Source organism: Thunnus maccoyii, chromosome 15 (assembly GCF_910596095.1).
Source record: "Thunnus maccoyii chromosome 15, fThuMac1.1, whole genome shotgun sequence".
In the NCBI taxonomy this organism is placed as follows: domain Eukaryota; kingdom Metazoa; phylum Chordata; class Actinopteri; order Scombriformes; family Scombridae; genus Thunnus; species Thunnus maccoyii.
The window spans coordinates 24,876,318-24,993,970 of NC_056547.1; the positions used below are offsets into that span (position 1 = coordinate 24,876,318).

At 39.1% G+C, this 117,653-nt stretch overlaps 4 protein-coding genes across 7 annotated transcripts; 1 reads left to right on the top strand and 3 right to left on the bottom strand.

Annotated features, from left to right (window-relative positions):
- Nucleotides 1-6,621: 6,621 nt before the first annotated feature.
- Nucleotides 6,622-77,189, bottom strand: ctdp1 (CTD (carboxy-terminal domain, RNA polymerase II, polypeptide A) phosphatase, subunit 1). Its single transcript, XM_042435560.1, has 13 exons — nucleotides 76,083-77,189; nucleotides 74,304-74,387; nucleotides 73,316-73,409; nucleotides 72,747-72,875; nucleotides 72,381-72,531; nucleotides 71,152-71,242; nucleotides 70,566-70,732; nucleotides 64,748-65,791; nucleotides 60,391-60,532; nucleotides 60,022-60,249; nucleotides 57,973-58,126; nucleotides 39,974-40,224; nucleotides 6,622-7,134 (listed from the first exon to the last, which is right to left on the bottom strand). The coding sequence occupies exons 1-13, from the start codon at nucleotides 76,364-76,366 to the stop codon at nucleotides 6,945-6,947; spliced, it is 3,009 nt and encodes a 1,002-aa protein (XP_042291494.1). The 5' UTR covers nucleotides 76,367-77,189; the 3' UTR covers nucleotides 6,622-6,944.
- Nucleotides 77,190-77,574: 385 nt separating this feature from the next.
- On the top strand, nucleotides 77,575-89,225 carry adck5 (aarF domain containing kinase 5). 3 transcript variants are annotated; one of them, XM_042434674.1, is made up of 15 exons: nucleotides 77,575-77,899; nucleotides 81,487-81,578; nucleotides 81,664-81,813; nucleotides 82,870-82,945; nucleotides 84,879-85,079; nucleotides 85,167-85,307; nucleotides 85,585-85,698; nucleotides 85,780-85,911; nucleotides 86,006-86,089; nucleotides 86,190-86,271; nucleotides 86,354-86,432; nucleotides 86,541-86,632; nucleotides 86,847-87,099; nucleotides 87,994-88,110; nucleotides 88,203-89,225. In XM_042434674.1, exons 2-15 carry the CDS (start codon nucleotides 81,508-81,510, stop codon nucleotides 88,303-88,305), a joined length of 1,695 nt encoding a protein of 564 aa, XP_042290608.1. In that variant the 5' UTR covers nucleotides 77,575-77,899; nucleotides 81,487-81,507; the 3' UTR covers nucleotides 88,306-89,225. The 3 variants fall into 3 exon arrangements, with proteins under 3 accessions (XP_042290608.1, XP_042290607.1, XP_042290609.1); XM_042434673.1 differs by lacking the exon at nucleotides 77,575-77,899 and adding an exon at nucleotides 79,469-79,663; XM_042434675.1 differs by lacking the exons at nucleotides 77,575-77,899; nucleotides 81,487-81,578; nucleotides 81,664-81,813 and having other exon boundaries at nucleotides 82,867-82,945; nucleotides 84,884-85,079.
- A 121-nt stretch (nucleotides 89,226-89,346) lies between these two features.
- On the bottom strand, nucleotides 89,347-104,066 carry cpsf1 (cleavage and polyadenylation specific factor 1). Of its 2 annotated transcripts, none has more exons than XM_042434676.1 (38): nucleotides 103,900-104,066; nucleotides 103,025-103,190; nucleotides 102,902-102,929; nucleotides 102,662-102,795; nucleotides 102,486-102,566; nucleotides 102,242-102,393; nucleotides 101,909-102,055; nucleotides 101,670-101,809; nucleotides 101,424-101,534; nucleotides 101,205-101,298; nucleotides 101,032-101,119; nucleotides 99,211-99,366; nucleotides 98,986-99,037; nucleotides 98,829-98,902; nucleotides 98,658-98,732; nucleotides 98,453-98,533; nucleotides 98,031-98,126; nucleotides 97,757-97,936; nucleotides 97,483-97,624; nucleotides 97,147-97,325; nucleotides 96,809-96,948; nucleotides 96,538-96,718; nucleotides 96,230-96,436; nucleotides 96,059-96,148; nucleotides 95,824-95,970; nucleotides 95,579-95,731; nucleotides 95,184-95,300; nucleotides 94,814-94,904; nucleotides 93,611-93,695; nucleotides 91,749-91,890; nucleotides 91,418-91,570; nucleotides 91,050-91,226; nucleotides 90,607-90,673; nucleotides 90,404-90,451; nucleotides 90,157-90,312; nucleotides 89,836-89,965; nucleotides 89,606-89,744; nucleotides 89,347-89,513 (listed from the first exon to the last, which is right to left on the bottom strand). In XM_042434676.1, exons 2-38 carry the CDS (start codon nucleotides 103,166-103,168, stop codon nucleotides 89,466-89,468), a joined length of 4,425 nt encoding a protein of 1,474 aa, XP_042290610.1. In that variant the 5' UTR covers nucleotides 103,169-103,190; nucleotides 103,900-104,066; the 3' UTR covers nucleotides 89,347-89,465. The 2 variants fall into 2 exon arrangements, with proteins under 2 accessions (XP_042290610.1, XP_042290611.1); XM_042434677.1 differs by lacking the exon at nucleotides 103,900-104,066 and adding an exon at nucleotides 103,669-103,761.
- Nucleotides 104,067-105,259: 1,193 nt separating this feature from the next.
- parp10 (poly(ADP-ribose) polymerase family member 10) lies at nucleotides 105,260-113,831 on the bottom strand. The gene is made up of 11 exons (XM_042434678.1): nucleotides 113,212-113,831; nucleotides 111,596-111,771; nucleotides 111,099-111,341; nucleotides 110,747-110,977; nucleotides 109,636-110,657; nucleotides 109,259-109,471; nucleotides 108,696-108,822; nucleotides 107,608-108,621; nucleotides 106,733-106,866; nucleotides 106,485-106,659; nucleotides 105,260-106,395 (listed from the first exon to the last, which is right to left on the bottom strand). The coding sequence occupies exons 2-11, from the start codon at nucleotides 111,768-111,770 to the stop codon at nucleotides 106,097-106,099; spliced, it is 3,633 nt and encodes a 1,210-aa protein (XP_042290612.1). The 5' UTR covers nucleotide 111,771; nucleotides 113,212-113,831; the 3' UTR covers nucleotides 105,260-106,096.
- Nucleotides 113,832-117,653: the final 3,822 nt, after the last annotated feature.

The following is a 117,653-nucleotide window of genomic DNA, read 5'->3' on the forward strand; positions in this document are numbered from 1 at the left end:
TAAGAATAATAGATGTTAATTATCATGATAATAATGATGATCAGGACAATGAATATAATTGTTACTCAGACTTTCATTACATATGTTTTTTTTTACATCAGTGTGTACATATGTGCATATTGTATGGAAATACAATGATGATGATAAAAAATATCATTATTATACCACTATAATACAACAAATTTCTCCTTTTGTATAAGGAAAATTGGTCTGTTGATATTTGGTAAGATCTCTATGTGCACTGTTGTACTCAGGTACACTATCATTATCTATGGTAACACACAGGTTTAATGGTCTCCCCAAAGGAAGAAGGTGTTGTTTGTTATGTGATTTAAGACCGAAGACAAAATCTGTGTCATGTTTTATTGCTTATTATATGATGATTAGGGGATATACTTTTTTAGTAAAATGTAAGTTCTTCTGGCCAGATTATTACAAAAACCTGAATTATGTTTTAGGAATGGAAGCCCTTGTTGTGGCAGATTTTATTTGTAGAGCTTGGGGACAGGAAACAATTTTCTTTGTTTGCAATATAATGCTGTATGTGAGATGTTATGGTCCTGTCTGATGAATGTTTCACTACTGACAGTATAATTTTGCTGCCTTACACAAAGGGCTGGGCCCTTGTATGTGCATGACACTTTAGATAAGACAACTAACTAACATACTATATTACTATAACACCAACATGCATATAGACAAATATTTCATTGCAACACCTCAACAAACTTACACGACTAATTTATCGTCTAATAATATTTTTTTATAATGTTCATATCTATCATGGTTTTTATAACTGTTTGTATTGTGTTGTTCTTACTAAAGTGTCTTCATGTGTACTCTCACATCTCAGGACCTAAAAAAAGAACACCACAACAGGCAGGCCGGTGTTCTGGTACAGCTAACACATTGTAGCTGACAGGTGGGCTCCAGTAGAAGGTCAGGTAAATGGCTAACAGAACCTGAGGGTTTCTTTCTTCCTCATGTCAAAGAAAGACAACATTCATCAGAGCCAGTGTTCTCCTCCCAGCTCCTTTCTTCATACTGACTCAATCTCTCAAGCTATCAACCCAAAGCAGAGCTACTCTCTGAGACACTGCAGGTAGAACATAGATCAAGTGTCAGTAAGACTAAAGACCTTCAGTCACATCCATGATGTAAAACCTTCGGTACAAAGACAAAAGAAGAAAACCTGGCTCAGCAGAAGTAAGATCAGACATATATGAAGGTGTATCCTTGGGAATACCAATGGGAGCAGCTGTCATTCACCAGTGATGAGAGCATTTTTCATGTTGTCCAACCTTTATGGCAGTACACCTGAGGAAAGATGATGAAAGAGGGCAGAATCTACAATCTACAGTCTCATCTGCATTCACAGTCTTAGCAGGAGGTATGTGTAGTTTAATCCAAATTAAAGCAAACAATTTTTAGTCTGACAAAATAATCTTAATTAAAGGTCTTCCTACTAGCATTTTCAGATCTTTCAACTACAATTTGTGGTTTTCATCCCTGAAGACTTGAAGGCCTGCTCACATCAATGTTAAAAATAGCAAAATTCTACGACACAATCCAAATTTTTCAACTCACTCACTCACCACAATCAGCACAGGTAGTGGATTTTACGTGAATCCAAATCTTTTCCATCGTGGCAAATTTGAACCATTGACCAATAGCAAACCATCTTGACAGTACTGACCCTTGACCAAAATTAGAGTGTCCAAAGTAGAAAAAGCGATTATAGTTTATTAGCTGTGTTTTATACAACTCTGCTATGCTGGAGTATAAATTGGTCCTAAAAAAGTTAAGGGACCATTATTTTCAATGGTACGAATACATCTCTGAAATAAATTGTGTGAACTTTCTGTATTGTCCCTAAATCAAGCTAAAGCTATTGCAACTATCAGTGCTAGCATATTTCCAGGTAACCAGTGTGTTAGGCAGCTAGGATACGGTACCTCACCAACTGTGAGTAGTCTCTACGTCACTCTAGTGACTATGTGAGGACACAGTGATAAATTTCACCGTGACACTTTTTGGTGTAACCAGGGATTCAGTGAACCATCTCAATGACAACTGAACTAAACTGACCCTGAGTTAAGAATTTTCTGTAAAACCACTATTTCCAAGTTCAAGAATTATCTTTCACACTTAACTTCAAGTCTCTTAAATGGCTTCTCACTGTCTCATTGTTCTTGCAGAGGTTTTACTATGGCGTATTCTTAACATGTTGACATTTTTGGTATATGGTCTAAAGCTGTTACCATATCTGCCAGTCAGCTGAGTCACACATCACATAATATACCAAGTCAGCTAAAGCCATCACATATCATCCAATTTGACTGAAGATGGTGGCACAGCACGCCTGTTCTTGAACTTATTACTGAGGAAAGAACAGCACCTGTAGCACTTACAGATGCTGATGAGTCTCCAAAATAAACTGAAATATTCACAGAATTGCACTTTTACTGTAATTCAGTTTTTTGGTTCAGTGAATACTCTATTGACACTGCCATGAGTCATCAAACTCTTTCTTGAAGTTAGCAGTCAATCTCTGTCCTTCCAAAAAAAAGTGTTGTAGTGTTTCTGCAGTGCACCTTAGTACTGCAGTATTCACTTATTGGGTGCATGTTTTTGGGATTATTTGTTGAAGTTTGAGTATGTGGTACTTTTTTCTTTCCATGACTAGTTATCACTACTCATGACAACTCCCAGGTGTCATTATATTTATCCCAAGCATGCTGCAGTTGCTGCCACTAATGATGCCCATAAAACTGTTGGTAAAGCTATAAAAATGTGTGTATCTGACCTCACACTAGACCATTTTTGTGGGTTGTTTAGCTGTTGAAAATAGTGAAATGTGTGTGAAAAACATTAAGAAATTAATGAGGTCTTCTGTGTGCACTCTAGGTTGTCTCACTGCTTCATAATGAACAAATGTCACGCTTATTTGAGATACAATTTATCTTAAATTGCAAACATTAATTGACTCTTTAAGAGTGCTGTAAGGCTCTAAATCAGTTTTCTTCCTCATTAGGTTCATGGCAAGAGAGAACACACTATCTATTAGCACAAACTCATGTTACACATCATATGTGGCATCATTTCCTATCTGCAGGAGGTTTTAGGACCCTGTGGTCTACGTTGAACCCCAACTGTGGATCATCGCCAACAATCCACAGCTGTAAAACAGACATTTATTTACATTCAAATGTGGAATCAAAGCACCACTGAAGAGTATGGCTCTGTGAACGTGAGAGGGAAATACCTGCCTTCATCACAGGATAAACAGCTCTCCATTTATTGCTGTTTGCTTTGGCTTTTAAGGCAGTGGATCAGCAGGCCATTCCAGGAAAGAAGCACATCGAACAGCACAGCAGAGGTGCCACAGTCATGCTTTTAATAGACTTTATGACTGTGATTTATCTCGCTGTTTCCTGTGTCACCACCATCTCACCTGACGACCCATTACTCTGACTGAATGACAAGATGATAGAGTAATATCACAAATGTTGAAGACAGCAATTTGCACCAATGAAATGGTTATATTTGGTTTCAGCTAGGTATTGTCCTGATTTAGAAGTAGATAAAGCAGAAATCTGAAACAATGAAATCTGACAGTTGAGATGGAAATGCAGTTTTTGCCATGCAGAAACTGTTCCACCAGTCTACCTCTTTTCCCTTCTCCATCTAGAATTTCAAAACTGATGACTCATGTTGTCTGAACACTCCAACAATGAGGCTGCTTGTCTCTGTGTAATAAGAAGGAAAAAACAGAGGTTCTTTTTTTAGCTTGCAACACATTTGCTACTTGCGCATCAATCCAACCAGCAAGATGGAACAATGCCTAATGGTTCTGGTATGGTTCTTATGACAAAGAGCCCATTAACTAGAGTAGTATGTCCTGGTGGGAGTCTCACAATGTCATACACATGATTATAATGTTAAAAACCTAGCAGTCGTACAGGAAAGAAGCAGCAGCAAAAGGCTAATGGACTTCATCTGGAGTATGATTTGGTGATTATGTTCGGGGATATAGAAAACATCCGCCACTTTAGGATAGAAAAAAAAAAGAACTACAGAAAATTACGCTGTTATTTATAAACAACATCTTTATTTAATCAAAGTATCTTTTCTTTCAGGGTCAAGTAGGAAATAGACTTTACAAATACTTTACAAGTCAGTTGTTTGATTGAAACTCATGATAAAAGCATCACTAATACAAAAGAAAAAAAATTGGGATGACTGTCACTGCAAAGGGAGTAAAATGTGTTTTGTGTGTAGAAAGAAGCTGATGGTAAAATACATGGAACATCTCAACACAAACCTTCTCTCCTGCCTTGGGATATTAACTACAATTATTTATTTTCACAAACTAAATGCAAAGGAAGCATGATCTTTCACCAGTTACAACTCCTTCAAATGAGGGAAAAACAAACTCAGTGCTATCGGCTCTAAATAGATGCCAAACTTAATGGTGAATATGAACAACCTTGGTACAAATTTTACGCTCCATCTAAGTTGTACTTGGCAAGAATGAAACTGAAGCTTTTGAGCTTTCCAGAAATCCTGTAATGTGTGTTGTCGGTAAAGTGCACACAGCACGGTCATATGTACCAACCAGGCTGTATCTGATGCTTTAAACCAAAAGACACCAAAGGCATGAGATGCTGGTGAGTCCTGCTGTCTCTGCTTTCCACTTCCTGTGGACCGAAATGTGAAAATATGTTCTCAATAAACAAATATATGATTTTCTCACCACTAGAGGTAAATGCATTTAGTTTTGATTTTGTTTGCCAGGGTTTTAAGATGTTTATCACTGAGATTTCTGCTGCCACCATAATAAAATGGAGGTTAATGGAATTACATTTGTGGTGCTCACAGCATTGTAATATTTTAAATTCAACTACTACTTTAAACTACTTTCTACCAAAGAAACAGTCCCAACACAGACTGATGACAGTGAGGTCTATGGATTATCCGACTACGTTACAAAGGACATTATGGAAAAATGCATTGCAATTGAACATTTTAAATGTAATTTTTCAATGCTGTGAGTGTTCAATGCAATGCCATTAAAGAAAACAACCAAATACACGAGAATGAAGAAAACACCTTCACACCTTTGACAACACATAAAAGTTTGGACACACCCATTCCTTTGAAAGTGTGTCCAAAGTTTTGACTGGCACTGTACATACATTTAGAAAAATACACCTCAAATAAGAAAAGCAAGCAAATTGAGAAAGATTTACCAATATGCTGACACATGCGCGGCGTAGAGTAACACTTCAAGTTCTGCACAACTAAGTGGTGAACACCCTTGTAGCAAACTTTAACTGTATAGCCAATCTCCAATATCTTTATCAAAATGTTAAAACTAAAATAAACATTTTCCAAAAATGACCAACAAGTTTTTCATCAGTGTACAGGGTCCCACAGAAACGTTCACTCTTCTGTGAAACTTGCAGTGTTTCTCTATTTGCACATTTTTTTTATGTCGTGTGTTGTCCAATTGGTGAAGGTGTTTCCCATTTTGCTCATGGTTTAATTTTTTCCCCCCTAAATGCCGCAGTGTGTTGATATCTCACAGCCATGTTTTTTTTTTTTTTTTTTTTTTTTTTTTGCCGTAGAGAGAGAAATCTCAGACAAATTTCAGGCCCTAGAGATAAAAATCAAAACTATCTGCATGGCTAGATAGCAACATAGGTGAGAAAAAAATTACTTTGTACTTTGGGTGAACTGCTCCTTTAAAACAGCAGCATTTAGCAGGTTATTTGCTCCAGTGTACATAAACAGAGGTCTAAACTGAGTGACTGTCCTTCCTAACTGTACTAGGAGGGACAGCCAAAGTGGTCTGAAAAGGGAAAGTAGAGCTAACACCTGTTGCCATATGAAAAACAAAATTAAAGGACCAGTGTGCAAGACTTAGTGGCATCTAACAGAACAGGCTTGGCAGAAATGGAATATAATATTTATAAGTATGTTTTAATTTGTATATAATCCCATGAAAATAAGAATCGTGTTTTCATTAGCTTAGAATGAGCCCTATATCTACATGGGGAGCAGGTCCCCTTCCACAGAGCCCACCATGTTGCACTGCCATGTCTCTACAGTAGCCCAGAATGGACAAACCAAACACTGGCTCTAGAGAAGGCCTTTTGTGTTGTTCATGAGTTTCGTGGCCACCGTACGTTCTTTTACAGGCTTGGATGGGGAGGGTTAAAGGAGGGGTATTCATTTGGTTGCAATCTGCAACCTCACTGCTACATGCCACTAAATGCTACACGATGGTCCTTTAAAGTTAGGTTCAGTTCATGGTAATAGTGCACCAAGGGACCATATATTCACAAAAGACATTATGTTATCAAATGTACAAACACTATGATGAGGAAGAAACGACTGAGGAAAACACATTCAAATGTCTAAATCCGCTGGTTGCATTCATGACCCTTAAAAAAGGAGGCCAACAGAAAAATAAAACTGGAAGTCAAGAGTAAAACATTAGCTGCACGCCTTGGCAAACCTATTCCAAACTCTTTGGCATGTACGACCAGCAAAATTTAAGGTTTATAATTTTATCTTTTTTTTTCTCATCAATATAAAAATCGAAATAGAAAAAAGTAAAACAAAAAAAGTATCAAATTTAATGCTTCCTACAGTTTGTTATCTCACAATAAAATGTTAACATCAAAGTGTTTTATGCCAAAAAGGCTATACTGTATATCAATGCTACAAAAAAATCTAAGCCTTTATTTACACAGCAACATGTCATTTCTGTACAGGACATTCATTTTTATTACAGCACACATTCATGGCTCATACATCCTAAGTACACACAGATTCCAAAGTGGAGAAAATAGGATTTTTAGGTACCACTTTAAGGGGCGATGGGGGCCTTTTATTTGTTGTCCTTTTCCTATGAATGAGTCCCTTCCTTTTCCACATCACATAAAGTCATTCAGCTCTGCCTCCAAGGCAGCAGCCATCTCGTCCGCCTCTGAGCTGCTGCCCTCCTCTTCCTCGTTGGACTCTTTGGAGGACTCATCGGCAGAGTCTGCCTCCCCCTTGTCCTCCATGTCGTCGTCCACATCTTCCTCCTCTTCTTTGGCATCATCGTGCTTGCGTTTGTGGCCCCTAAAGAAATAACAAAAGATGATTTAGAAAGGGGATTGTAAACCTTTAATCTTGGGACTCTTCTGCTATACTGCTGCTGCCAAAAACAGGATTTACATTATGCATTTAAACAGATTGCAAGCATGAACATGAAGGTCTCTAAAACTGATGCCAAAATGCTGCATGTCTTTTTGCTTTGTTTCATGATAGAATGAAACCAGATAATGATAACAAAACCACAGACAACACTTAATTTAAAGATGAAATGACAGAGCACTAGCGAGAAAATGTGGCTAATGGCTTAGCCTGACAAACCGATTCCACAGTTTATAACTTTGCTCATTGTGGTCTGGGAATATCTAGGATGAATAAAGTGATAGTAGTGGTAGTAGATAGGTAGTTTTTTAGCTGGCTAACAGCTAGCTTGCCCTGGAAGTAGATTCCTATGAAGTTAGCTACAACAGCTAATCCAGGGAGCTAATTTCTGTGTTTACTTTTGGTCTCTGAGATAGGTGTTTAAAATGATTTATGTAAAATTAAATTTACTTGGGAAGCTTTTGGAGGCTTGCGCTGATTGCCCCGATATATGCTGTTTTGCTAGTTTGAAAAATACCAGAATCTTTCTTTAATATACACAACATGAAGCCTTCCCACATCTGATGAGATGACTGCATCTCTACTGGCTGTCAATGGTATTTTTTAATTAAAGGGGCTTGGTGGTTGTTCTGAAAAATCAATGTTTTCCTCTGAATGAATGTAAGGCAATCAAAAGGCAGAGTTTTAGTATTTGTACAGGAGTTTGTTGAGGCACGAATCACATAATCATCCAAACATTTGCAGATTAGTCCTGTACATATCCAGACTTAAAATCTTATGGCAAAAACTAAGCTCTTGAGATGTAGTTTACAAATTTGAGTTTAAATAATTAACAAAGAGATAAATATAAATCCAGTTGTTCCACTGACATATGAAAGTGATATACACTATACCCCAAGATAAAAACAGAATACACATAAAAAGAGAATAATTTGCCATATATGCTGTGCCCCCTTGAGAATCGCACAGTGCAATTAACAAGGGTTTGTTCTCTATACTGACTGTATCCGCTGTGCAGCCACCCCACAAAGGTCTCAGAGAAGCTAAGCTGCTACAAGATGGAAAGGCCCTCCAATGTTAAAGAACAAAACAGTACTGTGATGACGAGTGATTCAGAACAATTGGGAAACCAGGGAGACGGAGATGGAGGAGACATGAATGAAAGGGGAGGAAATGGAAAGGGGTAAGTATGGTTAGGAAGAGCAAAGAGAATGGGAAAAGAAAGAATGGACTGGGAATAAAGATTAAATCTCATAAAGTTTGATTGTAAATGAGACCCACAACGCACTGAAGATTCAAAGCACTCTGGAGATGAAGATTTGTGGGTTACTTGCTGTCATACTTTTTGTGAACAGCCGGGTGCAATGACTTACCAACACGTAAACCCCTCTAACAAACTGTGATTCTACATGTCTGTTCATGTCTGAGTTAAAGGTATACTATGCAGGATTTGTGTGTGTAGCTGAGCCCTGCCCCGGTCAAGGCAGACACACAGACAGCAGAGGAGAGACGGAGAGGCGGGGGAAACACTGAAGCACATAAAAAAAACAGCAATGTAACCTGGTTGCTACGCTACAACTCCTGACCTCACACCCTGCGCGCTGTTATTGGCTGGGGGCTACACACCCAATGCCCAGAGGCTGACGCTCAGAAACATCCCGAACACGGCAAAATAATAAGAAAATACAGGCAGAGGGCAGGGTCTCTGTAGATACATACACCGCCACACACTTGTGGATCATAAGTGATGATTGAGAGGGATTTCTATGAGTCTATCCATTGTTTGTTTGTTTTTTTTTTAATGAAAATCCTGCAGAGTATGCCTTTAAACAAACAATATACATGTTGATAAGTGAGCTTGAGAGATGTTGGTATGTGTATTTTTTTTAACTTTGGACAGAGCTAAGCTAGTTGTTTCCCATTCTTCTAGTTTTTATGTAAGCTAGGCTAACAATGTACTGACTCCAGCTCCATAATTAACACACAGACCTGTGAGAGGTATCAATCTTACTATGTCTCGTTCAGAACAAAAGCAAATAAGCGCATTTCCCAAAATGTTAAACTGTTCCTATAAATATTGTCTAAACACAAGCAGCGATACTTCTTGTGCTGTGGCAAGTGTTTAGACAATATTTTGCGTCAGTAAAATACAGTCTAAAACAAGAAGAAGAACAAGTAAAGAAAAGTAGGAATTTGAGTAAGCATTTGATTCCAGCTTTTGGTACTTGACAGTTTTTGATATTCTGTGCTACGGACACATTTTGGCCAAAAAAAAGTGTTGATACATTTTGGCAGTGGTGACTAAAACATAAATTAATTTTAGATGTGTATACTGGAGACACATTTTCAAAGAGGGTGTGAATGTAATGAATGCAAGCCTGTTGCTGTAGCTCAAGTGTATTCAAGATGATGGCCAAGAAAAAAAAAAAAAAGAAAAAAAAAAGGAGAGCGCACATTCCTAAGTGGCTAAAGAATTCCTTGATATGGCTGTAAATATGCCATCCCTCTCTCCACTCCGGCTTCTCCATGGACACCCTCAGCAGAAGGGCTTATTAGCATGATGCTAATGAGGTGTGTAGAGGTTTTGTATGGTTATTGTGGAGGTGTGACACCGGCTCCACTGAGTAGGACCCCCCTCATTCAACCATACCGCTGTCAGACAGCCTCGCTAACCTCTCATAACAGCAGGTCTCCGGCTGTGTGCTCATTAAAAGGTCAGATGTCGGCTAATATAAGCGGAGAGGCTCGGTGACATGACAGTTACAGTGGACCCCTACAGACCGTGTGGTGTGTGTGGGAGGGATAGGGTTGTGTTTGTGTTACAACAGTACAGCTCTGAATCTCCAAATTGACAAGAAGTATAATTTCTAGAGCCATAAGATCGAGGTACAGTGCTCAGATGGTAATGTGAGGCTGAGCGGGGATGGGATGAGCGATTAATGATTCCTTTGGCGAAAATGTGAGGAATTGAGGAAAATCCCAATTTACCATCATCAGTCTTACTATTTCTGCTACATGGGCTGGTTAATGACACTGTATGAGTCACAGCACACGCAGAGGAAGGGTAAAAAAATTGGTGCGTGTGTTTTTACACCAGTACCCAACCATCCCTCTCCCATTTCCAAATATTAACAGTGGAGACAGCGGGGGGTAGTGGGGGTGAGTTCCTCCATTGCTTTTTGCTTCGCATCATTACATCCAATCTAAATCCATGTCTATTAATCCACCCACCATCCCACCCACCCACCCACCCCCCCACGCACACACACAACAGCTCCAAAAAGGGCTTCAGCTGTAATCCACTTTTATTAGATTTTTCCTGGTTTCACATGCTTTGAAACTACACTGCTACAAAGGGAGCTTCCTGTAGTCAACCAGTTTATTTACATTTTAGGCATTTTAACTAACACACTTTAGATAGTCTCATCTACAGTGAATGGTCTTATCTTGAATTTTAAAAATTACATTTTGATTTGAATGATCACAGTTAAGCCACTATGCATGAACTACAAATCAACATTACTGGAGAAGGAAAGCAGTAATGGAGGTTTGATTTTAATTCTGATGAGAAGTAGGAATACATTACTCTGATTTGCTGGATTGGGTTTGGGGCCTGATATTGACCTTATTAAGTGGATTGGTTAAGATGCCTGATCCACATTAAATACGGTTTCTTTGTCAATGTCATTATAAAATACAGTTTTTTTTTTGCTATAAATTCATTTCAAACGGGTACAGCAGGCCGCAGACGGTGAGAGAGAAAATGTCAGATTGTGCATCCCTAGCAAGAAGCAGCAGAAAGAATATGGCTCCCAGTACATGTGCTCAACTGCATTGTTGGATATTTCTTGGCCTGAGTACCAGATTTGTGGCTGAGTGAACCACGTCCTTCATTGTGTTGCAGTTATTAGTTTCATTCACTTTGTACTCGACATCTGGAAAACCAGCAGGGCCTTGAGGAGATGACCACTTGCTCTTGGCCAATCTCCTGTTCTCTCTTGGCACTGTATCTAAGCAAATCATATGATGGCTGTACTTCTTGGCAAATAAACCAAAGAACGGCAGCCTTGGAGCCTTAATATTCTCCACAATGGGCACTGATGCAAACAGCTGTAGATGAGTATGTGGAACTGTGACAATACTACGTTGGGCGTAGTTCCACTGCTGCCAACTAGAAATACAAATGGCAACCATTCAACATCAAAAAGAAGAGGTGTTTTTTTTTTTAAAGTTGAACAAGCCATCAGGGTGTCTTTATATTCCTTTAAAGAGGAATTTTAAAGATGCAGGTAGTGACATCTGTTTTGTTTTTGTAGCAAATGTGCAGTCGGTGGAGACTCTTGCAGATATAAGCAAAAATTACATCACAAGGACCCTTGTGATTATAGTTCTCTACAGGATGTGTTTTTGTTGTGTAGATTTCATAAACAAATACCTTAAATTATGGCTCAAGGAAATTGTAATTTTTGATCTAATGAAGATCTAATTTAAATCAAAATGTTTTTATCAAAATTGTACGAATGTAGCTTTGCATGTGCAGGCACCTTCTCTTATTCAATATCACTTTCTAGCACATAATCAACATCTCTGCAGCTGCCTCTGAACTCTAAAGTAATCATTACCAACTCACCTTTCCGTAGGCCTGAGGGGTTTTTGGGGTTTGACGAATTTGCCCTTCAAAGCTAATAGTTGTGTCTAACATTCCCTTCCCTCATAAAGGAGTAGAGTCCTATTGTTTTAAGTGGCTCCCCTGGAAAAGTCGCCAGCTGAGCCAAGTACCAAAGGTGGTAACAAATCAATTGGGGAGAGATGAAAGTGAGAAGGTTCTCCAGCTTGAGAGACAAATAAGTGAAACTTCCAGAAGTTTCTCCATTATTTTCTTTCATATATTAGACACAGTGTGAGTACTCAGATAACAGGATCGTATAAAACACTTCCTTCATTTAAACGTCCTCATTACTGGATCTCATTTTGGCCAGCAAAGTTGAAGATGTGGCTGTGAGAGACAATCTGCCATCACAACTTAAGAAGAAAGTTTATAACAATGTACTAATAAGTTGTCCCACTTCCCACCATTTTTCAGTGAGAGAGTTTTTATAAAACCGAAATGTTGGCTTGTTTGGTAGTTGTGAAATGTTGACAGATGAATGGATTGAGCCAAGAGCTTGCTGGCTCTCTGCCCTGAGAGAGCACTTTAAATCACGCTGCTGTTGATGACACAAGAGGTGAGGCGGGCCTGACCTGTCAGGTAGTAATCATCAGGTAGGGCTGTAATTATTTATGTAGTTATCTATTAGGACCTCTATTTAGGTGAAAACTGGGACCAAACCAAATGAATTATTTGTCCTCTCCAGATAGTTTTGGAAATAAAGCTCATGCAAGGAATTCAATTTGGCTCTTGACAAAAATGTGTAATGCCAGAAATGCCAGTTATGAGGGTGAAAAGGGTAATAATGTGTCTGTGCTATTATAGACACAGATGTTGAGGGCATTACTTTCCAATGTAATTATCTCCATGTACTATGGGAGTGTGACTGCATTAGGGGTGTCAAGAGGGCATGTTACAGAGTGCCTGGTGGTAAACAAACAGCCTGCAGCTACATCCGCCTCAACACATCATTAGAGATACATAAGTGATATAAAATGGCTTATATCGCTCAGGAAAAAGTATATCCGCCTGAAGTTGAAATGCATTTTTATGAGACTGTGTGCTTCAGTTCAGACAGTACCAATGTGGCCTAGGGGAGCATTCAGAGGAACTAAGTTGGGAAAGACTTTACAGAAATGGTTGGGCTACAGTTTAATCTTGTGATGCAGTGCACATCACAAGGCAGAGTAACTATCTCGGCTGATAAAGACGTAACAGCAAGCTCTTACTCAAGTCCAACACTCCAAACTCTACCCAAGGCCACCCAATCTAGGACTGGAGAGGAAGGAGGCAGAGAAAAATGAGGAGAGGAGGAGGCCCTGTAAAAAGCAGAGACTTCAAACGCTTCTGACAGCTCCGTGGAGCTCTGCTTACAGCAAGAGAGGAAGGAGGGGCTGATGGAGAGAGGGAGTAAAAAGGCAAATGGAGGAAATAAAGTGTGAAAGAGGGAGAAACAGAGCAAGAAAGACAGAAGAGGGAGGTAATGAACTAAATAATGAGCTGAACTTTTAGGACTCAGACTTTGGTTTCTTAGGAAATATTTTAAGAGGCATGGAGCAACATCTAAAAAGGTCTCATCCCAAAAGATCTTGCTAAACAAAGAGCTGGATGACTAACCAGAACTAAGATCAATGTGGTATCCAACTACACTCCTCAATCGCTTTCACTTTTGACTTTTTGGGTCAATTAGTTACAGAAGCAGTTAATGTCTCTGTGCTAGCAAACTAGAAATTAGTTGTCATAATGGACTCAGTCTTTACTGCTATTAAGTTATTGCTTTGAAGAAATAACCTAACAAGGGCAGAATGGATACTACTCAGCAATGCTGGCACCCTCTGTCCTGTATCATATTGCTTCCCCCCACTTCCACAATCCCATATCATTTACAGCAGATGTGTCAAATACAGATGGCTAGATATATAGACTCACCTCCCCCCTTGTGCATTCAACAGCTCCAAATGCAGAGAGCAGATAAGCAGTGCAGTTAAACGATTGTTTTTAATATTATCTTCCCCTGCTGCTCATTATGTTATCTCACTATGAAAACTGACAAACAGAGAAGGATAAAAGGATAAGAGCTGGCATGGGGGAAGGGAGGGTTTTTATGAGGGACGTGTCAGTTTTGCTTAGCTATGCTTCAAAAACAAGTTGACTTTCAACAGTGTTGCAAGGAAATAAGAAACAGAGATGCATGACAGCGCAACAACAAGCACTCACACAATGACAAGGTAGTTTTGAGGCCACACGCTTCTAAGTCTCACTTATGAAATACATGCTGAAGATGTTATATAATGTTTAAGAGAAACATTGTTCAGAACTACAATTATTTTTTTTAAGCAATAGCTCACATTCACTCTATTAATTTCCATTGGCCAAAAGACTTCATAGTATGTAGCTGATCTTAAGCAACAGGCTGATTAATTGTTGCTTTGTTGCACCTGGCGACACTGGCCCTTAGAGAAAATTTAAAATGATAGTCTATGAAGGTACTTAGTACTTCTTAAATAAAAACAAACAGTTTGAGGTTGACACATTACTAATTTGTGTCCCGTCTGATTCTCTGCTTTTTTGGGTTTGCACCCCTGACTGAGCCCCCAAATTAAAGCAGCATTTTTTTTTGGCCACTTGGGGGCAGCAGAACAAACTATAAAGACAACACTGACATATTATCATACATGGTGAACACTGACAGTTGCCTATATACACATGTAGCAAACACAGAGTAACATTAGCATTCATCTCTACTGCTGTCAGGCTGTATACACAGGATTCTAAAATTTAGAAGAGCTCGCTTTGGCAGAAGTTTTGTACCTTTTGCCATAGCAGCAATGAACAAACTGCCTCGCTGTCACAGTGTATAGATCAAGTCTCGTGTGTGTGTGTGTACAGATACATGTATAAGTGTTGGGATACTGTCTTCTCCATCCATCTGTCTGAGTCATGTTTCTGGCCACACAAATGTAAGTAAAATATTCACTCTCCTTTCAGTTTGGCTTTGGTATCCTGAGGGAAATATCTGGCTCTTTAGTTGCTAAATGCTCAAGGGTTCAAGGGCTAGTAGCTAACTTTGAAACTTTATCCTGCATGGCTTGTATTGAATGTAATGGGTGGAACTTATTGGCTACAAGTGGCTCTCTGTTTTGTCGCTTTCTGTTTTGAGTTGTAATCTGGTTGTCATGCTCTTTGGATACACTGTCCCCCAGACTACAACCAGTCATTGTGTGGAGGTTATGAGACTAGTTGGTTTTTGTCATTATGTTGTGGCCTAGACATAAATATTGGAAATCATGAATGTAAAATTGATATACAGTACTTTGGTGGATACTTTGCAGCATCACAGATAAAACAGGTGGCAGTTTTGATATTAACATTTAACTACTTTTCACATAAAATGCAAGTAAACCAGGGTTATTTTCCTTCATAAAGTTTCAAAAGACTATACACATAGAGGGAAAAAAGAACGGTATTGTCCCAGAGCAAAAAAGTGTGACAAAGGTGTGATGCAGTGTGTCTGTATGATTCACTGTCAGTGTCATTTATATCTCCCCAGTCACCCATGTCTGCATCAAACAACATCCATCTCTGGCTCAGCCACAGGCAGCAGAATCAGATGAAAGTGCCCAGGCATCCTTTCATATAAGTTACATCTTCTCTGTCTGCTTACTCGCAGCACCAGCTACAAGGCTGTAGAGTTCCTTTCATAAGGAAATGGTTTTGGACCCTGAGTTCTGGAAGAGTGGAGGAAAAAAGTACCTGCCTCGTTACTTTTTATTGGTAGGCAGGCTAGTACATTAGTTGAAGATATCACCTCATAAAGGAGAGGCCTTGGGATGATCCTCATAATTATAAATGTATCAATAAATAACCATAAAAAGTCCAGCTTTCTTTGAGAAAGGACAGAAAACTCTTAGAAGAAGAACTCTTAGGACTTAGAATGCTAAGGACCAGGCTAGCACACTTTTTTTTTTAAAGGAACTTTTGTTTGGACAAGTTCCAAAACTGCTTCATTCATTTTTAAGCACAGAGTCCCCACTCATAAAATATTTGAGATTACTTTTTGCGTCTACATTCTGCCAGAGCTATGCAAACAACCCTGTTGCCCCTGCTGTCTGCTTTATCTTACATATTTCACAAATATTCAAGCCTACTCAAGCGACCTGACAATGACAGGTCACACACACGAGCAAGGCTGAGGAATGACATTGCCTCTATCCGAAGCTCAGACTGTTCTATGAGAAATGTTTGCATGAGTGCGTTCAGTGGCAATAGAAACTCTAACCATGGCAGTGTGAATGTCACACAGAATAATCAATGCATATCAGCAAAAACAGCATGCTTCACTTCACTTCATATGTTTGTTCTTTCACTGGAGAGTGACTTGTTGTTCCCATGTTCAGCCCAGTCACTTGGAAAAGTGCAAAGTTAATAGTTTATCCATATATACGTTGGAGGTGTCAAGGGTCCAGTCACCGTAACAAAGTAAATGTGTCTGGTGGAAGAAAGATGGATATATTGTAAGCAGCTTGTGTATATATTACTTAGCTGAATGATGATTAGCTTAGCTTAGCATAAGACTGAAACAGCTAGCTTGGCTCTGTCAAAAGGTAAAGCATCCTCCTACAAGAACCTTTAAAGCTCACTTACCAACACATGATATCTCATTTGTTTCATCTGATACTTGTAGGAGGATTTTGTTACCTTTTGACAAAGCCAAGCTAGCTGTATCCCCGTTTTCTGTCTTTACGCTACGCTACGCTAAGCCAAGCTAAGCTGAGCTAAGCTAAGCTAAGCTAACCTAACCTAACCTAACCATCTTCTGGCTCCACCTTCATATTTAATGGTTAAATATGAAAGTGATATCAATCTTCTCATCCAAATCTTGGGGAAAAAACAACTAATGAAAGTATTTCCCAAAATGTCAAAAAACAACAATCAGAAAAGCATTACTATGCAAGGGTTCATTTTTTTTTTTTATTTGTAAGGGACCATGTACAATATTAAACATAAATGTTACCATTTGATGTATTTTACCACAGTTGGCTTAAAGCTAATTTTCATCTTCAGTCCCTTGGCATTGATCGAGAACCCTGCCAACTCCCTACAGAAACCTATATTATGGTAGAGTTTCACATAGGTGGATAAAGAAATACTGTCTCAGAGGTTTTCCTTGAGTTCATACTGTGGGTCTGAAATAATTTAGATATTATTTATTTATTCCACTCTGTCAAAAGCAGGATACCTGCTGAGACATACAGCTTTGACGGATGTTCTTTGATTGTACATAGAACAGAATTTAAGAGTTGAAGTAAAAAGGGTGTGTAGAGATGCCCAAAGGAAGGATCTTGAATAAGGGTTACATTACTGAGGCTAGTAACTATGAGGTATATACTGACAAAAAATGTTCAGAAGGAAATTATGGTTGAAGTGAAAAGGGTTTTTAGCATGAAGATTTTAAAATAAAGCTGGAGGACAACTCTAAAACCACGGCTACTTTGATACTCCCACCTTCCCACCATTCGTGTTCTCCTCATCAGTCCCTTCAGTGGGCGGACAGCACTGAGCAGTGTCTGAGCTCAAAGCATTTCCTCCCCGGTCTACTAATTGCCCCAGTACGACAAGGTGGCTCCTAATGAGGTACTCTTCTCTTCACACCTCCATTGTTGGCAGCCATCTGACATACTGTAAGCAATAGCCATCTATTTCTCAATGTGGGGCCCTATGCAGAGACCACACTGGAGGTCTCCAATAAGCAGTGGTTAAAGGGAGCCTGGCAGTATGCATTTTGATAAACTTGTGAGTTTTAGATTGGAATTTTTTGACACTTTTGAATTATTTTTCACTTTTGTTTAGCAGTAGTTTATTTTCAATAGTCAATTTCATACTTTGTTCTTTGATTATACATTTTTCTTTTTCATTTGGATAACTGTACACTGCATTGGTATGGGTGGATTGCCTCAGGTACCAATGGCAGCAGAGCAATGGCATACGATCCAGGAAGTCCAGATTGGATACTAGATCTCTGAGTTTGAAGACTTATTAGAAGTCAAAACACTGCATAAGTGATTTATACTATGAGAAAAGATTTTAAAATTCTGGAAAGTTATCACAATAATAATAATAATAATTTTATCTTTTGCTGCAATAATTACAATGTAAATAGTAGAAATTTGGTGTTCACGTTATAAAGAAATCTACCAGGAAAGTATTGTGTAGTATTGCATTGTACTGTGGAAAATGTTCAGACAGTTTTTTGCCAAACAACCCTTCATTTTTTGTGCAGAATCCTCTGCGTTGGCACCCCTGCTGCTTCAATGCACGCGCTCACTCAAGCAAATGAGGGGGCTGCATTGTTTCAGTCTGAACGCAGCATAAGGATCAATGGCGCAAGATACAATGCAGCTATCAGACTTCTGGGTACAACAGTGCGTGGTTGAATCAAAAAAAAAATCTTGCTCTCTTATGGTTACTAACACTATTCCTCTCTCCAAATGCCCATAAAATGAACAGCTGAAAGCTTGAGATGCAGAACTTCTTTCTGGGTGTACTGTCAGTCATAATCTCAAGTACAAGTAAATGAGCAGGCAGATTAAAGGAAAGTGCATTAACCACAAAATTATATTCAACACTTCAACACAAAATAACCCTGGAGTGGTGAATAAGGCTGGGAATGAAGATATGAGGTCCTCACAAGCATAGCAAAGAGCTACTTTTTCTCAAATGTACTGTATACACTTCTCTGTGTGACGAAAAATAGTGCAAGTGTTTATGGGTGGTGATGAACAATGGCTATTAACAGGCCAGCCTTCCCCTGAGATGCATCTCTTTGCTTCATAGTGAGATCAATCTGAACCAAGAGCATAAATAGAAAAACTGCTTGCATCACCAGCTTGGAGCCACGAGCCAGAAGGAAAAAACTGGGTCAGATTACTTGCAGTTTTAGTTTTCCTACTTACGTATTCCTCCTTCCTCCTCTTTTCATATACGTGAAAAGCCTGAGTAAGCATTCCTATTCCTCACAGTCTGCCGCCCCTCTCGCACTGCTGAACTGTGTTTATCAGAGACGAGGAGCACGGGGATCATTGTGCCGTTTCTCCCTGCTGCTCCGCTGAGAAACAAGTACTGTTGGATTCAGTGTGCTTACAAGCGGCAGCCGAGCAAAGCGGACTGCTGTCAACGTCTTCTGAATCCGTGTTACATTCTTAATCCTCCTTTCCTGCATGCGGCATCTTTCAAAAGCACTTTTGGGATTCAGGTGTCAGGCTTCGCTGTCAGACTAACAGGACAGCTGGGTGTCACTTGACAAAATGTCCCCTGAGCAGGATTAATGGACTGATCGACTCCATGACGCGAGGAAAGACTTTCAAGTTGTCCCTCACAACAAATGCACGCTATTTTGTATTGCAATACTTACATACCTTGACGGATTTCAGGTTTGGGGCCCCATAACAAGTATGTACAGATGACAAGCAGGGTCAATCAATATGACAGGAGTGCAAATACTGAGGGGTATGTTGCAATAGGTCAGAAAAATGCTCCGACGTGGTGGTAGTCAGCTATCACTATGGCCGGCTAGACAGCTAATATTAGCACCAATGCGGTCAGCTTATGTTCATGAACCGTCACTCACTGTTATGTCTTATTTGACGTCTCTGGTAACTGTCTGGAAACCATATTGGCAGAGCAGAAAACAAGGACCTTGTTTTTAGGATTTCTACGACACAATCTCTTCACATTTGTAGTTGATATGATCAGGGTAGTGTGTCCCTATTCTTGCACGTACTGTAGACGAGAAAAAGCTTTTATATGTCTTCAATATATAGCTAATCTGTTGAGATATTGAGGTAGGGCCCTGGTTTCCATGTTGTGGAAAACAGACAGAATCGCAGAATTTGATAATAAAAATGGAATCAACTGTCAAACATGGAATATCACGTGCACACACACACACACACAGAGCAGAGAGCAGAGAGGCTGCAGTGAACCAGATGAAGTGAAGGATAGTTTTACTTGAGTTGACGACAACTACGTTCGTTACTGAAAGTGCAATAAAAGCTTTGCGAGTAAAAAGCTGATGAGAGTAATTTATCAAAACACCTGTTCAACAAGCACGAACATATAGAAAAGTGATATTTTCATCTGCTTATTATGAACAAGCTACAATGAAAGCTGTCTGTATGTAAAATGTGGCAAATTCTTGTAAACTTAGCTACTGGCTGAGACGGCAGCCCCCGCCTAAATCCACAGAGGAACTGTGACAACTTCTCCAAGATGCAGGAAAAACTGACCTGCCGAGTACCTGAAAAACTGTGTGCAGGTGTACTGAGGAGAACTGTTGCCGTTAACTGAGAAATAAAAACTATTCATGGCAATTCATGGCTAAAACTTTTGCACAGTACTGTATATATTATTCTTCTGTTCATAACAAAGATACACAATCTGTGTTTTTCCTGCTATTGACGTGAACATTGATGTGAACAGCGAGCTAACTGTGAACTTTTGTGTCAACAAAGTGACCCCTCTACTATTAACAAAAACCCTCTGCAACTAAAATTCTAATGCTGACATAACCATCCATATTGTTATCTTACAGTGCATATTATGTAAAAGTAAAGATAATGATACTGTATAAAATAATATGGATGCTACAGTCTGACTGGATACTGGATTTTTGAGGCTGTTCATTCAGTTTATTCTACATCTCAACATTCCTTTACAATCCAGTCTGTGGAAATTACTTTGAGCAGATACATCACCTCATACACCTTACCCTCTAAACTAATCTGACAGCTGAACTTAAAATGGTTCCAATAAACTCTAACTCACCTCTCTAGCAGCAGTTTGTCTGAATACAAACTCTGGACAGCGTGGCAGAAGGAAATGGAGGCTTTGTTCGCTGAAACGACTGTGCTGGCTACGGCTGCCGAAGAACGTTTGTACCTGACAACTCACATATTCACAGAGCCCGGTTGAACAGAAACAGCTCTGGCTGCATGTCACAAAAAAAGGGTCAGAGTCAATGTAGCCAGCTGAGTTCAGATATAAATGGGGTTCGGAGGGGAAAAACAGCTTTAAGTGAGAAGCTAAATTCAATTAGGCTGTTTGTTTTGCTTGTACCCTGGATGTCAGACATCTGCATAAATTCCAGCTGTAATGGTAGACATTTAATTAATCTGCAGCGAGTATCAACGCACCCTGCAGCAGAGGGTACATATGAAAGCTTCAGAGAAAAGAAGGAAAAAAGAGGCAGCTCTGGTACAACAGCAAAACTCTATCTGTTTATGGGTTGAAGACAATAGCTTTCATAAATGTGAATAATTTGAACCCATACTGGAGAGATACAGAGCCATTACAGCAGCAGTCTTCAGGGTATCAGCCGATCCTTAAAAACAATTACCCATAACAGGGTCCTTAGTTGCAGACATTCTAATTGGAAAGCTCATGGAGTCTAACTAACAATACACACATGGAGATAATGGCCTCGTTTTCCCTTTACACTCCCATCATCCTCTCCATTACAAAATGATGAGTGAATGGTTCCAAATAACAGCTACACAAATGCAATGAACGTCAAGATGAGTCCCGTGTTTAATAGCAATTTCTTTATGTTGAACCATGTTAACGTTTCTGAGTCTTAAACAGTGATTCAGCAAGAATATGAAGGGCACCTGTTATGCTTTTCCTTATTTTCAGTCATATGTAATATATGTTAGAATGTTGGATGTTCATATTAAACGTGGCCAAAGTGTATAAAATAATGACGTAAACGTATGTAGAATTAATCTCTGTGAGCTAAAAGCACCGGCTTCAGACTGCTCTGAACACTCCGTTTCCAACAGCTTTTTCTACTTTCTCATGACAGATTTCTTCATATGGTCATCTGCTCCACGCACAGAGTGCAAGTTCACTGCTCCGCTCTGCTAACATTATGGCATTTTTCCGTTGATTGGGGGTAGTCGGGCCGAGCCATGGCAGGAAGGCCAAAGGTGTTTTTCCATTATACAGCACAGCAAAGTAAAATAAGTAGTTAACTTGTTGGAGGTGTGCTGATTGTCTGCAGCTCTTCATCAAACATCATCATCACTGTGGCTGTTTCTGCTTGTACTATTCCTCCCCGCATTATTTTTATCTTGTTGTGTTGACCGGTTTTTAGCATCACTAACGAAGCTCTGCTAATTTGGTGAGGAACACGTTTAATCCTGTAAATTCTTAATGATAAATGTCTCCTGTTATTTCATCATTTAAAAGCTTTTAATATGAAGCAGTAAAGCAGGAAATGTTGTGTTTTCATGACATAACAGGACTCTGATATGGCTGCCCCTCAGCAGGCTTTTGGAAAACTGGCCAATCAGAACAGAGTGGGCTTATTGGGAGGGAATCCTTAAAGAGACAGGAGCTAAGACTGTCTATTAAAGACAGAGGCTGAACTGAGGGGCTGCATGAGGGGCAAGTATAAGATAAAGATAAGTTAAGATAATAAGATAAAGGAGTTTTTTGAACTGTGAATCAAGCATAGGTACTCTAGTGGAGCCCCAGCAGCAACTGAACTGTAAAATAGACTCAGTTCACATTGCAACTTAAAAAATCCAATGTTTGGTTTCCCTCATATATGAAAAACATCCAACATGGATGTATTACTTGTATTTGAATGCACTTTATATATAGCATTTATATACAGAATATTGGTATGAATCTAGCAAAGCACCTGGTAAATTCTGTTTTGAACAGAACTATATTTAAAAGGTTGCTTGCTTGTAGGGAATGCCATTTACTGCATTAATATGCATGTATATCAATCTAGCAAATAACAAATTATGATGAAATTGATAATTGTATTTTTCTTAATAATGGTAGTATAACAAAATAAAAGGAATGCTATGCATACTGCTGTTTTTTAATGCACTAACATTACTTAAAATTTAGTTACTTTAGTTTCCTTGATAGAGACCTGATATTTAATGATGGATAATGTTGGATTTGAATCTTTACCAAAAAGAGTACAGAGCTTTACATCAGTCTTTGATTGATTTGAGCATCTTTTAATAATAATTTAATTGGAAACAAAGATTAATTTTTGTTTTAACAGGAAAAATATGCAGATGAGATTGAAGTATTTTTTTTTTTAGCCCTGAGTACTGCCTGCAGTCTTTTTCTCAAGTTGTGTTCATCACCAATAACTTCAACCAAAAAAATAAGGCAGCCTGTATTAAGCCTGAGAGGCGAAACCCGGGGCAAAAAAATATGTATTCAAAACTGAGCGGGGGTGTGTCCAATCCATACCCAGCGGGAAATAATGCTCTTGTGCTACTATTACACTACATATTAGCATTTACCATTATCTCATAAAACACTGTGGTCACTGTTCAGCAAAATGTATGTAGGCTTGCTTTAATGTAAAGACTGTAACTGTCAGTTGCAGATGTAATTACATAATGCCATCACAATGTAACCACAGAAAACAGAGAGACAAAAACGAAAGATATGTAAATAGCTACCTTGACTGACTTTGGAAAAAAACTCAATGCAACAAAATGTCAAATTTTCAATAATTACTTCACTATTGCTATCACTGCAGACGTGTCTTTTGACATCATTGTCAGCTGCAGTCTAGAACTGAGAATAAAGACCTGTAGCAGCTGGCAAACAAATCAAATCAAATGACAAACAAAATACATTAGATGGAATTGTGAATTAAAACATTTGGTGCTGTCTTTGGGCTGATATGTGTATTTTGTTTTAAAGTCCAAACTACATTAAAGCAATTTAAAATGGAGCTATTGCAAGAAGGTCTTGCTACTGGCTCTTTGCATATTTTACTCGTTTGTCACAAAATACAAGGTGTAGTTGTAGAAGTTGTTGCACATTTTACCCAATTGCTTTAAAAACAACTCAGTAGGAAAAGGATATTACACATCTTGCAAAGTAAGCCAATAGTTAGAACACTTCTAACAGAATTCTTTTAAGCATTTATAGAGTTGATTGATAATTGTTACACTTTTTAAGAGTATAATGCCCCCAAATAACCTGTGTTAGACAGGAATAATTAAGACTAGCAATAATTACATAACAGGTTCTGTGAAGGAATCGAGTTTTCACACTGAATGTTTAAAAGCAGTCGAACAAGGACAGACGTTTGACGAGAACATGTAGTCCATACACAAAGCTTTCATTTCATCCCCTGTATAAGGGGCAGGGTGCCAGGCTAGATAGCCAGCTCCACGTACAGCTATAGCCTGGAGAAGAAGAACAAAAAGGCACCTGGTGGGAAAAAAAAGAGCCAGGCAAGACAGAGAGTGAGAGGAAGAAAGTGAGAGATTCAAATTCACACTATGCCAAGACGGGCTATATTTTTATTTTTCCCTTTCATCTCGGTCAAACCACACACTGAACAAAAGGCGGCAAATGCTGATGAGACCGACCAGCCAGACCATGTTGTTTCTGCTCTGCTGTTTGGAGAGGAGTAAGATAAGCAGTGGGATTTGAATAATCAGGTTTTTCAGTGGTACTACAGTATTTTATCCAAACACAGAGGTACAAATTAGGAGCATTTTAATATCACGATGAAGCTTATTTTCCCATTAATCAATATGATTTCATTAGATTATCAGAAATGCTATGCCTCAGATGCAATTGTTTTCTTACAGATGTGGAGTGAGAAAAATCTAAATACTGCATACCACCATGTTATGTTATCCTGCTGTTCCTGAGCAAGGCAGAGGTGTTTTAACAAAGCAGAGCAGCTGTAAACAACATGGATGTGTTACCGACAATCACCGTGTTGGTGTTTGTGTATGTGTTTGTCTCACTCCACCTGCAAACAACCCTTTTCAAATAAATTCTCATATGATAAATCTCGTAATGAATGCCAAGAGACCTCATTTAATCTTATCTTTCGAAATAACATTTATGTACAGGACCCAGCCTATGAGGGGGCAGCTGCATTGCAATTTGATGAGGTGATGAATGTCAAGTACGGTAATTTACTTTAGCTGCACAAACTGCTTATTGAGAAAAGTTGACACTGCAGAACTTCTAGTGTGTGAAAGCATCTATCATTTAATTAGGTGCGTTTGAGTTGTGGTGGGTGGTCAGGGTTCACTACAAACAAACAAGCCATCACTGACAGATGGTTTACATGCTGGGGTTTGGTATCAAAACACACGTATGGGTTTCCATCCTGTACTAGTTTTAGGGAATCTGAATGTATCTGTGATTCTGATTTTAGAGCTGTTATATGAGCTTGCAATAACATCCTTATTCTAGTTCTGACATAAAACATTATATTGACCAACTTGGCATTTCAGCTGCAGTTTACAATGCCATCACCCAGCAGCTGCACAGAAACATAAACTAACTTTGCTTTAAAGAGGTCATATTATGCCCTGCCAATTCCCAGTTTAATATTTTTTATTTTCATGGTCTATTTACAGACATTTCCATGTTTTTATTACAGCTGTGCAAGCCATGCATGCAGTCCCTCTGTCTCACTCAGCTTGAAACAGGCTGTTTTGTGTCTGCTTAATGCCCCTCTCTTGATTGGCTGACTGTTTTCTGAGTGAAGCACGCCCAGGCCAACCACAGGTTATGGATTGTAGCTCTGGGTAAAATTCAGTGGTAAATTGCGATGGCTACCGCTGTAGATAATGTTATTCAACCTTTGGAAGTCTGTGCAATGACATCCTGACATCCAAGAACTGCGCAGCGTTTCCTCTGCGACTGTCTCTCCTCTGCTCTGCTGTGTGTGTGTGTGTGTGTGTGTGAGCCCCGCCCTCAGGTGAAACCCGTAGAGTAGACGCGAGAAACTAGTGCAATCATAAATGACAGCAAAATGCAGTAGAGACTCTCACACTGAGATAAAATGACACAAGTGCATATATTAGGTAAATAACATAAATAAATATATTTTGTTTCTTTCAGGAGGGGTGGGGGGTCTCGCTAGAGGGACGGGCCGTACCTCCAAAGCAATGGTAGGAAAAACGCTGAGTGTATAGTTTTGACTTCGCAACCTTACAGAAGTCCAAACGGCTTGTTTAAAGGCACTGTTTCTGAATACAGACTGTGGGCATTTCTCTGTGTACTGAGCGTTTTGATACTTTCACAGTATTTACATGGCATCTAGACCTGCTCTATAATCAAAAAAGAGAGGGAAATCTCCCTTAGCATAATAGGTCCTGTATAGCATCAATTTAGATGTCCTGAATTGACTTCTGATTAACATTTAATCCCATTTTGCATAATTCCATGGAAATACAATAAAAGAGCTGAGGACAAAACTGCCCTGTAGAACTAATGGTGCTACTTTAATAGTGCTGTATCATTATTGTAATTTGAAAAGGCTTTGAAGTTGCCTTTCTTACACAGCCCATTATACAGTACTACTGATTCTGCCTTGATGAATATGTAACGGCACAAACCCTGCTTGAGGGATTAAAAAAAAGGACATTACAATGTGTTAGTATTGTACTGTATGTATTCTCTTGTCCACCACTGCAACACACTGAATTGTTCATTATATGCTATTGCCTGTGTAAAATCTAGGAAGTTAGTTCTCTTTCAAACATTTGTTTAGGTGTCTCTCTATGGGGAACACTCCCTCTGTATCATTACTCCAGCCAGCACTGGCTGACAGTTGTGACGCTCACGTTGAAGTGGAGTCATACACCTTCCCTATAAAAATAGTTACTCGGAAAGCTTCAGTCTCTCTCCTGACTGCTAATGCCTAGCTAACTAACACACCTCTGTTGGCTGACCAATAGAGCTCTAATAATGAGTCAATTAAATGATTAATTGATCAACAAAAAATGAATCACCAACTATTTCATCATAGATTGTTTTTTCCTAAGAAGAAATGTCAAAATTCTCTGATTCCAGTTTCTCAAATGTGAATATTTTTTGGTTTATTTAACTAACCAACCAAATATCTTTGGGTTATGGATTGTTGGTCGGGACAAAAGAATACATCTGTGAACGTCATCTTGGGCTAAGGGAAACACTGATCTACATTTTTCATCATTTTCCAACATTTTATAGACCAGGTGACTAAACGATTAATCAAGAAAATAATTGACTAATTACTTGATAATGAAAATAACTGTTAATTGCAGCCCTACTGACCAAGCTAAAAGTAATAGTTGCTAATGGCAACCGACCCAGGTAACACAAGCGCTAGCCCCCACATTTGCTAGGTTCACACCCAAACTGTGTCCCTGGATTAGCAAAATCCCCAGTTCTGACCCTCATAGTCCGTGTCTTATGTGCCTCAGGCTGCAACATGCCCAGGTGGCATTATCTATGCTAGGCTGATGTGAACAATGCATCTCCTTTACCTTTGAGAGTCTCTGTAACAGGCTACACTGCCAGGCTAGCTTGTCAAGCATGGACAGTTTTCTTAAGTGCACCTGGTGTAGGAGACAAATAAAGCAGCAATTATTTTGATAAAGAATGTTATTTAAGAATGTACCTCTTTTTGGCTTCAATTACAATTTAACAATCTTACTTTCACTCTACTTAAGACCCTGTAGATTTTCTTTACTTGCACAGCAATCCTACATCCAAATGTAGAGAATAAAAATCTCAGGAGTGAAATACAAACTGTCTCAGACAAAACACAACAAAGATCTCTGTCCAGCTAGACTGTTAGATCTCTTGCCTCTTTTCTCCCTGTGGTTCTTTTGCATAAAGCATCACAGACTGGCTGGGTTGGCAGACATGAGCACACTGTGTCCAGCTTACTGACGTCACACTATATACAATTTGGCACTGAAGTTGAAATTTTTTCAAGTAGATCTTGGAACCACTTGGAGTAGTCATTTCAAACTCAAATTGATTTTGTGGGTCCTGAACTGAAATGACAGGAAGAGACAATGGTGCAATCAGCCGGAATGGTTTCATCAGCCCAGGTCTAAAGATTCACCAGGGAGAGGGTTTGTATGCTGAATATCCTGAGCTGTCAGAGAATATAGAGGTGGAACGTTTTCCCCTGGAAAAAATCTGCACTTCAATGAAAAAAGAACAAAAAAGTGGCATCAAGTGTTGTCTGCAGAATGAATTGGTCTTCTTTTGGAATTAAATGAGAATTAAATTAAGTGTTTATGATGGGACAATAGAATAGGTTTTCTATTTTTCTTGGGTACTTTGATTTGACTGCTTTACTTTTAGCTCATGAATAGAAGGAGAGACCATCTTGTCTAATGCACCACACAAACTCATCATGAATTATGATTCAACAGCCTATCGCCTCTTCTCTCAATGATCAACAGTAGCTTAAATGCGATACACGGGAAAGAAGTTATGTCTGCCATAATCAGCGTGATTTTCTCGATGCTCCTGACAAACTGCCCAATATTACAAGCAATTTTACTCTAATGAATCTGGGGTGCCAAGAACAACAGGCTGTAGTTGTTGCTGGAGATACACTTTCCTAGAAATTTAGTAATGATGCCAGCATGAAAGAGATGACAAATAGATCCTAGGAAGCAGAACTGGTGGGAAAGAATGGTTATTACAGTTTACAGATACCGAATAGAAGAATTACTTTCAAGTCTCAGGCCTCATTCATCAAGGCGTGCTGCATTAAATAGCCTGTAATGTATCCTCGCCATCCCATTGTACACCAGTCGCAATGAGATATGGGCACTGCTTATACAGCATAGAGAGCTGTGGGAGTATTAAATTTGACCACTGATTTACTTCAATTCAATTTAATGGCCACACAACTGAAGTCGGAACAATCTGTTTTTGGTACAGCATGGAAAAGAATGCTCAGAACACAGTGTCTGCATCCAGACTGAAAAACAATATAAAGCGTTGTGGTGGTGGGGGTGTGTTGTTTAAGGTAATCCAGGAAGTCCAACTTAAACTACAGATTAATGCATTTAAAGGCCTGTCAGATGCCAAAACACTGTGTGCAGGACTGCGAACTTTTACATGGCGGCAACTTTTTTATCTTTTGTCAATACAGCATTCACGTTACAAAGTAATCCACCAGGAATGTGAGTTTACATGTATGCCACGCAGCGCCTTGCCGGATGATGTTGCGTTGTGGCAAAAAATTGATGACCCTGTGGTGTTCTTGACGTTGTACCCCTGCTGCGTCAGCGCACTGCCTCCATTCAAATGAATGAATTAATTTTTCACACAGAGCTCATGTTGGTCTGAAAACTGCCTCAACTGCAAGTAGCCTACAAGACACAGGGAACAGAACGTTTACTGGGGCGAGCCATGTTTTCCATTTACATTACAAGCGGAACCAACATTTAGTGTATTACTCAAACTGGCCTTCTGCATCATATTTCTTCCTCTCACCAGTATCTCTAGAAACACACCTATTGCTTGTTTTAACAGAGAGCTATTTTGGGTCTGAACACCAGCTCAGAGATAGATAAAATGAGTGCTGCCATGATATTACTGGCATCCTCTTCTGTTGTTGTGTCTTGCTTGGAAACAAAAGCTCACTCATTTCACCACACCAAAAGCTAGGCATAAAAATACTGGCTTAAGCTCTACACAAGTAGGCTGGACACAATATTATTTTACACGGTGATGCTTTTGATCTATATGCCAACTCTTGGTGATATCCAATGACCCCTAAATCTGAACTATTAACAGAGAGATCCACAGTATAGGTATAGGGTATTGGCCTTTCAATAAACATGCTGAAAATTGCTCATATTTCCAAGGGTAGTGTGTCAACAGTATGTATTTGAATGGAAAGACAGCACATTGCCCTTGAGAGTGTTACAGGCTATAAGGAATCTTGTGGCTACTCATGAATGCATAAGGTAGCCCCTTATGGAGAAACATTGACGTAAATGCTTTAATAATTCATCTAAACCTTCTGTATAACAAATACTGCTAAATCAGCGCAGTCCGTTAAGGTGCCAGAGGCAGAATACATCCCATACTGTAATGTGTTGCCTTTAGCTTAACAAAAGTGGCCCATTTGGTTGAACCCATTTCTACAATGTGCCTCAGGTTTTACTGCTGTGGCACTGAGAACATCCACTGAGAAAAAGTGGACATGCACCATTATGTGAAACATTTCCCAGGGCGTCTGTTATTTGCAAACAACATGTTACTTAAGAACAGCCTCCCCGTCTACTTGCAATGGGACAAGCTGACAATGCACCTAGAAAGGCATTTACAAGGGTGGCTGGTACATACAGTATGGCCCCTCAGAACTGTCGTCTCTGCAAAAAACGTACCTTTTCTTAGCATTTGATCTTATGAAGCAGAAACACTTTTCTGAATCATATTCATGAGCATGAATTTATATTTATATAGATGAATGTCAAGCAATAACCATTCGATTACAATCTACTGAGGGGGGGTAAAAGGGTAGTTAAATAATATGCAAAAAGGCCAAGTGGGATTGTTGTTTGAATGTGACTCTGCCCCCTCCTGGACACAAATTGAATTACAGGACCTTGGCGACTTTATAAGTGGAATCCAAAAAGTATCATTAGCAAAACCAAAACCCCACTTACTATCCACCTGGTTAAATCATGGTGTGAAGTCCATAAAATTCTTGGAGTGAGGAATGATTTGTCACCTAAAACACCTTTATGGAAAAACAAACTCATACCAATGATCTCTGATAACAAAATGTTTAAGCTCCGGTACGATAGAGGGATAAGATACCTGGAGCACTGTTATAGTGATGGTATCTTCAAGTCCTTTGGTGGATATCAGAAATGACTAACTGTATGCCCTTAGAGAAAATTACGTACGTCCTGAAAAACAGATATGATGTCTTTTTAAAGACCTGGCAGCCTTTTATTGAATACATGTTAACATTGCTTCTGTCAACTGTGGACTCAATATAACTTTTGAACTGGTTCCAGCGTAGGCCAATACTAATGTCTAGGTACAAGAGTTGAGGTATCTCATTGACAAGTATGTCATGGTGTCAGAATTGTGTTTTTTTTTTTTTTTTTTACCCCTTCACTTCCTTCTTTTCTGTTACCTGTGTTTTGTATTATTGAGTTTTTAGTGGGAATAAGTTATACTGTTTTTTGCATATTTGAAAATTTAAAATAAAATAATAAAAAAAAAAAATCAATGTTATCAATGTATATTACATACTAGGGCTGAATGGTAAACTGTTAATGTTTTTGTGTTCATGACAGGAGAAGTTTGGAGAATATTTTAGATCAAATTTACTTTATTAATCCCTGAGGGGAATCTGAGGCACTGCAGCAGCAAAAAGATAAAGAATGAGAGAGATATTGCAATAGACAGCAATTTGGACAGTGTAATCTTGGTGTAATATGGAGGAGGAGGCTTGCTTCATTATCAGTATCCTTCAAAAAGTTTTTTCCAACAGCCTACAGGTCTGTGAATCCGTTGTTAATGATCTGAGGATAAAATAATCCGTGATAAAACCCTCATCTTAAGATCTGGCTACCCATAACCTTGGTCTCACCGGAACTACCGGCTTACCTAAAGACATAAAAATTTACAAGAATTAGATGGTAAAAAGCAAGAGGATCCTAAGGGGCAATCTGGATCATTAATCTTTAAAATGTAAGAACAGTAGAGCATCATCAGCTTTCATCAGTCATATAAGTCAAAAATCAATTCAAAAAGGTTTTTACTACTGTTCGGCTACTGACAGGAAACATGGATCATGGTTGACCAAAAGTGAGAGGACAGGGAGGCAGGGAAATAATTACCGTGAGCTTCTTGGTGGGCCGGGCGTATTGCTGCTCTGTGTTTCATTCATGTTTAATCGCCTCTCAGACTGTAGCACCTCTTTGATATCGCACAGTGGGTGCAGTTAAAAAAAGAAGACATGACTTCATGCTCCGCTTCACATATGTCCCTTGATTAATGAGAGGGCAAAATTTAATCACTGGCTTTTTAGGATTTTCTAAAAAAGTTGCGCTCAGACTTTTGTTACTGAAAGAGCATTCTCCTCCGTTAACAACCTGTGTGCTACATTTAAGTTACTTTCTACTAGTGGAACCAGTATTCAAATTTACAGTGTATGACCTATTGTATCAGTAAACAGGGCTAGTGCTGTTCTCTTTACAAAATTTGAGAAAATGAACTGCGCTGAACACTGTTGATTTTGACTGTTGAAGGCTCATATTAACTTCAGATCAAAATATAAATCAGATTTGAAATGTATTTTTCCATGGGATGATGACTATGGATTTTGTCCCACATCACTTACATGGGAAGCACATTAGGAAGGGAGTTTCTAATGGTCAGCATCAAGAGGAGGAATGATTACAGCGAGCAAAACCTGTTTCAATGTTCATATGGGCACCTGACTATAGTTTTAAGAGAGACTTGAAAAATTGTGAACCTACCCTTTAAATCACCTTATTTCCCATGAGTCGTGTATCACAAATCAACTACACTAACTACCTGTTGGACATACTGATGAAAAACATTTACACAATTATGCAGATGCTGTGTGCATGTTAAACCTTTTTACAATTATTTTGTCATTTATATTTCTATAAACTATTGAAGTTTTTTTGGGGGGCATTTTAAGCCTTTATTATAGAGAGAGTAGAGGATTAATTAAGTCATCTAATCCAATCAAAGATCCCTGGCTGAATTGGAACAGGAAGACTCATGGCCAAAGCGACACTGCACACATTTCTAAACTTGTCTACAAAATATCTGTCAGTGTTCTATAGTAGCTACAATAAAGCCACATTTAGCCTCGGTTACACTGCATTCTGACATACCGTAAAAAATGCTTTAGACAGTCGCAGTGACATTCTTGGTGCATAATATATAGGTGCTGGATTCTTCACTGGATGTTTGTTTTTTCTATCATCCTCTCTTGGGGGCTCAGTGGTTCATCAGTGAGCACAGTGATGGTAGAGACAGCACAGCGGAGCTTGACTGCACTATAAGAGCCATATATAGGCATACAGTCACAACAAAGACACACAATCCAATCGAGCCACCGCAGGAACCTCGGATTCAAAAGGCATTCAACAAAAAGGGTCAAAGAAGATGAAACACATTATGAATTTCAAACCATGCTATCTGACAACCTGAATGGAAAACTTTATAACCCATTTGCCTCCTTCATCACCTCCACTCTGGTGATGTTATAATAACATGCTCACTCAAGCTGACAAGTTTCACACTTTCATTTTCACTCGGAAATAGATACACTCCAGAGATACACGGTGCAGGAAAGAGGAGTGATGGAGCATTTGAATGAATGTGTATCATCTAGAGAGACAGGAAATTAAAAATGGGGAAAACTGAGCAGTAAATGGGCCTAACTGCTGCAAAAGTCATGACAGAAAATGTTTGATGTCATAGGTTCAAAGGAGAAATTATTGGATGAATAAAGCAAATGTTGAAAGATAGAAACAATAACTGATGAAGGCTTTACAACCTTGCAGCTGACTCAAAAATAATACGGTCCCAAGGCAATCCAAGAAATCCAAGTTTATTTTATCTGTCATTTAACTCTCTGCCTATTTAGTTAATCAGACACTTTAACTTTATTCAAAAGAATAGAGTGTGGCACCTAATTGTTTCCAAGGATTTCTGAAAGATTTCTTCTAAACTCCTTAGCTACTTGGGTAACGCCTGTCAAGTGTTCCATCCTATGTTGTTTATAATAATGGTGAATGTAATTAAGGTAACGTTAGCTCCATAAATTGGTTGAGAACTTTTTAATGTTTCCAGCTGACTCATTTTAAAATGAGAATACTTGAATATAAATGGTTTTTAAATATTCACTATTTGGTTACATGACTACATATATGATATTGTACTTAAAACTGAGGCTAAAGCTGCATCTCTCAGCCTAAAACAGGGCTGCCAACTCTCTCACACCGTGAGACTCAAGCAATTGACACTTTTCACATGCTCTCATGTCACACGTTCATTTTTTCATGCAGTGAAAAACAAATTCAAAAATTGATTTCCATAGCACCCTAACTAATCTAGACTAGTGCAGGTGGCTGTTTCCTGACTTAATCCAAGAGGTTAGGTGGTGTAGAAATGCAGGAAATTTGTTTTAAATTACATTTTTTTTCTGAGGGAGGACCCCAAACCCCTCCACCGATTATGTATCTTTTCAAGTTTTTTCTCCCATTTTAAAACATAACCAGGTGCCTGTGGATGGTTCAATATTCAGCGGGTAAGCACCTTCATTCTGAACAACTTCTTATCTCTATGGGGTGAACATAGACCTGTTTATGAAATGAGAGTGGTGATGCTGTGGCTATCAAAGTAATTTGTTCTTTTTCATATTGTTTATTGTACCTGTCGTCTATAAAGTGTACACTCCAAGTGTCATCTGCAGGCACATTCAACTGTGATAATCTCAGTAGTAAAAGTGTAGCAGAAGTTAGGAGTAAATCCCTTAGTCATGCATCACTTGGCACCAAAAATTCCACTCACTAATCCTCCGCTGGAAGCCTCAGTTTGTTGTTCGGCTTCAGCTCCATAATCATTCTGCAGTATGCAGTCTCATTACCTCTTCCTAATAGACAGATTATAGTGCTATACAATCCCTCATGATTTAAAACTACTTTCTATGTAAAATACCCAACATAAAAGGAGGAACTGGAGTCAAGGTTAATGGAATAAATACATAACTTAATCACTCCATAAATTATATCACAACAAGAGTTCAGTGGCCTACCCTGAATGACAATCTTAAGTGACATTTTAAACTGCTTAACAAAGATTCTCATGAGATATCATGAACAGTTTTTACACCAGGATTCTCTGGGAGGGGTCGAATGGGCCCATTAGTGCTTTTCTACGGGTTGGGGTTAGGTTATATTAGACATAACTACATCATTTTTAGTAAATTATACAATCACAGCATGAAAAATAGTGTGATAAGAAGTACATTCAGTGTTTCACAGGGATTCACTGTCGCACGGAGAAATATTTTAATCAGTATTTTGCTTGAAGTCAACTTGTATCTAGAAAACCAGAACAATTTATTATAGTTCACATTTAGTGATAACATTATAACTGTGACACTCATCTTTTTCATTATTGTTATCATTAAATTAAAAAATTGAATTGTTTACTGTTGACTAGTTGCTAATCACAAACCAATGGTACGTCACGGCTGATCATTAAAGCTGAAGATATAAGATATCATCTAAATCAGAAATTTTCAAAGTCTTACACTATGGTAAGACGAAATTGAGAAAAATGTACATTGCTTTTGCCAAACTAATGTCAGTTGCCAAACTAAATCTTTAAACCCCAGTTGAGAGACAAAAACGTGATCCAGTGTTCATTAAAAGCCCACATACTGTATGCCTGGTTAGATGGACCATTCAAGAATATCAGTTATTCATACTGATCATATTACTTTAAAAATTACTTGTTTCAAGATTAATTTAAGCCATCACTTTTCTCTGAAGGCTGATATGTTCCTTGCACAAGATCTCCCCTGACCCACGCCTGATGTATGTGACACCATGCGAGAGACACAGTGAGACATAATCAAAAAATCCTTTACGCCTGCACCCTCCCTAATGTGAACAACTTTTAAGTAAGGCACTTAGTCTGACACAGAAATCAAAACAGTTCAGCCTGACATGTGCACTGCAGCAATGGTCCGGAACCGTGACGGCACTGCTGCTACCGGGATGGGAAGAGTTTCTGTGAGCTGCTGGGAGGTGGAAAAATTCATCCACACTTAATATCCATCCTGCAATATTCTTGTGAAATCTTAAATCTTTTAGAGCCCGAAGTGCCACTGCTTGTAATAAATCATTCATATCAATCCAGATTAACAGCTAATGACCACCAATCCAGAAGTAGGTTGAAATACCAGCTTGCTGGAATTTTTTCCTTATTTTTGAGAGATGAGACGTATCTGACTTGCATTAAAGCAATTCAATTCAGGAGCACAAACAGACAGAAAGTTACGACGGTTAGGGTTAAGCCGGTTCAAGGCTGATTTTGATTGAACAAGGTCAATAAACTCTTTTTTTTGCTCTGCGGTTAATTAGAAGAGACAGTAATGGAAGGGTTTATGCTGGAAACACATTAGGAAAGACTCTGCCGTGCATCATAGTTCTTCTTCACTTCCAAATGCACTTGTTGTTTTTATTTGCCAGTCATGCACAAGGACCTTTGGGTGGTCTATCATGTCAAGTCATTCACATCAACTACGGTGGAGAAAAAGGATTCCAAGCAGTCCAAGGAGAAACAACATGCAGCAAAAACAATTTGCAGCTCCTTGCTTTCAAAAAGTGAAAACGTGTATTCAAGCTTTTGATGTGAGGATCAGAGTTGCTCTAACTAAACATGTAGATTGGTAGGTACGATTTTTTAATCAATTAAACTCTGTTAATAATTAATCTAGTCTATAATTAATATAGTGTATAGTTAACATTGGTCTAACAACGTGTAAAGATACTGACAGCTCTGCACTTTAGCTGCGAAGCTAATGTTAACGTTATCTTAGCAGCTGAACAGAACGAGCTGCTTCAAAGCTCTGAATCCTGGAGGTCCTGATTCAGAGATTTTAAGGTGATAAGCTTGAAACATCGAATGCTTTGAAGTGCTTCAAAGTTTAATGGAAAATTCTGATAATTGTTTGCCAGCTGGCAGTCATTTATACATGATAACTACTGAGCTGCTTACTATCTATATGAGGGATCACTTAGATAATTTAATGAAAATAATTGGTAGTTGTAGCAGTAGATCAAAAATTGCAACAACTGAGAAATGTGGCTCTGCTGTGTTACTGCAAACATAATTGCATTTCTGGTGATTAACAGACGAACAAAAGCATAATAAGTCCAGCAGAAGTGGAATCAGCCTGCTGCAGATTCTCCTGGGTCTACACTGCATTCATGGATTTAAAAAAAAAAAACACAACTGAGCATTTACAGTAATTATGCAAATGAAAAGATTTATGGGACTTAAACGGAACCATGCAATGAGGTAACAGGATCCACGAACTGTGTATGAATGTAACTGTAATCATTGTCATTATATGCCAACAATAAATCATCTCTGGATCACTTTTGTTGAAGCTAATCATTTTGAACTGCCTCAAACAGTGGTTGCCAACATAGTTCCTGAAGAAACACAGAACTGATTAATAGTAGGATGGATTTAAAATATCCAAAAAAATGATTATAATTTACTTGTAGTTACTCTGAGTGCAAATTTATACATAAAAGAACACAAATAGGAGAGATGTTGTTTTTATGTTTGAAGGAAAAAAAGAAAGAAAGGAAGGCAGGAGCAGACACTGAATGATGGTAAGAACAAAACAGAGACATTCACATCGCCACTGTATCTTAGCAACAGATGGATGTCTATTTTGTGCCAAATATAAGAAAAGTGGTGAAGCCGGGATGGAGACTGACAGAATGGCAACTCTTAAGCCATCTCGCCGAGGAGTCAAGGTCCCACAGTTGTGTCTAAATCAGGAAGCAGCTACTGTATGTGATGACTTCTGTAAATCCTAAATTGCCAGTGATGGTCTCCTGGGTAACAAGAGTCAAATTCTTTTCTCTGTCAGACATGAGAATTACATTAATGCAGTCGGGCAGACAGTCCGCTGGATGTAATCTTTTTTTTTTTTAAACTCTAGTAAGGGCTTATAACCTTTGTTAAGCCTTACAGTATATAGTGTATTTGTACAATATTAGAGTTAGATGTATTAAGTTATTAGAACATAAAGTTTGCCATTTATTTTATTTATGCAGAAGTCAAAGAGAAATGTGGAGAATTAGAGCAGATCAGAGGGAAGGCAGGGCAGAGAGGACAGAAGTGACAAGGTAAGAATTAAGGTGCTGCAAATGAATGCATGTTATTAATGTTTGAGCATTCATTCAATTGCTTAGCTAGCAATCCATTTTTAAGACAAATAAAAACAGAACAAGCAGCTTTCTCCAAGCTGTTTTCAAAACAAACAGAAAGAAAGAGAAAGACATTATAGATTCACCTGAGGTAAGAATTATTTACAACATATGGAAACTAGCGGGGCATTATAGTGGATAATAATATAGGTATCGGGGGGAGGGGGGAGAGAGAGGTCATGACCAGGTAAGATATGATATTATTTGACTATGTCACTGGTATCTTTCTGTGGAAGGAACCCAAAGACCTGCCTGCCAATTTGAGTCCACACTTCTTTCAGAATCATATCTACACTCTTCCCCGTGTGTGTCAGGCTGTCTCTTCGTGTGCTCTGCACCACTGCACTGACTAGAGTTGGACTTCAGGGGTTTTCAACAGCAACTAAGCAACACGGTGGACAGTGTATTTCAAGGTAGACTCGTTAGCAGCAACAAAAGGTGTCAGACTGGGTGATGGATGGACGGACAGACGGACATGTCCAAAAGAGGAGAGGGAGGTGGGGGCTCATCATGTTGCTGCCTGCTGAGGCCCAGGCAAGCCATGGATAGCTTGTCTGAGAGTAAATGCAGAGGTATAGTGGTCTAACATTAGGGCTGCTCTCAGAGGAGCTCAGACTGGAGGCTGTGATTTTTTTTGTTTGGCCAGACAAACTGCAATGGCTTCTATTCTCTATCTACTTATTTATCACTAGCCTAATGCCAGCCTTCTGAATCACTCCCAATTTTTCAGTGATTTGAATAGCTTATACTCATTGATGGCTGTTGTAATACAAGCCGATTAGAGCTTTGTAGATGTAGGGACCTCATCTTCTTGTGGCAGAGGCAAAAAAAATGTGACAAGTGTGGGTGAGAAATAACAATTCTTAAATTGGCCTTTATCTTCTGTCTTTTTCTTTGATTGCCATGACAATCACTAACTGCATCTAGCAACTGCTAGCTGCTAACTGCTTCTGTGTCGACTGATTGGTTAGGTCAAACTGAACCTCCTCCTAGGGAGATAATGGCTGACATGAATACAATGTCAGACCGACTGATCATGTCGAACTATGCTAACTTGCTTTGCTATTCTATTTCTATTTAGATTTGGACTTTTACAGCATACTGCAGTCTATGCCATTTAAGTTCTATATCTGCAGTATATATTTACATAAATAAGAAAAAGAAACGTTTGCAGGTGACTAACTTAATCTGTTCTTATCTTCTTACAACAGCAACACAACTTTCCTATACGGATAGAGAGAGTGCTGATAAAAACGTGTCCTTTATAAAGCCTTGAATATTTCAGTTTTGCATGTGTGAAACCATCACATACTGCAGTGATGCTGTAAACAAGGCTACAGCCAAAACACCAACCACATACAGAGAAAGATGCTAAATATCATGAAGGTTTAAATATAGAACTTTGAGATCACACAGTATCATACAAAGTTGCAATGATACACCAAAGTACCAACTGTAAAAAATACAATACAATTACATGCTGCAATACTGTATTTTACTTTATGTCTGGATCTGGGTCTATTCTATTGCTTTTTTACCATGTTGGTGTTGTGAGATTCAGTGCTGAACTTTTAAATAAACTTTTATTCATTCGCAGATAATGACTGCACAGACAAATATGACATATTAAGGATGTGCCAAAGATAACTAAATAATCTGTCAGGAAAGACTGAAAGCTGGCAGTGCGACAGCTCAGCTCAACTCAGGCCTATCCTTCAGCAATAAGAGACTCTCATATGTTCAGAACTCTTCGACTGCCTGCTGTCTGTTTGGATTTATCTCCATGGCAACGAACCAGACTGTCTGGCTTCGGCACAGACATGCTGATAAGTGGTGTATGATGATAATAGTTATTGGGAAAGTAAGACCTGAAAATACACAGTACATTTGCAAGGATTGTCAATGGATTTATATCTTTGCCAAATGCAATTTAAGTTAAGAATCATTCTCACCCAGAAGTGTTTATGCAGGATATAACAGTGAGAGAGGAACGAGCCAACAGTGATGACTGATAAAGGAAACATGTAATAGTAAATATTTGGGCCAGCAATAGGAAAAGAGAGAAACGGAGAGAGAGAGAGAGAGAGAGAGAGAGAGAGAGAGAGAGAGGGAGAGATCTATTATAGATATATTTTCATTGAACCTTTCACCTCCATTTACTGTTGAAGTAGTAGCAGTTGAGGCACAAAAAGGTTCAGTGAAGTGGGAGTATTAAAAAAAAAAAGGCTAAAGTAAAGGACTTTACTAGACAGAGAGATGGATTTTGCCATTATGTTCTGTGTCTCACCTTGGCACACTATCCGGCAGACTGGCCTCACTGGATGTTGTCTGGATCGTCTCCTCCACGCTCAGCGCCTGAGGACCGAGCCCCACTCCTGTTATCTGTTTAGATCCTTGCTGCTGCTGCTGCTGCTCCTGCTGTTGCTGCTGCTTCTTCTGCTGCTGCTCCTCTTCTTCCTCCACCTCCTCATTACCTGGTTTCTCCTTCCCTCGACCCTCACTCTCGTTGTCGCTCTCCTCGCCTAGGATGTCATCCACCTATTTTTAAAAAAAGAGCTTTCCTGAGCTATGGTTTTACATTTTGGACAGGACCGGGTCATGGGACCTACTGTATGGGTCACCACAGTATACTGCCCACCAAAATATTAGTCAACTTCTCTCTCTACTTTCAGTTTTGTTTTTTAGTTTATATATTAACATTTCATACATATACAGTATACTATGAATGCCAAAAATGTCCTTGCATTTTGCATATTTCTGCTCAAAGTATAGAACCATGTTTATTAGCCAGTTCCCTTGATGCAATGCAGTTTCCAATTACGTATCCAATTATATCTGGAAAATTCTTTCTCTGTGTAAATAATTGGGTTACATACTGTAATCTAAGCTTGGAAGGTGATTAAACTTGGGGCCAACAGTTTGCACTTATCATAACATTAACATTATTTATAAAGATCCCTTAAATGTAACTGTTAAAGAACTGTGACTATGGGACAGCTGATACCAGATTTTGAAAGGCCGATATTGATATCTGAGAGTTTTGAAAATAGCATGAACAATTTATTGGCCAATATCCTTTCTTTTACATAAAAACAAAAGTTTTTTGATGATGATCACCAAAATGTGTCTTTTTAAGAATTGTGATTGGACATTTTACAATTGAACAACAAAGTTATCCATGCTTTTTGGTGGACAAACATATGTAATGGTGTCACCGCTTCTAAACTACCTCAAACTTCTTTTTATCAATTTATTGTTAAGTATCTGCCGACATACTGTATATATCGATACTTATCTATAAGCGATCTTCAGTCCTGCAGTTTCTTGTTACAACTTATATATATATATATATATATACACACACACCAATGATAGCAATATGTGTATATATCAATACTGGTCTGTCAGTGATAAGCCAATATTGGCTGTGTTGATTTATCTGAAAGTAACTTGTGAGTTGCTTTGTAAATTAATGTAATAATTGAGTATTTAATACAGGGCTAATGAAGGGGGTGATTTATTTTGTCCACTCCCAGCAGGTGGAATAATATTTGAAGGAGGATAATAAACTCATCATCAGCTCACCATCAGATTTCTACCATGAGGAAACAATCCAGAGCCGAACACAACAAAGTACACAACTGTCCAGTCAGAAAATCCTGCCAAATACCGAAGGCAAAATTGTCAGTTCCATCTGTCACCAATCTCATATTCTTTCAACAGCTCATAATTTATGGTTCCCCAAGGTTACTGACCATTTAGAACAGGTTAACAAATTGACAGCCATCAGATCAATGGGAATCTGAGGTGAATACTGAATATTGCCACAGAAAATATGCATTCTCTTGTCTGCTGACTCATTAGCAACATGTATCTGGGGGGAAAACCAGGATTAACGCAGAGAGACGTTCTCCTGGGGCTAGAGCCAGGATCATTACTGGCATCAACCGAGACTCATTAAAGCCTTGTTGTTGGTTATTTGGATGGCCCTCGAGAGCCTTGGTGTAGGTAGAAGGTAAGAGTGCCTAAGGCAAGGCTGTTCTGGAAACATAAAAGGAAAAACTCTAAACATGTTGGGTCAATGTTGGCTGTCCTCCAGTTGCATTTCTGAAACAAATTTTAATCCCAATGGCCCCATGGGCACCAACAAATTACATGGTAGAACACAAATGAGACAGCAAAAGGACTTTTGTTTGCTCCATATTATCTGCAACATACAATTTAAGATTTCACCTCAACACAAATAGCTTTTTTCTTACTAAAATGTTTCCTCCTCTCATGGCATTTTCCCTTTCTCTACCTGCCATGAGTGCTAACAGTGACGATTTATTGGGCATTTTCTTTATGGCATTTAAAAAGGAAGTCTATTTTCAGTCAGTTTGAAAAAAATCTAAAGAGGACTGGATATAGACAAATGGAGGAAGGGTATAGGTTGGCCTTCAGACAACAAACTGGCCAAAATAAAAGTATGTATTGAAAGCCCATATAATCATGCTCAGACATTTGTGAAAATGAGCTTATGTAAGACATTTCACACAAATTAAAGCCATATTAGCAGATCTACATCTACACCAACTGGACAAATAAGCAAAGCTGAATGTTGTAAAACATAAGATGTCTTAAATTGTTAAAGGTACATAAACAAAGCTAGGCTGAGTAGTGAAAAGAGGGGGAAAAATGTCTTGGATCATTTGTTTGTAGGCTTTACAGGACTATGGCCCTGTTTACACTTGGTATTAACATCCGTCTCGGGTGATCCGATCATAAGTGGACAGCTTTAAGTACAGGTGTGAATGCACCCAAGACGCATTGAGGACGGACTGAGATCCAATCACTCAGACCACATTCGGAGGTGGTCTGGGCCGCATGTGGCCACATTAATTTAGCAGTGTAAACACAATGCATCCTTGGCCATATTGAAGGACCACCTACTAAACTGACGTCCTCTATTTTCCGGCTGACTAGGCACAGGACCCTCTGCCCAAAGCTGTTTAACTGGATGGAGCGGACCCCTGGTCCGGTTAATAACGAACGAATTTGGTCTTTGAAAACGGAAATGATGTCTGTGTTTATTTGCATATAGAGCGAGGAAGTGAGACCGGATCACAAGTTGTCGCTCAGGACGCATGCGGAGACGCATGTTGATGCCGGGTGAAAACAGACGTACTTAAAGCTGTCCACTTGTGATCGGGTCACACGAGACACATGTTAATACCAGGTGTAAACAGGGCCTCTGATGTGCTCTTGTAAGTAGTTCTCCACAGAAGGTGACAGTGTGTTTCTAAACAGTGACAGTCCAAAAAATGGTTTTATTCTCTTTTGAAAAATATAAAAACATGCACGATAGCTGCAGTATCATCATAGCTTACATTTTCTTACTTTCAGCCTTAGGAGTAAAGCATGATAGCTGAAACTGTTAAGAAAAATATCTATTTCAGTATACAGGCATTTTTGCTCAGAAGTATGTCAAGGGAAACTAAGTGGTTTTGGTCTATTTCTTTGACACGTATTTTCAGGCCACAGTAGCAAAAGCTTATTTCTAAGCACAGGACACATACAGTAAATATAGGAGCAAAACACCAAGGTCTGTGTAGGAATCACAACAGGTCTTATTTACTACTGACAAACCAGACAGGTATTGTACAGTATACAGCCAGTGGAGTCATTTCTGCTTCTGATCACTACCCTTTAAAAACCAATCTACAGTTCACTATGTCAGGAAGGGTCTTACAGCCTTTGCAAAAAATGGAAGCATTAACAATTCCCCACAAACAGCGTGGCAAACTTCCCACAGCATCCATTTCCTGGCTGTAATCAAAGGCCAAGCAAAGAGCACACTATGAAACTTTTCAAAGCACAGCGCAGCAACCCCTCAAAGATGGTTTAGAGTCAGGCTATTGGTCTCATCACTGCAGGCCGCAAGTAGAGTTTAGTACAAGTATGATTCCAGGGCATAGGATTTTATTTTTGACTAAATGCTTCCGTTGCCACACTATTGCGGTACAGAAAGCAATCTTTGTAGCTACCATATGGTCTACTGTGATGATTTATCTGTTTGGAGGAAGATGTAGTAGGACAGAGAAGCAAGCATATAAATCAATGTCTGCAACCATAATATGTTAGGACCTATTATTTTATGCAACATATAAATGTGATCATTGTTTGGTCATTTGCCTATGATGCACACATAAAATAATACATTGGCCTTGTTTTACAAAATATAATGGAACTAACACATTGATGTATTAATCATCGTATTTCTTGTGCAGCAAAGCTATCAAGGTTTTGATTCTTAACTCTGGACATACTGTAGATATTTCAGTTTATGACTCAAATCAACAGAAATGTCGACTTGTTACACTCCATTTCCATCTTTAATCTGACATTGCCTCCACTTTAATCGATTTCCGTGAGGGAGGGGGATTCAATTCGATCAACACTAAACACAGCTGGTGGTGACTGATGGGTGACGTACTGCAAGTTGGGCGGTGTTTGGATTTGGCTCGTCTGTTTTCAACATGGTGGCCGGGTCACAAACTTTCTCATATTACAGCTAAACAGTACACTAAAATATGTTTCTGAAAACATTTGAGACGAGAAATAGGCAATGCAGTAACAGAATCTTGATTCATATTTGATCAGCACTGCCTTGTTTTATTCTTCCTTTGTTCTGGCACACAGCTTGACAACACATGACAATGCTTGACAACGGCATTAGTCCTGCCCGTGGCGCTCATTGGCTAATCATTAGTTCCCCCATGGCGCTCACTGGATCAATTGCTTTTACAACTGAGATGCTGCCGTTACATGTCATGTTGCCAGACCAGAATCAGTCAACTCGGTGGAGTGGGCAGATTCAAAGGTCTGGACCCAGGCAAGCCTGAGGTGTTACTCACACTGAAAGATTCAGTGACTGAAAAGTGGCCGACAGTCATTCATTTTAAATGAAATCCAGCATTTGAGTAGCTTTTACTGTAGGAGCAGTGAACTGCTGTTGCCCAGAGCAATGAGTTTCAGCTAAACACAGGCCAACTTAAAGAAAATTAGTGGCCATTATACAGGGCTTTGAATAAGCTCTTGCTGTAACATCTTACTGTGTTGACAGGTTGGAGCTGCACAGTCCACTGATGTTTTTAATTTATTGCCACACATGCCAAAAGTGAGATAGTATTTTAAAAAAGGCTTTTCAATCCATCGCTGTATGTGATGGATCAAAAAGCCGTATATGATGGATTGAAAAGTCGTACATGAGTACTGGTTCAAAATTTTACCTGAATAATAACCAAGCAGAAAAAAATGCTCTACATACATGCACATACATTTTAGGGGTCAGAGAGAATTTAAGCCACATTATCCCCAAACTGAGCAACCCCCAAAAAAGTATAGGCAGGGAGCTAGCTAATGCCTCAAAATTACACATTGTACAGCAATTAGATTTTAATTTTGCTCTTATGACTCACAGTTTGATCAATGGTCACTAGGGTGAAAACATTTCAAAACCTTGTTTTATACAACAAAATCAACACTAAAACAAAATAAATAATGACCTTAAAAATTGAGAACTATGAAGAAATGTATTAAAGTTCATGTAAATAAAGAAAAAAATAAATAACGCCAAAAAAAAGAATATACAATATATATAGAAACTGATTTAATGCAAAGCCTTATTTACGACCTGCATGTATGTGTTGAACCACACTCCTCATAATTAGTAAAACAACATCTCCGTTGCCCAAAAATAACCCTTCCTCAGAAGTTCATTTAGCAGCTGAGCTGCTGCACTAATAAGCAGCATCTTGCTTTCAGAGCCGTTAGTTCTCTGCCAATAATGTTAGCCAAAATAACCAATTCTTTGAAGGAAAAAGTACCAGATTTATGGACTAAATTCATCCACAGTTCCTCTGAAAATAAAATAGCTGGGAAAAACCATGATAACAGGCAGGCCATCATATTGACATTCATAAAAAGGTAAGTTAAGGTCAAGTTACATTATCACAATAATGGTACTTTTAGTTGGCTATTGTTCATCTTCATAGGCTGTTGGTAGGCTGTCAACTATCTAAATTGTCCTCTTAAAAGCCTGAGTAGGCTTAGAAGGCGTAAAAATAATAAAATATTTTGACAGATATTAGACTATGATTTCACTAACAAAAATTTGAATCAAATATTTTGTTTTTGTTGATAGACAAAAAATAAATAATAATATTAACTAATAATCAAATGATTTGATGTGACTAAAACTAATAAAACAAACACATTTTTGTCAAAGACTAAGATTAAAATTAACTCAAAATAAGGTGTGAAAATGACCACTGTTCTGAATAGCACAAATCTATGAGAAAAAAGAACATACAGTAGTTATTGTGGGTAAATAGTCTAGACCTTCACGTGCAATGTGGTTAGCCAAAGAAAGAAGTTACCAGCCAAGCATAGGATAAAGTTTTTGAAGAGCACAGGTTTAGGTTTCTTTAAAGGAAAAATATCCATGTTTCAGTATATCAGCGTAACTCAAATGAGACACAATATCCCTGCAAGAAAAGTTCAGCAGCAGAATATGTAAGGCAGGAATCCAGAGTGGCAACTCAACATATTTCCATGAAGCCAGTCTATCAGGACTCATTGTCCTGGCCAATTTTGTGCCGAGTTATTGTACAGAGAGCTCCTGTCTTCACCACCAAGTTTACAAAGCAAATTCCCACTGAAGAGGGATTATACAAGCTTTATTCCCTGCCAGAATTACTGACTTCATCTCTAGAAGGTAGTCAGAGGCGGAAATACTGTTATAGGGTTGATTGCTGAATCGAGTAAGACCGCTGCAGGGTCATTCAATGTGAGGGCACATCAGAGGACAATGAGGACTTTGCATTTATAGAGAAAAGCTCACCTGAGGCCCAGAGGGATAGGAAATGAATGTAAATGTGTAAGACGTGAAGTAGACATGAAGACATTAATAGTAAATCACAAAAGAAAATTTAACAAAGAGAGAGTGAGACTGGTGAATCAGACGGACAAAGACCTCCCAAGCCACCCTACTCCTAACTATTAACCTGCGTTGTTCATTAGCTCAGGGTCGCATCAAAGGCCATACACAGCTATAGGATCAAGGGCATGTCCCATTCTCTTGGGAACAAAGACAAGAATTCACATCTTTACTCCACCTCTGCCCGCTCCTACATCAAGGAAAGATGGAGTACTCAAATGTCAAGAATACAACAATCTTTTGAGAACAAGAACTCTTAAGAGGCTCTGCCAACAGGAAGATACTGCTTTCTTTTCACCATCATCTCAGAAAGATGTGCTTTGTTGCATCAGGGTAGTTATATAATGCAGAACTAAAAACATCGCTTTGGAATGGAACATATTCAAATACAAAATACTTGAGAGAATTCATTCAGAGACTTCAGATTTCAGAATTTTATATCAACTGTGTACTCTCTTTGAATTTGTTAGGTTTGAAAAAAGAAAAAAAATCCAATCATATTACAGTCTTTGTTTGAGCAAGCAGCAAAACTGGACATCTTGCCACAGTCAGACAACTGAAGATATTTCTGTAAGGCTGCCAAGGACTGTGTGCAAACGGAAACCAGAGCAGTGGGAATATTCATAGCGCTCCAGGTTTAGGGACAGATGATGTAGTCTGGTTTGAATGATGGAGTGGCTTGTCTGAAAGCAGCAATTTGCTGGTTGTATCAGTATGATGGTTGACTGCAACCTGACCCTGTAGCACTGGTATCATGTCTTATAAATCACTGCTTTGTAAGCTGTGAAACTCTGAAATGCATGAACATTTTCAGTACCACGGACAGTACCACACACTAAGCTTAGGTCTACAGTTAACAGTTACAGATTTACAGAGAAAACATGAACACAAACACACCTGTGGAAACCAGTTGTATTGTTGACTATGGTTTTTGCCATGCTCATGTTGCAGTAACATCAAATTTATATAAAATACTGTGGTTTTAGGTGTGTTTGATCAATGCCTTCCATTGTGTTTTGTGTGGTGTGAAAACTACAAATGAAAACTACAGCAGAGTTGCAACAAATGATTATATTCATTAGATAAAATAATACAATTAATAATAATTTTATTTATACAGTATAGTACAGAAGTGACACTTAACCCACCCACCCACCAAGACTACGGAGGCAGGTGTTCTGGTTCCAGATATTATGAGGGGTACAGGGTATTTGGTACAGTCCAAATTACATGACATAACCTTTGATACCTGCCTACTATGCTAGGCATATTTAGAGCATCAGTTTCCATGTTTAATCTCTATGGAGTCCACGCCAAAAAAAACCCAAATACAGCCCTAGCATTTCTGCATTCCATAGCCTTCACATCAGAGCTTGGGCTTTTTTTTGACACTATACTGTGAAATGACAAGTTGACAAGCAGCACTCATATCAGGCAAGGGCAGCCTGGTCAGCTGAGGAGGAGCCTCACACTGAAGGTAAACTTGAGACTTTATTGCAAAGAGGAAAATTAAATTAAGCTTTTAAATCAAGAGACTTCATCGTGAGCTAAGTCAAATCCTCTGGATATGTGTCATTTTATATCTGTGGAAACTTGGTTGGGACTGCTGTGATTCTACACACTGAAGCTAGAATTACAGGCTTGTAAGTCTGTTGCCACAGAGCAATAAAGGCTTTCATATACCGCATACTGGATATCTTGACTCTTTGGTACATATTAGCCATGGTGACGGAAGGGTATAACACAGGTCTAATGGCTCCAGTGGCAGGAGAGGAGGATAAAACGCTGCCATGGTATGATTGTACAGTCTACTTTTCAAACTTCCTGTTATGTGACTCACTAGTCACACAGCAATATTGCTTTTTATTTTTTTTAGAGCATTTAAAAAGGGGGGAAGCTGAAAAAGTACTTGGCCTTAACCTTACATAAGAAGGAAGATGAAAACAAGATTAGCACAAGGATTTTACCCATGGCTCCAGGGATGGCAATGTCAGTCCAGAACTTTGGTCAAAACTGAAATATCTCAACAACTAATAGATGGATGGCTATAAAAATTTGTACAGACATTCAGGGTATTCAGAAGATGAATGTTACTGATTTTGGTGAACCCCTGACTTTTCCTCTAATGCTACTATGAGGTTAACATTTATGGTTCAGACTGAAATATCTCGACCACTATCAGATGGATTGCCTTGATATTTATAAGAAGGTCTGTGTATTGTCTAGAGTCAAGGTCCTCAGATGATTCTTAAGTATGTGTGATCCTCAGACTTTTCCTCTAGTGCTACTATGAAGTTGACTTTGTAGTTCTTTATGTTATGTATCTTTATGTTTAAACAAACATGTTTAATGTGGTAAACATCATACCTGCTGTACATCACCATGCTAGCATTATCATTGTTAACATCTTAGCATGCCTACAGAGCCGCTAGCATGGCTGTAGCCCCTTAGGCCGTATTCAGACCAAATCAGGCGGTGCGGTCTACTGCCAGAGGGTTGAGCAGAGGTGTGTAGGCTTTAGAACTGTGCTGTGAAACAATCAGAAAATAACGTTCTATTGATCTGATTCACCGGCTTTCTTGCTACCACTGCTCCCTCTCTTCATTCACTCTCTAGCTTGCTCGACTACAGCTGCTCTCTCTCGCTTGCTGGTGCTCTCAGCTCTCTCTCTCTCATCTTTTTTAAAAATGAGTCCGGAAGCCGACAACAAAGCATAACTTCACTTTTAACATTATCAAACAAAGAGAAATGTCCTCCCCTCCTCCTAGTAATGTCTTCTTACTCCCTTATGGCAGGGTTATCCAGCTCTGATCTGTCTGTTCGCTGACTGTGACTGGCCACCGCAGCCTTCAGTTGCAGTGACGTCAGGTTGCGTTTCTCCAAAAGTTGACTCTGGATCAACTTTCTTGCCGCAGGCCAGTACGACGCTGCTGTGGCCAAAACCCCCACAGCCTGAATGCACTACCCCCTTCAAATGAATGGGAAGACTGGTGTTTTTTTCACCGCACTGCCTGATTTGGTCTGAATACAGCTTTAGTCTTGTTTGCAAACAAATGTATAGACAGAACATTAGTGATCTGCCTTGCTATATATGTCTTAATAATATGAGAAAACATTCTCTAATAAGCTTCAATATACTGCAGACTCACGCAGAAGCTTGTTTTCCCCAGTACCTCCCAAGGATTATATCTCACCAAGGATGTGAGAGATCAATACCTGCAGAGCTGGGATCACTGTGACTGATGACTGTGCTAGGCCTCCTATGATCCCAGGCTTAATGAGCTATGTCTCTAAAGGCTCCCATGGCGTCACACATGTCACACAAACTCTGACCTATGCCTAAATCTTCACCTGACTCTGTATAATAATCCCTCACTATTCATTCACTCATGGAGGAAAAACTTATCAGGATTTCATTTGAATTTCACTCAATGTGCCAGAACATTTGACTGGTGTCAACCCCAGTGTCTTACAAGGTAAAGGTGGTTAAAATGGTCATTCCAGCAGGATATCAAATCCTGCCAATTCTACATTCACATTAAACCCTATAAATTAATGGACTTTAGTTTTAATGCTGCAATACATCAAGTTAAAATACCCTATTTTTAACTGAAAGCGTGAACAATCGAAATTTCAGTTATTTATATATTTAAAGAGCCTGACAGATTATTTTAAAACACAGTGTACTGACTTGATGCTGTACAGGCAGCGACTGCAGACTCAAGTAAAAGAGAGCCAAGAAAATTCATAACCACTCAATTATTCCCTTCATCAGAACGCAGTGTGGATAACCTGTCTGAACTCCTTGCACTACAGGTTGAGCCTCTTGCCCATATTTCTCATCGTGATGAGATTGAACACTGCAGGATTGGAGTGGTGCTTACAGAAAGCTGCTGTTCTCCGTTCACAATTGTATGGTTAAATGCCTTGTCCTGACGTGTGTTGTAAACACATAATCAGACAAATAATGCCAGTTGTACAGGGTTTATGTTTTGTAGTAATTGATGTGCTAACATTACAAGATAAGGCATGGATGTGAAATCATTTAATGTTATAATCGTCATTGTTTTCCTGTCTGTCACTGACATTATGGCCTTTACTCTCATAGAACGTTGCACAATCACAGCTGACTCAATAAGTATTATTAGAAATATTTGCTGTTTAGTTTCTCTTATTCGGGCAGTTAACATAATGACGACATAATGTTTGCTAAAAGAATATTTTTCTGCTCATGTTCAACAACTTCAAAGGGAGGATCACTCATAATGCAACAGACCCACAAGACAAGGTTATCTTTTAAGTATTGAAGGAAACTTATCATAGATGTGGATGAAATATTTATATGACTGGAAAGAGCTGACAATCTTATGTGGTTCACTTTTATAAGGAAACATGGTGTCCTTAGAGTTCCATCACACACTTTTGATATTAAAATTTCTTCAAATTACTACCTGTACTGTGCAAGAGTTGCTATTATTGCTAATCCATCTGGCTATCATCACCACATTCTGGAGCCATCAGCCATTTTTAGTAAATTGGTTGAATCTCAACATCTCCCTGAAGATGTGCCACAGTGGTCAGCTTACTTGTGCATTTCAACTTCTGTATAGCTACGGCATGGTTTTGAATAGGCAACTAAAACAGTTGTTTAATGTTATGTAGATTGTGGGAATGGATAATTATTAAATGTCTGTCTGACTTATTGCATGCCATATTGTCCAGTAAGTAAAGTAGGCTACTGTTCTGTTTGCTAAAACTAAATAGAGAAAACTAGCTAGCAGTGCTGAATGGAGGACATTCTTGATTCAACAACATAAATGGAATAAGTGTAAATAAATGTAAAGCTGTTGTAAAATGCAATTGACTAAGTTACAGTAACTTTAGCTTTAGCTGCAAAGGCACCACAAAATGACAGAATAACGTTGATTCCACAACACAGAATTTGATTCGTCTGTGGAGGATTAGGCAAGACTACTCCAAAGGGCAACTTTCGGTGACTAATACAATATTATAAATAAGGCATTTATTAAAATGACTAGTGATTGATATGGTCCATTATGATGTTACTGTTACTGTGAATCCAGTCAGCCTGTCATCACACAACTAGTCTTGCAATACCAGACAAATGGACATCTCCCCGCCTACCAATCATCTGGGGGTTTCTAAATGCAAGGTAGTTGCAAGTGCAGCCACTAACAAACTTATGCCACTTACATTTTCTCAAGGATACGCCTTACCGGAAATGCAGCTCTCCCCCCATTCTCCTCCGTTATGAACTGCATGTCATCGCCCAAATATGAAACTTTGGATTGGTTCTGCAATGCAGGTTTTTTTTTAAACTCTAATTGTTTCCACCCAGTTTTAACAATAAAAGCCAAGAGATTGCCCTCAGTCTCTAGTTGAGCAAAGCCTTTAGAGACTGACTTGTGAGTCTATCACACAACCAACAAGGGAACAACAATTTCAATGAAAGGTCACCCAGTTGGTACACTGCTGTGATTCTTTGCTGGGTAACTACACATGTTGCTCTACATCAACTGACACATACCACCATGTAACCATTGGTGACATTTAAATGTGAGGCTGTCTACCTGACTCAGATGTGTACCTTGCTCCAGCCAATTAAGACTGGTTCTTTCCCTTTGGCCTGAAGATCCAGAGTGTTTAAGAATGTCACAGACTGCCCTTTAGCTAAGGCAGTCCAAGGAGGATGACATTTGAAATACAGTGTATCTACAAAGGACCCTTCCCTCAAGTCAATTTCTGTACTTTTCTACAGAACAAAATATGTTTGACAATGATTAAGTCATGCCTGCAAGAAGCAAACAGTCCTGCTTCTAAATTATGATGTCTTGACAGTAATTTCTTAGTCTTAGTGGTGGTTAGCATCTGAATTCATACATTTATGAACCATGTTTCTTTGCTCACTCATCTTTATTCATCATCACACTGGAAATATGCATGTGCATAAATTTAACATGTAGGGGGCTGCCACTGTGAAAGGGTACTATCACCACAACCCTTTGTGGCAAGTTATGAAGTAATTACACCTTGTTGTTTTTGGTGTAGTGCGGTGTAATGTGAGCATGAATATATAATTGACTTAAGTAATTAAGTTAGACAACATTGACATAATCAAGCAGGCCAGTGAGACCAAAATTTTAATATCATGCATGCACTTTTAAAATTGTTTATTCACTGTTCTACCCTGAGCGTTTCTAAAACTGTGTTTCATGTTTGATTTTGTGTTCTACACTGTCCCCTCCAGGTCCATCTGTAGCAGTAATTTATCCTTTCGTGTTGTCGTCTTGGACACTATTTGCCATGAGTGTTTTATTTAATTAAATTTTATTTTAGATGCCTTGAACATAACTGAATTTATAGCAGTTAGCTGCAGAACCTAAATACAGCAATGTATTTATGTTCTGCAGCTAACTGGGTATCAAATTGAGTTAATTGTTAGACAAAATTGCTGTAAGCTAGTGGTTAGCTTTTTTTGCCATGTGACTCAGACTTTTTTGTCTCTAGCAGTTATGGCTTTGCATGGGGTGTTCTTGTAATGTGTATTAGTTTCTCTCTGATATCTGTTTATATTTTGTGTTTTCATTGCAGTTTTTTAGTTGTAAAGCTTCATAAACAAGAAAAGTTATGTCTGGTGTTTATTGGAAGACTTTAAGGACAACTCATCATGTATTTATAATATGTCAGTATAATGACACCATACACAAATTAGAGACTTCACATTATTTTTTCGTAACTTCAATTCATGGGTTTAATATGATGAACTACCAGTATAAGAGTTGTTGTGTTAAGCTTTGGACTTGGGTCAGGTCTGGTGTAAATTTCTCAAGAAATATCTCTGTTTCTCTCTTTGATTGTGGCAATTTATTGTCCGCACTCATGCATGTCACATGTTTCCAATAGAGATGCAATGCCCCTTGAGAAGATGGAAAGCATGGAACAAAGCATAGTCAATGTGTTACATTACCTGGTAAGCTAATAGTCAATACCAGATTAAATAAAGTATAGGTCTGATCTAAAATGTGTCAACACCAGTCAGGTTCATTCGGGTTGGGCCTTGAAAACACAGGCCAAGATTAGGTTTCAGTTTTAGACCTGTGCAGAACTCATTTTCATTTTGAATATATTACAACATTGAAAGTATTTTTGGGCCTTCAACATGAAAGAAATAAGCTTTGCCCAAACCAATAGAGGAGTCACTGCATTACAATATAACTAAAACAACCAGATGAGACAAAACCGGAGAGGTCATCTCCACTCAACAATGAACTTCACTGAGCTTTATATTCAAGCATTCTAAATGTCACATTTACACATTAAGTGCGGCTGGTGTTTTGGCAACAATGTCCAATGTGAGCACTGAACACCTCATTAACCAACTCCATCTTCAACTATGATAGTGCTACATTAGCAAGAGGTAGCCTTCAATTAAGAATTCAAATTAATGTTAAGTCCATGCAACATGGTTTAATATACAATGGTATTGATTAATATAGGCACAGTGCACACACACACACACAGTATTTCGATAGTAAAAAGGGTAGGTCTTTGTGTTTCAAAGATAAATGAAATGAAAATGCATGTATTTCTACAGTAGTTCACATGCTCAGAGTCCATGAAATCTATGATAGATTTCTTTCTCTGTAGGAGTTCACAGAAGATGGATAATTACCACATTAGTGCATCATTTCTCAATTTGTCTAGGACTTGGCACCCATGGCCAAATCTTCATAAGAAGCTACCCTTATAAAGTTAGCAGATCAGACATATTTTTAACATGAAAAACCACATATAAATGGGAACAAATCCATCAGAGATACATTAAAACTCACATTAAATGTATCCATGTGGTTGACAATGAATCAAAGCAGTCCATTTCCAAACTTCACAACATATAGATAACATTTACATTCATTCAAATGATCATGAAGAACCCTCCTTTTCAAATGCCACATAGTCTCCTTTTAAATAGCCTATATTATCTAAGAGACGGGACAGAGAAAACCTCTCAGTCTAACCACCCTGGCTCACACACAATAATACAAAAGGCCTGACCCAACCGCTGACATAATGTACCATTTCCAGATTAATAATAGAAACACAATTTCCACTATGCTTCCTGCTGCAGTCATCATGATGTCTAATAGGCACAAACACAGACCTTTGACAGTATGTCCTGCTTTTGCCATAGCTGCAGTATATATAAGCAAACTGAGCTGTACCAGGAACAATCACATTTTGGGTGACTATTTCATCCTAACCATTAAGAACATGAACCATGATACCATGAAACTCTTGTCATTCATCAGGAAGTAATACATGTTTTTCATCAAATTCTATTAAAAAAAAAAAAAAGAATTCTTAAAGTCAGCAGTTGACCGTGCTCTAAATCCTTCCCTTGGGCAGTAATCGTCCAACCATAGCTTAACAACCGTAACTATGCATGGCAGGCCTGTAGAACCTTTCCGTATGCTGAAGCAGTGTAGTGTGCATCTGTAGTGAGCGATGTACCCCATATACAAAGAGTTTGTAGGAAGGCATAGCCACACTTATAAGTAGGGCAAGGCTTAGCTCAATTGCCATTATTTTTTTTAATGATATTATAATATATATATTTTCTTATTTCTAAATTTGGCGCCCTCCAGTGGCACAACCAAAAAAGACACAGTGGCTGACAGTATTGCTCCTCTCCACCCAAATATGTCAAAGCCTCGGAATTAGACAAATATTCTCCATTTTAAAAGTTAACATGTTTGCAAATCAATAGATTTTACCTCTACCAAAAAGAGATTTTATCATATAGCCCCTTGAAACCTTGGAAATATGGATAAAATGAAAACAGCAATGTTAAATAGTCTTTGGCTTGGGAGTACCCTAGGTCAGGAATTTGCACCCCTGCATCTTCTTTGAACACTGAAGTATAGAAGAAAAAGGGAGAGGAAAGTCTGTTTCTAGAAAGGCATAGCACAGCAGTTCTCAGACTGATCTGTTGCCTGCAGCTACAGAGTTACTTAACTGCAGAATTCAGTTGAGTTAATAACTGGGCAGACGGTTTTGCATCCCAGTAACAGGAGTCAGCTCATCATTTAAAGCATGGCCAATCACACTGACATCCAAATCATTCAATTAAATTTAGCTTAACAAAGTCTCATGTCCTTGCAGGATCTATAACCTGTGGTAGATCTGAGGGATAAAGGACAGAAACACACAAACCCAATTTGTCATTAAGTGGCCTTTTCATTAACAAAAAGGTTCAGTATATTCAGTGTTTCTTACGCAAAAATATATACCCTGAATAAGAATGCATTTTGCACCATGGAGCATTGTGAATGATTTTAAACTTGCATCATTTACATCGTCTTGCAGTTTTCATTGGCACATTCCTACAATTTACAGTTTATAGCCCATTAGAGCCACCGATTGTCAATAAGCATTAGTGCTCTCTGCAGTTAACCTCTTCATCCTGAACCACCTGGTACACAAATAATATATATGACTCAAGTTCACAAACAGCAATTCAATTACCGGTACTTATGTTTTAAAAAGCTGAGTATGCATTGCTGTATTATGAATTTATTTTTACCACCAACAAACAACATAATCATTCCATCTGTATTAGAATACAAACAGCTTGTCATTGTGGTGGCACAATGGCTTTACTGGTTTATTCCCTGACAAATATCCTTTTGACACAACATCAAGCATATAATATTCACAATTACTCAAATTAAACCATAACTATTCTGTATATCCTGCCATCCCTATAATACACTGTGCAATGATGTGTTAAAGCAATATGAATCACATTATAAACTTGATATGGCTATTGCTATATACACAGCAGACACAAAACACCAATTCATTTGGAGTTGTGTTTCTGGTCATCTAATGAATCTTACTCCAACACTGGCTCTCTACTAAGAAAAAATATCCGGCTCAATACTAAATGCTCTACAATGTTCACCAGCTTCCAAAACAGTGGAAGGACGCTAAAACACTCACTCTGTAGGCCTGATGGAAACTGCAGAGTATGGAAATTAGTCTCTGCGGGTTCATTACTATGAGTGAGACCTTTCACATTACACATAGTCATTTCATCCATTGCTGATACAAAAATTTTGATGAATGCAGCTTCACTTTGTTTGACTAACTCCAATGGCCCTGTATTGGCTTCAGATAAACTACTGCATACATTTTTGCACAGGAGGAGGGTTGTGAATTTTGTCAGCAAGCAAAACCTGTTTTAATGTTCATATGGGCACCTTACTATTGTTTTAAGACAGACATGAAAAACAGTGAACATATCCTTTAACCTTTGCAGCTAATTTTAAAGGGAAAATAAAATAAAAACATAAATATAATGTATTTGTGAGGTAACTGATGCAGCTTTCCAATAAGATAAACCCATTACTCGAAAAAACAAGAAAAAAAACAAAACACTAGCCAACATGTGACTTCACTTTAAACATCGTTTGTCACGTCATGTCACATGTCATGTCACATGTGAACAAGCCACAAAGCTCTTTCTTCAGAATAATCACCTGCAGAGAGGCTCTTGACATATCTCAAGGATCTGCTTTGCACATTTCCCTCCTCTGAAGCATTAGCACAATTCAGACTCCATTAAAGAGTATTATCCAAGCAGGCGGTGCAGAGCTCTCAGACACTGGTAATCACTTCACCTGCCTAGCGAGGATGGCAAAAAATATCAAATGCAGGAAGTAGACCGACATGATAGCATACGTAAAGATTCGAATATCAGAATGGATGCCTGGCAAAAATGTGAGAGATGCAACATTAATAGATGTAATAGTAGTAGTTCATAGATTACAATGTGTGCCTGTCAACCACTAACATTTGCCAAAAAAACTATCCATTAGTGCTGAATGATAAATGGCATTAAATCGCAACTTTGATATACAGTCTCACTCATACAAGAGTTACACATACATTATTCTGCTCTTTTCCCCTTTATCAGGTAGATCCACTGCATTAAACCAAGGATACCTAATTTCTGCCTACACTATTACATCAACAAATGCCTAAATTCTTTTGACTACACAGTCAAAAGAATAAACATAAGAATAACATTTTTCCATATTTGTCGGACTACATAAAGGGTAACACTTCAATTTTGGGAGGGATATCTATGATTGTGGGCAAACAAAGCAGGCAAATAAGCAAGAAAGACTTCTGTATGTTACAGAATGACTAACCGATACATTTAAACAACTCTGAGGGCAAATTAAAACTTGAGACGGCAACAGTGTTCCCTCCGTTCTTACCTCTTTGTCCATGCTCTCTAGATCCTCCTTGCAAAGTGTGTACAGAGGCATAGTTTCTGACATGCTCGGCTGTCGTTTCCGACGAGACGGCCCCGGCTGCTCGTCGTCTTGACTGGACCCTGCCGCCTCATCTTGCTGACTCTTTGGACTTCCCCTGAGGCACAATAACAAACAATAAAATATAGATGGACTACTGAGCTAGTTGACAAAATACAAGCGAATGGGAAGGTGTGTCCGAGCTTTTGACTGGTACTATATGTCCATAGAGAGATGAATATTTTTGTTGTGACTTGGGTAGTGAAATTTACTCCGTCAATCTATATTATCATTATCTTAAATAGTCCCCATCCACTCAAAAATGTCTTTTTCTTCTTGTTATCTCACTGTGATGTTTAAGCTTCACTGTGCAGAATGACATATGTGCTGAGTTTGAGTTTAAAATAAAAATATTTGCATAATTATAAATTCTGGATTTTGAGATGAGGTAGTAGATGTAGAAATGTTCAGAATTTTTAACTGGTAACTGAACTTTTTTTGTGGAAGAACCACATCAGACACATTAATATTCCAAACAGAGTGTTTTAATATGTACTAAAACATGTCTGGATGGGATATTTAAGTATCCATTATTGTCACTGTAATTTTTGTTTAAATCACATCAAAATGTGTCAGAATATGTACATGGTCTAATTATCAGCTGTATAGGGTCTATTATACATTACATATTTACATGCTATACATTTATCACTGGTATCTGAAAACAAAATAATTTACTCAGATGTGTTGTGTTTGCTTCTTTTACTTTTAAATGTATTTTTGTGTTAGAGTAATCTTCACAGGAATTGCCAGGAAACTGCATTGATTTGCAAACACTGCACACAATCAGCAAATTTTTCACAACAAAGACAAATTGCAGAAGTAAAGGATGAAGGTTAAGGCTGCAGACCAATAAAGAGAAAGGCCTTTTCTCTGTAACAAGAACTCATTAGATTTAAATCTTATGCAAATGGGAAGAGGAAGTTTCTGTACTTCCTTTTGGCAGTGCTTAATTGAACAGATCTTCTTTGATGATTAAATCCAAGTTTATGCAACCTCCTGAAAACTCTACAGTGCCTCTAATCCATTAATTATCTGGGCCAATTTTATGCTTGTGATTATTAATTACAGTGTAATATCATAGAGATATTCAGTTCTAAACATTATGAACCACCATGATGGTCCAATAAAAAGTTAGTGTTTTGTATTCTTATGTGAGTAATGTGAGGAAACAATCAGGCCACAGCTTTCTCATGATAACTGGCACCCCAATAACAAACAAACACACAAACAGAGGACACACTCTTAATTAGCATTTGTGACTGACAGATGAATGACAAATGGAGAAGAGGATCACAGAGGTGACTGAGCACCACATCATTCTTGTCAAACTGTGGAAATTAAATGAGGACTTGGAAAATGAAGCATACAGTTTTTAAATAACTGGTTGATAGAACATTTTTTAAGATGAGTATTTTACAGAGGTGAGATGAGACTTTTTTCCCTTTTAATTACACTGATGTATGAGCATTTTCACAGGAGTTGTAAAAGATTTGTTTGTTTGTTTAAGATACAACATGCAAGTAGAAGTGTGTAATACAAGCTCGGAAGTTCCACTGGGAGCTACAAAGAGCCCCCCCCCCCCCCCTTCATGAAAATGAAGCCAAGAGGACAAATCCATACATTTAAAATCTGTTATGAGTGATTCTGTGGTCAATACTAAACAGAGAAATATCAATAAAACTCCCACTTTTTACATGTCTGCTACGGTTTTGCTGGAGAAATGCTGTGTGAGGGGACTTCCATTATTACTGTCAGGGATCCCAAGTGAAGTATAGAAAATGCTACCATGATATATCATGATATATCATGGTAGCTCCCAGTATCATTTATCATGATATATATAATGGTATTACGATAACTGAAATCCTACTTTAATATCTCGTTTTAGATTATTGCATCAGTAGTTTATCATTATTCCACACAGGTCAAATTCTGTAATTGCTGCAGTACCTGAGACAAGACTGCTCTCTATGATCAGAGAGCAACAAAGACCCTGATGCCTGGAGGTAGGGTAGTGGCCGTGACACTGGAGGGCCCCTGCGGATCAGCTTCCCTGTGACGGGGTCGTAGGTCCGAACCTCGGGGGCTGGAGGTGGAGGTCTGTGGATGGGAGCTGGGTGGAAAAGAGGTTTCTGCAAGGAGCCCTGGTTGTCAAGGAAAGCTGCTGGACTGTTGCTCCTTCAAACAGACAACAAAAAAGATCTCATGGGGGATTCTTATGTAATGCAGCTAATATGTCATCTGTAGTATTTTCTAAGTTATTGGAACACATTCTAGGCTTGGTGATATAGCCTATGTCTCATTAGTCATTTCCTTTACCGTGGTGTTTTGGAGTAGTCCTCCTTCAGTGGGTAGAGCTGCTCCTCCACCCTCTCCCAGCGCTCCAGACAACTCCACAGCCAGTCGGGGTTGACAACATGGAGGTGCTTGCAGCCCTGTGCCTGACGAACCTTCTCAGTGCCTGGTTGACAGGAATGATAGAGGAAACAGTGAGAACAAGTCTTGACCTCACAATCAAAGCCTATTACCAAATACACACACACTCTTCTTCTGTTGAATAATTCAGATCGATAATCAGACTTTCTGTCTTGGAAGAGAAAAGAGAAAATAATTGCTTGGTCAATAATAGTACAAAGATAACAAGCAAGATTTATCTTTTGGAGCCACTGTCCTTTCACATTTCTGCCAACTCAATAGTTTTCTTAGGAATCCAAAAAGGCATGTTTTGTGTGGGCAAGTCCACAGAGAGTTGTATTATTGCTTGAATAATACTTATTGATGTTTGACACAAAGACACCAAACTGAATCTTTGAGTGTAGAAGCTCATTAACCCTAGGCTATTTTAGCCATGCATGGCTAACAATCAAATTCAGATATTGACTCTCACTGTTTGGGCAAATGTCCTTGTTTAGTCGGTGTACAGTATGCTGTAGGACTGTTCAGTGTTGTGCTGGGATCAATGGGATACTAATTATAGTATTTTAAGTATTTTTCATGAACTTAGACAGCAGAAAGAAAAGTCATCATAAATTGATCTCTTTCTTCCATTATGATTTTAATCTGCTAAAAGAAAATAAACATTCAGTTCAACTTTAAACCATGCTGCTTGCTCACCAGTGTACAAAGCAACAAGAGTCTACAGCCATGCTAGGGTCTCTGTGAGGCTGTACTTAGGCTGACAATGCGAACATGCTGATGACTAGCCGGCATAATGTTTATCATGTTCACCATCTTAGTTTTGCATGTTAACACTGCATTGCATGCTAACAATTGCTAATAAGCACTATCCACAAGATACTTTTGCAGGTATTTGGTAAAAAACCAAAGGCTTGATGAAATGTTAAAGGTATCACTAATGTTCATCCAGAGGTGAACATGAACGTCTGTACCAAATGTCATGCCAATCCATCCCATAGTTGTAGTGGAATTTCACAAAATTGAAAAAAAAAACAAAAAACAAAAAACAAAAAACTAATTTCAAGCTCATGGCGGCGCGAGAGGAAATGTCAAGGGAATATTGAAGTCATTAGGATGTCTCGTCTGGGAGCCATGAATGTTGGTGCAAAAGTTTGGATCATTAGATGTTGAGCTATTTCACTGAGTAAAAACTTTAACCTGCTGTGGTGCTAGACGAAAAGTCAGAAGAAATCATCTCTGGGTACTGAATATTTGTACAGTTCTTTTTTTTTTTTAGAGATGATTTCTTTCTGCATTTCTGTCTTTAAAAGTTTGAGAGTCCATAGACACAGTATACAGAGTCAGAGAGGCATGACAAACAACAAAGACCCAGGAAAACATTGCAGTTATGGTTGTGGTATTATGCATCTTAACCAGAAGACTATAGAGGCATGTGTACAAAACGTAATGCCAATCCATTCAATAGATATTTCAGTGTGGACCAACATGGTAAAGCAACCCACCAACCGACCAACATTGCCATCCACAGAGGCATACCGCTGTCATGGCTAATAAAATTGCACCAGTAAGGGAAAAATTCAAAAAAAAAAAAAAAAAAGAGAATAAGAATAAGAATATCCTTTCTACCAAACAATCTAATAATATATAAACAAGAGCAAAAAATTCATTTAGTCTATCCATGTGTGTCTGTGTATTGGGGCACATTCAGGACATGAAGAGGTCAGTGAGAGGAGAGGGCAAGGTGGAGTTGCAAGAGGTGGGTTTTATGTGTAACTCATGTGATAAAGTAGTAACACAGTGTTTAATTAAATTTAGTCAATACAGTATAATGAGACGGTAAAAGTGAGAATAAGACTCTTGGGCTGCTACTGCTAAAAAGACTGCATTGAAAATGCAACTTCTATTATCATGGCTACATAAATAAAGATTAGACCAATGCATGTTGACTGGACACCAGTCTTCCTCAGGATCAAACAATCACAGACGCAGACAAGTGAACACTGCAGACTGTGATGTGGATTCGACATAGATACATATGGATTATTGTGAAATGGACTAGATGAGTACCTGTCAACTGTGCTTGTCTGAACATGCAACAGGCAGTTTCAGTTCTTTCCAGACTAAGTGACCTACTGCTCATATTGCCCCAATTCCCTCTCTGACTGATTTTTCTCTTCTTCTAATGTACAAGGTGAGTGATTGCCAAGTGCTGCTCTCAACGGGGCTGGCTCCCAAGGCAACAGTGCCACTTCCTGTGCTTGTTTTCAGAGGATAAACTGAATTGGTTGCAATACAAGCGTGAATCCACTTTAGATGATCGACAGATAGATGAAGTGTTGTATTCTTTGTATCTTGTAAACAACCAGAAAATACACAAGGATGTAATACACATTTTTTCTGACTGTAAATGGCAGTAACATGGCAATGGCAGTTCACAAAAATAAAGAAGAGAAGACCACAAGTTAATGTAAGCAATGTAGGTTAGTATAGTTTAGGTTTTACAGATACAAAAATCCAATAATATAGCCTCCAGTATTCACATGGTTCTAAAATGTCAGGATGCAGTGAACTGTGCTTCTGTCAATCAAGTAGGTCTAATTACAGAGAAGAAGCTGTCTCAAGAGTATATGTGGAAACCTGCATCAATCAAATTTTTGGCCAGTAGTCTGCAGAAGTTCAAAACAAGCTGACATTGCCTTATACAGTTGTTTTAGCAGAATTTTGGAAGAACGTTTGCTTATTTAGACATGTACACATGCAACATTATCATCTCACTGAGGTTGTGTTTGAATGCCAGATTCCACTGTGCTGTCATCTTTGTCTTTTAAGTAAGCTGTTTCTTTTTCAACTGCCAGCAAGAAGCTCCACCAGGAGAGTGTAATGCACACAGAGGTCCAGATCCTCGACTAGTTTGTCATGCAGCCGCCCAGCAAAAATATGATCCCTCTCTGGTTTCAAAAGCCAACACTGCCTGTTGTATTTGTATCCATGGAACTGCAAAAGTGGGTGAGTATTTTTTGCCCATGCACCACTTGTACACCCTTATTGTCACTTGTTAACCAACACTTCAAAACCATCACAACACTGGCTCACAACTTACTGGAATAGCTGACCTCTGAGATACACTATTTGGGCTAACACGTTATTCAACCTCAGTTATCTCTCCTCGCTATAACAGCCGACAGTTTTGACAAGGCTCAGACACACAGATCTGCCAATATATCAGCAAGCCCGACATTTAAACAAACCTTGCATGACGCTTCTTGAATTCTAGCCTCAGCAGCAAACCAGTACTTGCACCAATTACAAATGGCTCCAGCACACTGCTAACAAAATATACCAAAACTGTATTCAGCAAAATGAAAATACTTAGGTCAGAAAACATAATTCTCAATATCACTTTCAGTCCTCTAAAATCTAGTATCATGCAGGTTCTAGAAAGGACTCATCATTTATGCAAAATAGCATGAATAATTTAGGAAGAACAGTTTTTTTTTCCAATTTGACTTGTAGGTCAAAATTAGCTTCTACATAAAGAAACAAGACTAAGAGTCCACAGTCACGCTAGCAGCTCTGTAAGGCAGTACTTAGGGACTGCTGTGCTTTGACCTAAATACTAATTTCAGCATAAAAACATGCTCACAGTGACAATGCTACCATGCTAGTAGGTAAAATATTTACCATGTTAACCATCTTAGTTTAGCATGCTATCACTTGTTAATTAGCACTAAACAGAATGTACAGCTGAGGCTGATGGGAATGTCATTAATTTTTTGCGAGACATAAACCAAAGTATTGGAGAAATTGAATTTGAATTGAATTTTGACCTGATGATGCTGCTAGATGAAAATGTAAGAGATCATTGAGGTTATTACAGTTCATCCAAAGAGGGACATGAATGTCTGTACCAAATCTCATTGCAATCCATCCAACACTTGTTGAGACATTTCCCTAAAGAACAACAACAAAAAAAAAATCTGGTGATACTCAAGGAAAAGGTAGGGGGTCACCGAAGTCATTAGGGTTCATTCTCTGAGGACCATGAATGTCTGTAGGAAGTTTTATGGCAATACATCCAATGTTTATTTCAGTGTGGATTAAAGCAGTGGACTGACTGACAAACACTGCCATCCCTAGAGCCATGTTGCTCGCATGGCTAAGAAATATGATAGATTTTCTCTTTTTCTATAAGAAGTACATCGATAAATACTAGCTCCACTCAATGCTTGGTCATTAGTATACATACATTTTTACATACCAGCTCTTGCTGCGATGAGATGCGTTGTCCAACTGGGATCTTGTGAGCTAAGAACCAGATTCTTGCCAATCTTGGCCCCCAGTGCCTTGGCATGGTAGTACTCACGAGTCCTCTCCATTGGATAGTTGGTTGGGTACAGGCCACTGAAAACTATCATTGTGCCCTCCAGTGTCTTGCTTTTCAGCTCTGGGACAATCTTGCGGATGTCCGGTGTTTCAGGGGTTTCCTTCCTCAGGTAGGCTTCGTAGCGGGCGTAGTACTCTCCGTGGATCCTTTCGAGCACTTCCTCCAGGTAGATCAGGTGATCATCTTGGTCGTTGTCAGCTTCCTCTTCCTCCTCGTCCTCCATACTCTGGTCCAGCAGCTCCTCCCCCATAGTTACCCCAGACTGTTCACTATTCTGTGACTCTGTTTCTGGCTCTCTCCTATCTGCGCAGCCATTTCCCAGCTCAGGGTCTGGGAGAAGAACTCCTGAAGGTTCTGCTATGTCAGAGCTGTTTTCTCCTTCACTCCGACCTTTACTGTCCCCTTCCCTTGTCCCATCCCCATCACTGGGCTCTTGCGTGACTCCTTCCTGCCCAGGTTTCTTTGTCTGGCAAGACTTGCCTTCACCATCACTCTCGGATGAGGGGGGCTTCTCTATAATTGAGTCATTGTCACTGTCACTGTCACTGGAAAGGTCAAAGTCCAGGTTATTGGACTCATGACTCGGTGCTGATGAGTTTGCACTGTCCTGTGCCTCTCGTGTCCTGTTGCTATCATCTTCCTTAATATTTGTTTTGTTGTCACCCACCTGAGTTTCCCTTGACCCTGCCTCAGACTCTGCCTCATTCTCTGACCCTTTACTACGGAGTGCCTCGTCCTCTACAACCCCTGTGGGATGTGTCCGTTCATTTGTTGGTACTCCCTGAGAAGACTGAGATGATGTGGACTCTTCCTTTCCAGAAATGTCCTTTGCCTTTTTCCTGAGGCCATTATTTTGCTCATCAGCACCAAGTGTCCCAACTGTTTCTGTGCTCTCTGCTGGCCGACTTGATGCGCCTCCTGCCGGAACAAGACAAGGCAATTACACAGTATTCAAGGGCATCAGATTCAATAGGTGAGGTTACAGCTACAGCATAAAGGAATCTGGTGTCAATCGGGCCAATTTAAAGATCAGATTTCTCAAAGATGACCTTGTACATTGAAGTGCTTCCACATCTCTCCCCGAAAATTATTGGACAACACAGACGGAATTCTTTAATAATATTATTAGTTAAATACTGAAAATGTTTTATCTTACCACAAGTCTAGTCATTTATCTATTGCAATCCTGACCCCCTCCAAACATGTCCTATTTTTTTCAGCACATTTCCAATTTTCATCATGCTTATATGGTCATGAAATAGGTGAGTCCATGTGTGTTTGTCCAGGGCAGCGATCAGTCCAAGCTAGCTTACCTGAAAACAGCAATGGCTAAACACCCTTGAGCATTAGCCTTTCCAGCTAGCTACCTAGATGGAGCTAACTTTCTTTATAAAACAACACCAGCTAATGCCCACAATGTACACAATGTACTGTACCGTATAAGTCTTGTAACAGTGGCTCAAGCATTTCAGTTGACAGGCTAATGCTAACAAAGTTAGCTAGCTAACACTACAAAGTTTTACAAGTTTTTAGTTAAGTTATTTGACACCATGAGAAAGGAGATATTAAATCATACACATCTAAAAAATGTTAAGAGTAATAAAGTCTGAGGCTTAATTCCATTGTGGCCTTGCTAAATAGAAGACACTTGAAGATGAAAATAATGCTATGAAGATGAGAAGAATTTTGTCTGTGAACTTTTAATTTGTGTTTTAATTAGCATTAACTAACTAATTAGCTATTGCTTTTAAATTTAAATTTGGAGGTCAAAGGAAAAGTGTAAAGCTTTATATTTCTCTTTACACTGTATTTAATTATTTAACTAATAATATTATTAATTGATGCACTCAGCTATATATTTGACTAGTCTCATAACCTATCACTACCTTTTGTCAGTTTCGGGTATCCATACTTACCAACTTAATCTTCACCACCTTTGACTCACAGTGATAATGCAAAACAAAACAGCACATTAAACATACTGTGGAGACAAATTTCTAGTCAGAAAGTTTCAACAAAAATAAAGGATCTTTTAAATAGTCTATCAGGATGTGTGCGAGTCTGCTTTATAACACATGCAATATTTGGCACCATGTCACCCCACTAGCAGTGATGTCATGGCCTGTTTCACCATGTACTTAGCATTAATGCATTCTGGAAAGTCTGTAACCCTGTGATTATGAACCTCTTAGTAATAACCTTCCTAACATTTCACACTAGTACATTCTACCCAGATTTTAGCTCAGGAAGAGCTGCCCTGGCTGCCTGTGTTGGCAAACACTTCTTGGTGCGTTCAATCATCCTTTGAGGCAAATGAGAGTCCTTTGGGTACATCGAGTCACTTCAGAGAAAGTGACTGACTGTGCGTGAAATAAAAAAGTCAAATGACAACCTGTCAACATCACAGAATAATTCACATAGGAGTGGTACTACTGGTACAGTCAAGTCTTAACAAACAAGAATGAAGGTCTTTGAAGTAAAGTATTCTGGTATCTTTGAGATAGAAAAATGTCATGTAAACTCTGCATAACATACATCTCCATCAGTGACAATAAGTATGTTCAAGGAAGCATGTGACTTGGAGCCACAGCGCTGGATGGACAGGGGAAGGCAGCTAAATAATAGCGTGCTCTGAGGCAGAGCACGCTAGAGCAGACGCGGGCCAATGAACACCAGCCCTCAGAATATGAATGAGTAAATTGAGCAAAACTTTTCAACACGGTCTTATACATTCTCAAAAACAAAGAGCGCTTTTTCGACTTGCATTGCTTTCTGCATTTGCATGATCATAAGCCTAGTATGCCCCCCGCTGTAGGCAATAGTATATTGGTACAAACAGTATATAAACATGTCTGGAAGTGAGCTTAAAGCTAATTAATATTGATATATCAACAATGGATCAAATGGCTACGTGTAATGTGAGATGGATTGTTTTATTATTAATTATTACACAACACTGCAGTTAATTTTTAGCTCTACGTAGCGTTTTAGCACCTTTCAGCTCATTATTTCAGGTTCTGCGCCCCACAACTGTACTGTTTTCACTCTTATTGCTCACATGGTGATTAACCAGTATGTCAACAGTGTTTACAGGTTGATGTGCTGTCCCAGAATGGCCAAAAGAAAAATCAGTGAATGCAGCTTTAAGTTATGCTAGTTTTTGAGTCAAGTGCCTAACTAACACTAATGGATTATTGAATGATGCTCCACCTCCCAACTTAGTAAGACCACAAAAAAATTATTTTGGCTTGACGCTACCCAAAAAATATTCTTATTTCACTTATTTATATTTTTTATTCATTTAAAAACTCCACATGCTACAATAAATCAACCAGTGTCTATGTCATACTGTATTTGTTTTAAAAATACAATTGCAACTGTAAATAGTATAACTAAAAAATAAAAATTGAAAAAAAGCTACCACCAAGAGAAATGCTGATTCAGCAAAATCTTATATTTTAATGTGTGTATGTCATATATGTGAGAGAGATTACTAGAGCATGTATTTGACTTGCAAAAGTCATATAACTAGAGATTGTATTTGCATTGGACTAAATCTGCTTTGAGCAAATCGAAGCTTGTTTTTTTACCCAAATAATTAACTCTATTCTATTTTGAATTAAACAGCTATACTGTATAAAGACACATTACTGAGCCTGGCAGCTGGTGTAACATGGGATCAGTACAACCAGGAGTTATCAGCTAATTTATGTGGCAGCCTGAGAGTGGGTGTAAATGAAGGGGGGTCCTACAACATCCCCCAAGGAGACACACTTGCTGGTTCTAAGCAGCTTGTTTTCTGCTATGATAATGAAGAGAGTAACACTGTGTCTTTGTACCAAGGATTCCCTGAGTTCACCACAGAGGGATGCACATAGGTGAAAGCGCTGGAACTCTTTAAGGCAGTTTTATCATCATCTATTGACAGGTGCTTTTCATTCATAATATGGTTTGTGGATAGAGGTGTGTAGTCTAATTATGTGTGTCAGGATGCTGGATGAATATGAATGCAGTGTTTATGAGTATTTATTGTCTGGGTCCACCCTGAGTGATTGTCTATAATAAATTATATGACAGAGGAAACTAAAGTAATTATTAACCTGATATACAACAAGTCTTATCCATAGGTGATAGCTAGTGTAATAAAGCTAAACTACTTGTATTTGAACAAGGGTTAGTAGGGCAAAGTTCAAGGATTATTTTGCATTTCTCTTTGCAGGGCATATGATTTATGAAAAGTATAAGGGGAATTAGGTTTAACAAGTATAGGCCTTTTCCCAATGAGTGAATGAACGGTAATAAAAAGATCTTATTAGGTTCAGCACTAAGATAACCATTTGCAGGCTTGCTATCAACTTTAATAATCTAATTTAAAGCTTTTAAAGACCTTTTTAGATTTCAACAAAGAAGCCAAATTATACATATAGAAATTGCAGGTCAGTGATGGACAATATGTTAAAAATATATATCGTAGGACTAAATAGCTTTCATATGCAAAAACACAAAGTAATCCAATGAATGTTAAATGCAATGAACTCTACTCCACTCTGTTATTTTATAACCTTTAATACAATTTGCTTGGAGTCCTAAATTTGTACAATTGAAATTTGTGAGGAAAGATTTTGATTTTGCTGTTGATGAAACAGATTCATTGATTCATGTAAGGGATTATACTTGTTCTAATGAACTGTAGGTTCCATGACTGTAATGGAGGACGCGGAATCTACGAAGTACTTTATGCAAAGTGGAGGAAGCTATTTATCTATTGCATTTTATTGGTTACACAAATAACCTCAGCCCCAAGCTATTTAGTTAAGCCACACTGTTTCTGCCTTTACCTTAAGTTCAATATTGGCACATTAAATTAGAACGGCAACAAACACCTGCACTACAGGTGTCCGTTTATACTGTACAGTTACTAAAAGTTAATCCACATCTGCCATCCAACAGGCATTGAGAATTCTCAGAAGCCATTAAGACAAAAGACCAGACAGAAAGGACAGATACATGTAAAGCCATAATAAAAAGCCATTTTTTTATATGTAAATACTTTCATTTTAAATATTTGCTTATTATATATCCTGTACATTAAAATATAGAAAAGATGATGTCATCCATATATGTTTTGGAAATATTCAGTCATTAATGGCAGCTGGCATTAATACACCTACTACTCACCACTGGATCTGGTCAGTTCACTCATAAACACACAAAAAATTAAATACAACCAAATAATAAGTTAAGCTTAAACTAAGAGTGTTCCAAAAACAAATGTTTTTGAACAGCTACAAAGACAATAAAGAAGGCTCCAATGCATTTCAAATCAAGACTTCGTTACTACTGTCTGCACAGAATTAGTCCTCCTAGTTGTATTGACAAAATTGATAGTCAGTCACATATAGTATGGTTCCCTCTTTTATTTCCATTTATATAACAGACTGAATAACATTCAGCATTAGTAGCTATGAACTTACAAGAGCAGTCTGAGAAAACTTGCATGTCAACTTCAGCTATAAGTGCCTCTTACAGGCGAAAGTGCAGGGTACTGGAAACAAATCCTTGGACAGTACATCCTTGGTTGTCCATTTGTCCCTCTGTGTTACATAAACTGTTCAACTACTTGGTCATGATAAGGATTTTTTTTTTCTTTTCTATGGATGCATCAGTTATCAAACATGTGTGGGCACTGTACCTTTCTTGGCCATCTGAGCTTCCCGTGATCCTGGTGGAGCATTGATGTCTCCTGTGCCCTGGAAGTAGATGTATTTCTTCACAGTGATGAGGTTAGGTGCAAACTTCCACACATCCTCTCGGTCGTCGATTATGCAGACCATCGAATCCCCACAAGGGAAAAGGTTCCTGTCGGGAAAATCACACACAAGACGCTAGCAAAACTGCAGATGTTCAAAACCAAGACAGTTTCATTTTCAAACAGACACTTGTGAAGGCACTATTCATCTCTCTCTGACTGTATTACTGCTGTAGTGAGAGATCTTACATCACCATTCCAAATGTTTTCTCTGTGAGAGAGATGTCAGTGGCATTCATTCAAAAGTGACACTGAAAGAATAGTAGATATCAATTTTGCTCATCTACCAACACAGTCACTGAAGATAAAAACTGATTGTACTAGAAATTAGAAATAGACAGTATGAATCATATGATGAAATCCACCAAAACAGAGTAAAAGTCTAGAGAACAGACAGGTGCAGGGTCGCTGCAGACTAAACTGCCAGCAATTGATTTAGTTGTCATCTTTAGCAGACGGCGATTCCCACCTAAGATTCCCCGTCTTGGAGAAAGGATCGATACACTCATCTCTGGAAAGGATGCGATGAGAGAAAAGCTTCTTTTCAGGATCCAGAAAGCCTTAAAAAAAAAGAAGATAGAAGAATACATGAGGATGAAATGATGAAAAAAAGAGGCATATTTGAATGAAAATGTAGCTGCATTTTACAAGGTGAACTTGGGTCTGATTGTGTCATTTCCTCTTCAAGGACAAGATAAGCATTAAACGGCTATTGAAGAAAGTGTATGGAATGTAACTGCACTGCACACAAAATAAGCTGTTTTGCCAAAACCCTTTTTTTGTATATCATTTCTAAGGACATACAATATAAACATAAGCCTAAGAGTTTTTATCCATTTAAAAAAGAAACAAAAAACTTTTGTCTAGTGTGTCTACGACCTTCTCAGTGTGAGCCTCTCTTAGAATCGAGGGTTGAAAACATCTTTAACATCTTCTCAGGCTTTCTCGACAAGAAATACACAGCCTTCGATGAAGGTTTGGATAGAGAGCTACCCCGGCTGGACGAGACAGCCGGACCAAACCATAACAAAAGCTGTCGGTAGCTGAAGCGCTGCTGTGAAAACATGCCGACCTCCCTGCATCAGAGCCAGTAGTAAAATCTAATTCAAAACGCATTAAACATTCATCATATGGAGGCAGAAGAGTACTGGACCAGACTGCCTCTATTGTAAGATGAAAGATCGTAGCCTGAATATGAAAAGGACGGTCTTTAAACGCACCACCTGCACTTTAACATAATCCAACCTTGAATCATAAACCTGCTGAAATATTTTCCACTTAGGATGAAACTAATTGTCAGCTAGCGGCCAAATGCTGGTGAGATGAGCCTGGAGACAGTGAGCTTATCTGCTCTACCTGCCAGTTAACAAGTAACAGCCATAAGATAAAAGGTCATTTTACTGTATATTGCAAAACATAAACTGTTTTAATAAGCAGCTGAAAATGTAAGCACCCCTGCTGCTTGCAAATGAGGTATTTAAGACATTACTGGATGCACAACGGTGAACCAGCACAACCTCAGCTAGAACATAATTATTAGCAGATACTTCCCCCCTATGGACATAGACAGGTGGTACAAGAAGAAGACCCAAAGATGTTTTCCCTAAACTATCAAAATCTAAAAACACTTTGGCTGTTTTTGATATTATTTAATCTGTGTAGAAACTTTATAAGTGCCTGTTATGTGATGTCAATTACCGGCAATGGTGTGTGCATAAAGGCGGCTCCCGAATGTGAAGACATGTAACTCATAGAGTTTGGCAATTTTCTCCAAGAATTCCTTGCAATGTGGGCGTAGTCGTGTGTGGAGCATCGGTTCTCCTCGCCCGAGCTGGAAGTGGAAAATACCCTGGAGGGAATAACAGGAATGTTAATGATGATATAATCAAGGAAGATGCAGATTTAATAATAAAAAAAACTTTAAAGTTAAACATTGTAGCTTAGAAGAACAATTCTGAATCAATCCATGTTAAACCCAGACATGTGTAAACTGTACCAGTAAAAAGGTCTGAGTACTAAAACAAAGATTATTGATAATATCTGAAATGATCCTTATGACATTACCTTATTGGACATACGCTGGCAGTGCTGTTCGGTGGTGTGGATGAGCGTCTGGTCCAGATCCACCATCAGGACCAGCTTTTTGTTCCGGTACAGTCTCTGCTGGTCTTCTCTGCCCAGCTGCTCTGCTTGCTGTTGGGGTGAATGAGAATAATATACCGAATATCAGAAAACAACCACAATAACCACCACTTTATGTTTTTATATGTCCTCTGTGCTTTTTTCCTGTATAATTATTTATTAAGCTTATTTATGTTTATTAGCAGAATTCCACATACAGTTTTACACTTGCAGCTTTTGATTCTTTTAAGCTTTGTAGTTGACTTTTTTCCTCCCAATTCTTTGTGTCTATGTGTTGTCCCGGGTGTGTTATTAGCATGAAAAACCCCTTGTACAATTAAACATTTTCTCAATATACTGTATATTATATTGGAAAAATAATGTAAAGGATGGGGGCACTGTGCTTCCAAGAGTAACACACACACACACAGAGGCTGTTGTCAGGGTATGAATGTGAGGTGAAGCTAACCGTACTGGCCCGGACTTGCAGGTATCTCCACCATATGACTCACCTCTGAGCTGACCATCAACTCAGGCACACTGTGCACCATGGAGACTGTTGCTGTGGAGATGGGAGTTTGCTGGTTCCCATTTGTGCTCTGCAGCCTGAGATGGGAAAAAAAAACAGAAGAGTGGGAGTCATGCATATGTGACTGAGAAGAAAAGCCGCTTTCACAAAGATGCAAATTTGATTTGTTGGGTTTAACAGCTGTTACTGGATTGAGCTGAGGGAAAGTTTGCAGTGAGCTGCCTACAGGCAAAGAGACTCACAGAAACTTCAGCTACAAATAGATTTAGCTGATTATTGCTAGTTCCAACCTACTTAAGATCCTCATGGATTATATATCAATACACCAGATATCCAAATCATCTCTGAGAGCAGCAACACTTCTATTTCACTGTAATACATTTGTACTGTGTAGCTTCATGTCACTGAACTCTGCAAAAAGGTAGAGTAGTGTGGATTCTGACAGCTGTAAATATGACATCTTTATCAAACTGACACCAGGAAGAGTTTAGAGTTTGAACACTTGATCTATAACCTGAGTTGTATTCAGCTCTTTCTGTATGATCTCTGGTGCCATCTGATGGTATTAAATAATACAGAACCCACCATAAATACCTTTGGTCAGATATAATTAGTCAAACTATAGGGCGTAACATCCTCTTAAAAGTAAATTATTTATCGGTTGTAAATTGTTTCCTCGCTGAATGATGTTGAAACATGTAATGTTTACTCTTACATTTCTTTGGCAGGGATGTTTTGGCAGCTCAGTGCACCGTGAAAGGTCAAAGAGTTAAAAGTGTCAAACATCATCTCTCCAATGAACAGGATGGGAAGCAGCAGCCAAATGCTGGTAAATATGAAAGTGGCTGGTAGATTTCAAAAAGCAAAATAATGATGTATCTGTCAGTGGCTGGTTGATGTTCACATTTTTAAAAAGTTTATTCCCCGCCCTGAAAAAGTGTAAACAAGTGATAGTGTTTGCATTTCCTTACTGAGTCAGGTCTTGGCCACATTCAGCGCATAAACCCTTCATCACTATCGGATGGCTACATTCTTCTATTCTGACGATGACGCCCCTGAAAAAACAGAGAAGACAATTTAGTGCAGTTCCAACTTTTCATAAAACCATTAACAGTGCGTTAGTCCCATCTTTTGGCGAGATTCACATTAAATAAACATGTTAAATGACACATTTGCTTTTGTGCAGCCGGTGTAGAAATGCAGTTTATTAAATGATACAAATAATAAACATAGAGCTTGTAGCGCACAGGCTAGCTGTGAGCCTCAAAGCTATGTGTTTGTGATTTGCTTGGATTAACTGGTAATTGAAAAAGTTGTAAATCCACTCAACTAACTATGTCTGCAATTACAGTAACAAGCATGTAACCTGATATAACATTCACAGTTGCTTTGCTTTGTAATTAGGACACCACAGTTCCCACTACTGATGTAAACAAGCCTTTTTATAGCATTGGAAAACATTGCTATGTTGGAAAGAGCTGCTGTGTAACTTAAGTCCATGTATTAAAAGACTTGTTGAATACAAACTTAAGGGGTGGATGCATTATTCGACCGAGCTGGTTTTGAAGCTGCCAACTGCGTCCCCTGTTATTTCAGCTAAGGTTACATGTATTTATTTCACTGTGTCGAGCCAAAAGCAGACAAAAATGTGTCCTAGTGAGCTGCAGTGAATTATATTTCCTGTTATTTTGACATAATATGCAGGCAGAACTCTTCAATTTCCTGGAAACATCAGGCTGGGCCAGTCTCCTACCTGTCAACCTACAAAGCTGCTGTCAAGCCAAACAAAACACTGCACGTGGGTTTGCCTTCAAAATAAAAGCGTAAAACTGTTTGGCATGTTTGCTTGTTTGTCAAAATGACAAAATAAAAGATATTCTACAATATTCTTACATTCTCCATACACTTGGTCTTTGTTTCCAGCTAGATTATTACAACTACTACAATCAAATTCAACTGTTTTCCTTAAAGACCCCCTCCAGACATGTTTTAAGGTCTCTGTAAAACACTCTATTTTGAATAATGTGTGTCTGCTATGGTTTATCCACCAAAAAAAGTTAGATTCTATTGCTAAAATTCTCAAAATGACATCTCATCCTTCTCCCTCATTAAAAATCCCAGAATCTGGGAAAATGCAAATATATTTCACCTCAAAAGTTTAACTGTTGGACACAAGACGTCTCCTACTTCACTGTAAAGTTCAGTCTCAGTGTTTGTGGACTGGAGGCTTCAAGTTTCCACATCACACTTGTATAAGATGAATATTGGACCAGTATTGGCTCCAGGCTAGTTGTGAGGTCACAAATCATGCTCGTAGGTGCGTCCCTTAAGATCAGACTTTCAAAGATCACAGAGAAACTTTCAACTTTCCGCAGATGAGTGTTAAAACAGCCTTCTAACGTCAAACTCTGTACATGCATCATTCTGCACAGTGAAGCTCAAACATTCAACTGTAGGAACAAGAAGAAAAATGTATTTTGAGTGGAAGGGGACTTAAAAAAAAGTTTTATTTTGAAGGTCCTGACCAGAACTGTGCTTGTTTATTTTGAGCAACTTGACAATTGTGGACGTTAACTTAGCACCTACACTTAGCAACGTTAGCTTGTTAGCTAGCTAGCATAACATTGCGGGTGAAGTGTGCAACTCGCAAAGCTGAACCGACACTACAGCTGACATGTTGTCTGTAGCCTCTCCAGGCAGGGGGCAAGTGCAGCTCACATTAACGAGCTATAGCAGGCAGAGTGACTCACCCAGGGGGTATGACTTGTCCAAGTTGACAGCATAGCTCCTTGACTACTCCAGCACGGTCCGACTTCACCTTCCTCTCTGGCAGCCTGGCAGCCCCCTTCTCCTCCGGAGATATGGGAGCACAAAGTGCGAGCACGGAGTCCACGTTAACAAGGGATCCGGGTTTCACTTTCCACTCCAGGAGCCGTAGAGGGAGAGCCCCGGACGGCCAGCAGATATCTGCCACCTGCACCACGGGCCCCTCCGCTGCTGCACCGCCGCCAGAGTCTGCAGGGGGATCCTCCATGCTCCGCACTTTCCCCAAAAAAACTCTTTAGTTTGTCGCGACGGTCCTCTCACAACGTATCCACTAGACCCCGCAGTGCCCCGTGAATCATTAAAACTTGCAAAATAACCTGCATCAAGGAGAAATAAAACAAAAGTGCTGCCGTAGCTAGCTTGTACAGTCAGCTATGTTCGCTCTTCCCGCCCGTAAAAGATTTTTTTTTTCCTAGGACGGCGAAGTCACGACCCGCCCTACTCTGCCTCTGATTGGTTTACCCTGATATTCGTACACTAATCCTAACCAATCTCATTCCTCATGCCTAAATCTAACCAACCCAACCAACGAATGCAACGAGTACTAGCCAATCAGAGGCAGAGTCGTGCGGGTCATGAGTTCGCCATCCTAGGAAAAAACAATTTGGCCTCACGTAAACAGGAAAGCGCAACACTGCAGCTACCGCATCCGGTAGACTATCGCCAACCTAGATGAGAAAACACGCTTTCAACTCTGGTTTCCAAATATAACACCTCATTGAACACCAGCGCTATGGTTAATTGAAACGTTACCATTGTTGTAAAAACTTCAGTTTCCCTCCATTTAATATCTAATGATTACACTGATAAATGTGAGTGCGTGTCGTTATGGATAACGCATAACCTACATGTGGTTTTACACGAGGCTGAAGTCAGCTTCTGATTCGAAGTTCATAGAAAAGTTAAGGGAAAACGTAAATATTATATTATAATATGTAGCAGCTGATTCTCCATTTTTTCACCACTTACACTCATGAGAAAGTGTTAGACTTCGTAGCAAAAGCCTTAACGCAATCCATCCTCAGATTTGTGAAACCTTTTATTTTGATTATGAAAACAACAAAAAAGGCGATTTTACTGATATTTCTCCACCAAGACCACATTAGACCAGGTCCAGATCGAAAACCACTACACTTAGACGCGTCAAATTTTAATAATAATAATAACAATCTAGTCCAGATTTGACAAGTCTAAGTGTAGTGGTTTTTGATCTGGACCTGGTTCAATGTGGTCTGGGTGGAGAAATATCAGTGAAATCACCCTTTTTCTGTTTTATGTGACCCGCTCCCTGTTTAGATATAAAGGGCTCATCCAAGGTAACAAAAACACAACGATTCTTATTTTCGGATGATTATACACTAATTAAAACATAATTATGAATATTATATTCCATTTCTGCCAAGTCCGCTTCGCTAGATGCCACTAAATTCTGCAAACTGGACCTTTAAATCGAATGAGAAGCTAACTTCAGTGTCGTTGTTTTCTTTCCTGAAACTGAGCCATTTTACAACCGTTATTCTGAAGGTTTACTCCCTTTCCGGTCACGCTAAATCTGGCGAGCTTGTTAAGACAGCAACGCACATGCGACGCAGTATCCAAGTGTCATATTATCAACATAAATCCCAACTAAATGAGGCTGCAATGGAAAAACCCAAGACATCCAAACTTTTGTTGTTTGTTTTCCCCCTGCCACTTTCCACAGGGCTTGAGATGAGGACCATGGGATCTAGAGCCACCTGATGTAAGATGATGTAACAGAGAAATAATAATACACTAATGTCCCATGTGTCACAGTCGGTTGAACAGGCTTGTTTGCCTCATTCGTGCATCATTTACAACTCTAATGTGAGCAGGCTCTCTCTACGCGATGCTCCCACACAGATTAAAGTGCGCTGTAGAAAAGTTAGAGGTCATACTGTGTAAATTACATTTCTGACCCTCAAGGTCATATTAGTTTTAAATTATTTTTTGTGCTTTGCAAGACGGTTAATAATGGTCTTTATAGGTTGACGTTAGGATGAATGGATGGAGGAGGAGACATGAAAAACAAGTGAATAGACATCTCGGACAAAAAAGCATGCCTCGCTCGGACCACTCCGGATGATCGATGACGTTTTGTTTGATACCTCCTACCAGAGAGTCCGCCATCAAGATGCATCACCGTCCAGTCCGCATGTCCGCCCGGTGCTAAAAAAAAAGTGCACCTTCTGGTAACATGGGAGGAGGTATTACTGTGGCCAGTAAAAGTACAAGGTTTATATTCCATACATAACTGATAAGAGTCACAGTACTGACAATTACTGGCCCCTCAGATCCCGTTGGGTTGAAGCTCCTTTAATTAGTCTCACTGAATGTTATTAAAGATTTTTCAGAATTTAAAATCCCCCTCCACTCAGACACGTTTTGCTTTTTGTTACCTCTCTTGGATGTTTGGTCTTCACTGTGCATGATGATTATCGTGCAGAGTTTTCTTTTTTACCAAAGTTTCTCACCTTAAATCTGAGTTTAAGACGTGTACCTACCTACTACTTACACAAGTGTGATGTCTAGTACACATACACTGAGGAGAATGGACTTTTCAGCGAAGTAGGAGATGTCTGAATGATTTTGCTATCCATGGATTATTTTTTTATACCGGGAAAAGGAGTTTAGAATCGATGCGTTATGACTTTATTGTCAGTTTACACTGAAATTCATTCTGTGTCCTTAGGCAGTAAACTTACACATGACGCTTTTCATAGACATACAAAACATGTCAAACAGTCATGACAATCATACATATCACATCATATCCTCTTGATTCAGATCTCAGATAGCAGCACACTGATTTTGGTTTAACAATCAACACATTATTACTCCAAGCAGAGTATTTCTATGTCTTAAAGAGATCTTTTAGTGATCACAAACATCACAGCAGGAGACAAGTGTATAGAAACTGATGGAATCCATGTAATAATTAATGAATGAATGAATTTACCACATAAGGAAAAATTTAAACTTAATTGAAATGGAACTGTTAATTGGCACACCATTCAATGATTTAGGATTTTTTTACTGATGATTTTTAATTGCATAATTAAATATATTTAAACTGTAATGACTCACTTAGCTGTATAGTGTTTGTTTGAATGAATCAATTAATCTAAAGATAATAATTATTTTACAATTCAGAAGACTGTTTATGCCATTTATTACGATGGCACACTGCAAGAACAATCTCTTCGCGGCGTCTGGACTGAACAATGATAAATAAATAAACCTATGCACATTGAACAAGATTTAAGCGAAACCGGAAAAGCGCGGCAGGGCATCCTCTTGTACTTACTCTTCGGCCAAACCTATAGGAGGCAGGCATGCTAGTAACTAGCTGTCGATTAATTAAGGAGGTGATAGGTTACCAGTAACCGGCTACATCGTGCATAGGAAGGACACTTTGGATATTATTCGTCACTGTGAACAGAGCTGTGTTAACCCGGGAAGCATGACAGGGGACACCTCCAGAGCGGTAAATGAACGACATTTCTAAATAATATATAGCACGGTTTGATAGTAGCGTCAACTGAAGTTAGCCGGATGACCAATGGCTAAAGTTAGCCGTAATTAGCTGGTCATTTTAGCAACAGTTACTAACACAAGACTCATGTAAGGTATTAAAGAGGCGAAGCTGCATTTTTTGAGTATGATTCTTTGACATTGGTGTGTCCAAACTTTTGACCGGTACTATGTTTGTCAAGGTTGCTTAGCTGTATTTCACATTTTTTCCATTTCTGTTGGCAGCTATAACTTTACTGCTACTTTGAGGGGTGACAGCAAAATGTTCCATTACATTAATTAATAATCACATACTCTACGTATAATGTTAGTGTTTGTAAGATTAGACCAAACAACCCTGACTATATCTCTTCATTCATGGCTGTGTCATTGATAGTGGTGATGGGAAACAGTCTTCAGAAAAGTGATGTTCTGCTCAGTGTGTGAGGGACGGAGGGTTTGTTTGATATTGCTGCACTCAGGTCCCTGACATCACTGCTATCTGTAAATCATCTTGTCAGCAGTGGACACATTTTGTCCCTCAGATGCAGACTAAAACAACAAAGAAAGTACTCCGGCTGGTCATATTGGCCTTGATGCAGACCTCCTCCTCCTCCTCCTCCTCCTCCTCCTCTTCCTGCCTTCCCAACACACTCTCTCTCTCACACACACACACATATACATATAAAGGCCCTGTTCAGTCATTAACATGTGTCTGATCCTGTCACATTATATCACATAGTTTTGTGCTGTCACTCAAACATACTATCAGGGTCTGTCTCATGTAGCAAGCCTGACATTAGCAGGATGTCTGGTGATAACTGGCTCCCCACAACTATCAGTGACAGTCAGTCAGGTAGTAGATCTCAGGATGGTTATTGTCAACTCAGTGACCCACACTTTCATCAAACAACCATAAAGAATAAGTAACATGTTACACAAACATATCAGAGCTGTTAAAGCTTAAGGTTTAGGGGGGCAAGGTTGAACTCTTACCTTTGGGATTATAAATAATTAGTCAATTTGTCCATTAATCAATGAACAGAATAATAACTGGCGACTACTTTGATCATCTTAGTAATTGTTTTGAGGGATTCTTTTCAAGCAAAAATGCTTAGTTTCAGCTTCTCAATCATTAGGGTCACCATTGGCTGCTTTCCAGATTAATCATTGATGAAAATAATCACTAGTTGCAGCCCAATTTTGGGGAAATGGGCAGCTCCTAAAAAGCGACAGGATTTTAAAACAACTGAAAAAATTAAATGGAGAAAGCAGTATGGGATTTTTTTAAACCAAGGCTGCGGTTAAGTAGACTGTAAAGGGGGATTATGGGAAGCAGAATTACCAACAAATGTGCCCTCTTAACAAACTGAACAATCTAGATGATAATAACACTGAAACGTTTTCTGCTGAAGAGAGAAGGAAATGGCAGATAGTAAACGGGAGCGTGAATTGTTTTATTGTAGCCAGGTAGGTCATTCTCACCCAGTTATCAGGCCTAATAATGGATGCAGTGTTGTAAAATGATTAATGCTGTAAGTCATGACTGTCTGGAAATGCAATGATTTTCAAAGTCTGCAGGCTTTTTGCATGCTTGGAGTTATTATTGCGTACATACCGTGATCCAGACCATGTCTACAGTTCCAGTTAAAATTGTATGTCAATCAGTCAATTGCTCAAGTTTATTTGTCACATGCAAATGAAGAATCAGCTTTTTGTTTTTTTGGTTAGATAAAAGAATGAGCTTCAGCTGTGAAGCAGGAAAGGGTTTTCATGCAGCGCTTGTCTTCTCTCTAGTTAAGGTTATGTCTCCATCACATGGCTCTGCTCCGGAGATATCCGCATCCTGGCTCATCACTCCAAAAAACCAGATCCTTCAGCTCAATCAGGTATCAAATACCAGCCAGAACACAGATGACTCTGTCCACAAAGATATTGCTGTCTTGATGAAATAGGATTGTTTCCTCCTTTCAGGGAAGGTAAGCGCAGAGGGCTGTTATGGAAGACACTTGTTGGCGTCACTGTCGGCGTGCCTGTGGCGTTGGGTGTCCAGTACGCTGTGTCAGAACCGAGAGAGAGGAGGAAGATGAGGATCGTGATTGAAGGATTTGGTCGGTTCTGCAGGTTTGTCAGATGTACCATATCAGTGTTTTTGAGCAGTGGTTGTAAAGTGAATGCTGCTCTTCAAAAAGTTGGATGAGCTGGTCTATCTGTGGACTCACAGTACTACTCACGACACACCCACTTGGTTAGATTTAGGCATGAGGAGGGGGATGGTTAGGGTTATGGTAAGAACATCGTGGGGGTGTCGTCTAAGTCTGCAAGACTGCAATCAGACCCTTCTCCTCCTCTGTCAGGAAATCTGCCATGTTTTTGTACTGGCCTGTGCTGTTTCCTGATTGGCTGAAGAGAAATGGCTACTTCCTTATGTTCTGAAACTGCACTTGGCGATTTGACATAGTAGGTCTTTTGAAACCCTAGGCAATGGCTCCAGATGCTCAGCAACTAACCAGTTCACACCACTGCAGTTTTCTTTGCAACATTCTAAAACCGTTTCATCTTGTTGTGAATCGTTGATCTGAACTAGTCTTTCAAATGATCCAGTCAGTTTTCATCCAGCGAATTTGGGCCTTCTAACAGTTTGTTAATCTGTGTGCTCAAACCATGAGTCTAATTTCATGTGTTTCAGCATTGTTACTAGTTTTATTATGCTTTAAATTGTGCACCACACTATTCACAAATTTTAGTGTTCAAGTGACATATTAAATTCCACGTTGTCTGGTTCCACTAACATCCAAAGTTGAGTTGATCATCTCAGTTATCTACGTGTTCTCATTTAAAATCATACGTCTATCAACATATTTCATTAGCCCCCTAAGAAAAAGTGTCATTTGTGTCTGAAAATGAGTTTATGTATCTATGAAGAACAGCTTCCTGTTTGAAGTGTAGCTGAACTGAAAGAGTTTCTCTCCCTCCAATGAATTTCCAGCAGACTAGATGTTACAAGGCATACTGCAGCCCTTTCAGTCCATACTGAGGTGAATCTCTGGGTTTTTAAATGCACTTGGAGTGACCATCATTTACCACAAGCGTTGCCAAAACAGATGGCTCGCATTCCCTGCTGGTGTTCAATTAAACCCTTTTGGAGTCTCAGTGAGCTTCTTATCTGTGTGTCCTCAGATCTCTCTCTGTGGGAATCTTTATTTCTGTGGATTACTGGTGGACCACCAATGTGGCTCTTCGTGGCCTAGATGAGGTAAGTTCAATGTGATGAAAAGGGGTCGGGGTAGGTTTGGTCACTATGACTCTGGCTGGAGCTCTTTGAAATCCTGAATGTGACCACTGGTCTGATTTTGATAATATGTGGAGGGATGGTGTATCTCTTCATTGTACTTCGGCACTTTAATGTTAATTCAGTTAGCCTAACGTAGCATTTTAATTAAGTAAACTCAAATGTCTTTTGAGTGTCGCCAAACACATGTTGAACCCTAATGATGCCAGTATACTGCAACAGAAACACTGGTCAGAAGTGTTGAACAGTGACTGAAAACCCCTTTCCCCACACGTCTGACATTAACATTTGATGCGACTGCGTCCAACAATTTCTATAACTTTTCAACTTCACGCACTGATTGGTGAGGACTTAAACGCACAATATGTAATTTCTGCCACTAGGGGTCTCTCTATCAAAACAATAACAAAAGAAAGAGTTTGATGTCATGAAGTAGTGTGGGATCATGGGAGTTGTTGTGTTCATTGTCAAACAACCACCATTGCCATCATTACAGTCAGCTTTTCCCAGTTAGGATTACTTCAGTGTTCATTGTTTATGAGGTTTTTACCGAGAGCTGAATTATCCACAGAGGTCTCCTCCTCTCCAAACCAAAAAAAACCTGGTGATTAAAACAGGTAAAAACACTGTATAAAGCAGTTTCATGTTAAAAATCATTGTTTCTCTGATGCTGTTCAGCGGACACAGGACGTAAGGAGGGGCTAACGTTTGTTCAGATAGTTTCTCTGACAACTTAAGATCCAGACATTCAAGAGATTTTCACTGGGAGCAGAATTATCTGCAGAGGTCTCCACCTCACCAAAACAAACGTACATGGGGATTACAACCAGTAACAACATTGAATAAAGCAGTTTCACATTAAAAATTAGTGTTTCTCCGATGCTGTTTGGCAGACACAGAACGTTCAGGAGGGGCTGCTAGCCAAGCTGCTGCTAAAGTTTGCTCAGCTTGTTTCTCTGATAACTAAGATCTAGATGTCCGATGACTAAAATCCTTCATCCGGTTGAAAGATATACTTAACAACGACCAAGATCTAAAAAGTTTATCATAAAGATGTGGCTTAAAGCCGAATAAAAGTCAATTTATGACAGTTTCTGGCGGGCAACCACAATGCTGGCATATTGTCTTGTACGTGTACTCTTTGGTAGACGCCATTGTGGCAAACAGCCACAATGCAGACGCATGCGCACAAAATGATCACCATCTTGTGTGCGTATACTCTTTGAAGAGGGGGTATGACGCCATTGACAGGCAACCAAATGAAACAGACCGTTACCTTGATTTAAAATTATGGCATTTGGGATAATGTAAGTACACAGCTGAACAAAATATATAACATAGGTCTAGTTGTTTTTAGACATTTTAATTCAGAATAATTAGTTACATATTATAGCTTTAAACTTCTCTCTCTCGAGCTCTCGTTTTTCATCATTTACACAACTATTTCTGTCACTTTTCACGTGTACAGACAAGTGCAACACTATGAATGCCCTCCAGGAGAGACTGTCTGAAAATGTGCGCCGTTATCCCCGTATTTAAATCATTACCGCAGTGTGTTTCCCCCACCTGAAAGGTTCCTGTGCAATGTCTGATTTTGGGCTGTCCCAGAGGAAATTTGACAATCAGTAGAGAAATTTTGTGAAAATTCTGGTCATCAGTCAAATATGGTGGCTTTAGATTGTCATGTTTGACATAGTAAAACATGGGCAGGATGCAACTTAGCTGTAAGTTGCAAGCCTCTGCATTTAGTCAATAGTTTCATCAGTGCTCCCTGAGGTAATTAATTATTAACAAACATTGTACCTAGGGTGGTGGACTTGTTGCTTGTGATTTTCTGTCACTGTGGGTGTTGACACTGTGTGGACAGTCATGTCTTACTGCTGTCCTCCCCTGCTAGAGCAGCCCATCCTACTTGGCCCAGATGTCAGCTTGCCACCAGAGGGCAGCAGAGTGCATGGTGGACGGAGCCATAAGGAACGGAGGAATATACATCAAACTCGGCCAAGGTCTTTGTTCCTTTAACCACTTGCTACCCCCCGAGTACATCCGCACCCTGCAAATACTGGAAGACAAGGCCTTGAACAGGAGGTACAAAGAGGTGAGAACTGCAACACAAACAAGGCACATAGTTCAGCCGGAGAGGACAGCTTGAAATTTCTCAGGATCGTGTTTGTGTCTGCAACAGGTGGATGCTCTCTTCCAAGAAGACTTCAACAAAAGCCCAGAGCAGCTTTTTAAGAAGTTTGATTATGAACCCATTGCTGCTGCCAGCTTGGCCCAGGTTCATAAGGCAGAACTCTTTAATGGAACATCTGTTGCTGTGAAGGCAAGTACTAATTTCCAGACCAAAGTCAGTATTATCAATCATTTATTATTTTTACCAGCTTTTTGATCTGACACAGCACTCCTAGAGCATGAAGGGTCATAATGAACACCACATCAGACTTGTGTTAAGTCACACCCCTTGTTTTTGGGCAACAGCATTACCAACCACCTGGAAAATATATCGCCTTATATTACACTGACTATCAGTATGAGGGAAACATCTTCTGGAACCTACATGAACAGAAAGTTCAGCATAATCATTTTTGTCGTCCACACAGGTGCAGTACATTGACCTCAGAGATCGGTTTGATGGTGATATCCGAACATTGGAGATCCTATTGGATATCGTTAAGTTCATGCACCCCAGCTTTGGGTTCCGATGGGTCCTCAAGGTAAGAAAAATGGTGATATTTCTCGCTCAACCTACTGTACAGTTTAAGCTTGGGAGAATGATGTACTTGTAATTGTTGTAGGACTTGAAGGGAACATTAGCTCAAGAGCTGGACTTTGAGAACGAGGCCAGGAATTCTGAGCGGTGCGCCAAGGAGCTGAACCACCTCAAATTCATTGTTGTACCAAAAGTCTTTTGGGAACAAACTAGTAAGGTGAGGTTTGTTATTTATGGTTCAAAATAATTGAGTGTCCATACTTTCTCTTTGGCTAAAAGCTTCCTCATGTTTTATTCTCCCCAATTCAAAGAGAGTGTTGACGGCAGAGTTTTGCAACGGCTGCAAAATCAACAATGTGGAAGAAATTAAAAGACAAGGACTAAGTTTGAAAGATGTAAGTTGAGGCACTCTGCACAACAAATCACACTTAGAGTGGATTGTTATCATAGAAACGCTGTCCGAATGAAATGCCTCAAGAAATGTTTGTGTTTCAGACTGCTGATAAACTGATCCGAGCATTTGCTGAGCAAATATTCTACACTGGTTTCATCCATGCTGACCCTCATCCTGGGAATGGTAGGTACATAGTGTGTGTGTATGATGCTCTCTTGGACTGTTTTTTTTAAATCAACTTAAATAAATGTTTCTGTGTTTGCAGTTCTAGTGAGACAAGGTCCAGATAACAAGGCAGAGTTGGTGCTCTTGGACCATGGCTTATACGAATATCTTAGCCAACAGTAAGATTCGGATGACTCCCGTTTATTGAAAACCTTTTGAAAAACTATCGACTGGCTATTATGGCTGATGACCTAATAGTGTTCAATATCTGTCACCTTTGACCTTAGTGACAGAATGGCCCTTTGTAAACTGTGGAGGTCCATAGTCCTGCGAAATGAGGCAGCAATGGAGAAGTACTCCAATGCCCTTGGAGTCAAAGGTGAGGACAATCAACTTCATTCATTCATTAGTATTGATTTCTATTATAGCAAGGCTTTTGTACCACAAAAATACAGTATTTAATTAGATTTGATAAAGACACTAACAGAATGACCAAACTGGGTAAAAAAAAAAGGGGTAAAATATAAACAATGAAATATGGGCAGGGCAGCTGAAATGTAACAATTAAATTTCTTACCTAATTTGCTCTGCAGAGTACTTCCTCTTCTGCGAGATGCTGCTGCAGCGACCAATCAACATGCGGGAGTTGGGTCTGTCCAACATCCTGAATCGGGAGGAGACAACCTACATGCGCAAAATGGCCATCAACCGCTTTGACAGCGTCATGCAGGTGCTGAAGTCGATGCCCAGGCCGATGCTGCTGGTCTTCCGCAACATCAACACAGTCCGAAGCATCAACATCACTCTGGGCGCTCCGGTAGACCGCTACTTCGTCATGGCCAAGAGGTCAGTGCAGCCAAAAATAACTGACCTACATGCTGAGATTTTCAACTTTTACAAATTTGTTACCTGTAGTTTTGAAAGAAAACCTGTTCATCCATTAAAATTGCAACACACTCCTCACCCTTTCCTAAACCTACAACTGAAGCATGGAATACAAGTTCCAACATGTTGCATCAATAATTAATGGGCACTTTGACATCTGGTGGAAGAACTTACTGAGTACCTATTACCTGTACTGGGGTTTTTAAGCATCCGGGGGGGACATTAACACTTACACATAGTGCATATTTGATGAGCTTATTCCATTCGAGTCTGTATTTTTAGACTCAGAATTTTTTTTATTGACAAACTATAAGCCAACACAATATCTTGAGCATTACTTCCTGGCAGTGTGGAGAAGGCTTTGAAACAGCACTTAGACCTTCATGTTGCAAAATAAAAATCTCAAAAAGTCCAAGTGAACTGTTAACTGTGTTAAGTAAACTATGGACAATTAAACAAAAAAAACAAACAAAAAAAATCAGTTCCTTTGGTCTTTGGTCTGGTCAAACGGTGCGTTGAGGAGCTGATTAGTGTTTCGGTATTTTCTCAGCAAACATTGTCCAACAGAAGTCAGACAGCACAAATTATTTTTTTATAAGTCTTCCAGCTGTTTGTAACAGCAGTGGTGCTAGTATGAGCCAAGACACCTCAAACCAGTCTCACCCTGTTAGCTTGCATTGTTACCTGATGAGTAATGTTGGCCGGTGTCATGTGGACGCACTGTCAAAACATTTCAGTGACAGAGTAATGTGTTATCTACAAGTTTGAGACCAAAATCAGACCAAAGTGTGTTGCTGAATGATAAGTTACCAGCATAGTTAGGTTCACATTCTTGACATCCTTCTTGGCTTTCAGTGCGGTGCGAGGCTGGGGCAAGATCCAGGCAGAGAGGGTGGGGATGCTGCCCAGGTTCTGGATCTTCCGCTGGGTGCGGACAACATATGAGAGCTTCAAGTTTGAGCTGGCTTTGAGGTAAGAACTCATTGAGTTTCCGAAAGCAGTGCTGTTAATATTTACTTTTTTGTGACCAGAACCACTGAAAATGAATTTTGACTCCCTCGCAGATGGGAGATAGCAACAATGAATCTCACGCGTTCCTTCCTGAACCTGCTGTCGTACTTTGGTCTCATATCTCTGGACGCAGACATGTACGAGTACCTGAGGTAGTGCACAGCTCTCCAACACTTTTTGAAGAAACAAAGAATATGGACATTTTCCAAGTTAAGCACAAGTTAATGCAAGCCAACCACTAGACAACAAGGAGCCTTTCACCACTGAAGCGGCTCCGAGTCCTGCTAGTAATGGTGCTACTCGAGTGTATGTGTGTGTGCACTGTTTCAACACCAAATCATATCCTGAACTGATGATGTTTTGAAAATGGCTTACAATATATTACAATGCAGGACCGTAAAGCACCAAACCCACTCCACTATAGACTCCCAGAGGCCAATGTTTCACAATACACAACAACCCCACAGACCACTGTAATGGTTTTATTTAAATTAAGAAAATTACTTTTATTTTTTTTTAGTATTAATTCAATTTGTTTTAGTGTAATCTTAGTAGAGCAAATCTTTTTGAAATCCAAATGATTAAAGTATATGTATCATCCTGGCTTAATACATCAACTGGAGTCATTGTACTCCATGAGTGATGTGTAGTAATTGTACATTGGCTGTAAAATGAAGCTAACACCACGTCTTGCTGCATCTCCACTGCGATGACATTAAATGTAAAAAAAAATGTTTAAAAGAAAATCTCTATGGTTTCCAGTGAAATATTTCAGTGCTTCAAGAAACTGCAGCTTTATTGACAGCAGTACAGTGAATGTTAATCTGTCATGTGAAGAATTGATATTAATGTGTGTGTGTGTGATGAACCATTTCAGTTTAGTGTTGCTTTGATGAAGGCTACTGCAAACAGAAAGCTGTTGGGTGTTTGGGTCCCAATTCCCCTGAGATCAGAAGTTATTGCTTTTCAAGTGTGAGCACACTCTTTGCAGGTCAGAAGAACGGTCCAGTACCACCTAACCAAATGTTTTTAAATTATTTTAACAATGTTAATAAAATGTTCTACCTCCTTTTTAATGCATCCCTGTCCTTTTTACTTTAAGCTCAATATGAAATTAAAAACACACAGGCTTGTGTATTTTTGCTGATTTTTCTTTTTTTTTTTTTTAATACAAAATATTCTACGAAAACATGGTGGGCCTCTTTTTTTTTGTCCAACAAGTAAGAAAAACAAATCAGGTTTGCACAAAGATGGCAAAACATTTTCTTCATTAAGTATAAAACAGCATTTGTAGATGAGATGAGGGAATGTGGCTCTCAGAAATGAGCAGTTACTCTGTCGATCTCTAGAAGGTCATCCAGGATCTAGAAAGGGGGGGAAAAATGCATAAAATGAAAAGAAAATCAGAATAAGAAAACTAATTTCACTGCATGCTGTCTTCTGTTAGAGTTCTTACAATGTCTTGAGTGGTACCAATCTTCTTGGCCAGCTCGCTGCGCTCCATCGTACTGAGGTACAAATACTTGTTGAGGAGTTCTCCATCAAGGATATTTCGCACAGCGTTCTGCAGGCCTCGTCTGTCGCTGTGCAGCATTCTGGATGTGAGATACAATAAAAAATATAATCCCATCTTTGAACAGTGATTTCTAGCATGTGACAAGTACTACACTGTAAGTAGATGTGAACCTGAAGGCCTTTGGATTTAGACCGGCGTGATGAGGCAGCATGGTGGTGAGAGCGTTCTGCAACATCAGCAGGCGGCGGTAAGTCTTCTCCTGCATGGGGAGGAGCAGGCCAACTCCTCCGTCTAGTGTTGCTGTGGAAACAGCAAATGGCTTTTTAGTCCAATATTTGCAGACATGAAAGAATTTAACTTTCCCAATCAATTCTGGACCAGATGCCACTGAAAAATCACAGCTTGTACCTGCTTGTTCAGTTGGCAAATTTTAGGAACGTTTTCAATAAAGCAAACATCTGACATAGGAAGCAAGAGTTTGGGCCACCTACCAAACCACGTGATGTGCTTGTTATCCCAGGTCAGAGACTTTTTGCTGCCAGCGTCCAGAGCTCCTCTGCACGGCATCCGCCAGAAAGTGTTAATGTTCGCTCCGACATTGAAGTCCGCTCGCCTCAGCAGGCGCATACCTCCCAAGCTCTCTTTAGCTGCAACCACAGATACAAACTAAATGCGTGATACTAGTTTATCACCTTGAGTTACATAACATGCATCTGCGGTTCCAACAATAAGACTCACCCTCAGGTAAATACATGTATACGTAGAGGTTCTTGTCTCGGTCCGACACTAAAAAGAAAAGAATAGTGAGAATGGAAGCGACACTTTTGCAACCTGTAAATGTAATTTCTCCCAAAAGGCGCATATATATATATATATATATATATATATATATATATATATATATATATATATATATATATATATATATATATATAACTTACCCAAGAATCCGAGCTGGTTGTTATCCACCATGAATTCAATGCTGTAAACCTCCAAGGGCTTTGCATCCTGTTCCCAAAACAAGAGAAGAAAACAGTTCAATCCAAAATCCCCTGAACTATCTCCAGCTGCCAGTGCTGCTCTCTTCAAGACTAACTCGATTAAATCCAAATACCCACAGGAGACAGACCATCAATACTCACTTCTACATCCTAATCAATAAACACTCCACTGTGTGTACTGCAGCCCACAGGTTCAAGTCAATCTCCCTCTACACTCCAATACAACACTTAAGCCTGTTTAGTTTGAAACTTCATTTGGGCCTATCTAACTGCGCGAGGGAACAATTCAATTCTGGCAAATTTGGTGGTCTGAATTCAATTATAAATGTATCTTCCATCAGCAATGGGTGAAGTGTTCCACTGTGTGTCTGTTACTTCCTCACCCTGCTGACAAGTGACAGTGTCTTGCTCTCCTCCTGGTAGCGGAGTAGCGAGATGCTCTTCATCAGGTCGGCAGCCAAGATGAAGTTCTTGATGCTGAACATCTGGTGGATGTGGAGCTGGGTGTCGATGAAGGCCATGCCGGTAAGGTCGTTGTCCTTCAGGACCCACAGGAAGATCTGCAGGAGCACACACACGAGTCCATCACAACCTTCTTCGTTCTTTGTGTATTTAAGTATTAAGTTAGGTTGTCGTTAGTTTTTGGATCAAAATTCACAAATCTAATGTTAGGGCTAATTCTAATCCAGTTCTATTATCATTCAGTAACTAGTTACAGTATGAGACAGTGGTGTTTTTTCTAATGTGAGACCTTCTGTCCGATGGCTGAGACCAGGTATCCGTTGCAGTGACACAGAGCTGTCACCGGTCCCTTCTGTTCCTTCTCATACAGTACTTTGAACTTGTTCTTGGTGAGGGGCTGGCCTGGCTCTGGCACTACTTCAATCACATCCAGGATCAAAATCTGAACATAAGAATCAAACAGTTAAATAACGGAGGCAAAACAGCCAATTATTATTTTTGGCAGGAACTGAACCTTTGAGGCGTTTACAGCCGGTTTTCACTTCTTGTTTTTATCAGATGTGGGTAGTAAGAAAACCCCCCTGGAGCAAAACAACAGTATGTTGCTGTGTGCTGCTCACCCGGCCTCTGCAGGTGACCTCCTCCCCCTGCATCAGGCAGGTCCCTGCTGCGATGTAGCCCTTCAGTCCGGACACTGTCTCCTGACTCCTCAGTGCCACTGTCTTCATACATGTCACATGTTCCCACTCCTCCAGGTCGATCCTTATGGAGACAGAGCGCTCAGATGTTACGTCAGGTCAACAAAAGTGCAGATGTGCAGCTGTTCAGGATCAGCATTTACTTCAAGCTGACAGTGCCTCTCTTACATTCACATCAACCAATAGAGACATAGGTATGATATATGCTAGATTCAAACCCTGGATGTCACATTTACAGGTTATGTGACAGACACACACTATTGGATGATATTCCCTCAACACATTCATGGTGTTACACTCAGCTGCACACACACAAAGTAATGGAAGTAGTTGTGTGAAGAATGAGTGAAGACAGAGTTCACACCCTGCCCACTGGCCAATCGCTGCATGAGGTTTGCTGATTGTTGGTTTTTGGAAAGTTGTTGAAATTTTCGGACACAGACTTTGGTATTGGGGGAGAAGGTTTTAGATGCTGTTGACCATTTCGCTTGAAACAGACTGGTAACTACAGTGGCTTCTGCCAAGGCTGCTCAATCTTCTGAATGTATTAACAGGCAGTAACAAGCACAAAAGTCCACATAGTGACACAGTCAGTCATGAGCTTAATGTGTCAGATTTGTTTGCAGTAGTAGGTGTCAAAAATGTTAAAGAACGTCCTATCAAGCAGTTTCAAATGTCCTATCAATTTGTTGTTTGGGTTTTTTTTGGAATTTCTTCTGATTTCTTCCCTCTGGCATTTTGCCTTTATTTTACAAGGACATGGCAGGAAATGAGGGGAGAGAGTGGACATATAACAAAGGTTCTGGCCAGAGGGAGGTTGCAATTACGTGGATAGTATGTTAAACCCCAAGGGCACCAGGACACCCAGAAATATGTTCAAAAAATGTCCTGGACATGGATCAAAACAAACTACAAGCTACTCATTCACAGGCCTGCGGCTTCACCTACAGCAACATTTCATTTCATTCTGTTCAATCGTTTTGAAGATACTCCATTGACTTACAATTCCAAAACCTCCACCATCCTTGGTGATATTACTTACTGTGTTGTGAATATAAGAAATGTATGAGAGTGAACTGTCAGTATTTTGCTTGTAGTGGCAGCTACAGTACAGCAGCTGGTCATTACACAGACAAAGGCCACCTTTCATTGTCAGCATTTTATCTGCATACAAGTTCTGTACTCAGACGACAACGGGCTTGTCTGACTGAGTATAATCTGATTCTTGATGTTTTTGGTAGAATCAAATTTACACAACCTGACTTTATACTTGTATAAAGCAGACTGTTTCCCAGCTTAATATTACATGTCAGTGACTGCAGGGTAAAGTTCTCCTGACATTGAGCCCTCTCTCCAATCCAAATGTGTTTTCACAGGAAAGACTGATACACATTATCTCACAATCAGTGAGCCAACATATCCAGAAGGAACACTGTGTGCTGGGCTTAAGTACTTCATGCACACAGTTCAAATTTGTTGACCAAGAACAGTTGACCCTCACTGGGATGAGGGAAAGCAGCCATGTGAGATTAAAGTAACTGTTTACAACTTGGATAAATGACCCAAGATTTTCAATTAAACTCCACTTAAAGCAGCACAAAGCCTCCAGTGAGACGACCAGCTGCAGAGAAAATGAGAAAAACAAAACTGCCACAAGCTTGTGTGGACCTCTTTATTCATGGTTACCTAATCTCTATTAAAACAAGGTGGTCCTATTGATTTTGCAAACTGCACTGTTGGTTTTTTTAAAAAAAAGTGCGATATATAAAGACAACAGCTTTTACCGTGTGTTGGGAATGGCCTCCCAGCTGACTGGAGAAATGAGCTGGATGGAAAACTTCTCCTGCTGAGGATTAATATAACGTTCATCTGCAGAGAGTAGGAGGAGAAACAACAGTTATTACCATCCTGACAATATAAACTCCCAATGAAAAGGTTGTGGAGTAGCTCAACTCATGAAAAAATATATCAACATATTTGTGTTCAGGATAAAGATTGTAATTTTTTGCCACAATAAGCAGTAAACTACCAGCTGTGACAGGCTGACTGCACAGGACATGCCTCACAAAAATCTGAGTCAAAATAGTGGTTGAAAGTGCTTGGACATCATTAGTTCATATAGTTTTATAGTGGTGAAATAGTGAGCTGAAAGAAATGAATAAATGGTTGAAATAGTAACAAAAAGTAAAGCTGCAACAATTAGTTGATTAATCGATTAGTTGCCAACTATTGAATTAATTAAACTATTTTGATACTCGATTAATCGTTGAGTCATTGTTAAGGGAAAAAAAGTCAAAATTCTCTGGTTGCAGCTTCTCAAATGTAATAACTGTCTGGTTTCTTTAGTCCTCTATGACAGTAAACTAAATATCTTTGGGTTGTAGACTGTTGGTCGGGACAAAACAAGACATTTGAGGACGCCCCCTTGGGCTTTGGGAAACAGTGATCAACATTTTTCATCATTTTCTAACGTTTTATAGACCAAACAATTAATTGATTAATCGAGAAAATAAACGACAGATTAATCAATGATGAAAATAATTGTTCGTTGCAGCCCGAGCTGAGAGTAATTTTTAAATGATAGTGGTTATTTACAAGAAATTAATAAATGGTTCAAATATTAGCTAAAAGTAATTTTTAGCTAAAAGTAATTTCTAATAGTTAGCTAAAGACAATGGATAAATGGTAGCAATAGTAGCTAACACTAATTTTTAAATAGCTAAAAAAAAAATGTGTGAATGCAAACTTGACACTGACAATTCAACAGTATGAAAAAACAAATCATAACCATATCCACTTATATGTAAGAGAGATTCCAATAACATGAAGTGTCAAATCCATTTGAAACAACACATCTGGAACATGATGGTTGGTGTTGATGAAAGGCTACTTTAGATCATCTGATAGGGTTGTGGAGCTACATCAGACCAAAAAAGTTTGGGAACCATTGTAAACAATAGGTGTGTGTATGTGCGCTCATGTCTGACCTCGTTCTATGATTTCAAACTCCTTCTCCTCTCCTGTCATCCTGGGGATGCGAGTGCAGGGCTCTTTCACACTGGTGCACACAGCATACACCTGAAGCCGAAGCCAAAAATCACACAGAAAAACTTCACATCAAAGACTAATCTCTTCAAAGTCACCCTCATTGATTTTTTTCTCTCGCGGTAAGAAAGCTTTAAGGCTAGAGGGCTTTCATCTCAAACTTTTCAAAGCGGCCCGGTCGATACGCTTTTATTTTGCATCACGTTATGCAAGAGGTGTGTGAGTCCGGGGAACGTGTTTCAGTTTGAATTTGTGTCAGGTCGCTGCTTTGGAGCCCCTGGTGCTGTGTGGGCAGAGTGAGAGGATCCTTGCCTTTGATTCGACATGGTAGGAGACGTAGTGGACAGTGCATCTCAGTGGGATTTTTCTCACTGGCCAAGGGGCATCGTAGGACAGATAGGTGGGCAGGACGCTGATCCTCAACTCTCCCTGCGGGGAAAACACACACAGAGATGCACTGATAAGTGCTCAAGAAGCTAGAGAGGGACTGAAAAATAAAATTGCCTGTTGAAATCTAGAATGATAATCTCTCTACAACCAAAGACCTTAATAATTAACATTCGGACTCATGTGGAATCACATCCATGAGAAATCTTCTGTCTCAGTTCAAAGTGCAGGTTTAGTTTTGAAGACATGACAGTAAGAAGAAACTTTCATCCAAACACCGACGTTATCTCAACCACAGTGACGAGGTGTCCTCCGTGTACCTGTTTGTTGAAGTAGAGGAAACCTTTGGGGCAGTTGATGTTATGGAAGGGGGAGAAAGACTCGATGGAGCCATCGATGGTCATGGGGTGAAGCCTCATGGCTCCCCGAGAAGTGACCAGCATCCAGTGAGGAGAAGGTCCACAGATGAACACCTGAGACGAGGAAATGTGGAAAATGACATGACAAGGATGTTTAAGTTCTTGTAGCACTGATGTTGGGAGCTGGAATCCTAAACTCATCATACCCCTGAGTATCCAGAGATGTCCTCAAAGTATCTGAACCTGGCAATCCGACTTTTTGCAGCTGAACTCTCGTCGGATACGCCGCTCTCTGCCTTCTTATCTTTCTTAAGCTTTGATTTCTTTTCTCTGAAGTTAATGTTGTGGGGCACCTGTGCAGAGTAAAGTACAAGCACTGAACATCAACTTCATCCACCGCTGACTTTGTTTACTTCACTTCAAATTAGTCTTATTTCTTACTTTTTTGAAGCGCACTTTCAGGTTGTTTTGAGGTTGCTGTTGATCATAAGAGAACGCTTCATAGATCAGAAGCTCCTGTTCCACATGGACCTAGGATACAAGAAAACATACTCGCATTTGTCCCGGTTTGTTTTATAACAGATTTGTCTGGTCACTCTAGGAAACACTTACCAGTAAATATGGTCTGCTGTGATTGTTGCCGAGTGAGACCAAAGACACCTCCTTGACTAATGGGATCTCTCCCTGTCGTGTCACTTCCTCTTTTTTACCCTCCCCTTGTGTTGCTGATTGGCCAGAGGAACTGTCCACCAGCACTCTCTGACCGACAGGGAAGTTCTTCACCAGAAACACCAGTCTCCAGTCTGGCAGCTGGTAAATCTGTTAAAATAAAAGACAAGGACCACGAAAAAAAGTCATTGTCGTAACAAAATTAATGTGCATCATGTGACTGATTAACTGATCTTCTATAAACCCCATACCTCCATTACACCGTTTTCCCTGATGATCATACACCAGTGGGTGGGCTCTGTTTTGCTGGAGCTTCCCTCACTTCCAGACGGCGCCTGTGCTGTAGAGCTGCGGCTGATTTCGTCCTTTGCGGGTGCTGCGCTGGCATGGGAGTCTCCATATAACATTTCCTCCTCATCGTCCACTGTGTTACTGCACAAACATTTAACATCAATCCATGAATAAATAGCAGGTATGGCGACTGGTGGTTTCTTTCAGAGTGGAAGGGCTGTGAAGTCTAACCTGAGGTCCTGGATGATGGTCTCTGCTTCAGACTGACCCCTGATCATCGTGTCCTCTTTGACAGAGCAGCTCACTTTGTTTTCGGTGGTGAACATTCCGCTCACATCTCGGTACGCGCACAGTGTGATCACCCGAGATTGCTGCGGAATGAGAGGTTAATCAAATAATCATGAGGTTGTGCATTTGCGTGTTGTCATTCTTGAAGCCCAGAATCAAAGTGTGTCAATTTGACACTGCTGAGAGGGCAAAAGCTGCCACTCATGCTTAAAGATCTTGCGTTTGGCCTGCAGGGGGCGTGCTTGTCAAATGAAAACCCTTTAAAGGTATGATTTACTCACAGCAGGGATCTGCGGTTTCTGCAGAGCCAGCCGGTGTGTTTTCCCCATGTATGAGTCAGTCTTCAGCACAAACATGGTGACTACTCCTTCTGCAGTCATGATGACCACGTAAGGGTCTGCCACAGAGCAATGCACTATGGGAGAGCCCAGGTCCACTGGGATGAAGTGGAGCTGTGTCACTGAAAGAGGAATTAATCAGTATGTGTCAGTGAATCAGGTTATAGAAACAATACAATTAATTCTTCAAAAAGATGGATATACATTTATTTATATTACTCTCTGTTACTGTGACAACCAAATTTCAAAGAAAAATGATCACAAGGAGAGTTTTTTCACCTCCTTCCAGCAGCCGGATGCCCATGGGAGAGACTTGGATGATGTACTTGTTGTCACCGATGTTTCCAGCGAACACTGTGGGCCCCTGGGTGGCGAAACCACTGGTGTCCAGCTCCATGATCTCCTGACCTGTCTGAAGGATCTACAGTAAAATACAGAGGTGGTTGAGTTTTATCTTGCGGTGTTAAAGGAAAGTAGTTAGAGAAAGGGTTTAAACAAGATAACACGGATCAATATTACAAGACATAAGATGTTTATTCATGCGTGTTCCTACCATGGTTGAATCCTCTCTGCTCAGAATAAGAAAGCCGTGCTTCTTCGTATCATCCTCCAGAGGAGGCTCTGCCTTCTCCTCCTCCTCTTTCTCCTTCTCCTCCTTGTCTTTTTCTCCCTCTTCACCATCCTCACCTGTCTCCGTCTCTCCCCTATCCTCTGACTCGTCGGTTTTCACAGCCTGGGAAGAGAGCAAGAAACATCTGACTACAAAAAAAAAGATCTCTCAATAAATGAAAGGAAACGTCGAGCTGTTAGGCAGAAATAAACGGTACTTTTTTGTCTTCCTTGACCTCACTTGAGATGACTGTCCACATGTCGTGGCAGCCTGGCAACTCGAACGTAGTGACTACTTGGGGTCTGATGCTTCTCTGGTAACAGAATGGAAACAAACAGTTCAAACACAGTGCTACATTTTCAGGCTTTGCAGAATTGCATATAAACCCCGCAACATGCTGGAGTTGCAAATCACAGAAGTTATGTAAGAGCTGTGTCAGCTTGTGTCTGGGGTGTTTACAGGCTACTCCGTCGATCTCTGAGGCAGCCCTGGTAGACCCAGAATTCACTTTAGCACCGTCACTGGACTTGTGGCAGACGGCCCTTGCGACCACAGGTTTTAGGACGGTGCGGTAACATTTATCATGCATACAACTACCCATGCACAAAACAACAGAAAAACTCAGGGAGGAGGATTTACCTGAAGTACAGACAATGCACCGTTCTTGCCAAAGCCAGAACACACCACGACTTCCAGGTCAGGTTCGGGGTTGCTCTGGAACTGTGGGTAAGAAGAAATCAAAGGCAGCAACCTTAAAATACAAATTCCTGCTAAAGCATGTTGGAGAAATACAAAGCAGTAACCAATCAACAGAGACTCCGGGAAGTGTTTTAACCGCCTGTACCTCTTCAGACAAGAAGGCGGGTTCACCCATGGAGGCGTTGGCACAAGGTCCGATGTTCAGTATGCTATCACACACCTGTAAGAAAACACAGGAAAGACCTTCCATTACCTTCAACAAAGATGCGAGACAAACATAGACAAAAAAAAGCAATTCATAGATTTTTTTTAATACCTCAAAGGAGTATGTGGCGAGCTGGGTGCCTGACTGGGCCTCACTTCCGTACACTTCTATCTCATCCACCTCATCTGTCAAACCAAAGACATTAGGTAGAAACACAGATTGGCAGTGGTGGATCACACACGCATATCAAAGTTAAATTGGAACATACCGGTCCAGTTGGTGGAAGATTCTACTCGCTTCTTTTTGCTTGGTGGTTCCTCCTGGAATTCATAAGCAACAGACTATTTTCAAACAACATGTGTCTAAGTCACTTGCTGCAACTAGATAAGCATAGTAGCATAGATAGCATAAGCAAAGTGAAAATTCAGACAGAATTTCAATAGTGCCTCATAACAACAGGCTGCATTCACATTGAACACAAACACAAACTTACCTGTTTATCTTTTTCCTTCTCTTTCTCTTTTTCCTTGTCTTGCTTTTCTTTGCCCTCCTCTGGTGGTGTCTCCTGCAGTTTCTCTGTGTACTTCAGGAGCAGCGAGTTTCCCAGGCGGGAACCAAGGAAAAGGTAGCCAGGCTCCATGGTCACCATCTAGAGAAGGAAAGCGCAGATATGCAAAGGTCACCTACATAGTGTAATACCCAAATACTGTATTGTCTCCTATGTTAGAAAATCCCCCTACTTTTTGAAGAAGAGAAACACTTAATCAGTCCTGTGACAAAAGTTTCCCGAAAGATTTTTCGTTATGAAAGTGAAAAATGAAATCATTAAAAAGGTATATTATGCAGGATTTTACTAAAAACAATGTATAGACTTATACAAAAGAAATCCCTCAGGCGCCGAGTTTGTGGTGTTGTATGTATCTACAGAGACCCTGTCCTGTGCCTGTATTTTCTTATTATTTTGCTGTGTTCCAGGCACTTCTGGCCTGCAACCTTTGGACAGTGGACCATGGGCAAAGGTTCCTTGCTTTAAGAGTTTTACAGAATAAACGGAAAGCAAAGTTATATTTGTCTCCCTTTTTTTGCTGATCTGAAAAATGATCCGATCTGTGACTTAAAACCACAATATGATCCCAACTGTGAGTGTGTAGCCCCCAGCTAATAACAGCGCACAGGGTGTGAGGTCAGGACTCGTAGGGCAGCAACCAGGTTACACCTCTGTGCTTTTATTTGATTTAGTTTTTTCCCTGCTTCTTTCCTCCACTGTGTGCAGAGTGCTGCTGTGTGCTGCTCCTCTGCTGTCCGTTAGTCTGTTTGACCAACACACACACACACACACACAGAGCAGAGTAGGTGTGTTTATTTGTGCTGTAGAATGTAACCGCTGTGAAACATTCAGAAAATAATGTTTAATTACTTAATTAGTTAACGCACAAAGCTGAGTATGTCTTCGGCTCTCTCTCTTCCTAACTTTGAATGCTATGTGTTTAAAAACACCAACCAACAATTCCTGCGTGGTATACCTTTACAGAATAATATAAATCCCCTTTTTGGGGAGCTCTTGAAGTGCTCAGAATGATTTTCCCTGACTTTTATCATTTTACAACTCTTTGAATCTCTTGAGCTTCTCCATTCAGTGACACTACTAATTCATGGTTGCTTGACAGATGATTTGGTCCCTAGACTGCTGTAAAAATGTCGGGAGATGCTTTCGACTTGTTTTACTCTGTGGTAGCAAAACACATTATACAAGTCATACGAATCTCCTGTAAGTTAAAGGACGCGTTCACGTTTGGGTTTTTGTGTCCGTCTTAAAACAATACTCACATGCTCATATGTGCATTGGAAGGGTTTTTGATTGCTGTAATTGTTCCCCTCTAAAAGTAATTTCAATGTAAGAGATGGAGGGCAAAATCCACAGTCTTCATTCAGTGTAGTGCATTCTCAAATTAAACAAAAGCTTATATGAGGCTTCAGCTGTTTCCATTGGACAAATTAAGTGAGTATCTTCTAAAGTTACAGTCTTTTTAGTATCATATTCCTGCTTTGCGTTACTTTCCATCTGCCACAGCTTAGCAAGGAAATTCATACTAAAACACTGTAACTGGCAGATACCCACATGGTTTGACAAATTCAGATTGCTAAAGCCTCATATTATCTTCAGCTTAGCCTCAGAATGCGTTTGTTATAGGCTAACAACCCATAATGCAATTCTATTTTAATGTGACAGATGTTGTGAATGTGTAATTGTCTTGTCCTTGAATATAATACAACTCCCTCAGAGGCTTTACTCCTCTGCTGAGGATAAACTTACACAGGTTGTCAGGACACTGGCAGCTGCTTTGTCGAAGTGGAAAGCCCGGACGCTCCTCATGCCATCAGTAATGAGAGTCAACACGTATCTGCAAGACACCAAGACAAGAGTCAGCAAAGATTCATAAACTGCCATTAGGGTACATGTACATTCTGGTTGTAATTATGACTCACATTTCTCCTCCTTTCAAAGAGATGACCATCTTGTCGTAAGCAATAAAGTCAGATTGGGAACAGTCCAGTGTGATCTTTACTTCTTCCTGTACACCTGGATTACCAAAACATGTTATCCACTGATGTGTATCACAAAATATCAAAGGGTATGTAATAGGACATATTAAAGATACAAGTATAAGTGTCTGGTGAAGGTACAGGTGTCATGTGAGTGCTTACGCAGAGGGAACGCTGTGGTCCCAGTTGTCTGAGAATTGAGAGACACTCCATACGGTGGAACACTCTGGTTCAGGTACAGCAATGAATTCACAGCAAACACCACCACACCACCTAAAGAGATTTGATATGTGTTTAGCACTCAAATGAGCTGCAACAAAGTACACTTAAACCAGGAACACGTCCTAACACTATATTAATTATTCCGGTTTATAAATAGTGACAAAGGAGAGAATTTGCCGAGCTCACCAATGGGTTTGGGAACAGCCATGACCTGCGTACAGTCAAAAGGCAGATTACTAAGAGACCAGATGACAGGATGGACCTTCTGCATGATGTTGAGAGAGATGGCGACGATGCTACAAGTGTCCTGACGTACAGCCACACGCCTGGCAGAGTGACACACAACACAAGTTAAATGTTAACCCCTCAGAATATAATATAAAGACATAAAGTTGCCATTACAGCTGGCGGTGTGGTGGACTAACCCAGGCCATGTCTGGTTGGGCTCGAACAGGATGAGCAATGTGGGCTCGTAGTAACCATGAAGGAACTTCATGTCGATGATGTTTAGAAGCTTCTCGTCCAGCTCACGAACATCAATGATGTAGCTGGGCAGGAAGCTGGATTTGGGTCTGCAGATGAGATTCACAGTGTTATATTCAGCATGGCCACTAAACTTTCAAGTGCAGTGGGGAATTCAAGATATAAGAATTCATGGTGTTGTGAGGATTTTCAGGGATACAAGTGCAAAGCAGATATAGAGTATATATATTAAAAAAAGGTTAATGAGCAGAACATTTAGTGGACAGCTGACATACCCTTCTCCAACTCCACCCTCCTGTTCATCAGTTAGTGTGTCCTTTCGGAACGGCAACACCACCAGTCGTGTACCATAAATGAGCATCACAGCGCAGCGATTCTCTGGATCAACGCGGACAATGGGAATATGTACATTCTGTACAAAGCCATCCTTAAAGTTGAAAAAGAGCGCAAATTAATTCAACAATTCATCCACTTGTGCATGAGTTTTTACATATTTACTGTGCTATTGTTTCTACATACTCTGAGCTCGGGCTCTTCAAAGTAATGAAGAGACAGCGTCTTGAGGTCATGTGTCCCGGGGTCGTACTCCACTACAGACAACTGGTGAGAGAACAAACACACCCAAAAGTAAGTTGAAAACTACTTGTTTTTCAGTTTAAATCAGTTTAGGTAGCGCACAGGTTAGACAATGATACCTTGGCGTCTTTGAAACTGAGAAGGAGTGCATCTCTGCTTGCTCCTACAAGCTGGACACTGGCCATGGACATAACATTGCCGAAGAGAGAAAAGGATGCCACCTGCTCCAGCTTTTCCTTACGAGATTTGGAATCTATAGGAGGAGGAAAGAGAGAAGTCTCACCACAAAGGTACTCGTTAAAGTTTCTGTCACGTATCTATAGCAAAGTATACACTTCAAGTAAGCTGTCTGGCCATACCTGAGGACTTGTCTGCCTTCGATGTGCTCTGAAACAATAACATACATGTTACATTTTTGGCATGAAGCCTTTTTGTGTTTATATTTTAAAACTTGATACAATGACGTGGAGAGCTGCAGTTACCTCCACATCGTGGATTATCCTGTAGACAAACAGTTGAGACGTTCCTGCAACGATCAAATTCTTCTCCTTACTGGAAATGAAGTTGCAGTAGACAGAAAACTCCACTGCAGTGGGCGTGTGGGCTTGTCTGTGTACAGCATACATCTTCAAAGCCTGCCCTCAGCATCTGATAGGTGAGAACATCCACATTAAACCCTCATTTATCACGTACAATAAACCAAATACTATTTATAACCCAAAAGTATTTTTTTCTCCAAAGTAAATTGGGGTGGGCAGTGTAAACTATCAAGCATTCTGAACATTTTGCTAAGGCTGAATGGTAAGGTGAATAGTTTCTATGCCGACTTAAAGATAGGACCCTCACCCTTTCATAAAAAGTGCTGTGGAGTAAACTTTCAGATTTTGGTAAGTGCTTAATGTTATCAAGGTAATGGCTGACAGGAGACGGCATGTGGTCTCAAATTAATAGTTAAAAGATAATATAATTGCAGCAAATGTCTAAATCTCTTAAAACTAGCTTTGACGCAGATGGTTAAAACTGGAAGTAAGTGTCTGCTCTTTCGCTTAATACCATTAACGTTAATGTGCTAAATAACCACTAGCTAGGTTACCATGTACTTTACCTAAGCCAGCATTAGTCTTACCCTGCAGGATAACTAGCTTTCAGTCTAATACATAACTTTTTTATGACACATGCAAGGAGAATTAGTCCAGTTGTGTTGTTATGACTAGTGTGAATGAGAAGCCGGTAACGTTAGCGATGCTAACGGCGTGCTAATCTTCCTTAATTGTAGTTAGCGTGTTAGCTAGCAGGGCACAGCGCTTGCACCTGACTCTTAGTTTTAGCAAATTGTGAATTAAACTTGCCAACGTACCTATATCAAAAACGTTATCAGAGTGTGTAGCTTTATTGGTTCTTCTCCTGTTCACATTTAAGAGGTCATATTTTGTGGGTTACTAAGCAGTTAGCAGTGGTTATGTTGTGGCTGCGCTAATCTTCTTCGTTGTTTCTATATCGGGCAGACTAGCTGCTCCGAGGCGTCTTGCTGCCCCCCACAGTTCAAACCCTTAATAGAAGAACATATTCAGTTCCTCATTATTTTAAAAATCAGGCATCAACATGGGGTAGTCTCTGGAATGCCATAGTCAAACAAATTGTTGGAATATTTTACTTTATCAGGTTTATTCCTCTATTCAAAGCAAAATACTCCCTTTTCAAAACAAAAATCTCCATAAGTGAGGGTGCAAATTTTTAAGGACGAAATATACAGAACTGATTACTAATGAATATAAATTTGACTTTTCACCATATACCTGTAGAAAACAACTAATATTCTGATGCAGTTCAATTGAGGTGTACCTGTTTTCTAAAGCTAAATTCCAGGGGACCTTGATAACTGTGTTGTGCACAAATCACGGTTTTAAGTTTTTTAATAAATAGAGAAGCTACAGATAATATTTCAAACGTTGTTTTAACCTAACAACATTAAGCTTTAGCTATAGCTTGCTTCAGTGTGAAAAAATGTCACATTAAACAGTAGTGAAACAACAGGCCCAGTACAGCTTTACATTTACAGCTGAATTATACCTCTTTGGCTTGCTGTGTGCACTTATCTTACACTAGTTTCCTAAGCAAATACTTTATACAGTAGCCTAGACATTTTTAGAATGACAGAGTAAAATAGGTGATGTGCCCTAGATTAAATTTTGCTTGAAGCTCACCAATGACAGATCCCCCAAAAATACCCTCAGAAACTTGTTTCTCATTTTAAGCTTTATTTTTCTTCATAATAATAATAATAACGGTCTTTCTCAAGACTGTTAAGACTGCACATTAATGTTCTCTAAAAACAAAACAAAAATGATAATTTTACAATATTTGTAATAAAATCAAAATTAAAAAAAAAAAAAACTTCAGTAAATACATTCCCAGACAGTAGTCATAAGCAAACCAAAGATTTGTCATCCAAGTACTTCACTGATGGAAAATGATTCAGAAACAGGCGGTTATTCAATGATTACATCCACAAATTATGCAGCCTATGTTCTCACAAGTTATTTTGTGTTTATTAAAATAACAATACACATTCCTTGAAAGTGCACAGTAGATGTGACAGATGTGCAAAATTTAAAATGTACAATAGAGTATAGATACTGTTGCTTAAAACTTAAAAAAATAGCATAATTAGCAACATTACGATTAAGGATAATTCTAGTTATTTTCAACACAGGCTGTTTGTTATCACGGTGATCATTTCTTTCAATAAGGTTTTTTCTTTTTTTTTTTACTGTCAAGCAGTGGATCTGGGACTGCTAATTTTCCAACATACCCTGTAGTTTACTCTTACTACATTCAGGAGCTTTTCTCTGAGCTATATCAACTTTTCTCAGATGGCCACAAGAAAAAACTGCAGATGCTAGACAGTAAAGAGCTACTTCAGATTGTAGGAATACAGTCAAGTTGGGAAAGAAAAAACTGAGAAAAGTTCACATCAACCTCCTACAGGTAATTAATGTTAGACAGCAATGAATCTAGCACTGTTAACTACCAGTTATACATATCTGTATATATATTGACATTAATACAATTTCAATGTACAAGGGAAAATCAAGAACAATCTGTAGCAAAATATTTATGGTTGATTACAACACACTTTGGATGCTTCCAAGTTCAAGTGATAAGATCTGCCAAACCAATTACTACAAATGTAACGTCATGTAATAACTGCTGAGTCACACCTATTTAAAGACTGAGTATGCTTACGGGGCATGTTTAAAGTTACTCAATTAAAATAATTCTCTGTTTGTTTTTTTCAGTTCAGCTATTTGTCTTTCTGTTGTAAACTGAAAAACTGAAAATAGAGCAACTGATGAAACAGTCAACAGTAAAGAACTTGATGAAATGTTGATCAGAAACAATATGATGAAAGAAAAATCCCAACTGTACACCATAACACATTAGCCCTTTTATAAATCAAATGCACTTTTTAAAAATCAAGGCAGAAACATTAGACAAAAGCAGTCCATTCTTCAAAATCTCACAGTCAATAATCTAACTAATAGTCCATTCCCTCAGCGGTGGATTCTCTGGCATGTAATGAGATATTCTGGATAAGCCTGTGTATCATTGAAAATGACAAACATTGATGGCTTGGTAATGTCGTCTGTCACACTGTCATATCTGAGGGGAATATCACTGGTCTCCTTCAGCGGGGCTGTCTTCATTGAATGGCAACCTTTAGTGAAGTCTCCTGTTAGGACCTTTGACACGAAAATATACTTGTGTCCGTCTGCGTTTGGGGGCGAGTACTGATCCTGGACAGACAGTGCAGAGTTGACAGCAAAATACACCCCCTGGCCATAGACAGTGGCTATGTGGAGAAACCATTGCGTTAGAAATTGATACTCAAGACGAGACAAATTGAATACAAGTCAACAGAAGTGTTTTATAAAAACATACCATTCTTTCCACAGAAACTTCTGTTGAATCCGTGGACGCAAATCTCTTTCACGCTCGTCTCACTAGTGCCGTGGTAGAGTGTCCGTTCAATTTCCGGGTACTCTGCTCGCTGCAGAACGCTTGCCTTCTTTAGCTTGTACTGATTGTACAGCAATCGATTCATTAACTTCTCCACCTGGGGAAAAACTTCATGTTATTACAGATACACCAAATAATTTGTTGCAAAATATGTAGGGTTTTTTTTTCACCTGTATGATTCTGATCTTGCTGTGGTATTCCTGTATGGTCTCATAGAAATTCTTCACCACATTCTGAAATTCATCAGATTCCTCATTGACTTTTGTTGCTTCAGGCAGGTTTGATAGCAGGGAGTATTCCTCTTCTGTTAATAAATGATTTCGTTTTAATAGACAGAGATATCAGAGATACGGAGTCACAAAACGGGTATTAAAAGATTATCAGAACAGCCAAAAATTTAACTGAATACATTGATGAATGATATTGTTAAATACGTAAAATTCAGCTGCTTAGTTTTCTTGTTTTTTGGTATTGGCACACATTTATTTGCTTTTCTATCCCCTATTTTCCTCATGCATCAGTGGAGCAACTGAGGATTGTGTGGTTAGCTATCTTACCTGCAAACCCAGTGGCTAAATACACTTGAGCACTAGTCTTTTGAGCTAGCTACCTAGCTGAAGCTAACTTTCTTCGTTAAACGACACCAGCCAGTGCACGTTATGTTAAGCATCCATATACTGTGCTGCATACTGCTGTAGTATCACTATATATACACGCGTACATACTAGTAAATGAAGCTAGAGCATTTTAGCCAGCAAGCTAACACTAACAGAGTTAGATAGCTAACCCTACTGAGAAGGTTTAGTCGACATTAAGAGAAGCAAAACACTAAATCAAACAAATTTACAAAAAGGATAAAAAGATAAAAAGACTAAAAAAACTTATTTCCATTGTGGTCCTCGATGAAGACACGAGATAATGTTATGAAGATAAACATGGTGTCTAAGAATTTAAATTAACTTTCCCGCTAAAAGGCTGCTTTTGACTTGTTTGATAAACTCTTACTACATCATTCTGCGCTAGAGCACAATAAAGTTCCCTTTACCTGGTACATCCTCCTCCAAATCTCCTAAATTAAGCAATTTCCTGGAGATTTTCGCAGATTTCCCCGAAGCTTTGTTGTATTCCTGCATCTTTTCAAAACTGATAATGTGGGGCTGATTGTTGAGCAAAACATCAACTGTTTTCAGCTTCATCCTCCAAGCGTTCTCGATGAACACTGTAGCATCGGGTGAATAAGGAATCTTGTCTGGGGAGTCTGGATCATGATGCACCCACTGGACAGTCCTCAGGATTTCCCGGTCCAATATCCAATTGGGTATTTTCTCCAGCAGCAGCTTCACATCCAGCATTGCTCCGGCCACATAGTCGTTAAAGCCAGAAACAGTGATTATGGTACCTACAACTTGAATCTCAACTGCGTGCTTCCTCTTGATCAATTCCAGACACTTCTTGTGGTAATCGGACATGTTCTTCATGCTCCGGTGCTCCAGTTTCTCCTCAACCTGCCTCTGGTTTACCTTCTTCCCGAAAGCTATGTCCACCCGAATCAGGTCACAGTTGTAACCTGCAAACACAACTATCTGGATTGTGTTAGCTGCCTTGATGGTGTCTTGTAAGCTAATATCGCAATCCTTCTCCGGTTGATCCACCTGGGGGGACTTGTTAGCACTACTAGAGGAGCCTTCACATTGGATCATTTTCTTGGACAACTCCAAGGCTTTTTGCAGCTGTTGCTCCTCATCCTCCAAAGACCAATGGCTGGACTCCATAGAGTACTGGATGGCTAGAGACAGTTGGGCCTCTTCTTCCAGATTGCTAGAAAGGCCCAGGCCTCCATCACTTGGCAGGAGTAACCCACCTGTAGCATTCCCTTCAGTTAAAGGCTGAGGAGCATCAACATCTGTCACATCAGACTTAAGTTCTGACAGGCTGGTCGGTTCCTCTGCTGTGTACAGGTCCAAATCCTCCATGTCATCCTTTGGATCTGAATTGGACACACTGTCTTCGGGTCTTTCTTCAATGGCTGAGACAATTTTCTTTGCATCCTCTAAAAGGCCTGCAAAGATATGAACAGCTTGTTTGAAACTGCGCAGAAATATGGAAAAAAATATTAAGGAAAGCAGATACTACCTCTGTCTGTAGTTCCATTAAGATCTGTTTGCATTGAATCCGATTTTAACTCCTGTAGAGAACCATCTATAGACACTTCCTGGAATTTTTTATAGGACATCATGTTCCATGCAGTTTCAAAAATGTCCTGAAATTATAAATGAAACTGTTTTATTAAAACAGAATGATAAACCTGAAGTACACACTGTTTGTGATATCTCATTGAAACTGTTAAAAATTGGGTATGATCACTAAGTAAGCAAAGTACAGTCCAGCTCAGAAAAATAAGTACAGTGAAGCTATAACTTTTAGCAGACAAGACTTATTCGAGAACACAGTGAGCCTTGTTTGTTTTTTTAATGGGAAAATGGAGCATTCACTTCTGCCTTGTGGAGGATGGTGAAGTACACCTCAGGTTATACTGTTTTAAGGCAGAGTACTTGTCATGATGGAATAACAGCTGGTATAAGTGGCCAACTGTGGGGAAGTGTAAAAATAACAAACTCCCTGGATCAAGTTGCATATTGTAGTTTGAATAACAAAAAAGACAAGCACATTTTTGCTTTGTTCCATCATTTTGTTACCTGGTGTGGCAGAGGTTCCCAGGGCAACTGCTTTGGGCTGACGTAGACCTGAAACTTGGTCTCCATCTGCTTCATGATGCTCTTGCATTCCTCATCGCAGAGAAAGCGAGCCACTCCTGGAACATTTACTGTGATGGTTCTGGTGCAGAGAGAGGAGACCACACTTTGCAGCAATTCCTCAGCCATTTGGCAAGCTGCAGCATGGCCATGGATCTATCAGGTACATTCAAAAATAAATGAAACAGTTCTTGAGTATTAGAATCTCAGAAACATTGATTAACACAATACCAGAAGTGAACAAAATAGAAGCTTCAAAACCAAACATTCAGTCACCACTGCCATCAAAAATCTCTGTTTCTACATGTGATACCACATACCTTTAACCCACAGACGTCTTCTGCTTCTAGTGGAAAAATAGACACTTGGTCCATTTCAGCCAAGAGCTGATGACAATGGATCTGGATGTATTTCAGCATGCCTGGCTCCATGGAGATGACTGTCTCCCTTTCAATGGGTGTAGTGAGAAACTTCAGGATAGCAGTCTGCTTCTCACTCTCCATCCCTTTCAGAGTCAACACATCTATATTCCCTCCTTGTTCTGACACAGAGGAGAAACCCAGAGCCTGAAGGAACTCGGACCACTCTCTGCAATATAACATGCATTCATACTCCTTGTCCACTGGTATGCTGAAGTGACAAAGTTGGGATTTCAAAAAGCTACATGCTTGGTTAGCAAAGTTCTGGGATAGTGATGATACAGCCACATTACAGTCTGATACAGTGTACACAGCGGGCAACCCACTTTGATTCATAGTTTGAAATAGCCGCTCTTTTACATCTTTTCTGGAAAGGAGCTGAGCTTCTTCTGGCTTGAGGGTAAACTGAATCTCAGCCACATTGGCAAAAAAATCCAAGATGGTGTGCTTTATCTGCTCCAATATTTGTGTGTCAAGTCCAGCAACATGCACACCATCATCTCTGATTTGTATGGTGAAATCTGGGTGAGCCTTTTCAATGTCCTGTAGAAGGGTGCTGGGTTGAAACAAAGCAAGTTTTGCTGGGTCAGTTATAGCAATATGGCTCGATGGTGTAGCTATGTCCTCTGTTTGATCCTCCATGACTTCGTCTGCAACCTCCTCAACCACTTCAGGGGTGGCAAGAGGTTCCAAGGTCGTCTGAAAGAGGTCAGTGTGGCTGTTGGCACTGGCCTCTATGGGAGGAAGAGTCTGCATTTGAATATCACTCATATCCGCAGAGTTGCTCTCAGTCATATCTTTGCTCCCAATTTCAGAGTTTGGTGATGGTACCCTTTCTGCAGGATGAAGAAAGTCAAAATATGGCTTCACTAAGAGCTCAGAATCATCCAGCTTGTGTGAGTGATCCAGAACTGGGTCCACAGCTGTTTAAAAAAAAAAGACATTTTATTCATTAAGACAACCATAAGGGAGCAATGAAAGAGCTTTAAAGGGTGTACCGTGCAAAACTTACATTCGCAGTTGACAAACGACACCTTGGCTGTACCCTCTGAAAGCATGGTGACCTCCTTCACCTTCTGATTCCCGCCTCGCTTGCTTTCAAAGTACAAACTGAGCATGTCTGAAGTGATGCCTGGGTGCAGGTTGTCCACTAAAATGGAGTCTGTTTGCTCAATCTGTTCAAGAGTTACCTTGGCCCCATCAAGTGCCCGCCTGGCGATTCTTGCATTAAGGTTTTGTAAATCTGGAAAACAAATAAATAAAAAAAATCTGTATAACACACAAATGCTATGAAAAATGTAGCTTTAGCATTTAGAAACATTAGAAAAATCCATCAAGAAAAGAAAAAGGTGCATTTCTGATACCTTTGGAGAACGGTTGGCTGAGGTGAATAAGAATGAGATCTCTCCCCGTTGAGGGATACAGAGTGTATTCTGACAAGTTTAACCCAATCATGTTCTCCACATAGAGCTCTATCATCTCAGTGCTGGTGTTGGGGTTGATCCCTCGCAGCAGCAGCCTGTATCGGTCCTTTGAGGCAGGCTTTCTCACACTCAGCTCAACATTATGCAGAACATGGTGCCCTTTAGACAGCACTTGGGCTGCAGCTGTCAAAATGATAAGAACAGAAATAAAAGGTAGAATTAGCATATGTTAATGAGACATTATTGCACTGTTTCCATTCAGTGTCTTTTCAATACATTACTGTTTAAATGCCTCTGGAGATAGGAGGAAGAACTTAAAGCTTTAACAGAAGGTCTGGGTCATTGGGGGGGGAAATCTGAGTGTTCTAATATCAAAGGCTAAAATAGGCCCACATTTACAAAATATGCAACAGTATATAGTGTATTTTGCCACTTGCCTTCTGCCTCCTCAAACACCAGCAAGGCACGGTCACCATTCTTCTCCACAGAGAGGAGTGGACCTCCCCCAGATCGCCGCTTATTCTCAAAGTACAGATACAGCAGCTCCTCATCCACTTCCTCAGGAAGCGCCAGTACCTCCACCGACCTCTCCTCCTGGCTTTCAACTGGCATCCTGAAACATACAAAAAACATACAGGTAGGCTTTCGACAGCGTAGGTGGTTCAAACAAGTCTATCTTATTTATTTACAGCTTCTTAAATGTTATAAATGACGCACAAGTTTTGCAGAAGAGTCTACTTTCCACTCTTCTGGGGTCAAAGCTTGTGCCTAAGTCTATATTATCAATCACTGCATCCATATAAGTAAATACTTCAGCAAACATTTGCTTGTTCCTTGTTTTAAATGTGAGAATTTGCTTCTTTCTTCTATTTTATATCACTGCAAATAATGCCACCCTACCTATAATAATATGTCAAAATTGTCATATTTAGATATCATGGTTAACAGTTTCTAATGTATACAAAGCATGACAGTGTCATTACTTAAAGACTATATAATGTATATTTGGAAAATGATAGGATTTTCTTATAACAATAATAACAACAACAATATGAAAATGTGCATTTGTTAAAAATGTGTGACCATGAACCTTACTAGTTTGATAATCTGTATTCATAACAAGATAATGTTGTGTTGAACCAGGTTTTACTGATAATTTTGTGCATATTGCCCACACAAAGAAGCAACACAGTTCGGTTACACCTGTCCTGCAGCTCGGTCCTGTAACTGAACTTTTATGAATTACATGATTTAATTTATTAATCATACTAGTAAAATGTAACATACTTCCACAAAGGAGAACAAAGTTTCTAGGCCATCCAAGAGCAGTTAAACAGAAAGTGTCCATTTTAAACATTTCATGAGTTTGTGTTGCTTTAATTTAGCATGTTATGAACCTTTAAAAAGTATATTTCTGGTAAATCCCTTAACATATGGGAAAGACCACATGTTATGTTCACTTTTATAACAAAACGAAGAATATGTACCATAGTCTATGTTTTTACTGACTGACTCACAACACACTTGTACTCAAGTTAAATTTACAGTAGTCATAATTCTGTTCGAGTAAACTTTGACCAAAACAAACGTCTTTCTGTCTGAGATGTAATACAGAAGCTCTTTTAGGGAGTACTTGACGTATAAGTGGACAGATAATAGATATCAGCCTGTCATAGTGATTATGGCCTACAATAAGTTCCATGTCACAGGAAGCTAGGCCTTTACAACAGCTACAATATTCCAGGACCGAAACGTCATGCTGGTGTTTATTTTTTGCTACAGAAAACGTCTTCCTGCCAGGTTTACAGATAGAGTCACTGTAGCATTGTTTGTCATTTTTTACTGCGTAGTTCACCTGAAGTTCGTCTCTGCTCTCTTTTTTCTAAACTAGAAAGTGAAACCAGTAACGTTAACGTTATCCACAATTGCCATGTTTACACACTGAAGCTGTGTTTTTTGTTGTTTTTTTTTTAGCAAATGCTTCTCATTTTGGCGACAGAAAGAGAAAATACATTTTCACGAAGGGTTTACACGTTTCTGGAACATTACTTACCTGGGCTACGAGGACGACATTTGCTCAAAACACCGTCCAGACGAGTTGAACCGGAGTCTCCAAGTACTTCCTTGTTGTGGTGCCTGTTGAACAGCAGGTGGCGTCATCAGCAGCACGTGTTAAAGGGGAAGCACCTATTTTATACAGTCTATGGAAGCAATCCGCTGACTTTCAAGGGGCTGGAAGCAGAGGCTGTAACTTATGGATGTAACCCTGTACTATCAAAACAAGACTAGAGATTCTGTTTATTCATTTAATGGGAACATTTCGCAACCATGAATTCAAGTTCTCCAGGTCTCGCCCATCGTTTGAACTTTTCATGATTTAGTATTAAAGTAATATTTGGACTATCCAACTTATAAGCAATAAGAAATGTGCACAATTAGTATGCTCCAATATTTTTTTAAGGAATCAGATTTTATTGCCTAGCTTTTCTCTTAAGTTATTATTTTATATTATTATTTTGTTTATTTTTATTATTATTACTTTTACTCTTTGTCCTGTTACCATGTTGAATGTATCAACCAACTGAAAGGGAAGTCATGCCTGTTATGTTATCTTTATTTCAGTATGATGCTATGTTTTCTGTTATTGTTTTAATGTCAGACATGCTGTTAGTGATGCTTTCTATAAATAAAGAGATGGAGAAAAAACTACCCCACTGAATGAACTAGTGTCAGCAGTTCATTTATAATGGCTTTATTTATATTTATGAAAAATATCAATTTATTATAATATATGATATTATATGCAATAACGTGTATACACATCAGCCATCAGCACTATCACATATATATATTTGAGCAGGTTGTATATACTGTACATAACTACCTACTGTATGTGTATTAAGTAACTTATTTGTTACCCATACAATATTTATTTCAGCTCTACTTGTACTGTATCCTGTTTTACGATTAACAAAAACTGTTTTACATGTATATAGACATTTTATGTTGTTATCCATTTGTTGTTTCTATATGTATCTATTTTTCTCCTACTTGTTTGTACACAGTGATGTTTATTTACATAGTAGTATGTTGATCATAGGCCTTCCTAGCCAATAAAGCTGATTCTATTATATTATACTATATATTGTATATACAGTACCAGTCAAAACTTTGGATACACCTTGCCATTCACTTAAATGAGAAAGTGTGTCCAATCTTTTGTCTGATACTATATATATATAGGTATTTAAGAATTTTACAGAAAACAATGCCACAACAAGATCCATTTAGTGGCTGCTCTGGAGCTCTCAATCAAATCACATGATCTTCCTCAGCAGATGGACTTTACCTGCAGATTTTACATTTCCATTTCTTTTCTGACTTCTTCATCCTGTTGTTGAGCATCATAGTTCATTCTTGACTTTGTAAACAGCAGTTGAGGAAAGAATCTCACCACAAGGTTAATTTAGTATATGTATTTATTATTTATTTGTTGTTATGATATTTATTCATTCTGCTAATGAAGATCATGGATTTAATTCAAAGCTGCTGTGTCCAAGGTCAAGAATGAACTTTCAATTTCATTATATAATATAAAAGTTATATAAAAGTTATATATATATATATATATATATTCTATATATAATTGTTTAGGTTACTCATTATCCATGACTGTTAATCAGCTTAAAACATGATGCATTGTTATATATTAAACTACACAACAGTATATAAAGAAATTGAAATTAACTCCACCTCAACCTGCTACAACATTCAAATCATCATCTTACATTTTACATGTTCATACATCCATAATAACAATAAAATAATGTAATATATATTGATGTAACACTCTAAAGGATGTCATTTTCATAACAAGCACTTTAACTTTTGATACTTTAAGCATATTTTGCTAATGCTCAAACATATTGGTTTGTAAAAAAATCTCAACGCAGGACTTTTATTTGGAATAGAGTATATTTATATTGGGGTAAAAGGATCTCAATACTGATGTTTGAACATGGTTGGCACTACAAGCATATGAACACCTTTAATTTATTTTATAATTTATAAAAGAAACTAGAAAAAGAAACTATGTGTTCTCAGATGAAACTATGTGTTTGTACTGATCATTTAGTGATTTGAATGGAATGTATAGTGTAGATAATGGCTAAGTTATAAATACAATGGCTGCGATAGAGTCTAATAGACCTCCATACACTAGAACCTACAGCTTATTATTATGAGCCTGCTTGATCAGTTTTCCATACTGAGTTTTACCGTATTGGAGTTTGTACTGCATGAGTTCTAAATACATTGAGACTGAATGAAACTCCACAGGCTGTAGTGCAATGCACATCATATACTTATGACTGAACAGTGTACAATACAAAAAATTCAAATGGCATTTATACTGTATGTGTGCAATGGCATCTAATAGGATTCCAGCTTGTTTAATGCATTTATATCTCACAAATTATAAATGTGTTCATTATAAGCTAATGTATGATTGGTTAGTGTGCCTTACTGAGTATTTTCAAATAGTTACAGTAATCGATTGAACTCCAATAGCTTTAATAGCTGAAAAATTGTAAATGTTATCATTATATGCTCAGGTACACTGAGCATTTTGACATTTGATTGGAGTGTGTCCTGTATACACTGCCAGAGATATAAATAGAGTAGCAGCTAAGCAGACTCAGTACAGTTCAATGCACTCTATATCCTATGACGTTTCCATGTCATTATAATGAACTTATACATAGATAATGATTATGCCAAACTGAATATTTTGAAATTTTAATATAGCATGTATTGTGCATAAAGGCTGGACTATAAATACAGTTGGAGTGAGTATGACTCCATAGCCTTCAATGCATTCTATGTCTCATCATTGTGATTCTGAACAGGTTTCAACAGGCATCCAGACACAAAAACAATTCTTATACTAACTAGAAGTTTGAAGGAGGTTTGTGCCTTGATACAAAAACAGCTCATGTTTTATGTTGCAAAAAATTTAACATAAATACAAGTGTAAAAGTTATTCATAAAGCTGATTCAGCAGTGTCAGAATCATTAACGTGAATTACAATAATTTGTGAAAATGAACAGGTTTCTCCCAAAGCGACCAGAAACCTGCTGTGCTGTGAAGTCAAGCTGTGAGAGGCCAAGCCGCTCCATGAAGAACAAAAAGACAAAGACAGTAAATGTGTAGCAGCACTCTGAGTCAGTTCCTCAGAAAAAACAACTGCAGCTTGGCTTTCATCTCTTTTAAGCTTATAATTAAAAAACAAATATGAGCTGAAATTAAAGTACAGTTTACCATTCATTATTTATATCAGATCCTACATCCTGGTGGTATCTCAACATGTGTTTATGTAAATGATTAATTCAGCAAAACAGTGAGAAAAGCAAACAACAGTTTTGTTGTATGTCAAACAAATTTTCAGCTGTATAATCTGCATTAAAGCAGCTCACATTATCTGACAATTATAACATCAGAAACCTGCTGGCATTCACACATTTTTATTATCAGTCCATTAATTGTAGTCTGCAATGGTGGAATAAGCACTTGTTACTGACAAGCACACAGAGAGGGGCACTCAAATGAACTATTTAAAGCTCACAAATGACTAGGTTTTCTGATTTCATCCTTTAACTACACTGAATTTAAAAGTTAAAAATCTGATGAATATTTATGAGGAAAAACAGAATCCTCCCAATGGCAGAAACAGGAGAATTAAGTTCAAAGTTGTCGCCATGAGACATGAAATCTGAAATTCTTTCAGAAACAATCATTAGACTGTCTGGGATCACTGAAATGTTGTGTATTTCTCTTCAAATCGGGGACATATTTTATTTATAATTATCTGGATTTAGCCTTTCTTCACTGTAAGGAAAATGAAATAATTTACACCACCCTCAACACGCAAATACTGGGATGTATTTAACTTGTCTCGACTGATGTATTCCAATGTGGTCTGGGTATAACACTCCATATGCAAGCTGTCATCTAAATTACAGCTTGCCAGTTCAAAATTTGCATAAACCCCTGAAATGTTGTATTTATAATTAATTAACTTCCTTTTCATTTTCACACATTTCAGCAAAAAGGCTAAAATGTTATTTTACTGTACTGTGGGAGTCAGCTGAATGACTGAAAAATGCAGGTTTATAAGTAATGATATATATATATATATATATATATATATATATATGTATAAAAATATTGATTTTTCTGAAGGTGCAGCTTTAATGGGTTTTATATATCTACTCAATAATTAAGACCTGTGATCTCAACTGGATGGAAAAGCAGCTCAAATATATGCATGTAATATCCTTTTTAATGATGTTTGAATATTAAACAATGAACAATGTATCAGTTAATACCAATAAATGATCACTCATTGTTATAATAAACAAATCAAGTGATGTTGATACACGTTCCTGTCCACTAGGTGACAGTGTCCCCTGCAGAACAAATACACTGCTGTCTTC

What these genes read in the sequence shown, in the direction of transcription:
- ctdp1 (XM_042435560.1), bottom strand. Translation starts at nt 76,366, where the DNA reads ATGGAGGATCCCCCTGCAGACTCTGGCGGCGGTGCAGCAGCGGAGGGG. An exon ending in AGCTCAGATGGCCAAGAAAG is followed by an intron (nt 65,792 to 70,565) that starts GTACAGTGCCCA and finishes TTGTTCCGGCAG; the next exon opens with GAGGCGCATCAAGTCGGCCA. An exon ending in TCTCATCGCAGCAAGAGCTG is followed by an intron (nt 60,533 to 64,747) that starts GTATGTAAAAAT and finishes CCTGTCAACCAG; the next exon opens with GCACTGAGAAGGTTCGTCAG.
- adck5 (XM_042434673.1), top strand. Translation starts at nt 79,640, where the DNA reads ATGACAGGGGACACCTCCAGAGCG. An exon ending in GGATTTGGTCGGTTCTGCAG is followed by an intron (nt 81,814 to 82,869) that starts GTTTGTCAGATG and finishes GTGTGTCCTCAG; the next exon opens with ATCTCTCTCTGTGGGAATCT. An exon ending in TGAACAGGAGGTACAAAGAG is followed by an intron (nt 85,080 to 85,166) that starts GTGAGAACTGCA and finishes TGTCTGCAACAG; the next exon opens with GTGGATGCTCTCTTCCAAGA.
- cpsf1 (XM_042434676.1), bottom strand. Translation starts at nt 103,168, where the DNA reads ATGTATGCTGTACACAGACAAGCCCACACGCCCACTGCAGTGGAGTTT. An exon ending in AGAAACCGCAGATCCCTGCT is followed by an intron (nt 96,949 to 97,146) that starts GTGAGTAAATCA and finishes CTCATTCCGCAG; the next exon opens with CAATCTCGGGTGATCACACT. An exon ending in ATACATGTATTTACCTGAGG is followed by an intron (nt 90,313 to 90,403) that starts GTGAGTCTTATT and finishes CTGTGGTTGCAG; the next exon opens with CTAAAGAGAGCTTGGGAGGT.
- parp10 (XM_042434678.1), bottom strand. Translation starts at nt 111,770, where the DNA reads ATGCCAGTTGAAAGCCAGGAGGAGAGGTCGGTGGAGGTACTGGCGCTT. An exon ending in GTCGTTTGTCAACTGCGAAT is followed by an intron (nt 110,658 to 110,746) that starts GTAAGTTTTGCA and finishes TTTTTTAAACAG; the next exon opens with CTGTGGACCCAGTTCTGGAT. An exon ending in TTTGGAGGAGGATGTACCAG is followed by an intron (nt 106,867 to 107,607) that starts GTAAAGGGAACT and finishes ATTTATTAACAG; the next exon opens with AAGAGGAATACTCCCTGCTA.